The sequence below is a fragment of the Strongylocentrotus purpuratus genome, unplaced genomic scaffold (assembly GCF_000002235.5).
Source record: "Strongylocentrotus purpuratus isolate Spur 01 unplaced genomic scaffold, Spur_5.0 spur5_scaffold_5, whole genome shotgun sequence".
NCBI classification, from domain to species: domain Eukaryota; kingdom Metazoa; phylum Echinodermata; class Echinoidea; order Camarodonta; family Strongylocentrotidae; genus Strongylocentrotus; species Strongylocentrotus purpuratus.
Genome location: NW_022145611.1, coordinates 36,788,101 through 36,909,996, shown reverse-complemented (window position 1 = coordinate 36,909,996; position 121,896 = coordinate 36,788,101). Strand labels below are relative to the sequence as shown.

The window sequence follows — 121,896 nt, the reverse complement described above, 5'->3', positions numbered from 1 at the left end:
GAACAAATAACAAAAATTGATTTAAATCCAAGTCTACTGACCTAAAGTGACCCTAGACTTTGACTTTGTGATCTAGAATTGGTGTCATGTGATTTGTGATACTTGATAACCCTTGGGTACAAGTTTCATGGAAATTGAACAAACACTTTTGAATTATGCTAAAATTTCAAAATCTTGATGTTGATGCCACATCAAAGTCCAAGTTTGCAGACCTGAAATGACATTTGACCTTGACTTTGTCACCTAAAAGACTAATCACATGGTTGGTGACACTCAATAACCCTTATGTTCAAGTTTCATGGAATAGGAATGTATACTTTTAAAATTATGATAAAAATTCAAAATCTTAACCTGATGCCACAATAAAGCCTAAGTTTGTTGACCCGAATTGACCTTTGACCTTGACTTAGTGACCTGAAATTCTACTCACATGATTGGGGATACTTGATTACCCTATAGTCCAAGTTTCATTGTATAAGAACTTACACTTTAAAAATTATATTAAAAATTCAAAAACTTAACCTCAGGTTAAGTTTTTGATGATGATGCCGCAACATAGTCTGAGGTTAAGTTTTTGATGTTGACGCCGCCGCCGCCGCCGTCACCGGAAAAGCGGCGCCTATGTCTCACTTTTTGCTACGCAGGCGAGACAAAAACAAAGTGAGGAATTCTGTAGGATACTCTTTTCTAAACAATATCAACCATCAATATCAATGAATAGCAACATTGGTACCTACAATACACACAGGTAAAAATGACAATGCACTTTTGAATTTTCAGAGAAAAAAAGCATACAGCATGCCATTTATTTCACCTTTTCTGTAGAAGCAAAATCTAAGGTATTCAGAAGTAAAATATACATGTATACAGAGAATGCCGGGAATGAACAATGAGGATAAGCTCATAAGCAAGTTTTAGTGTATTCATATACTACTACGTCATTGGATTCATTATCTCCCATATAACAAAACACCAACATTACCAATATAGATGCTTATAACCAGTTTCATCTACCAAAGGAAAAGTTGTTTACTTGTCACCATTTCTAGGACCAGATTTAGGTGTACCATATGAAGGAATAAACTGAGTGAATGTAATGATTTTTTTAAACTTTGATATTATAGTAGAGAGTGTATGAGTATCTTGTATGGTTATGACACGCCTATGAAATGTGGACCATTTACATTCTCTTGGAAGTAAGATTCCAGTCATAAACTTGAAGCTGAACAATGTTCTAGGTATGACTACAGCAGGGAGGTGTCATGTATTGAAAAGTTCTTTATTTCATAAAGTACGACGCGGAATTTTACATGAAATTTTACTGCTTTAAATTGGTTTAAGTTTTTCAATATTTAATAAACATCAAATAGAGTGTGTCTGACAAGTGTCCTTATAGTTATACAAGCTATAACAATTTTATGATAGCATGTACTATAAATATTAGAAGAAAGGTAAAATTAAATTTGAAGGCCAATGAATATTTTTCATAGAGGAATGATAGCAAAATAATTATACATTAGTATTTCAAATTGTAGATTATCTGCTTAAGTCAAAGAGGTTTCTACCACAACATAAGTGCCACATTATATACATGAGATACATTCATCTTATTACAAGACAAATTTGAATAAGGCACAACTAATGGCTATATGGAACTCTCCTCTTGTGCACTGCTTTTCAATTGTAATAAATGACCTGCCTAAAGCAGCCTAATACATAAGTTTGACAAAGCCATACAAGCATTTTAACCTATTGAATCATTATCACTTAGTTCAAACATTGCTAAGGACATTCATTGTTATGCTAATAACAAAATTAGAGGAAGAGAGACTGGCTATAAACAAAATTATTGATAGCACATGTCTTAAAATAACACTAGCTTGTCAGTGATTTATATTCCGGATTCCCATCCATTGGTACGCTGTATGAAAATATTCTTTGAGACAGAAAATAAACATGTTTTGCACACATTGTACATTGAATTCTTGAAGAAGAAAAAAACATTCGTCTAAAATTCTAGATATGAAAGCTTTCTTTGTATATGAGTAAAATCTTACCGGTAAGCATTTTCCGCAATGTATAAATTCTCTAAATTCTTCTGTTACAATTTTTAATCACTTCACTTTACATCTGCAATAAAGAAACCTAAAATAATGCTTCCTGTGTTTGTTTTTTTAGAAAAAATATATATTTACAAGAAATTAAGAAAATAACATTATAACATATATTTACCTTTCCCATCCAATCACCATTCTCTTAACCATCACACACACTCTTCTTATCTTCAATAACCATGTTGCATATTCAAATGACTTCCATTCCTTTCATTCTGAAATCTTTTATCTGCCAATGAAGATTAATCATTCTTAAAAATCCAAATAATGAAATATACACTTCATTATGATTACCAAGTACTGACTAGTATATAAACTAACATTTAAGATATAATCCTTGAATGGATAATAAGAAGGTTAAAACTCTCTCTACCACATGCCCCTAATAATGTGCACATGCAAAGGAGATGACAGAAATGATAATCAAATATATGTACTGTTTTTACATGTACATATATCTTGGATTTTGTAACTATTTTCATTACATGAAAATGTAGTTTTACATAACTTTAGTGTTTATGTTTAGACAATATAAGGAAATGAACACATTTCAAAGAGACCATAAGTGCCATTCAATGACTGACCTTAATAAAATGTTATCTGGAAATAAAGCAAAATCTTTTAAGACTGTCCAATTGGTAAACTCCATTGAAGAAATATTATCATAGTCCAATATAGCTTTTTTTTTCCTAAAAAAGCCAACATTTTTATACAAAATTTTTGAATTTTCCAAAACTACATGATGAAGGAAGTACCAAAATTAATGAAGGGGAAAAGATTTAGAATCAATTGGAAGTGCAAATGAAAATCTTCATTAATTTTCATCTACCGGTAAACAAAATTTAAACTTGACTTCTAAAGTGGCTGCAATATTTTTGGGGGGTTATAGATACATGTGTTGACATACCCCATTCATAGTGGTGGCTTGACTTGCATCAAGCGTAAGTTCACACTGAGCCCCCGCAAGATAATTCCTGATAAGAATACTCTCACCTACGCAAATTTATCCCACATAAGATCAATTTTTACTCAATTTTACCCCAACTGTGAATGAGGTATCATAATCACTAATGCTTATAAATGGTTAAAATGTTTAAGATTAATAGATCATTTAAATGAATCATATTTGAATTCATGATATTGCGATTTATGGATTTTAAGCAGTTAGGACAAAGATATGTCAAGATTTGATGAGAATTGGTTTGGATAGTATCTGTTTTTTTAAAGAAATCTGTAAACAACACTCTCCTGACATCTTCTTTTCTCACGATCTAATAAAGAAGCAATATACAGTGTAATGTACAATATGTACACAACTTTGGGACTAGTCCCATCTTTCTACACTGTACAATACCATCTCGGCACTGAAATTCTGTCTCTTCCCAGATTTAAATCATCTACCTTCTACATCCATCACATGGTGCATATCTTGTTCATAGTAGTTATCTTTCATGTCATGAAAGCTTCTGTGTACACTACAAGAGTATCCAGATCTTCAATTACTACTTGTATCGCTAGTGTTGGGCTCCTCAAATCCATCCCTCTCTGTGATAAGTGCCCTCTCAAGAATTGTGCGACCTTCCTTGTACCTCTGGTTATCCTCTGTCGCAAATTCATACATCCAGCCTAACTTGGTGTCACAGTTCTTACAGAAGACATCACGGACCATGTGCCGGCCGGTGATCATCATGCGATCCTGTACATCACTGTATGACAGATTCACAACCTGAAGGGGAAAAAACAAACATTTTCATTCATTCTTATATTATGGACACACATTCATACCATAACAATAATAAGAGCGGGTTAACGTATATCACACTTGACACTCTTGGGGCTCTATTCCCCTGGCTTTAAATAGCATGGCTGCTACATGTATATCCGTGCTTGAGCATTTCACAGAAGTAATTCCTGCCAGATACCCATTTACTTCACCTGGGTCAAATATAGACAAATTCTTGCCAATGAACATTAGAGCCGGGACTTGAACCACATACTTTGTGATCCTTAGTTCTTAGACTTTAATCCACTTGACCACAACACCTCTACAAATTATATAGAATACAGATCCTTGACTAACAAAAATATTCAAATTGTAACTAAGAATTCTATCCTGTACAGTAATCCTTTAAAGAATTTTACTCTGTACAATCTTTAACTCTGAAGCAAAGGGCAACAACTGCAAACTTTGTTTCAAGGAAGACAGATAACAAGTAGTAATTTTGTTATAAATCTATGCCATAAATAATTACCTTGTTGAAAAGGAAAGCTCTCCCTGTTGAACCAGTAAACCTTGTTGATAGTAACTCAGCTCGGTTGGTAAGATTGGAATCACAGTTGGCGCATGAATAGAGCCTGGTGCCACCCATGTGATCAAGGAACACACGACCCATCTTGGCAGATGAAGAGCGGTATCTAATATCTGAAACATGGAGAGAAAACAATTTCATTTGATAAATCAACTGCAAACATGCTGTTTTATTCCTTATGAATTACTAGAATGGCTTCTTTTAAAGCCATGGCAGCTAACAGACTCAAAATTGGAGATCATCTGACAACTGTATAAGGCAATTTCATAAACCCCTTCTTTCTTCATTGCTTGATTTTTACTTGATGCATCATTTGTCAGATAGACTCAATTACCCATGTAGAGTGAATGAATCTGAAACCGCGTGTTTTAAAATAGGAAACCACTCATCCTTAAATACATGTAAATTTCTGTGCAAGAACTATGGAGGGAAAAGAAAGTGATTGGTGGTTTCTAAATCTTCGCATATAATATATATGCTACAGTTTTACTACTACAGCACCTGTATGTCCACAGTGTCTGTAACTCTGCAATTCCAATAAAATAAATGATGTAATTAACACATTTCTGTTTCAATTGCAGCTATAAGTAGACCAAAAAATTATGCAAAATAGAGGTAAAATGATTGAAAAAAGTCTCTGATCTACTTTAATAAATTTATTTTCGAGGCTTGAAATGCTATCTTTTACATTAAAAAAGAAATCCTATATTGATTAATAATGAATGAGTATGCAGACGTGGGAACCCTTTTTTCAAATTATGTCAAAAATTACATTTTTTCAGTCATTTGGAAATGACACAACACTCAGCAGCCTTTATACAAGTTCTTTTAAAACTTGCTTTTGAGGAAATTCTTGGCATATTTCTCTTTTTATAATGTAGATCTAGGAATCCTTTTACATTACAGGCAAATGTACGGGGCACAGATAAAGCCAGGGCTCCCAATCATATGACGTGGGCAGTGATGTTTACCCCCATTGAAGACTAATTAGCATTGACCACTATGAATGATATGGGCGCTTGTTCACAACTGTGACCCTTTGGACCCATAACTCTGGCCGGGAGATACCAAACTGTAACACACCAAAATTCATCAAAATCTTCCACAATTGTTTAAATAATGGTCATGATTTAAAAGTTGTTATCTTTCTTAGGTGTTTTGTGTCAAACTTTCTTATCTTTTTTTTGAGTGTTTTTCCTGAAAACGAAGACATTCGTAAATTTGGTAAACACTTTCTTGCAGGTTTCATAGCAAACCGACCAAAATGCTCATCATCAATTCATACTGTGAATTACTTCATAATTACTTGCATGAATTTAAGGAGGATCCGAGATTACAGTTGCAAACTTCTATACACGGACGCGCACGCACCCCGGCCTAATGTTGGTTACACTTGTATTGCATGTGCAGCAGTTTGCCGTGAAACCTGTGAGTTGCATTGTCTACTAATGTCTTCGTTTTTAGGAAAAATACTCCAGAAAAGACAAGAATATTGACAAAAGTTAAACGGTTAAAAAAATCTGTCGGAGCTCCCTGGAGTTAGCAGCAGGGGCTCTGGTCCGAGAATGAGGATCATCCTCATAAATGCAGACAAAATGCGTTCTCAAAAATAAGGATCGTCTGCATTTTCGCGGACGTTTTTTTTTTCATCGGCGCTCTGCGGGTTTCGGGTTACCGAACCACCCACTAGTTGACCATCTACTTTTATGGGTTGTCCGTCTTCCCAAGGATTTATTGCTCATAATGTGAAAGTCTCTGTACAAAGTCAATGTAAAATGCATCAAGAAAATCATCACAGAATCTTTTTTTTTTGCATTGCCAATGCGCTGATCAAAAATATGAAACGTACTGCGAAAATGCAGACGATCTTTATTTTTGAGGATGCATCGTCCTCGTTTACGAAGATGATCCTCGTTTATGAAGACGATCTTTTCCCCCCGACCTGCGCCCCTACTGCCTGGTTAGTGTGACAACTGACAAGTCCCCGTCTCATTATCTGATTTTGTCTGTCATAATAATCTAGTCTATCTCAACCTCATGTAGAAATAACATGGACGGGAAAAATGCCAACAACAATTACAATATTTTCTATAGACTCTAGACCTATTCCATTTTAAGTTAGCGATTAGACTGTGTAACACCAACAGTTAGTTTTACCGTTTGTCCCTCTCTCACTCAAGTGTTATCATGTTTGTGTACCTTCTCATGCTCACAGATAGCTCACACACAAGTTAGTGCTGGCCCACTCTGTGGGCACTACACTGCTATGCAAAATTCATTGGCCCATCTACATCATGATCATGTAGTTCGTTCGCGCTTGGAGTCAGAAACAGACTGTATTTCATACTCATAGAATATGTAATTGAATACCCTGACCGCACAAACCAGTCTCAAAAAACGTACTAACAGAAGTAAATCATAAACTTACCACATCAATGCCTTATTTCTTCAATAAATTGAAAATTGTATGTTGTTAAATTCTCGCTAACCTCGTGCTCGCGCGACATCAAAACGTAAACATTGCGGAGTTACAGCGACCGATAATCAATACATCCAAGCTATCGACCAACAGAGCCTACATGATACACATAATTTGCACTGCAAATGTTGCAGACCCATCTCATTAATTTATCCGAGAGGAAATGATATAGGAAGATATGGCAATATAGCTCATTTTTTAGCAGATCAAAGCCAATGAAATTCTATAGGGACAAAACTCCAGACAATATATACGTGCCTAATCCCTATACACATTCTCTAGATCTGAGAAATACACAAATAACAAGCAATGCAGGGGTTGTATTCTGGGGGCCATTTCTCAAAACTGTTAAATTCTGCATATCTAGGACTATGGGATGTCTACGAACCTAGACTAAGACAGTTTCGAGAACCTGGCCCCTGAATACTAAGTTTTATACTATCTTTTATCCTAGTAAAACATTTTGTGATATAATAAATCTGTTGTGACAGTTAAAAGCATTTACCTTTAAATGAAAGATAAAACAGTTTGCAGAACATGGCCCAGGTCAAATGAAAAAGTGATAAGCCTACGTGGGACACTAAAAAATGAGAATATTTCAAATATTTTGATATTTATAAATCTGGATATACAGAAAACTGGGGCCTCCTTGTGGTTCGTGGATTGCAAGTTTGAAAAATAATCGATAAGATGCGAGTATTGTGAGGGGGGGGGGGAGGAGGGAATAGGTCGTCACATACCACATCATGCTTATCATTGGAGGATAAGTTAAAAAATGTAACAGTTCAGAGTTCAACATTTTCCCCTGATCTATTCCACATTTAACCATCTCCTTTATTTCTCCCACTATCTTTGCCCAATCCCTCCCTCTCTTCTTCTCTCTTTCTTTTGGTCTCTCTGTCTATCTGTCTCTCTCTCTCTCTCTCTCTCACTCACTCTCTCTCTTCTCTTTCCCTCTACCAGTCTCTCTTCCATTCACCTAGCAGTGCTTCATTTCAGTCAATATATACCATTCAATCAGAATACAGATTGATGAGAATTATTTTACACATGACTATATGTTTAAGCAACAGTGGAACCCCATTTCAACAAAATCCATGGGACCAAAAGAAATTAACCTGTGAAGGGCCAGACACACATCACTGATAATAATGATAACTATGAAACTAATTGAGGAAGAAAAATATTGGACATCCATGATAATGTATAAGACATCAATACCTATTTTCCCATATCCAATATCTGTTTTTACAAAGTCCCATTTTACAATAAGTTGCCAGCGACATGTGACTGACCCTTCACAAAGAAATATTCTTGTACCGGGGGTGAAAAACAATAATGAATTGAATTCACAGAACTGGGACTGGCAACATAATATAAACTGATAATAAATTGGTAACAACAAAAATGAAATACATGTCGAAGCATTCATCATTTTATTGATTATCAAAAGAAACTGAAAGAATGTAATTATCTATAATACAAGAAATATTTATGTTTCCTTAACCATGTATCAACAGTCGTTTTCACTGTATCTTTCACATTTGAGCTAGACTTGAAATGCTGCGATGCATTTAAGGACAGATACATGTATTAGTCAAAGACATGTACAGCTTAATTAATTACTGAATTTGGATCACTTTTCTACAAGTATATTTTGTCAATGTCCAGCTTTCTTTCCAGTAGAAATTTGAGAGGTTGTTAATATATATCCACAAAATACCCCAACATTTTAAAATATCTGTACTGGTTGCATTTATCTCTCTCTCTTCGTAAGAATGGATCGACAAGGAGATTGAGTGAAAAATAAGGAGAGAACATTACATAACATATTCATGCAAAAGTTGCAACTCAGCTAAAAATTGGCTTGATCTGTACAATAATCATTTTAAGGTGCATACAGAGATTTAACACTCACAAAAAAACCCAAAACAAACATTTTAAAAGAGAAACTCTACTTTTGTTTGACTTGACCGCACTTGGGGAGATCCAGTGTTTTATGATCTACTGACTTAGATCATAGGCATGCCCTAAAAAGCAAAACTGAGTAACAGTAAGGGATTGAACTGACTTGTGTGTTTTATAAGAAATAGAAAACCAGATGCCTGCACTTAACAGCTAAATTATTCATACCCATTTGTAAATTGAATGTTTGTTTTTTTATTCTTAAGTCAAGAATGAAGGATGGACCGGTAGAATTAGTGCCTTTATTGAATACTTTTTGATGTTATCTTCAATATGTTACATCGTCTTGAAACATAAATCGGGACGAAAGAATTTTTCATGTACCTCAAAATTTACAAAACTTGATAGAGGTATGAATAATTTAGTTGTTAACTGTATGAAAGAAGAACACTCAAGTATGACCCTTCCCCCATTTTAGTCAACAAAGGATTTGTGATTTACTTTCGAACAATCGTAGAGCAAGATTCTTAGTATGTGGAATATAAACAAGAATAATCCTAAGGGTCACTATTTATGGTTATATTAATGGTTACAACATTTTCATTTTTCCAGCCATGCCTGGAATACTGTACAGATATCATTTAACAATAATTGATCAGCCTTGGCAAAATCATCTTAAATAATACACAAAGCATACAGAAAAAAATACTACAATTTTATCATTTTTCTAATACATGACAGAAAATGAGAGATTATTTTCTTTAGCTTTAGTGGCTGCAATGTGAAGTTCTTGCCCTTCAACAAAAAACAATAATTCCAAAATTCATTACAAAATCATAAAATTAAAGAGTTGCCACAGACATTGGAAATACTGAAACAAAAGAAATAACGGAAAAGGACAGTTTATCTGATGCATAATAGAAAGCAGCATCAGGTGCAAAATACCTGATACCAATCTGACAGGATTGATGTTTACAGTGAAAACAAAGAGCTTTTTCTCAGATAGTACAATACACACACATCAACATCCTTGCAGTCATGGCATCAACAGGCCATGACAGACCAAAGAAACAGTGTCAAGATGACGTCTAAGAATGATATCCTCAGCATTTTCTGTGTGGGGGCATTACACTGGAATTGAAGAGGGTCCATGACATCTCTCCTTGCAAGAATTGTCTCAACTGAAGTTTGTAACAAGAACAAATTTGTGATTGACTTCAGTGTGATCCACAAGATAAAATATACAAGAGTTTCTTTGGCTCCCTGGTGAATTCATTGTGATACAAATGTCTGCTCTATTCAAGATGTACAACAGAATATTATTTGACGAGTCCATGTTTCTTTGCCTCAACCTCGTATATAAGCAATCTCCACATTTTGACTACGAAAACTTCTGCTTCTTCATCCAAGACCTACAAAATAAACAAACAACAATATATGTAATATAATTTTTTTTAAATCCATTTTGTTATTGTAATGTTACAGGGAAATGGTTGATAAACAGATGCATGATTGCATGGATAAAAATACGGACATATTAACACCCCCACCAAGAAATCAACATTATTGAAAGATCATATGTAAGGGGAAAGAATAATTGTTAGGGAGTTGCTCACAGGATGGAAATGATTTCCTCCTGCAAAATAGAGTATTTCCCAACTATTTAATTTTCCAAAGCTTTGGCCCTGATATTACATAGGCAATGAAATGTCAGGAATTTGACGACTTTGGATTATATTATATAATAATGATTAAATTAAAGATGAAATTTAAATAAAACACATGATAAAGAAGTTTAGTAATTGCTGAGTAAAAAAAAAAAATTTGGTGAGCCATCATGGATGATTGGTTGACATTTTTGAGAATATATTTCTTGGTTTTCTATGCGTGCAAGTCACCAAACAGACTTGTTTGAATAATGAATAATATTCATTCAGCAAAATGGTGTACATGTCAACTCCTGGAATATAGAACTTGATTATTCCTGCAACCATTTTTATTTTGACGCACACAATGATATTCAATCATGTTACCTACCATGGTAATGTCATTAAGAATGCTCTCTGCATTGCTGTGTAATAGAAGCTTGGAACAGATGAACTCCGTGAGAGTAGGCTCCTCCTCACCGATGTATTCTACAATCTTCTTATTGATCCAGGGCTTGATACGACGATCCATCAAAGACTATAGAGAAAAACAAAAGAATCCCAGTATGAACTTTAACTTTCCACGTTCTACAATGAATAATCATACATGCATTCTCAATTCTACCACAAACTGTCACAAACTATACCCAAATATGGAATGTAAATAATAAAATAATAATTATAGGCACTTCTAAAGCGCCGTCTATCTAGAAATTCTATTCCAAGGCGCATTAATTATTACCCCGTCTTTAGCCTACATGTAGCTGCCATTACAGCGCTCTAGCATTTCAAGGAATTAATTCCTGCCTGGTACCCATTTACCTCACCATGTACTTAGCATACACAACTTTTTTTTAAACACCACTACCGTAGATTAAGTCTTGTTGGAGCAAGCCTATATTTCGCAAAGATATTATTGGAACATCCTAGTTTATTTGTCCAAATGCAGATAACAATAAATATAATATTATATCTTGCTGAGTTTACCTCATCCACTATTGCCCAGTCCACCTTGTATCCAAACAGCTCATCTTTGGCCGTAGGGATCTTCTCAATCAGATTCTTGATGGTCTTGCGTTTCTCTTCTGCTGCATTGGCAATCAACTGAGACTGTCCCACAGCCTTCATCTCTTCCTCCGAGTACTCGATAGGAACCAGCTTACGTTTCTTCTTTCCTGCTGAATCTGATGATTCTTCCTGATTGAATACGTCTCCTACCTTCAGCTTCTTGCGCTTGCTGCCTACCTGCGCTGAAACGAGAGGTCTCTGGTATCCCCCATCATTTGAGTTAGTGGGAGGAGAGTCTGGACCGCCTGCAGGGTGGACGATGAGAGAGAATGAGAAAGGGGTTATCAGCAGGGGATCATTTGGTTCTACATACCTGAAGTTATAAAGTACATGTTGTAACTATAACTCATTCAAGATTCCAACTCATTCTTTATTTTATTTTCCCACATGACAACTAGATTGTACAATAGAGGCTCCAAGCAACATATGCTCCGATGTCAATTTCTAACACAAACTAAATCCCAACTTAAATCCTGCTCTCTAGCCCTGAATTTAAATCTAACCTAAACTTTGGTGAAAATCAAACTTAAAGCAAATGTTGCATCACCTACAACTCATGCAAACAACAAAGGTGAGTTTGAGTAATTGCCATGCAAAATGCACTGCAAACTGTTAAAGAAACTGTCGAGAATCATTCTAAATGCTTGATTACTTTGTAAGTACTAAATCTTGTTGAAAATCACCAACAATGAAAAAGCAATGCACATGGGTATTTAAACTCACAGATAGGTGGTCCAAAGTTTGTAAACTATTTCTAGTCATATTTGACATGGGAGAGCAAGTCAAAAGCAAATTCTTCTTTTCAATTGACATTACTAGTCTAATTACTACTACATCTTTCCGAAGGAACTTTTAACAAAGATGATGCATGTACAATTTTATCGTTTTTGATTTAACACTCCTAAATTCATGAACAAAATAAATAATTGCATATTCATTGACTCTAATACCAATGTCAGCTAATCTATAACAGGCAACAATATCAGCAAAAGGCTAATTCAAGATGGAAACAAATAAAGAAAGAAATATAAACATTGTAATTTTCTATTTAAAAGAAAATCTCCGATACAGTCTAGGTGATTGATTAACATAACATTTTGAAATGGACAGCACAGAAATGCAAAATTAGAGTATATAATAGAAACATTAAAATTTCAACATGAAGTACAGGCAGATACACATATAAAAAACAATCTGATTGCAGTACACTAGAAGATGCAGCTAATCTTTAAAGGGACTTGGTAACATTGTTCAGATGAGAGAAAATGGTCTAAGGTAGAGACTTCAATGCTAGATGTACAATTAATGACAATGTAAAATTTTGAGGGAAAACAGAGAGTATTAGTAATTACATTTTAGGTGAATGTGAATTGTTCTAAAGCAATGAATGGGCTCTATATATCATTCCAGACATTTAAGTGTTGAAAGATCTTTTAAAGCCTGTTTTATGTCTTATTTCATGGAAAAACGTTTATGAATTATGATACCGGTAATTAAAAAATTGGTTGGTGAGACTTTACTGTTCCAGGGAGTTACATATCTACGCCTTACAAAAACACATATATCTTTGTAGTTTGAGAATTTTTTCAGGAATTTTTGCATGTTAGAGGGTTAGTACAATAGAAGAAATTAAATGAGTAACATTTCATACAAAAATTAGGCAGTTTTTTTCATCAACAATGTTACCGGTTTACTTTAAAGGGAGTGGATTTTGACCTTTGCCGTCAGACAAGGATACTGTAATTTGTATAGCAATATAATTTATGTTTTGCAAGAACAGACACAAGATTTATCACTTCCTCCAACTTTGAATGTATACTTAGTAAGCAAACACAAAACAATTGCATGCAGTGAAAAGTTATATTGAATGTGGTAATCCTGTCCTTCAAATTACATGTTAACTGCAAAGTTTGTAATAATCCGTAACATTCTTGAGGAATGAACAGATCACTTGATGGATTAAGACTGATGGACCTGCATACCTTTCAGGGCACTTCAATATGAATTTGTAAAGAATTTAGCAGGCTTCCCACACAGTCTAAATGATCTTCCATTACATGGTTTGCAGATTATGCATGGTTGCGAGTACATTTAATAGAGAAAATGCAAACACATAGGTTAGGTTCCAACAGTGAAGTGAACAAAGCTTTGCCGAGTTCACTTTCAGCACATCCTAACTGATAAAAGTGCACTGCAATTTACATAAGTAATACAAACATGCAAAGAATGTTTCATAAAACAGGTCAACAAGAAAGATAATGCATGGTCACGTATGGTCTGTTGACCAATCCCATCGCCTACATTATCAAACCCGTTTTATAAAACAAATATACTGCAATTTAAACACGACTCCCTTTCAGCAATTTCCATTTTATACAGACCTTTAGTGTGCTGGCATAGTATACATTTTTGGTTGTTTGGCTGGTCAGAGGGTTTGGGTTAAACTCCAGGACAATATACCCATTCTCTTTTACCCAACCCAACACAAAATATTGAAAGAATAACCAAAGAAAAGACTTGTAAGTAGTGATATGATATCTTTTCAGATAGACTACTTGGAAACCTCTTTTTTTTAATTAATTCATAATTTGTGTTGGATACTGCCATACACTGGTTCCAGTATAAAGGCCTGATTAAACACTGTTATAATCACCAGAGTTGCGCTCCATTGATTGGTTATCTCTAGCTAGTCTATGATGCTGAAATTCCTCATCGACAGGTGACAGGGTTTCAACTGTATAGAAAGAATGGTTACTCATCAACATCTCTCATCTTTAACCATCTTTTAGCCTGCTTTTATACCCAAAGATCAATTCGGTAATAGGCTACAATGGGATGTAAGGCGAAATGGTAATGCACTTTTGCATTTAGGAAACAAGATATGAACAGTTTTGAGGCACTTTCATGAATACTTGTCTGATATCTAAGAACTTACAACTTACATATGTTCTGGTCTGAAACAACAATATTGAAATAAACTGTCAATCAAAATAATACAGGAGATATCATAGGACTTAGACATATCTACTCCTGCCATTATAGAATCTTCATTAAAACCAAAATTCATCTCTGCTAAGAACTATTATTATGAAAATCATCCACAGTATTAAGGACAACAATGGCTGTCCCTTTTCCTACCTGGTTGAATTCGTCCAAATCCCATTTGTTGAGCTGTAGCTGCAGTTGAATCATCTTCCGATGACTGGCTGGAGTTATCAGGGAGTGGATCAAATCCTCCCCCACCATCATCATCATCACTACTCTCACTGGCTGGAGTGCGTGGTCCCTGATTGTTCTGTAAAAACAAGAGGGGGGGGGGGGGGAAGTCAGTCAAAAGTTCAACATTTTTACAAGTTAAGTACAAGTGATAACACACAATACAATGGTTTCTTTTTAATGAGAACTTGTTAGATCCTACATGAGCCTCTACATAAAAGGGAACTTTCCAGGCAAAACCAAATTGTTGGAAATATCGTGACCTCATTGACCAACACAAAATTATGTCTGCTGTAATCGCTCCTCTCCTTCAAGATAAAGACCAGTTATGGTTATGCGATTGCATTGAAAAAGAAACGTTGTGGAATCGATCAGAAAAGGTTGATCATCTAGCATATAAATATTGGTGTGTACTGCAAGGTTCTGGAATCATCAAAATGATAAGAAATTTAGCCCAGTCTTGGTAAAGTTACAAGCACTGTACACAGAAAGATGTAAATGGGACTGCCCGACACTTGCGCGACACATGCATTATATCTATCAGGTCCAAATAAATAATTTACCAAATATATCAATTAGTAGGCGGTTTCTGGGCAAAATTTGTATGCTCACGTATTAATCAAAACATATTCTTTCACATGATTGGTAATAATAATAATAATAATAATATCAAATATTTAGGAGCGCTAGAAACAATAAGTACCATAGGTCTTTATACATATACAAATATATGAAAAGAGCTTCCATTGCATTTTTTAAGAGGGGGCGTTTCCAAAACTGGTCTTTCTCTTAAGGTCCACTTCACAAACAAACTTGAACTCATGAATATAACTCTATCTGAATTTATCATGGTGTATTTATAACATAGATAAGTATGTGATACCCTTGTGTATAACAGGGTGAATAACTTCTTAAATCTTTAAAATCAATATTGGTGGGTGTATTAAAGAGAAAATGGACAAGATTACGGAAACAAAGAATTTGTTTCCTTTCTATTATGATAAATACAGTTTTTTAAATGATGGTAAATAGACCTACAATCTGCATTGTTTTGATAAGGACTTCTTACCTCTGGTGGCATGGGTGCATCGGCAGGTTCAAAGGTGGATTTCAAGGTAGGTTGTAGCTCCTGTTTGATTTGTAGCGCCCTTGGTGTTAGCAGCTTCTCAAGCTGCGGTTGCTTGTGCTTTTCTCTCTCAATTTCCAACTGTAACCAAATACAAAAGAATTATAGCACTCATGAATATATCAAGTCTCTCATTTATCAATATGTGATCACATGTATAGCAATGTTTGAGGAAGGAAACAAGAGGAGAAATGTTTGCTCTTAACTGCTTAAAAAAATAATATTCAAATTCAGAGAGTGTTCCAACTTCCAAAACCTTTCACACTGCGATCATCTCATTTATCATTAATATCAATATAACAACATATTTTCATGTACAACAACCTATTCTAATTGTAAATATCAATGACCTTACCTTTTCTATTTCAGCATCTAAGTCTTCGCCTCCTTCTTCCATGAGTCTGCGTTTGATATCTTCAATCTCCTCTCGTTCCCTTCTCCTATCCCGATTATCGCTGTCTTCTTCCTTTTCACGTTCTTTCCGCCTCCTCTCTAGTGCACTACCCCTGGTAATCACAGCAAAACAAAAAGTCAGAATTATATTACATGTAAAAATATGGAATATATTAAGCTCCTTGTTTCCTACATTGCTGCATACGATTATACAAGGGTAGTGATAGTAGTCAGTAGTATCAGTGGAGAGAGCAGTTATCTAGCATTGATCATGTGACCTCGTTTAGACCAATCAGATTGCAAGATTCTTAGTATGCGGGATATAATAGTCAGTAGTATCAGTGGAGCTGAAATGCATAGTAGTGAAACATAAATGCCCTCCAAGTCTGGGGGTTTCCCTATCTACACATCATCAATGGGTTAAACAAAAATATGATTCACTCATTTCAAAGCATTCAAGGTGCATTTTCTCAAATCATATATATCACTCTACCTTTTCTGACCTTATATATAAACCTCATCTCAAACTCTTGATACTAACACTGTATCTAGGAATGACACCTTAAATGCAAAAACGAATTCACTCTTACATGAAGAAGTTATTTGTGCACTTACTTGTAATATTTGGGGTCATCCCTCTCGTCTTCATAATCTTCCAGGAATTCTTTGAGACGTTTGCCTTCTTTATCCATCTCATTCCGTTCAGATTCTTCCTTTTCCATCATCTTCTCATGGTCTCTCTGTTTCTTTCGTTCTCTAGTTTCCCAGTTTCTGAGACGCTATAATACAAACAAAAGAACAAACATGAACAAATGTTTCATGTTTTAACAGTCACATTGCTTGGATTAATAAATTTAAACGGACATCTATATTTTAATTTACTATCCAAGTCCTATACTAGTCAAGTCACTTTTTTTTTATTGCAAACTAGATTCCCAACAAATAATTTGATGTTTCATCACTTTTCCTTCTATGTGAACAAATTAGATTACTGAAGATAAAGCAGTGTTCAAACATCACTTTACAAAGATCAAATTCAATTGCAAAGTAATCTGAAAGCACAGTCAGAGATAATCATCAAGAAAAATCTGATGCAAAATACAATCTTCAACACCTTTTATGTATTTGTGTTTCCCATAATCTATCAACCTCTAAAAGTGTGATTAACACTGAAACTTAAGAAATGTTAAAACTATTATAATATAAACTGGAAACTCCACTTACCTCTTGATATGCTTCCTCTTTCTCTCTGAGTTTACGTTCAAGTTTTCTCTTCTCATAATCTTCTTCTTCTTCCAGACGATCCCGATCTCCATCTCTCTCACCACGTTCACTACGCTCTGCTCTCCCTCCTCCTCGCTCACGATCATAGTCTCGATCATAATCTCTGCTTCGGTCACGTTCGTACCTGTATGTATATTTCAAAACATTGTTTGGGGTATTTGAATTGGTGGAGAACTTGTGGAAGCTTAAATCTTATGAAGCAAACACGTTTTAGAGCTAACTTTAAAGATTATCAGATTAAAATATATGGACAGTTACGTTCAATGTAAACAACAACAACAAAGAGGAACAACTGCCCGTTCCTCTTTCCATATAAATGGAGGATGGGGCATTTTATCAAATACATCAATTTGTTTATACACAAAAGTAATGACCAAATAATCAATTCTTAGCTGATGGAGCTGATTGTACGACGCATGCACGTAATCCTCTTCCGTACCATGTACATGTATAGTACGGTACTGGGCTGTATGTGATGCGATGGACTGCTTAAACATGTGTGCGTACTTATGTGAATAAGTCAGTGTGTGTATGTGTTGGCGTGAGAAAGTTTGTGAATACTTCATGCCAATTCATTAATTCTGCTGTGTGCTATTTGCGAAAGTAACAACTGGCAAAAATCTCTTAGCCTCTCATTCGCGAAAAATATCTGTACACGAAAATGTCAGCTTATACCAGGGAATAATTTTCCTCAAATTTTTTGATTAGCAATTTCAGCCGATGGATGAATATTTAAAATGAAATTCTGTACATTTCTATGGAAGAAAACTGCTACACAAAAGATATTTTGTATAGCAGTCATGCAAAAATGCATAGCAAATTGCGATGCGATACCAGGAAAATTATTCCCTGGCTTATACAGTACTCTATTTGATTTTGAACACAAGTTTGCTAGCCCCTACTTCCCACCCCAAACACCTATCCACATTATATAACCTGCAGAAAAAACAAGTGTTATATTACCTCTCTCTTTCATCCCTTTCCCGTTCTTCTCGAACCCTTTCCCTCTCAGTCTCCCTGTGCCTGTCTCGTTCCCTATCTCTGTCTCTCCTCTCGCGTTCTTTTATCTGGTCTCTCCGCTGCCGGTCCCTCTCTCGTTCTTTCTCTCGCTCTCTCCGGCTCTTCTCCTTCTCTTCCGGAGTCTCCTTCTGTTCTAGAGCTTCCCTCTGATCCTGTAGACAGCAAAAAAAGAAAGAGAACTCTGTGTAGTTATCTAGTATGAATAATGATGAAATAACATAGATCTAGTGAATTGCAAATATATATATATGAAAGTGAAATTTTCAGTTGTCAATCCATTTTAAGTCAGCTTGTGTATCTGTGAAGTGCAAACAATAAATATCCATCATATACAATGTTTATCTATAGGTATCAATGCTAAGTATGTACGTGCCAATACCAAGGAAATTTATCCGTATCAGATTCTTGTCTATGTTGATGACAGAAATATTATTTTCAATTTCTGCATTGGACACACCATGCATTTACAAAAACTAATTCTGAAGGGCGAGAGAGAAGATAAAAACACTAGATTTACAAGTACACAAAGTCTTATCAAAACTTATGGGCCCGAATTCACAAAGCAAGGTTTGAGCTCAAACCTCCTTTTGTTTCGCCAAACCTCCTTTTGTTATTTACAAACCTGGTTTGTAAATAACAAAAGGAGGTTTGGCGAAACAAAAGGAGGTTTGACCTCAAACCTTGGTCTGAGCTCAAACCTTGCTTTGTGAATTTGGGCCTTAATGATGCACTGTAGAGATTTATGGATAGTTATAGACAGTCATGTGTGTGTAGAACAATAGAACACTTGAATCTGTGGATAAATTTCCTTTTTTTTTCTTCAGATAGACAATGAAAGCATTCAAAATTGAAAGCATCTACACAGATCAGGAGAAATAGACAGCTCTAAAGCAGCTTCCTTTTTCAGCCCTTACCCCCTTTTTGTTTAAATGAAACATTTTCATTAGTACTCTGCATTGGCAAATCAGTCGCAAATATAACTTAGTACCATGAACCAAATAAAATCAAACATCCAAGCAAAATCAAGCTGTGATCTGTCTAGCATCTCCTGCCTGTAAAAGGCAAAATTTGGACCTCATCCAATTACAAAACCTATATCCATTGGCAACGCTCCTGCTCCTCCTGAAAATGGCTACCTCCACCGACATCCATTGCTTGACTGCTAACTTCGCTGTATCTCCCATCATGTTCCATCATTATAGAGTCATGTCCATCAGAATTGCTTATGCTGTATAACAGTTACAAATCAATTCCTTTGCATTTTTACTTAATCATTACAAGCTTTGCATAATGAGATGCAAGCTTGCATAAATAAAAATGGCTGATTGTAAAATGTCTCCCATTCTCAGCATTCAAGATCAGTACAGATAGTCTACAAGCAGAAGATTGAAATAGCAACAAGAATTGCCATCTCAGACACCATTCCATCTCACAGAACTTGATAGCAGGTAGGAAGACTGCTCCACGTTGCATTGTTGATGGCAGAGTGGTGAAGGCGCAGTGGTGATGAGTGTAGCTTGATGGGGGCCAATGGATAACTCATGGTGGACAAGGTCTCAAATCTTGCCTTTCTTTTACATTCAAACTAAATCAACTAACATGAATATATCATAGAAAGAACATGCAATATAGTCTACAACTATACATCAATTGATTTTCAATACAAGGGATGAAAAAGATAAAGAACCTGACAAGATTGCTACATCATTAGCAAAATCTCACACAAGACCATTTTGCTTCTAATGCAATATTGCCAGGTGCAAGATTTGTGTAAAATGCTCTGAATTGCCCAAAGCCAAATGGAATACAGATTGACAAGATTGCCATTTGGGAATAATGTGCTACAAAGCACAGTGAAGTAATAGAATAAATTAAAATCTACAATTCTGGTATTGAATATCTGCTGTCACTTTTCTTCCTAAAACAGAGACTCTACTAGAACTCTTCAGACGATAGTAGTTTTGGTAGGCGAGTTGGATATATTTTCCTAGGTATTTGGTTGCAAATCCTCCAACATCTTTTGGGCATAAGCACAGATACATGTATGTACATATTTAACATATCAATCTTGTAAAATTTGAACTGTAATGAATCGACACAGCATAAATAATGAAAGCTACATTGTATTGACTTGCGCATTACAGTGGCATCTTTTGAAGCTTGCTTGGACGGGATGACCTCTCAACTTCTCTTCTGGCGAGCTTCCCTGGCCTGACAAATCATCACATGACTTGTCATAATCTCATGTCACATGAGTTATCATGTAATGTCACATAACCTGTCATACTATCATGTCACATGACTTGTCACATGACTTGTCACATGACTTCTCATCATGTCATGTCACAAACTCAGCAAGCCTATTCATTGTCAACAAGCTCATTGAGATAACAGATTCTTCAAATAAGCTTGAAACATGAGGTGATAAAATAGGAAAAGGTCTAAACAATAAATGAAATGAATGACATGTAATTAAAATAAGCTTCGAATAAAAAAAATGATTTCGAATGATAAAGGGGAAATCATTTACAAAACATTGTGATAGCCTAAATAAACAATGTCTGGTAAATGTTCTGTTGATTTCTAAATAAGCAATTTTCCCTTGGGGCAGGGATATTTACAAAGGGCATAATTTGTGTAAGATAACCTCCTTTTCTATCTTTCTGACTCTCTCTAAAATATAATAATGCTTTGAAAAAATAAACAGAAGTAACAAAGGAAAGAAATGATTGAAAGCTCTGGCCCGATACTCAAACAAGTTTCCAAATTGGCAAGGTTATCATATACATCCTGTAATTTTCCCTTCTAATTTGAAATCTAGCGGCAAAAACAACCACCTCTTACCAAATTTAATACTGCAAAATTTGTCCTTGTCCAAGAAGTAAAAAAAAAGGAAAAGTACACACATACACTTGTACCTCTATTCCAATTAGATTCCAATAAGAAGGGCTTGAATAGATAGCTTGTCATCCTGTCAATGAAAATAGATACTAGTTAATTAAACAACCACAGCCAAAAACATTGCACATACCTCTTAATTCAGCATCCATCTTGGATCAGCTACACCAGCATTAAAACTCAAGCAAGACAATCATAATACATCTTCTACCCTAAATTATATTAGCCCCTCTCCCAATTAATCCATCTTTGATTACATTTGAAATAAAAATATTGAATAGAATAGTTATCCCTTTGTATTCATTCTGGAAACTAATTTGCACTGCACATACACAAAGTGGAAATTAATAAGTTGTAATCTAGGGCGCCACATAAATGCAATATGCAGTGTCTACCCCCCCCCCTCAAACAAACAAAATAATTAATAATTAATAAACAAAATTAAAAAATACCCATAATAATCATAATAAAAATAAAATGAAAATGACACATTGTCTCAAATAATTTTACATTGAAATTTATTTTATTAAATGGTTAAAGACAAAGGATCCACATACCTGAAATTTTATAGGTCCAAATTACCTTCCATATCCTGCAATAAAAGATCTAATTGATTTCCTAACCAAAATAGCAAGATATCAAGTACTCACCCATGATCAAACATTTTAAAATGAATCAGGCGCAGGCTGCAGCGACTATCACGCCCCCTGACGCAAACACTTGGGCCCAAGCCAAGGGGCCGTTGAAGGAGTACTATAATAGTCATGGCAGGGGTACAATTGTTGCAATGAGAAACTTATTTTCACATGAATTTAAGTTAGAGCATATATATGTCAACTATCCTGGATATGTTGATATAACTCTTTTATCAATTCTACTATACCCTCTAAAAGAAACCCAACTGAAAAAATCCATGCCAGCAAAAATGCTAATTGATAACTACACTCATTGAAAAACTTGAATAATTTGGTTTTGTATTCCACCTGTTTTCTTGTTATTCTTGAACACACCCAATTTTCTACATACAAACCAATCTATTGTTATTTGCCAAATATAGATTGGTACCATTTTGTAAATGAATTTTCTTTGCTTTATAAATAAGACTATTCACACTTGAAAAGTTTAGCACTAAATGAAAATCTGTTGTCATTTTCCCTACTTTTTATAGCCTTTATTCCTCCAATTACATGTAAAGAGAAAAGATATAATGGGGCAACTGCATCCTGCAACATGAAAGCAAAGGTAAACATGAATGGTAAGAAATTTTCAACAATGTTGTGCAATAAGTTAGGGAATTCAAACAGAAATCAATAAATGCAGAAACATTATGGAGACAATCTCTTGGAGTATGCTTACCTTGTATGATTGTCTGAAACGATCGATCTCACGATTAATGAGATCCTTCTTCTCTTCCTCTAAATTCATGTCATCAAGCTTATCCTGTGAAAGGAGGATGATAAAAGAGGAATTCATTCAGACGGTTTTTGTTATTACAAAGAGGATAAGTAACAGCAAAGGAGATAGCTTTCTATCCTGCACACTACAGGAAAACACATGAAATCCACAAATGGAGAGAAAAATATAAAAATACCTCTCAAAATAAACGATGGAACATGTATTTACAGCCAGGTGGCCTTTATACATATGTGCCATTCAAACACAGGTTTCAGTGAGAAATACGGTTCAAACAAAACAAAATAATGATGTTCATCTTTTCCCAAGTTCTTTTTTCTCCAGGTGGTTGTTAAAGCAGGTTTGACTGTAAGGAATAAATTCATGTAATAATACAGGAAACACATATTACATTGGTTGAACCAATAGGCTCTCACAAATCACTTTGATTTGAGACATTATCTTCTGTTAATTTGCAGGAAATCAAAAAGTAAGGAGTGCATATTTGGTCAAATAAATGGATTTGGTAAAAAAAAATCTTTGGACAGTCACAGTTGAGAAATTATAAAGGATAAATTAAAGGATTAAGGAATAATTAAAGGATTAAAGAATAGATTTGCCGATCAAGAGAGCTACATACCTTGGCCTTTTGCTTTTCATCTTTCTGTGAATTCTTCTGCTTCTGTCCATGGAAAGCTTTCTCTTCTGTACACGAATATAACATCCAAATGCAATTATTAGATACAACTCTAAACAGGAACATACATAGCAGTATTACATAATAAGCAACCCAATAATACAGCCTGGCAGCTCTTGCATAGAGCTCCAAATGCTTTATCTCTTCCAAAGTTATCAAATGTTGTGACTATGAAAAAGTAAATAACTTCTATGATGACAATAATTTTTAAAAGATTTATTTGGAGATCATTTAAGGGTAGTTCACAAGCCATTATTGCAAGCTATTATGACCAATTCCATCAGTATGTCAATACTTTTAGTGAGAAATAGGGAGCCTGAAATCAGTCTACTCCTTGTTGTCTTACTTAGAAATCCCAGGGTCTGTAATTTGCTTATTACTGTGCATCCCGGTCACACTATGACACTGTTGTATTTAGAAATCCAAGGTGCTGTATTGAGTTACATTCATATAGCCTCACCTGATGTTCTCTGTAGCTGCATAGAGTAATCTTGGACTAGTCTACGAACTTGATTCCTGACATCAGAGTCCTCCCTCACTGTGGAGTCATCAAGTTCTGATGTCTGGATAGAAAGAAAGAAAGAACATTCAACACACAGTTTATATTAACGTATTGCCCATGGGATCCAGGTAGCTCCTGTATTAAAGCCAAAGGGAATGAGAGATTTCAGTAAACTGGTAAAGGATACATTCTTAAAATAAGAGCAATACAGCCTGAAAAAGCCTCTTACTGACCAATTTATTTTAGGACTCTTAACTTTTTAATATACATGTAAATTCTTATGCTTGAACCCAAAAAAGATGAAGCTTTCAACTATAACAAGGATTCTTTTATACTCTAATAAATACTAGGGTCTCATACCTGATCTCCATCCCTCGTCTGTAAATACTCATCAAGAAGCGTTCTCGTTTTGCCATCAACTTTAACCTGTGAAATAGAGAAATGAAATAACGTTTTTTATGTAGAATAAAATCACAAGCCCATGTGGTATCAAAATTCCTGTAACGAAATGGGAATTTCAAATTGCACCTTTCTACTTTATATTACCAAGAATTTCTGACATTTGATCATTATATTTTAAAGATTTGCATAGAAAATGCATTTTCTTTTAAAATCATTTACACTTTGATGATGAACAGAACATAAAAAGACCTTTTCTCAATCTTTCCTGCTATTTCTTAATTTCATTTGTGACTGATATTGACTTAGTACATGTATTTTCAAAGATTGACATTTTAAAGACACATTTTAGACAGCATATTTCCTTACCACAAGTTTTCTGTCTCCAATTTCCAGCTCATGAAGTAGACGGATAGCTCTGAGACTTGCATCAGGGTCTCCATACTCACAGAAGCCAAACGCTTGCAGCTTTCCTGATGCTCCCTGTACTCTCTTCCAGCTCAGCACAGGACCACATCTCTGTACATTGGCAAAAGATACGGAACAAATGTTTAACCAGCTTGGCTTGAATGTGATTAATTGACGTTCTTGTTTTTTCTCATGTAGCACTTATTTGACAAACAATAATCCCAATACTGTTCCAGATACTGATTTGTATCATTTATACACAAAAGTTTAATTCCAACAAGGAATACTGTTTTGGTGAAAATATCTGTGGATGCAACCCTTTTACATGTGCAACTGATAACATGTAAATGCTGTGGTATAGTTGCACTGTGTTGAATATGCTAATCCTATTTATTTTTTTCAAATATTAATACAAAGATCAGAAAGAGGATTCTCCTCCCTCTTTCATCCTTTCCCCAAATCCATTAGAAGAAAATGATATAAACATACAATATTGATTGTAATGTGAGCATGTCATTTGATTTAATAAAGCTATCTAAACCCTGTAACAAACTCCAATACATCATATACGCAATACTCACCCCAAGAAGGCCTCTAACAAGAGTATCCGGTGCACGATCTGAAATGTTCCCGACAAAGACAGTAGTCTTGGGTTTATTGGAATCTTCAATTTTATCATCCTTCTGAAAAAAAGAAAGCAAATTTTTACCTCATAAAATAAACTAGATGGAACTTCGACTGCGCGCAGTCGAAAATGATGCCTCCGTCATAGAGCAATTTTACAAACCAAAACAGAAGAAATTTTTCAAATTCAAGTTCAATTGTAATCCATTAACAGGTTTTCAGAATATTGTGATTACAAGCTATTTTTGCATACATAATGAGCCCATGACCTTTGACCTTATGAACCAAGAATCTACTCAGTTCATTGGCTCTGCAAGAAACATACATGACCTAAGTTGGCAGGAATCCATCAATCGGTTCTTGAGATAACGCGATCACGAGCTGTTTTTGCATACATAATGTGCCCTGTGATCTTTGAACTTTGACCTTGTGACCCCTACATCTAATCAGTTCATCGGCTCTGCAAGTAACATACATGACCTAAGTTTGGCAGCAATCCATCAATCGGTTCTTCAGATAACGCGATCACAAGCTCGTTTTGCATACATAATGAGCCCTGTGGCCTTTGACCTTTGACCTCGTGACCTCAAAATCTAATCAGTTTTTTGGCTTTGCAAGTAACATACATGACCTAAGTTTGGCAGCAATCCATCAATCGGTTCTTCAGATAATGCGATCACGAGCTCGTTTTGCATACATAATGAGCCCTGTGACCTTTGACCTTTGACCTCGTGACCCCAAAATCTAATCAGTTCATCGGCTCTACAAGATACATACATGACCAAAGTTTGGCAGGAATCCATCAACCAGTTCTTCAGATAACGCGATCACGAGCTCGTTTTGCATACATAATGAGCCCTGTGACCTTTGACCTTTGACCTCGTAACCCCAAAATCTAATCAATTCATCGGCTCTACAAGATACATACATGACCAAAGTTTGGCAGGAATCCATCAACCAGTTCTTCAGATAACGCGATCACGAGAACGGGACGTACGTACGTACAGACGTACGTACGTACGTACGTACGTACGTACGTACGGACGTACGGACGGACGGACAACCCGAAAACATAATGCCTCCGGCTACTTCGTAACGGAGGCATAAAAATTGTACATTCTTTTTCAACATATTCATTACATTTCAGAGCAGATTAACTGATGCCAAAGTCTTTCATGCACACAATACGTAGTTTCTGCATAAGGTTTTTGATATTATCATAAATTCTTCAATTTTGCTAGTTTCCATTTGTACAACATAGAAGAGAGTATTCCATCTCATAATATATTATCTAACACTGCATCAACTCAATTCCCAGGCCCTATCTTAAAATCATTTGTAATTGATTCAAACTGATCTTAAATTAAAATCAATTGCAAACTCTGTCTCTCAGAGAGTTTGCAAATTTGTGATTGATTTGGAGGACTTGCTATAAATCCAGATCAATCAACAATTCTTTAATATGACTTATTGTACGAGGCTTTTGGAAGTTTAACACTTACAGGTACCAGAGGTTTGACAATTGACGATGATCTGTTTGAAGACTGGTTGTTGTTTGGTAAAGCTGTCTGTAGAGATGAACAAGTAAAAAATAAAATAATAATAAAATGAAAGTCCAAATGCAAGCTGTAAGAATAACTTCAAACCGAAGCTATGAGAATCCATCAAATTGTTTAGTACTCTGAAAAGGATGTCAATTGAGAAGCGTTTTGAATTTCAACATGATACTATGATTTAGAAGTGTACTCATAATTTAGGACCATCCTATTTGCAAGAAGGTTTAGTCAACGTAAGTGACTTTTATCAGTATCATACAAGACAGGCAGATTAAGGTTTAATTTCTGTGCCAAAGTATAAAACAGAATGTTTTAAACATGTGTCTATAGAAACAACTATGCCTCAAATAGCAGTCAATATATCTACGTTATCATATGATCTGAGGCAGGTTCTATGTACCTTTTGAATTCTCTCATCAAAGAAAAGAAAATATTGTCTGAAACTGTAACTATATGGAAATAATGCAAAAAATTAATGCTTCTTTAAAAACAAATAAAAGTATTCATGATCTTACCCCTGGTGGTGTTGGTAAAAGTCCAGGCATGCGAACATTTTGCCTCACTGCAAAATAAAGAGAAACAATGTTAGCAAAGAAATCAAGGTCATTGTCTGCTACAACAGAATATAGTTAAATTAGTTTACAAAGATACAGTACTCATGTTGCTGCTACACTATGGTGCTGTGCCTGATTAAGTCATTCAATAGAAATAAAAGTTATTGCTTCCTGTTGCAAATGATATCATTGGCTTTCTAATGGTCTATAACGCTGATTTCTAGACAGTACTCGTTTTCAAAGTATCTAGATAACATCGACAAGTGGTTTAGACACTAGACCAGAGATGTGAGGGCTGTGAATATGAGCCCTGACAAGCACTTTTATGTATAATGCTTCAAGGCATACCTATTATGCTTAACCCATCCAATAAATTAAATTTGTGACTGGATACAGTGTTTTTTTTTCAATTATAACTACCACAAAATAATAAATCATCAAAATTATAATCTGTCTGATGTTAAGCTATCACTGTGTACACTTTAATGAACAAGTCATTATAATAAAAATGTGGAAAGACACAGCTAAAAAATATATCTTTTACCTTGTGACATGTTTCCAAACTGTGAATATTGTTGTTGCTGCAGCCCTGGTGGGTATGCTCCAGACAGAAACGGTGGCCGTCCACCTTGGAATGCCATTGTGATGTCAGTGTAAACAGCCCTGTTTGGTGGAATGTATCATACAGCTGGAGAATAGGCTTACACAAGGTTCAGTACCTACAGCCAGTATTAAAGGAAGAATGATAGCACAAACAAAATACTGTTAATTATACACATAACCTACAGGATAAAATTAAAAGCTCCGACTAGGGGTGCATAGGGTCGCAGTGTCGTTTGACACCATGTCCTATGTGCGCTCATGGCTGGTGCTTTGCTATAAATATTTTATGCTCACATATATGTAGGTCTTTATAATTTTTTTTTTTGTATATATTTGTTTTCCCATTATTTTGTTTTTGTTGATTTCTCTAATTTCTCGATATAGAGTAAAGGAGCCGGTAATCGGCCAGCTCCAGTTTTCGGCCGATTGGTTGGATGCAAGGTAAAATCACTCTAAAATACATCGCATACCGTATTTGCCGGCGTAAAGGCCGCACCCCCGCATAGGCCGCACCCCCGATTTTGACATTTAAAAAACAAAAAAAAAACAAACAAACAAAACAAAAAAAAAAAAAAACAAAACAAAACAAAAAAAAAAAAAAAAAAAAAAAAAAAAAAAAAAAAAAAAAAAAAAAAAAAAAAAAATCGTTTTTTTTTTGTTTTGTTTTGTTGTTGTTTTGCTGCCGAAAACCCACGCGTGGAAGGACCTTCATTTAACATCGAGGTGCAGTCACAAATAATAGTAACAATGTCATTTTTAGAAGAATGTGTAAGATCATTAATGTGAATTAAAAACAATAAAGTACCTATTAGGGCTGTGCACAACAGTGTAATGAGGTACCCGAGTACACTCCCAGGCTCACAGGCGAATACCCGAATATTCGGACGCCATGTTTTTTTATAATTTTTTTGAATTTTTTTGAATTTTTTGGATTTTTTTTTGATTTTTTTGATTTTTTTTTAATTTTTGGATTTTTGGATTTTTTTCCCTTTTTTTCCTTTTTTGCCATTACCATACCACTCGGCAGTTTCTCAGGACCCTCGCTGAAAACGCATGCAACTTTACTTTGAGTTGCAGTTGCATACATGCCAACATTTGAAAATCAGAAATCTGTACACTATGTGCGCGAAGCGCACATCACGAGCGCGAAGTCCTTTTAGCCGGGGTCCAGGGCCCGCTTTAGGGCCCTGGAAGCTCTGGGTTTCCAGATGCTCTCTGGTGCAATCTGAGCCTATTTTAGGGACCATTTCCCCTAAAATTCAACCCAAGTTTAGGGGTAATTTTTGTGTCATACCAAACAAAAAAGTGATTGAAATGAATTCCACATTTTAATTTATCCTTGGCAGAGGCAGAGCAGATAGATCTAATGTAATAGACATAGATTTAATAAGCCACTCATGCAGAGTGATGCATTTAAGTCTAGTTACTTTTTAAATAATTATACATGACATAGATCTATGCATAAAATGAGACTGGCAATAATGGTATTCAACTTTCCAGACAACAGTCAACAATCCAAAATTATTGTAACTCATTGAGCTAGGCCTACATGTAAATGAGGTTGTCAAAATCAATGTCAGCAGAACAAGACATCTTGCCGACAATAAATGCAGTATGCATATTCCTCCCCTTTTGTGCTTGCTCTAATAAAGGGAAATCGTTCCTTGTATTCCTGTTTGTACTTCTGAATTCGTCTTGCTGCTGTTCCGCTCATTTTGACAGATTTTCTTCCGAGACAAATCACAAATCACAAAGTATACGGTACCTCGAAACACATACTTTGCATGGGGACCCTATGCATATACGGTGCGCTAGCCGCGATAGCGAATGCATGCATGCTGATATGCGCATGCAAACGTAAAGAAATTATACTTACGAGATTTGCCAGCGCAAGTATTTACGTACGGAAATGTTACGTACGGAAACACATATCAGAGTGCACGTGGCGCGCAGCAACACGCTGCCACTGTCACTGTACGTACATATCAGTGCACGCTGCACGCTGCACGCACCTTGCGCAATGCAATCCGTTCAGCACTCGATCGGATCAATGCTATGTATGGAAAGCCAAATTCCCCAAAATCGGAACGTTCCGTTTTTTAGGGCTATAAAAACTTAAAAAACGGAACAGTTCCGTTAAAATCGGAACGGTTGGCATGTATGCAGTTGAAGGCGCCGATTTAATAAGAATAATAACAGTAAACAATGCTGTTTTAAAAACTAATAATCCATTTTCCTCCAAGTCCAAACAGAAATCTGGACATTTGGTCCCAGTTTCTGAAAGGTGAGTTTGACAGTGCTTGAGTTGGGAAACATTTTTACCGACGGTACCATGCCAGCGGACGCCGCTCTCCCTGGCACGAGTAAGCGTGGGCCTGGACATTTTTTTTTTTTTTTGCGGCCGAATATTCGGGTACAAGAAATCGTACCCGAGTAGTTGTCAACCGTGCGGGTACTCGAGCATTCGACTACCCCGTCGCAGCCTTAGTACCTATGGTACCAGTGGTGTACCTTGTGGTACACCATTTGTTATAGAAAAAGATTTGAGGAACTATTATTATAAACTACATTGAGATCTATTAGAAAGATTACTTTCAAACCAAGATGACAGTCAAATTTTAGTGTTGTTGTAGTTTCCGAGTGGTGAGTCAACACACTGATTACTGAGCTGGGAGACATTGCCAGGCATAGCGCCATAAATCGAAACTAAAAAAAAAAAAAAAAAAAAAAAAAAAAAAAAACTTTTTTTTACTCTTTCGCCGCATAGGCCGCACCCCGACTTTTTGATATTTTCTCTTCCAAAAATACTGCGGCCTATACGCCGGCAAATACGGTAATAGCATAACACATATCCCACACATACCATACCATGCCAGTGTCACTGAAGAACCACATTTGCAATGAAAAATATATCCTAAAATATCACATTTTAGCGATGTAATCGGCGGTCCCGCTACCCGAATCTGAAAAATCGAGTATTTTACGCGTGTCTGCAAGAAATATGGGTACCATAAAATGAGCTTTATTTCAAGTATTTTTCAGATTTAGAGCCCGATTTTGTGCTAGTCGCAAGCTCAAAAGTATCTCATCGCATGTATTAAATCAATGCAGCCGCACACCGCAACGCACACACGATATCTCTGTCTAATTCAGATTCCAACTTCCGATCACCGCTGTGCCTGTCTTCGGCCAGACGAGCACTCGGGAGCTCCGGCGTGGGATACCTGCTCCACCCGCTTGTGCTGTACATCAGCGCGGAAACGCACGGCGCGCGCGAGCGCTTCCTATTGACTTTGTACATGCGGCCGTAAACTGAAACGCTCGGCCGATAACTGGCTCCAAAACAGTGAAAATTGAAATGAATATTGTCATGGCAATTCGTGATTTTTTTCTGGGATTCTTTTTTTGTTTAAATAATAAAAATATTTGCTTCATGATTTGAACAAAAAATGATAATAAATAGGAAGTAAAGGGTCCTAAAAAAAGGATGTTGTCTTAAGTGGCCGAAAACGGGCTCCTTTACTCTATATGTCATGGTTGGTTCTCCAACCAGAAGTTTGTATTCAAACTTCTTTAGGGGCTTCTAGGGGATATCCTCATAAAAAAGGACAAATTGTGTCCTAGACTCTACTCCTAAAAAATAAGGATCGGCGACATTTTTTTTCATCGGCGCTCTGCAGGCTTCTAAAAACGATGCTAAAAACTGATTCTGCGTAGGAAAATAACCCCACTTCACCGTCTTCTTACACTTTTATGGGTTGTCTGTCTTCCCAAGGATTTATCGCTCATAACGTGATTACGTGAAAGTCTCTGTACAAAGTCAATGTCATTTTTGCGGATGCATCTGTCCGCGAGCGTTTACAGAGACGATCATTCTCGGAGTCGGACCAGCACCTCTAACGTCTTACTCTTAGCTCTATTCCTGTTGTTGACTCAACTTCATGTTTAACCTCATCATGATTTCTATTTTCTTTCATTCATAAAACATCAAATTTGTATACATCTAATTCACTTATGACACACATTTTCACTCAAACTTTCGGCCAAAGACTGGTTGCGGCAAAATATTTGTTGGTTTAGCCTTAGGCCTAGCGCCGCGCCTATGCCATGGCTATGCAATTCAATGCGATTGAAACGGAAAACCAATGGCCATGCACATGATCACCGATTATGATGCAGCGATAGATAGATATTCACAGAATCTCAATTAGGAAATAAGCATGTAATACTCACCAAACTGCAATGAAAAGTCCTCGGGCTACGACTAAAGTATTAGTCAAAGACTTGGTATTTTCTCTAGAATCTTTGTGGTTCTTATACATTTCAAGAGCTCATTTTCTTCTCCTTTCTTGCCATTTCATTTCAAATTAATTGGAAGACATGCAATCGAATTCGCCATTAATTTTTTGTCTTAAACTACAGATGGCGCTATTTAACACAGAATCAAATTGCGCTTACCGACGTCCACAACAAATGCCGTAGATACAGGATTTAGAATTTTAAATCTATATTTAAAGTATATTCATTCATTCTAGTGAGATGACTTGACCTGCTGCAAGGGACAAAAGTTAAGAAGCGATATTCATGTAAGTACCTTAGGTCTTAATTTATTCTGGTATTTTTTTTCAGGCTGTTCATGTACAGCCATGTCTTTCTGCAGGAATTTGGTCGAGCCGCTAGCCTGTATCTACCCCGAGCGGCTGGGGTAGCAGCTGGTGGCCCGCCGTGAGAGAAGACCAACCCGCGCAGCACAGCGCGCATAGCTAGTGCACATTTTTTTTTTGCTTCTATTTAGTCTAATGACTGTTAAGAGCTATTTTATATCAGAGAAGTAGAACTATATAAAAATAAATAAGGAAATGTGGAATAGGGGTTTGGTACAGGGAGCTCCCTGGCCTGGATACGTAGAACTGTCTTTACTACTACTAGCTTGCATTTACTTAGCACATGCATGGATGGATGATGGAGTTACCTCAGACTCAGAATCTGGGCAACGCGTTAGGTTCAGGTTTTCAGGCAAATTATGCAATTATCATGTATGATGTAGCTTGAGCTTGCTCCATGCAACTTCAGGGATGTAATTTATTTGAAATAGGGATCCTTTAGTTTAACTTAGATAGACCCACACATAGGAGCATCACTATCCTGGATGTGTAGTAAAAGCTATCATACTGTAACGGACACGATTCGCCACCTTGGCTTGACACGGAATATTTGTCAGGATGCCCGTGTCTGGCCTGGCGCTCCCCGTCGTTCGTTTGGACAAAATATATGCCCGCAGCTTGATGGCTGGAGTTCTTTCTGCTCACACGTATCTTAACAATCTTTCGTCCATCGACTGCAATCGGTCACCTCAATCGTTGTGCACAGCAACAGTCAATTGAACATCCTTCGAGCATTCAATCAATCAATCACCAAATCAGTCACTGATTCTCGATCTCATTGTCTAACTATGGTTTCACTGCTCCAAGAAATCAAGCCAATCATAAGTTGTACGTTGAAATTCTTTAATGCGATCCAATCAACATGCATACAGGGTAAACTCAGCACAAGTACAAGTGTAGACTAGATGTAAGACTCGATTACAGGTAGGGCCAGGCCAACTATCAGGCTATCTATCAATGATCAGGCCAGCCTCGGTGAGGCTGGCCTGTATCGGATACAGTGCAGTGGAAAGCCCTGGATGCACAACCCTGGCCGTTCTATCAATTTCCCTATAGATAACCGTATAAAAGAACAATTATGTCCTCGTTAGTAAAACAACACTTCAACACAACATTTCTGCTAATCCCATAAAATCTTCACATATAATCTTCAGTATAACCCCTTATTCCTGATTAAATAACTACTATACAAATAATATCCCCAAAAGAAACATGATAATTGCACCAACATAATTGTTATATGTAATTTATGCTCATTTTCCTTCAGTTTGGTAATTGCTAAATCAACGATGCGCCATATTGCTATAGCGCATGCGTGTACAACAAAAATGCTTAACCTTCGTCCAATACTAAAACCCTGATTTGTTACAATACCTTGGATCATACCTTGGAAGTAGGCATAAAGTTATACAAAACTTATTTGCCCCTCGGTGTCTGCTAGTGGGTTACTCTTGAATTTGGCATTGTGCAGTTACGGATGAACATGGACAGTTAAATAGTTCATCAGGATTAAACTTGTCCTTCTTCAGTGACCAGTACTTGTCAAGATTTGATTTGAAAGAATTGAGTGATGGACTTTCTGCTACATATGATGGGAGACCATTCCATTCGTTTACTACTCTCTGTGAAAAAGAGCTCTGCCTCAATTTAGATTTTACATGTTTCTTTTGTAGTTTAAACTGGTGACCTCTTGTTACTGTGACAGTGGTACGATGAAAGAAATTAGTTGACTGGAGGTCGTCGATTCCATGCATTATCTTATAGACCTGTAGCATGTCACTTCTATGACGTCTGTATGATAATGAAGGCAATTTTAGTTGCTCTAGCCTTAACTTGTACTGAAGACTTCTGAGAGGTTGAAGGAGTTTAGTTGCACGACGTTGAACTTTTTCCACTTTGAGAATATGTTTCTTCTTATAAGGGTGCCACACGGGAGAGCAGTATTCTAGTGCTGGTCTCACAATTGACTTATATAACTGTGTGAGTCCCTTGTTGTCCATAGTTGAAAAAGTGCGCTTGATGATACCCAGTTTCCGGTTTGCAGCATTGCAAGCAGTGTCAATGTGATTAGAAAAGGACATTTTATCATCGAATATTACTCCCAGATCCTTTTCATGATGAACTGCAGGTAATGCTTTTGATTCTCAACATTTCAAACACCACTGTACAAAACTCAACTAATTTCACTAAAAATCGGTACTTTAGTGACAATTGATGACACCTAAATAGCAGTAAAATACATATTTTTCAACTTACTGAGGTTAAAAAGAATAATTTAAAAATTAAAATTGTAAGTCTAGTGTCAAACTTTGCTTACAGCTGCATCGACATGATTGTGTACAGTCTATGCAGTTTTGTGTGGTGTGTATATTTGTGTATAGACTTCTAGGTCCCAGCCTCACAGCATAGATGCAGTGCTAGAGGTAAATACGCTGTAGCATTGACTCTCTATGCTTTGCTGGAGTGCATAGACCCTATCTCTACTCTAGTTGTCTCTAGATCCATTAAGAGATTTCATGAAGTGTTACTGTAAGTCAAAGGAATTATTTTTTTTTTTTATTATTGTTATCGATCATTATCATCATCAATATCAAGTTAAATTTTATATCTCAAATTTGCTGATTACGTACAGTTGTATGCTTGCTAAATTGTTTATCTTTTCAAATGTTCTTGATTCACACCCAATTCTTTAGGAAGTTTGGTATCATTAGGTTCTACTTTTTAAAAGATATAAATCTAGATCTAAGTAATATGTTGTTTTTTTCACACCAGCCCTACTATTTAACATTTTTTGTTTTTACTATTTATAGGAGTCAAAATGGCGCAATTCATCACACCAATTTCAGAGACGAGAGAAAAGCTTTCAAGATTCAAAGGGGACTATCGTTTTGGAAATTTTGAGGTCATCCCAAGCCTTCCCACTTCAGGTCCTGCCCACAAGTCTGAGAAGCATGTCAGAACTTATTTCAATAACAAACAAATCTTTAGAACCATTAGTGAGTGGTTTGAGGTTTGGATGCCATGGCAGAGGCGCATCGTTCTCTGTGGTACTACAGATAGGTGCTCTACGTCTCAGCTTGAGTATCTTGCAACAGCCTTGGAACCAGTGTTTCACAGAGACTTTCAGAACTCACTCAGAGGGAGCTATCCATCACTGACCTCCAGGAAAGTGATCCACACTAATGAGCAGTCAGAGAGAACAGTGAAATTGTCTGATTCTGATATGGGTAGTGTCTACACCAAGCAAGAAGATCAATCCCTATCAAGCGAAGGATTGCATTCTCTAAACTCCTTTGCTTTAAAATTTGTCAATAACATCATTTCAGAAGCAGTTCAGATGGCTGCAGGGAGAAATGTAGAATTTGATCTGGGTGAGGAAAGTTATGATGAAAGTCAGAAATCGAAAGGCAAGAAAGGACCTAAGAGAAAGCCTTCACCTATCAAGGAAGTTCAAGAGAGCTCCTCTTTTGAACTTGAAAGCAAAGTATCTCACACATTGAGCCCAACGAGAAGTCAGTCACAACAAAGTACATATTCATCATCTTCCAGAGACTCTATGCTAAAAGTACCTATGAGTGACAAGACCAGTTTCTCTGGCACAAAACACAGCACCACTTCCAGTCAAAAAGATGGCCTTCTGCTCATAGAGCGGAAAAGTGTCGACACCTCATCTTTCCTCAACCAATTCAACTCTTCCACTCGCCCTCTAGAGTCTTCCTTTTCTGCCAAGCCATCAGAAAGGCGCAAGGCAAAGAATCGATCACAGGCTTACAATCATTATTTCTGTGGACAGGAGGACACTGTCTTGGCCGATGAGCATCACTTGGATGACCTACCACCTCTGGAAGCCAAGAAGGTGTCCACGTTCAACTGGTGTATGAGTCACAGGGTCACACCCTCTGCAGGGTCGACCGCAGTCGGATCGGCTGAGAGCCGTAGGAGTAAACCACACAAACACACCAAGAGCTATCCCCTCCCAGGAAGTGCAGCAACCACCGCAGACTACTTTGATCGATCAAAGATACAGAAACTAGGCAAGATATTGTTTTAATTAATTTATTGCATCCATTTTCCTGTGATTTATGCTATACAGGAACTCATTAGGGATAACAATGTTTTACTGGTAAAACTAAATGAAGAAAGTGAATGAATTGATATATATTTATCTGAATTAAAATATCTTAGATCAGGATAAATAATTCCAATAAACGTAAATGCTTACTTTGTATGTGCTTTATCCAATGTGCATGTTCAACTTCTTTATTCTAAAGAAGTGGTACATTTATATGATTTTTTTCTGGTTTGTTCATACATGTACATACAGCAATATGAAAACATTTTTGCAATTTATGAAATATTTCTAGGATTTTCATGATGGCTTCCATCCAGTAATATCCCCTTTGAGTCATATGCTTTAAATTCTCAGTAAGTTAATCTTGTAGTTAGTAAGCTACATAAGCTCAACAAGTTTAACTAAATGTTATTCACTAGCTAATGATGTTTTCCAATTTTCATATCAATACAGGTGCAATGAAAGGAGTTTTGCGTACAGGTCAAATCAACAAACCACCCCAAGTTCAAGATCTCTACATCCCCGTCCAGAAGACTTTCAAGCCAAGCAAATGGTGGACACCGCGACCTGTAGTGGTCCCTGCTAAGAAGCAACAACTGAGGGCAGCATTCAAGGATCAGTTGGAACAGATATGGAGTGTAAGATAATTTAGTTTTCTCTAATCGCAAATATGCAAATTGCAAATTCAGAGCTACTGTCTCTCTTAAGCAGGGTATAAAAGTCGTTGCTGCTCTGAAGAGTAGTTTAATCATAACTTATTCAGAATTTTTAAAGTGTAAATTCATACGTTGATACGTTTGTGTAATTCAGACTCATTGTTACATTTCTGAATATCGAAAAAGTCTAATAACCTACATTTTTTTCTTATTTGGCAGTGGATGAAGGAATGGGAAGATCATGAGAAAGGAGACCTTTTGGTTGAACTCATCAAGATGTGTGACCAGGAACTTATCAAATTCTTTGCTTCATGTCTCACCAAACGGTAGGGATTTAAAGAATGAGCTTTAACATAATTTATATACAGCATTGGATAACATGATTCGCATGAAATCAATTTGCATTTTGCATTAGAACATGCAAGATTGATAAGAAATCTTTTTTTAATAATTGGTTTATAACCCATCAAGTTTGCTCGCATATATATGCTATATATCTTTACTTTCTTGTAGTTTATTCAATAAAAGTTTAACCCATTGCCTGTGTGAACCAGAAGGCTCTTATATTAAAGCCTAAGGGAATACAATAATTTAGTAGTCTATGGGTTAAATACAATAACACAAGAATGTTGATACTCATCAATATGCAAGGTACTTAATATGAATTTTAACTTCATTGAATTAAGTAATTGAAGATAGGAGCACAACCTAAAATATTCTATTGATATTGCTCTAATGTCTTTATTATTTCTTTATACTAAATACTAATAATATTGTACCCAAATTGATATATACATTTTTGTTTAACAATTTTGATATCATATACCATGCTTATCAATTTAATAGTAACAAAGTGTAAAACAGTAATTCTAATATTTGTTATTGCATTATGAATTATTCATTAACAACTGCATGCATGTACATTTATTTCCTTTTTAAAATTGAAACCGATGTTCAGGTTGCATCAGTATGTGAATTGGTATGTGACATATTTATTTGCATGTGTGTTTGCACAAGATTCATTGTCTTTATCCACACTGATTTTGCATTAAGGTTATTGGTAACATGACTAATATTGATTCAGTTTTGAGCTAACAATATTTGTTATTTAGAAGAAAAAGGAATAAGTGTAGCAAGGATGCACAGGCGGATCAAGAAGGGCATGATTGCTGAACCTGGAGTGAGAGAGGGCGGGAGGGGAAAGAGGGAGAAATATACATATATATACATGTATATATATAAAGAGAGAGAGAGAGAGAGAGCAGGAGGAAGAAAGGGGGTAGCTTTAGGGTATTACCATTGCTATATTTCAGCTAAATCCCAGCACCTTTCCCTTTTGGGCTAAAAAAAAATCTGAAAAACTCAGAGAATGGGTAAATCAAAATCATTTTCCAGGTGTAAAAGGTTTGCTTTGCTCTTTAAAATTCTCATTACTTCACAATTTTGGTTTGCATGGCGAATTATCCACTGGTGACTAACGCATTCATTATTTGTTTTTATTTCATACATTTTTGCTGTGCAGTCTTACATTCAATTTGTGCTTTTACATGGAGATTGTTGGTACAGTAGCTGTGTGAAAAGCTATACCTTTAGGCAGCTGCTTGTGTCATTGTATGAATGATAAAGAGCAATGATTACATTATGCTTTTCAGAACATTGAAGGTACCTACACATTGATAGCAATATTAATCCAGTTAGAGAACTGAGAGAAATCCTTCAGCTGATCTTTGTATTTTTGTATTAAGCCTACAGATAATTTTTGGCTATGGCTCCCAAGACAGACAATCAATTATACCAACCTCATGAGATCTCATGGACTGTCAGTAAACAGGGATGTATCAAATATTGTTCTGATTATCCAGATCAGCTGGTAGAAATTAATATCAGGTTGACCTCATTTTCCACTCCCTGTTTTACTTTCTCTTTACTTATACATGTGTATTTTTGATGAAAAAAAAAAGATAATTGAGATATATCTGGTTAAGGGTTAAGGGTTAAGTTTGTTTCTCAGTACTTCTTAGATTGATAAACCCCAAAATTTTAGTTGTGAAATATGATAGTTGCTTGATATTTACTAAGAGTTGGAAATCCTGCCACTGGATTATCAAATTGTAGAGTCTCATGATACTTTCATGATTGTATTTATTACCTTTTGTTGTATTTATCAGTACAAACATTTGAATGTGCTATTGAAAGGAATGGGAAATACTGCTATAGGTGTAGATTTTCAAAAAAATTACAAATTTGTTATTTTTCAACTTTGAAATCAGTGTTTCTTTTTCCATATTGCCAGGTTGGAAGATCGTATGGATATCAACAGCCTTCCAGACAAAGTGCTTCTCCGTGTCTTCTACATGCTGTCTCCTACAGACCTGCTGCAGGTAGAGTTGGTTTGTAAGAGATGGCGATTCCTTGTCTCACATGAAGAGCTGTGGCGCTACAATTGCAGACTCTTAGGTGAGCAATTAAAAGTGATAATTAATCCCTTGCCCTTTCCTGCACTCTAACCTTCTTTCAAAGCTCTTTGCTCTTTACTTTGTTTAATTTTTACATTATTATTACTATTTTTTTAAATATTTATTTGGCACTTTCAAAAGAAACAAAAACAAGAAACAATATACAATGTACATAGGATATAGTGAATGAATACAATAATTTGGCACTTACACACCCGACCAGGTGGCCAAATCAAATGTACAAGTGATATTTACCTGAAAGGGATTATATGTGAGTTTTCAAGAGCTGAACACAAGCAGTTGTACTGCTATTTTATACCAATGTGTTAACAACCAAAAAGATAAACAAATAAAATGTTGGGGGTAAAAAGGGTGATATATTGTTAGGTACCCCAAAAGAAAACATTTGTTTTGTTTAAGAACAGGGATAGAGAATGAGCTGAATTCATCTGCTACAACATATGATTATAAACAAATTTACAAGTGATGAAACACACAAGATATTAGGGGGGAATGCAGAAATTGCAATTTATAATCTAGTATTAATAGTGTGCATATAATTCCTAATTCCAATAACATTGTTGGAATTTTATAACTCCAATGAATTCCATGCAATATGATTGACTTGTTGAAAGATTCAGATGATGAAATTACAAATATTATCAAATAATGGGGATGAGCAATATAAAAGCCCATCTGTCATTGAGTATCATCTTTAGTGTAGCAGTTACTAATGACATGAAAACTAATTAAATATAATACATTCATTCATAACGAGGATACCAAATACTTAGTTTAAATGTTTATACATGTTCTTACTTATTCTTTGTTGCTGTTATAAGTTTATGTTCATGATTTTGTTATTATTGATTTTTTTAAATAAATAACTGTTGTTCCTTATTATGTTTATCAGGGCCTCATGGAAGACCACCATTACACCTGTCTAAATATCAGAAAGAATTAAAGAAAGAAATAAATAAATTAAAAAAAACATTTGTTGTTTGCAGGTACCCGTTACAATTCAGCAGACCTTGTTCAGCTGATTGAGTTCTATATGAGTGAGGATGCTGTAGACTGGAGAGAAGCTTTCTGGCAGCTTACTGACATCATGGTGCATCATGATGAAGCAGTCCAGAAACCTGGTATGATATCTTCCTTCTGATGTTATCCTTTCACTTTTATGTTCTCAGACTTCTTCTGTCTTTACATGTTTATGTAGATCCTGAGTGATGATGTTCAAATGATGTGATTTCGAATTTAGTCAAAGAAATTCATCAGTTCTTCATCAAATTTTTGAAATATATTTCACAAAGAGAGTTGATGATGTCTGCATTTATTATCATACTCACGTTTTAAATGGTTTGCAAGAAATTCTCAATCTGAATTTGTCTTTTTTCCAATTTTTCTTCATAAATACACCAGTTTACGGTTGTATCAGTGCGCATGCGCAGACAGTTGACCTCGGGTCATTGGCCCTGAAACAGGGCCAATAACCTTTGACCAGTGGTATTTATGCGTAAATTAAGATTGCGCCCATGCAAATGATGATATGCGCGCACAACGCAGCGCGTAGGCAGTGATCATCATAATTTGCATGGGCGCAATCTTAATTTACGCATAAATACATGACCTCTAGGTCATTGGCTTTGTTTAAAATGGCGCACACAACCGTAAACTGGTGTATTGAAGTCACCCTTCAGTGACAGGGAAACCTATATTTGTATTGTAGGTTCAAGTATTTTTTAAATAATATTTTTTATTGCTATTTTTTGTAACAGATTCTAAGAGATTGTGGAAGATGGTGACAGACAGGATCTCTGAGCTGAGAAGAAGATATCTTCATGAGGAAACCGAATCAGAGTCATCAGGTAGATATGAGAATAATATATCTATCCAATTCTCATGTGCTGTCTAATCCAATATGTGTAGTAACAATCAGTTATTTCATCAGCAGTGCATGGTCATGCTTTTTAATCATATGCCTAGAAAGTGACTCCAATCGTACTTGCCTTATACTATACCCTCTTTGAACCCTAGAGCAATTTCATGTATATTCTAATAAATTATGATTAGCTTGTACAACTAATCATATGTGTGTGTCTATATAGAATACATCTCATATGATGGTCCCATCTTGAGTTGCATGCTCTCAGTGATGCTGTGCAGTTTTCTTTAACCAACATTATTCATATTCATATTCATATTCATATATTCATATCAGCTACTGCATTGTACTGCATTGTACATTGTATATGTTGATATTAATAAACGGAAATTGAATTGAATTGAATTGAATATTTATTTCATTTCCAACAGAAAGGTAAACAAAGATATTACATTTTTTTTTCATACATAATTCATTTTTTCTGGAAACTATACAAATACACTTTGCACATAATGAAATTATTACTAGAAATTCTTAATTTCTGAGGAAATGGGTGGATCCACTAAAAAGCAGTGCTTGTAGTTTGTGGATCCCCCAGAAAAAAAGATATAATTGTCCCAAATTTTGCCTACGAAGACTTGGACATTCATAATGTGTGCTCTGGTTCATGGCTTTGGATTTCAATGAGAGTAATATAACCATAATCTATCATATGATTAACCATCAGCTAGTTGGCCATGTTTTAGACATAATAGTGAGAGGGTGGAAAAATAAACTTATTGTGACATGGAAAGGAATTATCCATTATTTGACATTTATCTACTCCCCACCTTTATTCAGTTAACCAAACTTATACCTGTGACAATGTCTCGTAACCATTGTTTTTGTATGTGCTGTACAAATGTATAATAAACTTGACTGTAGACTGAGTATATGTTTACTACCCATAATCTCCTCTATATCACATTTCCCTCTTTTATCATGCACTTCCATATCCTGTTTGTTTTGCTTATTTCATGTATTATTCCTTCATTCTCCTTCTCTTTCTCTTTCTTCTTTTCCTCTTTTTCTTCCTCCTTCTCTTTCTCTTTCTATCTTTCTCTTTCGTTCTCTCTTGTCTCTTCCATTTACTCTGTGTTTTCAGCTATCACTTCAACTCTCTCTTTCTCTCTCTCTCTCTTTCTCTCTCTCTCTCTCTCTCTCTCTCTCTCTCTCTCTGTCAACTACACACTGTATATGTCCTGTTTTGTTTACCCTCTTATATCCTATACTCATCTCAGTATTTAACCTCCACCATCACCTCAAATTGCTGTTTTTGTATCTAATATCCTAGTCTCTACAGAAATATCTGAGTCTGATTCTGTTTGTTCAGAAGTAGGTGAGTCTATCTCAGTGTCTCCTCTATATTTCATGTTCTTAATGTTTCTCTCCCAGCCTAACTTCCATACAAAATGAGATTTGTTTCTCTCAATACTTGATAGAGCAGTCAGCATGTATACTAATCCCCAATGTCTATATGTATTAAAAGTGAATTTGTATTTATCAGCAATATGAATTACCCAAAAGCTGAAACCCCTATCTAACTGAAGGTAGCACTTTGTAAAGCATGGGATGTCAATTTCTTCACTTCAAAAAAGAGAAATGTCAAAATAGTAATATAGGATTTTAATCAGGTTTTCATTCTTTTAACATATCAATGCAGTAACATTTGTGTATCAGAAATTAATTCAGAATATGACAATACCAATATGCATCCCAGTTGCACGTACCCAAAGTCGTGTCTCATTAATGACAGTAGGTAAAGTTTAAATTGATATGAGTTATGATTTTTGTAATAGTTTTTGTTATCAATAAGTCTTAATTTCTTTTGAATATTGTGAATATGTATTTCTGTGCCTGTAGAATAACAAATACTTTTAATTGAATAAATTTACCTTTCTGAATCATCAAAAATTAAATCTTCCTCACTTACTCTTCCTATCACATTGTCATTATCATCATTATTCTAATTACTGAGTTATGATTTTATTTCATTATTCTTTCTTTCCATACATATATTGTCCATTTTCACTAATAGTAATAGCAGGGTAGGGTTGTAAAACAAGTATCATACAAATAGAGCATTGTCTTTGCTTTTGCAATGTTCTGTTAATTATGTGTACTTCTTCAGGCTATCAGGGGGAAATAGATCATTTCTTTTGCGCTATAATCTTTCCATATGAAAGAAGAGTTATGTTGTTGTCTAATCAGTTCTGATTGCTTGTCTTTTTGTGCCCTACAGTTGAGATAGCCATTGCTGTTGCCCGTCCAAGACCAACCAGTGCTCGCACAGAATCATCATCTGATAATGGAATGGATGAACCAGATAGGGGGTAAGGGTACTTTCCTAAATATCCATTAGCAAATCATTGCTGGTCATATGGGTGTGTATAATAATGATAGAACTAGCACTCTGCCCTGTCAGTGAGAGTGCAAAAAGTCATGTAAGAAAGTGAATTTGATCATTAAACAGAGATATGAATAAAAAAATAGGATAGTTTCTATTATATTCCACATACTAAGAATCTTGCTCTATGATTGGTCAAAAGTAAATCACGAAAGATAGTTCGCCCATCATTGGTGGGAGAAGCAAAAAGTTTGTTACACTGTGTAGATAGTACTATTATCTACACAGTGCAACACACTTTTACTGAAGATAGAAGTACTATCTACACTGTGCAACGCACTTTCACTGAAAATTATCCAAAAGCGCACTAAACGGGCGTAAATACGCGCACATTAATTAAAGAAAACACATGCGCGCACCGTACCCACAAGGTGTTGGGTTAAACTTTAACTTTTTTGGTGTGAATTTGGGCCTAAGTAGATGCACACACGTCCTTTTCTTTCTGTAGTTTAATTGTTTCAGATGTGGAATATAAAGCAAATAATCACCTTTTGGTTTCAGGCGATGGCTAACTATCACTTCCTCGTCGATCAGAATGTATACGCTATCTTTCCTCAGCTTCGCTTCGGAAAGATAGCTACATCCAAATCGCCTCGGAAGTGATAGTTTGTCCCATCACCTTCACCAACGGTAGTTATTTGCTTATTCTATGTCAAAATTACATATTGTGAGGGCTTGTGGAGGAATAAGCAAAATGATAATTTGAATAGAATGATGAGGAGATGGAGGAGTAGTATTTATAAATAATGGATTCATTCAATCTTAAACTGAATTGAACACATGACTGTTCTGAAATCAAGCGAAATAGTTTACTTTCAGGCCAACGATGAATGAATAAATACTTCACTATATTATGATGGGAGGATGTTGCTCAAATGATAAAAGATCCAAAGTACTAACATGGGATAAGGAAATTTGGTTGACTAAATCCAAGATATCTTGTGCATTTCTTGTAAAAGCTTGTTTTATGAAATCTCTGTGAAATGCTGAATATGGGGAAATATTTTTGAATTTTCTAAGGAATCCTAGCAATTGTTTACCAATTCACATTTTCTTTGTGGAGGCATTAGTAGGGGGAAGTAATTCTGAAAGAAAATATCATTTGTTTTTAATATTTAATGGTTTATATGATATCTGTACTCCAGTGATATATACTTCATGGTCATTAAAAAAAAAATGAATTCAGGATTGTAACTCAAGTCACTAGCTCTAAAACTACACCTCTTTTAAAACAATTGTAACCAGCTTCATATTAGTATTATATCTTTTACAATATATAACCTAAAGCATACATCATCATAGTAAATATCAGGGGGGTGTTTCACAAAGACTAAGATCAACCTAAAGTTAGACTTAACTATGGCAGGCCGTTCATGCCACTTGTTGCTCTCAATTATGATTTTTAGATAATATTTTTTCCTTCAATAATGAATTATCAAAAAATGTAAATTCTGTAGATTTGGGACAACGATTTGTATGTCCCTTGAGAGGCCAATGCCAGTAATTGGTGAGAGCAAACAGTAGCATGAACGGCCTGCCATAGTTAAGTACAACTTAAAGTCGATCTTAGTCTTTGTGAAACACTCCCCCCCCCCCCCCCCAGGTCCCATACAGAATGAACGCCTTTACTCAAGAGCATGTTCTCATCTCATCTACAGCTCATCTGGATCCCATACCCCTGTGGATGAGATGCTACATATGAGAAGGAGAGGTGCTTTAAGGCCGCAGAGAAAATCTATGAAGATGGAGGATATTGCCTTGGACATCAGGCCTGAGTTACATCGTGCTGAGGACCTGCTGGTAAGAATATTCTTTTAATAATAATAGCTCACATTTGTAATGTGCCTAATACTTTGTTTTTAGGCGCAGCACATACCCCGGTCATCGGATTCTGACTTACCCTCAACACAATGTATGCACATTTTCCATTCCTTGGAAAGAAAGAAAGAGCGATTGATGAATCCCACAAAGAAAATAAAGCTACAAAACATGTTCTCTTGTCTTGAAACCATGATTCCAGATGCTTATCTACAGTTTTTAATGTCAGCATGACCTCCTGTAAAACAAGATATTTTACGATTGGTCCGAACACATGAACTATTATGCCGTCAATTAACTCTATCACTAAACTTGATATTGCAAAAGATACATGAAGATGGCCATTGTTAACATTTTGTGAGAGTCTCCTAGTTTAACAGTAAATATATGATTTATTATCTCAACAAATGTATAAGTTACTGTTAGTTATTTGGTTTCTCAAATCAAATTTTCTCCTTTCCCTCCCCACTCATTAGAACCCATCGTCTGAACATGAAGAGCACATGCATTATGATGGAAAAATCAAGCAAGTCAAGAGAGTCCGCCGATTGCAGGTAAGAAAAATGTCTCTTTAATCATAGATCCTCTTCCTTTAAATGTCGACAAAGATTTGTGAAAGATTACAATGAAAGATTGCAGTGAAACAAAGTGTTTCAAAACGTTATGGAGAGCAAGCAAACTTAAAAAAAACTACATATATCAATGATTTTTGTTTTGTATGTCACAAACAAGACAGTTTTAATCATGATACATTCCATGCCCTCTACATCCTTATATGAGAGAGACATGTGTCAATTCTGAGATCCCAGAAATTAGTTTTAAAAAACTGTTTTTATGATCTGCCGTATGATTATACATCAACTTGAAATATAATGCTGATGATTCCCAGCTACTATAGACTGCTACATGTATATATACTGCATTAATCATGTAGAACATGATACTTCAATTTCATCATTTTATTCATGTATTTGTGAAACATTTATGCCGTGTTTCCCTGTTATTGATGGTTGACAGTTTGTGAATGTCTGAATTGAAGAGGAAAATGACAGACTAGCTTAGGGACGGTGCTAACCATCAAATTTCATCTCTCTGTCTCTCTTTGTTTCTGTCCCCCTCTTTCTTCAACACAAACTAATCATCAGTTAATCAGAAACTTTCAAATATCTTTTGCAATATATGGCAAGCTTCCTATAAGTAATGTTGATATAAGGCTGTGGAAATATGAGTCAATCTCCAATTTAATGGTTTATCGGGGGCTATATGTTAAATCAGCTTTCTGACATGGATCCGATTCATAATTTATTGTCAACTTGATGCTTGCAATAATACAAACCCCTTAGAATTAAATGTCAATGATGTTTATGTATGAAGTAGTACTTCATGTTTCTTAAATTATCCTCGGTATCACCCCAAAAAAATAATTATGTAGCATGTAAATATTTAACAATTATATGTGCTGTTGATGTTGTGTGTTGATTTATGTTACTAAGTACACATACACCTGTAGAACATTATTTCTGGCTGATCTTTTGTAGTTTTTCCCTGAGGTGCAGGGGTATGAACACACACATTGGATTGTGCTACTTTTCAGTTTATAGCAAGGTTCTTCAAAAGACAAATCATAAACACCTTCAGGAACATTAGCTCTCACATAGGGCTGCTGCAATGTGGTATTTCCTTTATGAAGTAAAAGTAATGATATTTGCTATCACTGACTCAGCTATATTTTGATATGATGAGATTTGAATGTGGCAGTCTCAAATGAACATACAAGAGAGCTGTGGTAGTATTATGAATCCATTAGTGAAACTCATGATTCTGGAAAAGAAATAATTTAGCCTTTTGTTTTTGCAATTTGAAAAGTTTGCAATTCAGGAATAATCATAATTTACCCCTCTGAACAGTGAATTGTGTGATTTTCCTGATTAGTGTAGGTACCGGTATGAGAATCCTTTTTTAAAGTCTATAGGTATGTTGGTATTTATAAGCGAGTCAAAGTCTCCCATTCATTCTGTGCATGGGTAGATTGATGGGTAGGTAGACAGTTTACTTATTTCCCATCTACTGACTCACTGCTTGCTGTACCATTCCTTACTTGTTTAGTTTCATTTACCTGTCGGTATAGTGCCACCCAATAGAGTAAAAGGCCAGCTTTCATATATATCATAAAGCAATTTCGCCATTTCCAAGTTATTTTTGGCATTGAGTGGGTTAAAGGTATCGTGAGACCCAGATAAGTTGGCTAATGCCTTCCATATGTGCAGGCAGCAAACAACCACAGGTACGTACGTGCACCAGGTGTGCATGTACACCAGGTGCTGACACAAATAGAGCTTTCTTTCCCTCCGTCCGCATGCCCGTCACTCAGAAATTCAATCGAGATGGCAAGACTTCAAGTATTTGGGTCAGTATTGTGTGGGTTGGCCCTAACAGAGACCCTAATTACAGCCAGATACAGACACATTTGTGTACCTGCTGAGGTGAATGACATATACCATAGCTTGGCTGTTTGGGAACAACATATCCTCGGAAGATGATGAAGTTTATATGTGGACCTTTTTTAGGGTTTACATCCATCACCATACTCTATGAAGAGTATTTTGTTGGATATTAGATAAGAAATCTGCAAGTGAATATGTAGGCATTTTTTAAGGACAAGTTCAGTGGTTAAGGAAATGTTACACAACATTTACTTGAATGGATTACATGATTTCATTTTTACTTTCCATGTTTGTATTACATGAGTACTATGCTGTAAATGATCTTGTCAAGATTTTTTTCTACCATGGATTCATAACATTATGACCAATCATTGCACAATTCAAGTTTGAACTTGTATTCAAGTTGGCATTATGATTGGACAAAAGAGACAACAAGAGGGCGATATCTTAGTTTTGACCTTCTTCGTACATTAATATACCTCTAGAATTGATGGTAGGCAATTCAAAATATGATACTCCAAATATACATTGTCATCTACGTGTACCAACAAGATTTCTTATTGTTTACATTGTAAAGTATGAACTCTGGTCCTTCTTAGTATAGAAAAAAGCGTTTAGTGGTGAAGTAATTTTCCAGTTGTTTTTCAGTCATTTTCTGTAATAGTTTTAGATAGCTTGGGAATTTATGGCTACAAATTGATTTTCCAATTGGCAACAGTCCAGAAAGCAAACTGGATACTTTTTTTTCATGGAAGATTAGAAATATTCATGCTGTGTTTTTTCTATGAAATCAGCCATTAACATTGTATGAAGACATTTTGAAAAGAAATTAATTATGGAGGGTAAACCAGTGCTTGAGTGGCAATCTGTCAAGTTTGTGTTGTGATCCCAAACTCAGAATAACTTCTTTATTACTGTCCTCTAAGAATTACATTGGGTTTCCCTCACATCTTAAATTGAATTCCAAAATGAGAATTGTATATCTGTGACAGGTTTGTCTGGCCGGGGAGATATATCCCAACCTATATTGTCCTCTTAACTTTTAAATGTAGCGGAAGAAAAGTGTTTGTTGATTTGGTCTTAGACCACCTACATGTAGTTCCACCAAAAGAATAAATGTTTGTCATAGTTTTGTGCAATTTTGTTGATCTTTTTTAATTGACAACAAACTTGTACACAATCTTGTACATTATGCTTTGACTGATGTGAAAAATGCTGCATTGGAAACATTCTATAGGGCACTCCTCATCCATTTCATTTAAGAAGCTATGCTATATTCATGAATTACGTTTGAATGAAATCCATATTTTGAAGATTATTGATGATATAGGCATATTTTCTAATAAAAATACACTATATACATGTACTGTACATAAGAATATTTACAAGAGGTGTATATCCGCATAGCTACACCACTCAGATGCAGGTTATTAAAGGGATGATATTTCCCAGGTGTGGGTGGAACATCCATCGGAATGCATCCAGGTGTTGCGATTGACAGTTGGCTTCCGTCTGTCAATCATTGGTACAGACAGGGGGGACCATCCCACCCCCCCTCTCTCTCTCTCGTTCTCTCTCTCTCTCTCTCTCTCTCTCTCTCTCTCTCTCTCTCTCTCTCTCTCTTGCTTTCCCTTTCGTACTCTGGTAACAGAATTACCTCTAATGGGGTCTCCATGTTGGAAGAATTATAGGTCACACCAGATACCTGACATTCCTATTCAAAATAAAGTAACTCACTATGAAAACCTCATCAAATCAGGTTTTAGTTGACCACAAAAAAGGTAATTTGTATATGTCTCCTGTTCGTAATTGATTGTAGGCATTTAAGATATGTAATACAATAAGTACATATCCAGTGAGAATGCTGCATGGTCCATCTACCCTTTTATACTACATTAAATATTATCTACAGATGTCTAAATGCAGAGCACATCATTTGAATTCATTGGATGAGAACAGGTTTAAATCATAGTACTTTAATTATAGTAGTGCCCCCAAAATGAAAACTGAACAGTATGAAAATATCTTTTAATGATGTCAAATTGGTAGTTAATAATTATTTATTTTTATTTCAAACAAACCAAGAGAACAATAATTGGTCACAAGGTAAGCCTATTCCATTGTTATTTTTATTGGGGTTTTCATCATTGAAGAGCCTGGAATAAAGTCAACCAAGAGCAAACAAGCAACGGTCAGAACAGACCAACAGGTCAAGATCCCCTGGCTCTGTTACACTGCCCTGGACAATTACAGGCTCCGTCAGAATGGCCTTCATAGCTTCCTATATATTTATATATATATATATGAGCCAACACTGACCACATTCATGAAATTATGAAAATGGCCATATTATTTACAATAATATTAACTATGAAACTTAGAAATCCAAGTCCAATGAACACTGCTTCATGAGAAAATAAACAAAAGTTAAATAAAACTCTGCTCCTGTCGTTGTAAAGTTTTTCATATAACTAGGGAGATGTGTAGCCTATAAGCAGTTGATGATTTAGAATAGAAAGAAAATCATGATTTTTTTTTTTTTAAAAGATGTTCTAATATTTATAATCTCACTATTGCGTGCTTTTAAAGACTAAAGTTAATTTGAGCAGTACTAAGAGAAGACTGGAAGTCTGATGAATGACACAATATCCCTTCTGTGTACCGGTATGTTTTATCAATGCACAAGTCTCCTACCAGGTCTTCCTTGAGGTCTTTTGTCTAGGATGCGTACACATTTGAGATACATGGGGGAATTACAGCAATATCACTATTCAGAGTATAGAGATGAAAACGTGTTTGTAATTTTTCGTCAAGCTCTCGTCAAAGTGATGCACCATGACAGGAAGTGGAAGGCCAAATAAACGAACGGTATTTTAACGATGATTTAATGATGGATAAATGACATGTACTGTCCATGGCTACCAAATGAAAGCCTGATTGTCATTGCAGTTTCATCTGCGTGTGCATCTTTGACAGTGAAAGACAGACAAGAAGGGTGAAGAAACATGGGGCTGGGTGACAAAACCCATCTTGTTGTTACGCCATCTAAGATCACAACCCCATTTCCTTATTCTAGTAACTGGTAATCTTTCCCTTCTGCACCCTGATGGCATTTCATGATGTGCTAATTTTCCTCCAATAGTACTATGACTATGCTTTGCACAAAAAGGCAAGATGGTGGGGTGGAAATTGGTAGTCGGTTGCCATGGTGATGGCCATTTGAACGAAAAAGCAGCCATGTCCCCCAAGCAGGCCTAAGCTAGAATTCATTGCACTTTTATAGGGGTTTAAGATGTAGGGAACGGAGAAGACATTCCAACAATGTTGCTTCCAATGTTGTTTGATTGGCTGTGATGGCTTGTTTGGACCCATCTGCGTGTTTACGGACTGCGTCTGTGGAAGATCTGGATGCATGTTTAGAGATCTGTCGAAAGGATACACCAGAGTGGATTCAATTGGAGTAGATTACTTCTCTTATTGAAATTGACAGGTTTAGATATTGTGCATACATGTGTCAAAAGGATGTTCCAGCGCTGCATGATACTGCTTGAATTTAGAGAGAAAAATAGATGGGGAAGAGCAAATGCAAGTGATATCTTGGAAAAGCTTTGTTTGTGAAAACACAACAAAGTTTCTTTGTGTCATGTTTAGCATGTAAGCCCGAACCTTTCTTTTGAAAAATTACAGGAGGGCAGACTGTTATAAATCATGCATAATAGCAATACGTCATGCCATTTCTTTAAAACAAATTTCTTGAGCTGCATCTTTTGAAAAATGTCATTGCACTTTAGTTTGCTTTTGTTCATTATCGGATGTTTGTAGATATTGTAATAGGACAGTATGTATTCGTTTTAGTTTGGACATTTGAATGGTTGTATCGTGATTGAATGAGTTTCAAGGAAAGGGCCTTCAGTTTGTTGTGTAATGAGAGATTTTATGATTCATCTCAAATGTCCATGCAAAAGATTAAATTGGTATACCTTAGATGTCTGCTTGGGAAATGTTCATGGACTCTGTCAGGTTTAATATATATTCTGTATACTGTAGTTACTCACTTACGTGTTTTGGATGGACAATGAGAAAGTGATGTAAAAGATATCCATGTTTAATACCTAATTGAGCTTGGTTGTTAGATTGCTTGAAATGTCCCCATATATAGGTAGAAGCAATGTTGATAAATGCAGTGATCATGCTAAAAAATATTACCTGTGAATTATTCACAGGTGTAGAGTTCATTGGATTGAAGGGAAACGGCTACAAAAAGGGAAGACTATATCTGGGCCCTGTTTCATAAAACTTAATCAATAACAAGTGCTGAACTTCTATGAAAAAATTTGCTCTCAGCCAATCGAATGCCAGGATTTCAGAAGCTTATAACAGTTGTTGTTACTTGTTATTGATAACAAGTTTTATGAAACAGGGTCCAGATTGGATGAATCAAATGTTTGAACATAAAACCATTACACTTATCATGACTAGGTAAGAACTGAAAAAAAGTTTAATAAGAATTGATAAACAGTATCACCAGGGCCCGTTGCATAAAACTTAACATTGATGGTAATTTTGCCATCAATGGCAACTACCATGGTAACAGGGCTCAACAGCCAATCAAAAGCAAGGTAATCCTTATTTTTGTGTGTTATTTGTTGGTCCCATGATTTAATAGGAAAGGGTCGCCTAATATCCAGGGCATTCAAATGTGGGTCTTTTTTTTTCTCTTTCTCTCTCTCTTTTTTTGTTTTTTTTGTTTTTGTTTTGGGGGGGTTTGGTTTTTTTTTGTTAGGAGTCGGTCCTGTACATGTATGAAAAGTGACAATTTTAAATTGTTGCTTATAATATCAATTTAGCATCCAAATATTTCATTGAATCCTGAGCCCTGTATTAAATATGTGGGTAGTTTTAAAAATGTAAGTTTTATTGTTCAGTGTGTAGTACAGGCATATAAGTTTAATAGCATTTTTGTACCCATTTTTAGTTGGTGGACACTTTATTCAATTTCTTATCTGCACATAGTTATTTTACAATTCCTTCCTTTAACAAAATATATGTGTGTGTTGTTTAAAAGAAAGTCTATTATAAGTTATCACAAAATGTTTCACAAGGTACATACATACATACCAAAATTCATATCACTCATGTGAATTCTAAAATATGACGGATTTGGAAACAGCACCAAAAAACTTAGTCCAGTATGTTTGAGGTTTTATTTCAAAGGCATATTACTTAGATATTAATCACATCATTAAGAATTTTTCTTTACATTTAATATTTGTTGATATATTCCTAGATTGATCGATCGAGATGGGGGGGGGAGTGCTGAAAAAGTAGGGCAGCATGGCTTCAGTTTTTAAATGAAATCTTTGAAATATGTGTAATAGTGAGCAACAATTCCCTAAGGGCTCGATCATGACCACCCAAATCTGTATCAGAATATCATCATCATGTGTTCTTGTGGCTAGACCGACCGACCCCGGCATGCATGTCGAAAGGAACGGGGAGAAGTAATGATGCTTTTACAAGGGATAGTTTGGGCAATATGACAGAACGGAATGTGGTTCAGGTGAGATTTATACTGCCCCCAGCGCTTGTGATAATATGATTAGTTTCGCATTATCCTGACAGATAACACCCATCACTTAGATGAGTGTAAATAATCCATGCTGTGATTTACGCCTCCCTTACAAGTCTTCACAACAAAATACCCAGATTTATGGCTTGCTGAAGATGATACATGTACTGATATGAGGTTAGAGGGACATGAGAACACTACCCGGCGATGTTTCAAAAGTTTGACGTTGTTGACAGCGACGAAACTGCTTTTTTGGTCATTGTCATCCATAAAGATATATTCGAAGAGGAAGAAGAGCGTTGACTCTATGTAGAACTATATGAGTTAATGCCCTTCTGGCATTTGACCAACGATACTCATTTGCCATATTTGAAAGCTAAGGAGTAAGAATTGGTTTTAGTTGAATATTTCAGAATAAAAATTGCCTTCTTGAGAATTTTCCATTTTGCATTTATCTTGTAACTTTTCATGCCTTATAGTTACGATTAGAATTATTTAAAGCTCTAAAATTAATTCTATTCTGTATAAAAAGTATGGACCATTTTTCTTCCATATATACTAGAATGTACGTAGCAACAAATGTATACTGTATATTAAAGAAAGCTTTGAAATGTAATCTACACATCCAAAATATTTTCATAATTGATTGGACCTCTGAACCATATCTCTTTTACTTAATTGTTTTTACTTTTTTCTTTTTTAGATTAGAACTTAAAATTAGGAATTGTATAAATTTCTTGCAAATACTTTGTAGCAAAATGTTGCTCTAGTGACCCAAACTTCCATTTACCCCTTTGGGAACAAACTAGGATGTTCAAAGATGGAATGCAAAACTCTCCCGCAAACAAGATAACAAATCTTCATGTCATTTCTCTAAATTTGGTGAAGGTTCAATCAAATGAAGATATTTACTAGCTTTACCTGAGTTCTCTTATAAATATGAGCAATTCTAATGGTATTTACCCCAACTCTGATCTTTTGGGAAAGAAGATGCCAAATGGAATTGTGCCATTACCTGCCTACAAAGTGAGATCACCCACAGTGATAGAGCATGTTCCTTGTTTGACTGGTTTTAGAAACATTGCTCCTGCCATTTATTGGCACAACTTTGAACCTTGGAAACACTTTCCACCCAGATTTATTACCATCCCTCAATCAACAAATGGTCTACGATATAGATGATGTATTGACAAGGGGACGATGGAATGAGGGATTCACATCTACCTCAAACTTCAACAAGATTTACTTCTTATTCCATCCATAACAGTTTTGATTATACAAATCGATTACAAATCATTCATCTTGAGTTTGATATTTGCAACATTTTGAATAACAACAGAGATTGTCATAATTTGAAGTAAACAAGGATCATAACTGTAAAAATATGATAGATATGGGGATGATAGGGATTGACATATTTATGTTTTATTGAGATGTACCGAGTATCATTCTCATCAAATGAAAAAACAATCAATGTAACCTTTAGTATGAAACATACTTGTTCCTCAACTTAATCCATCATATTTTATCTAGTTAGGCCTACTAAATACAAGGCCAGTATGAGCCTATGAGTTACTAGTGATATTGTTTAGTTTGTAGTAGTAGTAGTATCACTGTACATTGTACAACTTGGTTTAATCTGAACTTGAAACCACCCCTGTCTACCACACCCCCTCGCATCCAAGTCAAAATGTAGGTTTGGGAATTTGGCAATCCGCATTCAATTTCCTGCACCAGGCTGGGAACAATAAATCACTGGAATCTATTTGTGAACAGTTCTTTTCTTTTTTATTATTAGGAAATACCATGTAAAGAAAGTAATATTGCACCTTAATGAATGCAAATAAAACTAAGGAATAATATGGAATTATGTTGAGTCATGTAATCGACCCAAAGGTGAAGGGGAGTAGTTGTCATGGTTTCTAGACATCAATATTAAAATGAACATATGGCAAGGTTAACCATACAGTACTTCATGTCATATAGAGAAAAAAAAATCTTTTATTGGGTACAAATTATTTTAAAGAGAGATATGACAAACTATTTTCTCCTAAGTAATTCCTATGTTTGTTGATAATTGATGTTTACTGTTGTCATCATCTAATTTTGGGTGTTGTCTATTATGGTGGACAAAAGAAACATGCTACTGGACAACACTGAATACCTAAGAAATGACAGAAAGAGTATCGACGAAGAAAATGAAAGGATATAAAGAAAATGAAAAGATATACAGTAGACATTCACATTGCTTTATAGAAATAGAGGAAGTTACAAAGTTAGTATTTATATCATTATCAGTGGTTAAAAAAAAACTAAAAAATTGATATAAAGAGGAGAAGGGTCTGAAATTTGTCATACGATACCTTGTCATTTTGTATCATTCTAACTGTAATAAACTGATTTCAGAAGTCAATGTATTGTAAATTTTGTTCATTCTGCAGGGACACAGTGACACCATCTGCTGTGTGAGGTTTGACATAAGGAGATTGATCACTGGCTCCATGGATCGCACCATCAGAGTGTGGGATATCCGCAGTGGCAAAGGCATACGCAGGCTAACAGGACACAAGGTAAGATCATATTGCATGCATTTCAATACCAAGAAAGTTAAATCTTAATCATGGTCAGAATTTTGTTTTAAATCTAACTAACTATTAAAAATGAATTACAAATTGAATTAAAAACTTAACTAAGTTTTGATACATATGAATAAAGTCACATATATATATATATATATATTGCTGTTTATTGGACATGGAGCCGTGCGCATACACTGCGTTTGGAAGTTTAAACCATAGTTCAAGATTAACCTTTAAGAATTATGGACATTGCAAGCGGACAAGAACCGTGATTAGACATGATACTACCCATGATCATCGATCATTCCCTGAAAATAATCTGAATTTAAAGCAAACGGATTTATAGACATCAGGGCATGAAAAAAAGGTTCTTTCAGTAACCTTTATACAATTCAAAGAAAAAAAGTTTTGATACAATTGTGGATGTCCTAAAGTAATTGGTGGTCAATTCATTATTTTTTATTTTGTTTGGTTGATAAGGATGATATTTTTGATTTTTTTTCTTTTCTTCTTTCTTTTGAAGATCAATCAGATATACTCCTTACAATCAAATTCAATTAAATTACATTGCTGTAATTATATTCTGATTGTATTGAAACCATAGAATAAATCACTTTTAATACAAATGTATATTTACCAGGTTGTGTCTATCAGCGGCTCAGTGCAATGGTTGGCAATCATACCAATTTTGTTGTTGGAAAACAACTTGGAAATCTTCCAGAAAATGTCTCATTTGTTGATTTGTAACATTAACATAATATCCATCCAAGCAATTTGTGTAGACCAATAGAAACAATAGTCATCTTTGTTGAAATAAAAAAAGCCTTTTACGACTCTTTTAAAAGATGTACTTATTGTCATTTCCTACATGAAACTGTTTAGTTCCTCCAATAACCGATCTCCATCACCCTTCCAACAAAAATTGACCCTAATTTGTGGTCATGAGTAGTCCTAGAGACTTGATTCATAGGAAATTGAATCAGTTGTAAATTGATGTAATATAAAACCAAGCACCTGAGGTTATGTTATGTCATTTATCTAGACGTACCCGTACATATATATGCAAAATGATTTTATTCCCAATTTCCAAATGTGTGAAATTGAGCAAAACCACAAAACATGAATTTGTGATGACATACAGTATAGACTTGATGTCTACATTTTTGCTTGTGAAGCACTCCTTTTAGAGTATTGCTTTGAGGCCAATGATTTGATTTTTCACAAAACAATATGCAGAGAAATGTTCCGTCTTGAAAATGTCATTTATATTAGTACTGGTGTGCTGTGCTCAATTACGCAATTTGCTTTTGGTACAATACTTTTTCTTTAATTATCACTTAACATATATTTTTAAGGATAAGATATTTGCAAATTTATGTGTATGAATAATTTTGCAATACGGATAATCATGTCTTTTTTGTCAGGTTCAAAGTATTTAGTGTTGAATAAAACTACTTCTGCTCCAAAATGACACGCCAAATGGTTAAGTGGAACCTGAAAATAGATAATTGGTTTAGTTTGCTGATGGTCAGTCTTTTGATGGTTAAACTTGTATTTATAAATTAGGCTGTGGCATCTTCAAGTAGAAGCTTGATCCTCACTCTGACCATGGCCTCATTCAAGAAACAAAAACAAATGTGAAGAATCATGATGGGATGAAAGCTTTTAAAATGCAATCATTAGCCAGGGCATTATTTCATTATGACTCATACAATGACCTCATAGCCATGGCCCAAAGATGACCTCTGAACTTTAATAACTCATTTTGATGTCATTACAGTGATTACCTGGTAAAGCACATGATTTTATTGCTTAGCAAATGAAATATTACTTTAATCTACTTTGAAAGGGACTTTTTCTTCAAACAATGTAATCAGTTGATACTCTTGAAATGGTTGAGGGGACAATGAAGAATGAACTAATAAAACCTTCTCTTCAGTCATTTAATGATATGTAAAAGTGTTCTATTTGTAATCTTTAAGACAATATACATTCTTTAGGAAAGGGCAATAAAACACTTAAATTCCTAAAACCTTCATAATGTAGAAGTGAATTCTTTCAATAGTGTAAAGGGTGGGTAATATGATGGAGAGCTTGTAATTTAATGGACAGTTGAAGCACCAGCCCTTCTTTTTCTATTTGTTTGTTCTGCTTGATTTCAGGCAAGTTGCATGGTTGGATTTTTGTGTCCACTGTAATTTTGTAAAGCAAAGATTGAGCTGGGACTGTGTTATGTCAAGTTTCCCTGTAGTGAATAGATGGAATATATTTACCACATTTAACACAAATCACTAACAGATATTTGTAAGAGGATAAAACCAGTTAATATAGAAATACATAATAATTTTTGCCTCATCGATGCCTATTCTCAAGAAATTTGAAATGCAATTAAGTTTGTTTCATACAGTACCTAGCATTTTAAGCATTTTAATTTGACTCAAATTTTCCAAGAGAATTTTTATGTTCTGCAATAGAGAGGAAGAGGCAGTTACTTAAGGTCTGCACTAGGTCTTCATCAGTCAAGACTCTCTGATGTATGTAACTTCAGGAACACTTTCATTGAGTGTTGTAATCTCTAAAAAGCAATGTTGTTAATGCTAGCCGCCTGTGGTTATGTGTAGTAATATGGTCATTTCCTTCAGCCTGTCACAGAGCCGGCCAGAAGCTACGGACTAGATAGCCACCCTCGTGAGCTCAGTCGCCAGGATACTAGGCACGGTCAAGAAAGATAGCTGTATGCGAAGAGAATTAGGCCAATTAGGCCTGCTTGTAGCCCCTTTCCTATTCCCTTTCCCCTGTTTTGAGAACTCAATTAGGCAAGGAACAGTCCTTGCAAAAGAGAACTTACAGAAAGTTGACCCTCACATGGCTCTTGTAGATGTAGTGACGCATGACTTCAATTATGGCCTCTTAAAATTGGGATGTGCTAGAAATTGATATCCTCCTCCTCCTATATCTTCACATGAAAATGTTTTATTTTCTTTCACTCTACAGAGGGGGTCCAATGCAAATCATTTGAAAAATCTCATCCACTATGTTACAAGTTAACAATCATAGAATTCTCATAAGGAAAATGGGATGAGCCAGTTAACGTTCCTGGATTTCATATTTTGTTTTCAGAGTTACATTTAGGTCTATCATTTAAAATTTGCAATGAAATTCTTGTTTCAAAATAAGAGTTTCAAGTGCTTTTACCTTTTATATTTTCAAGTTTGAACATCATCACTAGGCCTCATAAATTATGATGTAATTAAAGGACAAAGTATTGTCCTATCCTTGTGGTATGTAAACTTTGTCCATTAATGATGAGAGACATACATGTGCATCAAACAAGTATAATACTCTGTAGATGTGAACACTAAATGCTTGGTAATTTATTTGTAGATTAATTCCAAACATGGCAGAAAAGAAAGTTTTGTCAATAACTGGAAGATGTAGAAGAGAATATAGTAGATTGTTGAAGAGTTTAAGATATCTCTTTCTCAATTATGTAAACTAAATTTGTAATAGCTTTAAGAAAAAATACAATCGTTAATGATGTATGAAAATTGGGACTAAATTCCAATTTAAGGTGATAATTTCCTATGATTAAGACTTTTCCTAGTTTTTATGAAGTGCATTGCCCAAGTAAAAAAGAGAACAACAAATTGCATACTTGTGATCCCCCCAAAATGTAGAAGAGTGCCCCCTTGTGTTGACTTGGAGTGCATTGTGATGCAATTTCAGCTGTTCCATCCAAGCACAGATAGAACCCCTCTATAGTCATTCAATACTTAACCCATCTGTTCTCATTCATTCATCCTATCTGCACTTTCTATGATACATTTCCTCCACCTGCAACAGACAGCGGCTCTTGCTTGCTACCTTTCCCCCCACCCAAAGTCTGAAAACGAAAGAAAGGGAAAAAAACCTGAATGACTAATGCAGTTGGCTGTACTGGGCATGGCATCGTAGAATTAGCAAGGAAATTGCTCTGGACACGCGGCAGCCACAGCACGCTGCTCTTCACCGCCATATGTATTATATTAATGGTTGTAGCTAGGACCGACCCCATCAGGCCCTTCTCCTTGTACTCTGTGACCCAGCTTCTGTAGCAACCATCAGACACGCAAACCCACAACCCTTTTTATTCCCCCTCGCTCTCCAACGTCTATTGCTCATCCAGTCTCAATGATCCAGACAATAGAGCAGTTGCCAACGTGAGTTTTACATGAGAGAAAACACAGGTACTTCACCTCAAGGAGTCTGCATGGTTGATGTAGGACAGCGCTTTAAGGCTAGGTTTGAAAAGAGCAAAAGCAACAATTTTGTTTTTAAACTGATATGTCAGAAATGCCTTGGACAAAAATCGATATGAGAAATGGGAAATGGTTTGGTTAAATTCCAATGATTATGATAAGCAAATGCAATTAGCAGCTATTTGAATTCAAGCAATTAATTCAAGCAATTAAAAAGCAGTTAATATGCCGGTAAATGTATGATTTATTCACCAAAGTAAAAATTCCAAGTCTACTTGCAAGTTTCCCATCGCTGTTTTTAAACACTATTTCAAAAGTCTTGAAGACTTTGGATTAATATAAAGAAATAAAATGTACCATGTTCCTTACATACAATTCTATTTAATTACTCTATATAAAATAAAAAGAGGCTTCCTTTTTATATTTGCACACATACATTTAGTGATTACTTTTACATTGTGTTTTTTTAGGATGTTATCACGATGATTGATTATTAGGATATCCCGTTTATGCAGCTTAATCAGCATTCCGTTTTTTTTTTTGGTTAACCAACGTTTCCTCAACCGATCAAAAGAAACTTGTTTAGATGCTTGCAATATGTTTTTCCCATCAAAAAAAATATTGTTTATGATGAAGGGAATTATAGAGATTATAAATGGCAGCCCTACAATGGACAAATTTGAGATTCTCCTGTGTGTAATAGAATGTGCGTGTATGCCACCACTCTGAGAAGTATCACCCCACTGAGGATTCATTCATATCAACTCAATTGACTTCTTCAAACATGGGGTCAAGTTCGTTTTAGGAGGTCCAATAAGAAGCGAAATTGTAGTATGTACAAGCCACTTTATACATTTTTAAAGGGCAGGTGTACTTTAGGATATTTAATTGTTAACTAAATTGTAATACTGTTACCGGTATGTAAAAGCCACCTAACAATGTTAAAGGGCAAACATATGGTAGCAGGACTAGAGAAAAGCAAGATGGTTACTTGACAGATCTTTATAGGCAAGCTTGTATAGTAGCACATATGGGAGGCCAACTTTAAGAACTTTTTGGTAAGTGGCTGGCTCATAGGAATTTGAAGAAGAAAAAGAATATTTGAAATGACAATTTTGTATCAGAGAAGCAATAGCAAATCCAATCCAAGCTTTTTGAAGGTAATTCCAACTCTTTGCTTAGTTTACTAATTCTGATTTGTTTTTCCTCTTCTTCGAAGGAATACATGTATATCATTCAGCTTATCAGGTTTATTCTCATTTCCGATTCATTTTTAGGTACATGTGTCTTTGATGAAAGTTTATTCATTCTGAAACAACATACAATTGATATGTACCTAGCTCATTACTATTTTAGGGCTCTCCAGTCGAAGTGACCTTGCTATTCTGCGGATGCCTTCTGAAGTCTTTTGGGTGGCCCGGAGCGCTTTGACTTTGAGAGAAGTAAACGTACTTGATAGGAATGCATCCCATGTAGAGAGGGCACAAGTCACTGTACTCATTGAGTATTCATTAATAACTTCCATCTTTATGATGCTCATTGTCTAGCTATGGTTCTAATGAGGAGAGCGAAATGGGAGATGAGGGACGAACGAAGGACGAAGCTTGTTGGGGCTTTGACCTTTGATGCTGTGGTGTAGGCATCCAGGGCCAAGTTTGTACTTATGGAGGATAGTTGAAGATGTGCACTGTAGGGTCAACCGTGTCTGAGATTCTGTTCCTTTGACAACATGTGGATATCATTGGTAATGCAGGTTAAGCTGTAGTTGTTTCATTCATCAAATGCCGTGTTCCAAAAATTATGAAAAAAGTGAACTTTACAGTCTTTTGACTTCCTGCAGGTTATCCTGTGAAGCCAACAGCTTAATGAAAACAAGAGACAATGAAATCTACCTAAATCATTTTTTCTTATTGTTTGATAAATGACAGGCCCTTCAAAAGGAAATAAAAGCATGAAGCCAAATTAGGTAAATGGATGACTTATTTGATTGACAAAATTCCTCCTCCCTAGGTACATCCCACTCACAAACATATGTTTAGTGATAAACACAACTAAGTCTTTGTCATGATTTCCTCCTGCCCTGCCAGTTAAGTTCATTGATCCCTATGATTATTAGTAACGAGTTGGTTTCCAATTATCAAAATGATGAAAACCTGAACTATCATCAGGAGGCATTCATTGTCTTTTCTGGCCAGTGCCCAGTGATATAGGTTAGGATGTACTTTCATTCATATGTACTTTGAAAGTATTTCTGTAATTCCAATGTTTTCCAAAAGTAGCAGCTCCGTAATTGATACCAGTTTGTTCCCTATTGGGATCAGGTTTTGCAGACTCATAAGTTGTGACGTATTGTAAAATTGAATTTGGGATTCAGTTTACTTTCCACAATGAAAAAGTGACCATGCAGTCACTATTCATTATAGACTTTACCTAATGACAGTAAAAGTTGAACGCCAGTCAGATTTATCAATCAGTTGATTGCAGATAACAGATAAAGATTGATGTTGATGATAGATGTAAACTGGAGAAATGAATATTGCATACTGCAAAAAGGTAAGGGTAAACTGCATTAATGAATGAACAGAAAGATTGGAAGATAGATGAACAGATTGATAAGTGTAAATAAATCTAGATATATAGATGGGAAGATTTTTTTTAAAGTAATACTAAATTTATAAGTAAATGCATTTTTGAAAATTTATTGAACTAAAAAGGGTATTTTGTTTTCCTGATGTGATGATTTAAATAAAAATCCCTAGACTTTCCAAGGCAAGGTTTACCCCCATTTATCAAGGAGGATATAAAAGAAACTGGCCTTTAATGATCAACATCATGATTTTGTTATTCTTTAACCCCCCCCCCCCCCCCAAAAAAAAGGACTGATTTGAAATGATTTCTCATTACATTTACTGATATTTGCCATTCTTAGGAATTTATTTGGCAATTATTTACCACTTTGCAATCTTGCATTTTTTTTCTGGGGCATGATGAGACTAAGAGAACAAGAAAATGATACGATTAAGTCAAAGTACTTCATCACGTACTTGTAAGCCCACGTATAATGACTTGGAAAAGGGGATATCATCTGAATGGTATGTAACTTATGTGGTAAATTCTGGATTAACATTTTGTGGCTAAACAAAATACTCAAAATACTACTTAAAAACTGATGGATGGCTTACCTCATAAGCATTATGGCTGGGGGCCTTAACAAATTTGCCCGGTTCATGTGGGAAAAAATGGCAGGGGCACAAAATCTTTAGCATGATCATGATTACTCAACACTTCTAAAGATTTGAAAATATATGCTTGCCATTGTTTTTGGTCTTTCAGTTTTCATGCATTTTAGTTGATACATTAAATGTCAAGATTCTCATGCAACTCCAAACAATTGTTTGAAAAGCTTTCCTGTGGTGACGAGTATATAAATTAGTTAGGATGAAAAACAAAAAATTATTTACATAATCACTCAAACAATTACATCACAAATTTCAGTCAAAATATACTATTGACCTAAAACTGACTATTTTTAACTGTATGAGAGGTAGAAAAAGTTATTCAAAATATTTTTGATTGATTTTGCATCATGCCCCCCCCCCCCATAGTTATACCTTGACAGACAGGTAGTTAACCATCTTTTTTACGTCATAGGGTACAAATTGAATTCACAGATGTCTCTTCTTAGAATTGTTTTGACCAGATTTGTTATATCCGGAGTGTAGAACAGATATCTGGTCTTAATTGAATTAGGAATAAAACATGAGGTACTGAATTCTATTCATGTTTTTAACCCAAATCTTGATCTCATCCCCTCACATCCACGTCATATATACCTGCAGGTGAGGACCTTGATTCAGGGCAATGAGTTGATTGACATTGTGAAATGTGTGTACAATACATGGATAAGGTCACTGTGTCTGGCTGGCCACCTGAAGTGAACTTGGTAGTTGTATTGTTAGGCATATGACAAATGAATTAGAATTTCAAAGTCCGTCAATGAATTCATTTTAAAAGTTTTTAAAGGTTAGATATATATTCTGTAAGACTATCTGTTAGTTTTTCTGATTTTGTTAGTGTGCATATTAATTATGTTTGAAGTAGGATTCATTGTTAGGTTTTAGCATATAGTTTGAGGAATGTTGGTAAAGAAGCAAGTATTTATGTTACCAAATTATAAAAAAATTATAACCTGACTATTTATGCATAAGTAATAATTGACTGTGATATGCCTTTAAATTGTTTAAAATCATACATTTTTATAAATGTATATTATTCCCTTTCGTAATTTGTATGTCTCCTCTCTTCAGTTCTGTCAGGTCTTTGCTGTTGCCAAGTTAAGTTCAAAATACTAGAAGACTAAGTTGTAGACATGACAATAATTAGCTCAAACAGTGATCAATGAATAAGAGAAGTAGAGAAATGTGTTAAAATATGAATTGGTACAAAGTTCATAAATATCGTGACCTAGAAGTGACTTCAGTTTTAAATTCTTTGTGTCTTCATCATATTTGTGATTTACCTGGAAGACAAAAACCTGTCTTGCAATTTAACCAACAGATCAATCTTGATGAAATTCTTCATTGAAAATCCAGTGACTAATCACTGAATAGAAATATCTTGAAGATATATGGTATACTGCTTGAGGGCATTGTGAAGAGGATATGCCATTCTCAATTAATATGAGCAAACATGTGACACTGGAGATTAAAAGAATTGAAGTGGTTACAAATTCTTTTATTTGTGTTCTCTCTTAGCTGTTTGTAAGCAGGTTGGGTCAGACTTCAAAAGCTTTAGGTCGAAGAAAAGTGTGGTTATTTCACATTCATCTATTCATATTTATATGAATGAAGATGAGAATATGATTAATGATGTTCCTTTGTTTCATGGGTTCAATGCTAGGACGTCTAAGAGCATATCTGAGATTGTGGCTTATATCTTTTCAGACAGTTAACTGGAATGTAGTAAAATGCTTCGATTGGGTGTGATTGATAAGATGACAGAAATTTGAAAAGCCATAGGAATGCAATTTTTCAATATTTGCTCACCTTTTAAATAATCCAGTAGTCATACTTATCAAGCTTCTTTGTAAAGAATTTCAAGAAAACTTGTCACTCGAGTCACGCTATTACTAAGAAGTTTAACCATGACCAAGTTTCATCAGAAGCAGCAGTGCATTTTATTTGTATTTTAAAATCTTTTTTCAAAATCTTAATATTTTATATTGGAACAAGTATATTTTGAAATACAATCCATAATTTTTACAAACAATCATAAAAAACAATTTTCAAAACATGAGAAAGCTGTTCACAAATTGTGATGTTTGAAGTTGTGTAAATATGACATATTGAGCTCTAAACACCCTTTTGCAGCTTTCCTGTTTATATTTGCTTCTTTTGATACAATTTCAACAAATCAAAAGTGAGTTACCACTTTCTCTCTCACATAATGATGGTATTCTTAACTTCTACCGAGAGACGATGTCAGCAGAGCATCACTCCTTTTCCCCCAAGTATAAAGGAAAATGTTGAATTAATGGAAGACCATAAACTCTTTTGTTCCTTTCCAGAAAATTAATAAAAATGCATTGCATAATTACTGCCAAATGCATATACATTCAGGTCGGTTTCTTTGAGGCTTGAAGTACAAATTATATTAGGGGAGGTGTTTCAAAAAACTTGTCATTGAAATGACAGATTTTGTTATAAGCTAGTGAAATCCTTGCTTCTTATTGGTTATCAGCAGCTTTGTCACTGATTTTTGTCATTTTTCATTGAAAAAAGGCTTTGTGAAACAGGTCCCTGGTATAGGTGTCTGGAAAACAAGCCATTCTTCTAATATATTACTTTGCTATCCACTCCTCCACCTTTAATTACAATAAATTGCTTGCCCTTGCAAGAGACCTTAATTTCTATCTTTGTTTGCTTGTTTGTTTCACCATCAGGGAGGAATCCGATGTCTGCAGCTTGACGAGACTCGGATAGTCTCTGGGTCCTGGGACATGTCAGTCATGGTGTGGGATGTGGTAAGGTTTGAACTGCTAGCGGAACTCACCGGCCACACAGGCGTTGTATCGTGTCTCCAGTTCAACGACCGTCTCCTGTAAGTTGTGCAACCTCGATCGTCCTGATCTGGATGTCATCTTAATTTGTTTGCTCACGTTGTGTTGTATGCAAAGTCACCTGATGAGAGCCAGAAAGGTGTTAGCTCTATATAATAACATGCAAGTTAGTGTCCTTATGGCCCTCAACAAACAAATTTCTATGTACAAGGAAAGGGAGTCTTACTGAATCTGTGCTATTTTACATATAATTGAAATACTAGACAGTTTGGTGTTTCGATATCTCTATGCTATTCAAATGGCAATTTCTTTGGCTTTGTCAAACAAAACAACCAGTGGTAACTATCTTCTACTACCCTTTTGCACAAGTTTAATCTCACTAAGTGGCAAATGCTTGCGAACGTCGCAAATTTGGGGTTTCGCCAGGGTTCGTAAAAGGTTTCAAAAGGTTGCAAGAAAGTTTGCAAACTTTTTTCATTGTCGCAAAGAAATTTTGAACATTCAAAAAGGCGAACCCTGATTTTCACTAATATTCGTCAGAAAAGTTGGCTAATCCAAAGTCGCAACCTTCGTAAGCATTCGCCGCTCAGTGAGATACCCCCTTACACAATTTTATGATTGGTGTTCTGCAAAGGCTTTTTCATTACTATTCAAAAAGACATCAAGTCATCTTTATTGAAAGAAAATATTAACTCAGTGTCATCGGAGGTTAAGCTAACAAAATTTATTTTCCTCTTTCTCCCTTGTATCCATAAACGTGTTCGTTTCTCACCTCTGAAATCGGTTTTTGAAAGGTTCTTTGAAGGCCTGGTAGCATTGTCACTCCCGTATTTGATGATCTTTTTAAAAAATCTATAGATTTGGGCAAAGTAAGTAATGGAATTGAAAGCTTTAATGTTTTTTTTCTTCTATTTATCTTTTCTTCATGTCATATCTGCTCATTGATCATATGTTCTATTGTGGTTGAAATGGCTGTTACTCATCTGCCAAATATCAATTGATGACACACTGCTATTCTATGAATGCGCTTAATGTGATTTGAATCTAGCCAATTACATGCGCTTTCAAACCAGCACATGTATAGCTTGACATTAAATTCCCTGGCCCAGTCAAACGTACGTGATGCCTTTGTAGGATGCTTTCGTGACAACTGAAATTTATAGATGTAATTCATCCTTCACATAAAGAGAAACATAAATCATACTCATCACGATGATTCAGGGACATTAAATCCAGAACTGAAATCCTGACTTTCTTTCTTTTTCTCCAGGCATATCTGACTATTTAAGTATATTCCGGCAGAGATTGAAAACAAATTTTAGGTAATGCCCAACACAATGTGAGGAAAGACAGTTGCAGTTAGTATCTGGAATGCTTCATTAGGAATAATTATTTTGTACGAAGTATAATTATCTAACTGACCCTTTTGAAATGGAACATGGAAGGTATTATTAAAAGAGTCTTCTGGCTGGCTCCAGCCCTAGTGACAATGGAATGGGTGTTGCAGAATGGTTCATTAGGAGTAATTAATGGTGACACCATTGATGCCTTCCAGTCTTTCCTTGACTCATGGACCAATTTTCTTAGGTTTCCTATTTGTCTTGCAGCCTCATAACCCAGACAATAACGGCATATGAAAACAAGTGATACACTGTCCAGATTTCATATCTACCATACTCACAGGCATATTTTAGATTAAAAATGCCACTTTCATAGAAGACATGGCAAGTCGATGTCTCTGGGAGGTCGAAGAAGACCAGGCTCTAGACGATGTGGTGAATGTGCCCCGTCTTTTGACTCCACGGCAGATTATGTTATTAAAGATTGAAGGTTAATTTCTCATATATGCCCCAGTCCCACACCTGCTATTCGGTGCGGAAGATACATAATGCTTGAGGACGTTTATATGCCATATTCACAACTTTTAAGAGAGTCCATTCTGACGTCTTGTCTAGCATTCGAGGGGCCTCGTGATTCTCCCCATCCCGCTTTCTTTTTCTTGCTTTTATTCCTTTTTCTACTTCAGCTCTCGATCTACTCTCTTAACTGTCCCATTTACTGGATTTTAGCCAGACCTTGTCGCCAGGGCCCATTCTCTTATTATCACTGAGGCGGGGCTACGTTATAACGTGTCATCTAAATTGTGATAGGCTGTTCTAGGGTTTACAAAGAGGACTGCTCCACTTATGTCGGCATTCATTTCCTAGAGTCAGATGAACGTGTTGCTTTCTTCCGTAGAGCTTGCTCGGTCCATATCACTCTAATTGTGAGCGGTTTCACTTGACTACCTTTATGCTTGTACTATCTGCTGATTCTGATAAGGATTTATATTTTAACCATCAAGAGGGATCTGCTTTGAGCTTTGAGTTCCATAGCATTTATAGTAATCTTTAACTAAACATTTTTTCCAACAGTCTCCTTCTCTATATGTAATATGTATTTCTCTCTCTCTCTCTCTCTCTCTCTCTCTCTCCTTTCCTAACATTCTATCTCTCTCAGTCTAGACTGAGCATTCAATTGTTCTACCACCAAACATTAGTAATTTCAAATGTGCTTATAGGATCCCCAATCGCAATCTCCTTGTTTCAAACTTGCTTTACAGTGACCCTTCCCCACTCTCACACAGTATACCTTTCAATGTCAGCTATTTTAAAACGTTTTACCCTGCCCTCCCACACATTAGTTTAAAACTCAACAATAAAAGTGGGTCACCCCCCCCCCCTCCTCCCTTCTTGTATTCCTACACACTACATTGCAGACCCAACATATACAATCAAACAACATTGAATAAAAGAAGACGCCAGGAGGGAAAGGGAGGGGCAATTGTCCAAGTCTGCCACTTCCCCCTTCTTCCTTGTTTCCATTCCTGTTCTTGATAGTCCTACCATGGTCATCTGATGATGATGTCATAACTCATGATTTATACTGATCCTTGGAAGTGTGACACACTTCACGGACTTATTATATGAGTATCAGGTGTAGATACAAAGAAACGCCCACTAATCTAAAATGCATGTTGCTTTTGTTGTTGTTACATTTGTTCTAAAAATTAGACATGATGAAAATAGTGAATAAACTGAAAATAATGTAGCCTTCTTTTGCACTGTAGATTTGTATTTTCTAAAAATATAAATTTTAAGTTGAAATAAATCACCTTAAACATGTCTCTAGAAAGTGAAATAAAAACCAAAATCATTACCATATTGAACAATTTTTGATGTGAAAATATAGTATCTCATCTGATAAAGGAATATTCATGGCTTTTTTAAGAGAATAACTTTAATAACTTTCTGTACCTACAATGGATCTTATAGAACAAAAGACTTATTAATTTATTATTATGCAAACCAGGTTTATTGATCGTTTTATTGATTCCTTGGGAGATGAAAATCTGAGAAAAATAACTTGACGTCACTATCCCAGCTCACCGGGCAAGTTCCTTCAAAGTGGTGAAATAAGGGAAACCATAATTGCAGTTCTTTTATTTGTCTGGGTTTTATTCCTATGACATTTACCCAGACACTCTATCGAAGTAGGTGCAAGACACACTTCCGCCATCTTACCTTAAAATATGTAACAGATGTGAACTTTTCTCTTGTGATATTTAGGTGCCTGTACAAGCTCACCTCAAGGGCCTTTTATAGTATTAGAGCACCAATTAGACATTAAACTTGTTATACTTGGTTATAAGATGTTTAAAATTATTATGAAAAAAATTATCAAAGATTAGAAAAAGTGCTAATATTTTTACCCTTTCCATGCCATGGGTGGCAAAGCAAGTTTGAGATTTTCAGTATTACATGTGTTTGGATAAGAAGGTCTCCTTGATTATTCCAGAAACATATGTGTATTTCTTTTTGAAACATAGAAAGTTATGCTATTGAACCATGCTTTGTTTTTATCTCTGATATGAGAAGACAGTTATAGCGCTGGTTGAAGTATAAATTACCCAATAAATCCATCAAATCATAAATGGCCTTCCCAATATTAAATTTAAATAATTCCTTTATCAGTATGCGTATAATTTTCAGTTGAAAAAAAAATGTCCTTTTTCCATTCTTGTTCATGTAATGAGAGAAATCTGAATCTCTGATTGTGAATTTCAGTGCCCATTTAAGTTGGCAAAGCATCCAAGCAACAGAAAGCCTTGCTGTGTAAGATATACCTTCAGAGACCCCAGCTGTGGATTAGTATATGTTTAAGAATTGCCAAGATGCAAACATTTGTGTATCCATATCAAGTCTGGGGCTCTCTATAGTCAGGTAATTCCTCTATGAATATGAAGGCAAGATCCTCAGTTTCTTTCAATTGATTAATGTGATGACTGGATTGGCATAGAGGCACAATATCACTCTTTGGATTTTCAATATTTATTGTCATTATCTGTGAACAATGCTACATCATCACACTGCGTTCAAAATATAAAGCTTGGGGGAAATAACCTTGATGCAGATTTTATCGCTTTTCAATGTTCTTTTTGTTTATTCTCGCATTTTACTCACTGTACCAGCGAGAAAGTAGAAATTTTGGCAGATTATACCAATGTTTGTATGCATGATTTACGACATATCATTTATGTTACATTTCTCCCCTTGCAAATAAGAAAACAGGAATACATAACATGTTCTTTTTATCAAATAAATGTACAGCTTTATGTACTTGATCATAATACATAATAAATCATTTTTAATGTAATTTCAATTAAGATACCTAACGAAATTGTATAATTTCTTTCTTTATATTGTACAGTGTGACCGGATCCCATGACCGTACTCTACGTGTTTGGAGCATGTTTAGTTACGAGTGTAAACACACCATCAAGCACCACACCGATGTTGTTACATGCCTGGTTCTAGAAGATGAGGCCGTCATCAGTGGCTCATTTGATAGGTAAGGATGATTTTTAATTTCATTTGTCCACTACTTTTTTCATTCAAATTATTTCATCATCTGCTCAGAGCAGGAGGGGTATTATTTACTACAGAGCTAACTCCCTTCTGGTTGCAGATGATGATTAGATTGGTGCTACAAAGTCAGATTTCTCCAGCCTACAAATGTAGATTTTGAGATGGCAATGCATTACTGAATCACCCTCCAATGTCATACATTCATGTACAAGCAATTTAACCCCCATGATTTGCTAATCCTGCATCTGCAGTTTCTACACATATAGTGTCTTTACAAATACCTGTAAATCACTTAACCATTGATTTCAGTGTATACATCTTCTCTAGTAGAAGTACAGTACCTTTTTAAATCATACTACATTATTAAGTCAGTGCCTGAGATACATTTTACCTGAAATTGTAAGAGGCACAATGTATCTTGCAGGCTACGTGACATTTGCTCCAAGCTTTATTTTATCAAATATTTTGGATTAGGATTTGATCCAAGTTAGGAATTTTGGTAAGGTTATGATTTGAAAGCAGAGCAATTGTCTTCAGAGGGTGTGTCATACACTTATCCCTCAAAGTCCTTCTACATCATATACATATAAGAAAGCACATTGATAACCTTTCAGGTAGTATGTGAAGCTGTGAAGTGATTCATTTATGCAAAACATATTGAAAAGTTACGTAAGCCCGTTGAAACATCCAGCATCCCACAGTGAGAGACCCAATTAGTCATGACGGTGATGAAAAAATACGCTGACATGGCATGGTTACAATTATGCCTCCATGAATCAGTGGTTGATGCAAGGACTTTTCATTTCGAGAAGAGAAAATCGAAAAAGACATCGTGTTTGTAGGTGAAACATCCTGCTTTGAGAGTGACCATTGGTGGCCGGGGTGAAGTGGAAAACATTGTCATCATTTATCATCTGGTTGTATCATTGCATGGATCATGCTAATTGTTGGCGGTTATATTGTGGTTTGCATTAGTAAGCATATATAGTATACTCTCCTCCAGCAAGCCAAGAAAACAGTGTTTGTTCAGTGATGATGATTATGATGATATTATGATGATGATAATGATAATGAATAACATCTGTATGGCACCTTAACAGGAAACTGGGGGAAGTTCATTCCATGCCAAATATCTTGTCCCTCAAAGTAGCAATTTTCATATTGGTATCATCCAACGGCAGTTCTTAAAAATTGAAATTTATTTTAAAGTTCCCTGTTTTTTATCCAGAGGCCTAAATTTTGCTAAAATCTAGAACATCTCACTCTGTAGGAGACACATTTGAGATGAGAAGTGTCATTTGGAATGAGCAGTGTCACGTTAATGTAAGATCACCCAATAGCATCAGATCCATCCAGATGAGTTCAAAGTATATCATATTTCACCAATGATTTCCTTAGATTTTAACAATATTTTTCCAGGGGAGAGTAATATAAAGTCCTCTTGTTATTCACTTGAAATATGACACAAGATCCTTTATTCCTTAGGGTACATTTTCCAAATTTGATAAATGCCTTGCCAAAACAAAATGTCCTTCCTATATTTGCAACTCACCTGACGATTCATTTTACTTGGTTGCTCATCACTCCCGAGTGGGTTTTCTTGAATTGTCTTATTGAAAACCAGAGACATATCCCAGTAAATCTTTTTAAGCATCACAATACATACCAGATGGTACCTGAAGGATGGTACAGTGCAAAATTATACATGATTGTAATTAGTGAGTTAGTGACATGGAGCAATGTTTTTCTTCCAAGCACTTTCCATCTTCAGTTGAAGGAACTCTTTTCATCTCCTCCCATGAATCATTATGTTTCATGCCAACGTCCGTCCCACTCTCACAACCTCCAACAGACCATCTCAATTATCCCTCCTCTTTGTGAGTAATTCAATCAAGGGACCGACCAATCATCAAAGTTTCTGGAACTCCTACAAGATAACAGAAGGATGTCTTAAGCAAAAATTGGTAGAAATTGCTTGCAATAACCACTGAAGGCTATTGCATCAAGAAATATGATTCATATGTGTTTGTAGTTGATGATTCTTTGGTTGAGAGGTCTAACTGTTTGTTGGTTCAGTGAATGCTTTTCTCTTCAGGGTGGTCCAGGAGACAGCTAGCTAATGATGGCTTGTCTCGAAGAACAATGTAACGGCTCCTTCCCATATGTTACATAGGAAGTGTCTGTATGAGAAGGAAGTATTCATTACCTCCAGAGTGCATACATACTTCAATCAGCATATGGGATTATTTAAAGTAAACAATGAACAAAATGATTCCCTCAGATATTATGTTTCTACCTTTGTTGTTTGTAGCTCTTCAAAGAGCTGAATGTGTAAGTAAAGAAGACCCTTTTTTCTATATTTTGCTTCTTCTTTATCTTTCAACTCAGCAGTAGACAAGCCACATTTATCTGCAGCATGGCAGGCACTTTGCATTTTTATTATTTTGCAGGCTTTCCAAATTTATTTTGCATGAGATGCATTATATGAATGCTTTATTCCCTGCATCTATTCAAAGTAGTATAGTAAATATATTTTTTGTGCATTTTTAATGATTGTGCTCTTTTAATGTTAATGTTTACTTAATTGATAAATTTATTGATATCAAGGCACATTAGCACAGAAATTTATGAAGTCAGCAAACTTGTAGACGAAGGTACATTGTATACATGGACAGTTGTATTCCAGTCATCTTCTATCCGATCCTGTCACGGTGTACCAAGACTTCTTTTTTTTTTCATTGTCATGCTTGCATGCGTAAAGGTCTTTGACTCCTACAATAATCATTTTAATGAAAAAGAATAATTCCTATCATGAGTAAAAGGTTGTGATTGATGCTTTATTATATAGTGTTTAGAAAGATTCCTTGGTTGACAGCCAAGTAATGAAGGAAAGCACATTGATTGGTGAAAGCCAACAGACGGTGTTGATAGAGTCTTGGTTATAGGGGCTGATGGGAAGTGGATCGACGGAGTAGCCCAGCTAGCTTTCCTGCCTGCATGCATGGTTCAGCAGCGTCTGGTTGAGCTAGGAGCAAACCCCATGAGCTCAGTGGCGGTACAATGACCGGGATGCGGACGTGTGTCAGGAATACATGCATCAGCTATCTCTCTAGCTCTGTTCTTATTGTGCAATAGTTGCATTTTTGTTATGGACCTGCAGTAGAAGCAGTACTCAGAGTGAGATGGAGAGGGGGAGAGAAAAAGAGAGAGTGAGAGGGAGAGAAAGAGAGATACTGGCGGGTTTGAGTTATAGAGGAGGAAATATAGGAAATAGGAAAATCAAAGATGAGCAGAGATAATTTGAAACAAGAGTAAGATTCAGAAAGACCAAGGCAGATAATATAGAGAAATTGCATACGGTAGGCCTTTTAGGGAGGAGAATAGCAATTGTAAAAAGGCAAACGTTCGAAAAATTGAGAAGGGTGGAAATTATTACAGAAATTAGTAAATGGCAACTATATGGTAAGAAGTAGAAAGAGGTGATATTTGGCCAAAGAGAAAAGAATGAAAGCTTTGTAATTTTAAGCCAGATAACTGATACTTTATTGAGGGCCAATTAGTATAGGTGTACAAGGTGTACCGTAGGGGGTTCAAGTAGTGCTGTAGTCAAACGTTTAACCGTCCGGTATCCGACCGCCCATGGCGGATTCCGTTTTCAATTGGACGGTTTCGTTTTCCCTTTTTTTTTTTTCTTTTTTTTAAATAATTTTTTAATTTTTTTTAATTTTTTTTTAAATTTTTTTTTATTTATTTTTTATTTTTTTAAAGTTTCGATTTATGCCCCTCCACCTGGCACTATGCCTGGCAATGTCTCCCAGCTCAGTAATCGGTGTGATGACTTACCACTTGGAAACTCGAACAACACTCCAATTTGTCTGTCATCTTGGTTTGAAAGTAATCTTTGTAATAGATCTCAATATATATTCATCCAAGTTTAACACATGGTGTACCACAAGGTTCTATCCTAGGTCCTCTACTGTTTTTAATTTACTTTAATGATCTTACACATTATTCTAAAACGACATTGTTACTATTATTTGTGACTAGTTCACAAGCACAAATCGGCGCCTTCAGTTAAATCACCTTCCTGCTTTTTCACACGGCCAAAAAAAAAAAAAATGATTTTTTTTTTTTTTTTTTTTTTTTTTTTTTTTTTTTTTTTTTTTTTTTTTTTTTTTTTTAAATAAATCGTTTAACCGAAAACCGTCCGGTTTTGACAGGCGGTTAAACGGAATTGGAGATATCCGTGATGTTACAGCACTAGGTTCAAGCATTGAATTCAGTGAAGCATACTTAAAGAGGCGGAAATGCATGCTTTTCAAGAAGCCATCCTTATCATAGGTGTATCAATACCACGATATTAGAAAGTGCAGTTTTACCTGGGCACAAAGCAGGAAAAATGCCTGTTCATTCTCCCTAATTCCACCCCAAAATAACATTCATGGAAAAATTGGCTGTATAATACTATTTCCCATATGAGGGCGGGAGCAACATGTGCAGTCATGATCAAGGATTTGGAAGAACAGTAGCAAGTGTCGGGAGACATCAGACCATGGAGGATGTGGCCTAAAGTTAACCAAGAACAAAAGCATATCTCGTCTATCGGCTTCCTATATGTGTGATTGGCAGGATAGAATTTTAATCTGAAGGTCGAAGTGCACATCATAAATGCATTGGGCTGAAGATTCATCAATTTATTAGTTCCTGTCTGCAACAAACGCCCACTGTATTGCCGTGTTAAAGGTGTGATTCAAGAATGTAAAGTGACATAAAGCTTAATCAACCCCAGATTGCCATGGGATGCGTGATGACTAAAGAAAACAAACACGCATGTGGACATTTTCTCGTCAAAATGAAATTTGTAGTTTATACATGTTTTTCTACATTTTCTTGCATGAGAAGGAAGTTTTCTTTAACACAATAAATAATTATTTTTTCGCTTTAAACTGTGTAATATGTTTGATGACATTTTTGTTTGCAACATAATAATATTATATGGTTCAATATTATAGATTTAGAATGTTCAAAGAATAGATTTGCATTAGAGTACAATAATAGCAGTTTGTTGTTTGTCTGTTTTCAAAGAAATTTAGCAGGATCAAAGATTCATTGAATGTAAATGTGTATCAGGATCAAACATACCCCCAAAATATATGGGTATCTTTGTGGTAACAGGGCTCAACAGCCAATCAAAATCAAGGTTTCCATGGTAGTTACCAACAATGGTAAGTTTTGTGCAATAAGGCCCAGGTATATCAGACCATGTGTGTGAATACAATCCATCTAGCAACTGTATGATATCTCTGTTCTATCACCATGGTGGAACTTGACAAGATCACATCTACTGTAGATCCATGATGCAAGAATAGATTCTCATCAACATCCATTGTTTCTTTTCTTTAAAAGACCTTACACCGAAGATGTAGTAAAGGTAATTTATTGTCTATATATTAATAATATCTTCTTTTGTTGTTGAAATAATGGCCAAAGAAATAATTTAGCCTGGAGATCTGACAAGTTTTATTTGTTTTGGTCCTGGTATATGATTTACTTCCTATCCTATCGTACAATATATCTGAAATTCTTTGTCAGCATGATTTTTTTGTTCTCCATCAATTATATATTTTCATTTGAACTTAGTATTATCCAGTGCAACTGTAAATTAATCATCGGTACTTAAACTACATATATTCAACCGAACAAGTGGAAATAAAATAAAATAATTGATACGTGACCTCTTGTTGAGGGAGGAAATTAGATCAAAAAATGTTCTTAGTGGAATGTCTGTTTCAATTCCATTTATCATAGTCTTAAAGTAAATTAGGGCATATAAGGGTCTTCAGACAATTCCCACAGTGTATTAAAATGATTAGAAAAACATGTATACCTTCAAGGTTCCATGATTTTGAGACACAGTTTTCTTACCACAATGGTTATTGCCCCTTGGAGAATGTCTCCTCAAAGTGCAACATGACATTGACTGTTTCCCTGGGAGTTGGCTTGGAAGAGAGAGAGAGAGAGAGAGAGAGAGGGTAAAACAATTAAATCAAACTTTAAAAACACTTGCAATACCAGCTTTAAAAGAAACTCACACCCACCATCAAGCCTCAGTCATCTTGTGGTGGAGGAGCCATTTTAGAGGAAATTTATTCCCGTTTGTCAAGGAGAAAGCGATAAACCATGATCTTAATTTGTCCCAAGAGCCACAACCCCTTAAATTTGACTCCAGAGGATATGGTTTGTCTCTAGGCGGTTGTTGTGTAGTCCCATATACTGAAGTTCAAGGCAGGAAGGAGGTGCTTACAGCCTCAGATCATATGCAGGGGAAACCGTTGCATTCTTTGTTGCTGCTCCTTCGGGCAGCAGTGGATGAATAGAGGATAAATAAATTATGAAGCCTCAAGTTAGTGAATTGAAATGTCAAGTATATGAGATAAACCAGGGGCAGACTTAAGTATTGTGGTCAAGACCGGTGGTGACATGTACCTAATTTATGCTTTCCTTGTACCTAATAGTTTAATCATTTAATTTGTTTGTAGGCATGCAAGCAGAAGCAGAGAAGTACAATGAAAATATTTTTGTCCAGGAATGAATTTACTTGCCTACCTTTTTTATTATCCAAAAGAATTTTTGACCCTAAAATGAAATTAGAACTTGTTCAAAATGGTGACTCCTTCATAAATTCACAAATTAAACAAAAAGTCATAAAAAGTAAAATTTAGTGTTGTTTTTTCTGTGCTCTTTTCTTTTCTTTACTTTTGCAAATTCTTTTTTTGTTCATTATCTTTTTAAAGGTATGTTCCTTTATGTGTAACAATGTTCTATGGGTAGTTTCTTGTGTGTCTTTTTTCGCAGTGTCATTTCCTTTTTTCATGTCTGAATCATGAATTACCACTTTTATTAGATTTATGTTGATCAACTGCATGATGGCCTGGATAGATTTGACTGATATTCCATATTTGATCCAGGGATACAGTCTTACCTGTAGATCTCAAGTCTCGTCATCAATGAATAATTATTGATATAGTTCTGAATCTGATTAGAGAGCTCTTCCTCACTCTAGCCAACAGAGTGGACGTTATCAAGCCATCTCTCATATTAATGACCCATATTTGCTACTTCCTAGGGAAACAGAATCAAAAGCTCTAAACCCCACCTCGAAACTATGCAATCATATCCAATCATCCCCTTGAAATTAGAATACCTCCCTCAATCCAATATTTGTTGATGATTAAAATCTCATTCCCCTTTCATGACTTTCCTTTCTACCTTCAAAATGGCAACAAATTAAGTCTGTAGCCCATTTGTGATTGGTTGTAATAAGCCAGCTAATTGCTCCTTCTGGACTGGAAAGCGGCCTGGTAGATACGCCTTGCCCATGCCTTCGAGCTACTATAGGGGCGTACAGCAGGTTCATGACCTTATTCTAACTATCATCTCTAAACCAACTTGGACCTTATTCACACCAAAGAATTAATCCCAAACAAATTTAAATACTTTGCCAATTAACATCATGATCTCTATGAAAGGAAATAATACTAGGAGGAAATTCATATTTAATTTAAAATCTCAAACAATCAAACAAAATTGTTGAAGAAAACCATGATGCAATCAAATGAAAGCTGGCTCGATAATGTCCACTATATAGGCTCAAGTACAACTAGTGAAACAAATAATGACTATCCAATGCATGGTGATTACTCTTTAGACTTTTTTAAAATAATTATTTAGTATCTGTTTTATAATTCATGGTAAAATTTTTAGTCAATGAGTTATTGTGTCACGATTGTCAGAATGATGTAAATTAAGCAAATAGGGCCTACCTATTTAAAGCTACCTATTTAATCGCAAATATATCTGTACCTGAGGCCTATTGCAACCATTTCACAGGTGAAAAGTATAGTAGAATTGGCAAATGAATTTCTTCATTCTTCTTTGGTATGGCATATTAGCATTAACTCATTAGCTACATTTAAAAGTATGGACACCTCTTTACAAACAAAATAAATAGGAAGACAGACAATAATAGAGGCAGAGACAGACAAACATACAGACAGACAGATAGACATAGAGGCACAGATAGACAGAGGTAGAGAAAGGAAAAGATAGATAAACATGTAGTTGGAAGTGGCACATTATACAAATTACCGACATAATGTGCCTGTTTGTTTAGATCTTCCTTGACCATCAGGAATCAAATGTTTTCATTCAAATGTGAACAGAGCTGTTGTCTAATACAGCAGGATATGGCATACTTACCCAGGGGATCATAAATATATCAAATACCTGGGGCATATCACAAGAAACAAGTCAATTCTCATTAGGTGCATTTTCCTGTCCTTTCCTGTTCACCAAATAAGTTCTGTCTGACTTCTAGTGTTTGATTGATTTATTACTATCCAAGCAACATCATACTTGAAGGATTGAAGGGTTCATTTGCAGAATGACTTTAATATCTTCCATGTTTGTAGGCTGTTTTGGTGTAAGACAGGTTATATATACAAACCTGAATGTGAGAAAGACAGACAGGCATATACTAACATCTTCACTGTGTGTACTATTTATTTATTTCAAAGGGACGAGCAGAATGATGTTTATAAAGAAATGTTTCTGAGTAGTTAATCATGTTATGAAAAAATGTATAAAAATCAGAAATTTCTCCATATCCATATAGTATTATCTTTTTCATAGCTCTATTAAAAATTGGGAATAGATTTTAAAAATTCCCCCAACATTAAAATGAACTTGAATGGAAAACAAAAACAGACAAGTAATTAAGTCTGTAGTCACTAAATATGTTTACCTCATCATCACTTAATGACCCAGATATTCCATTTTTGTCAATCTAATCTGTTTTATCATCATTTTCTTCTGAAACTTTCTGTACTTTCAATTTACGTTGTCAGTTATCGGACTGATGTGAAAGTAATTATCAGTTATTTTCTTGGGAAATGGAGAAAAAAAAACGTTGTTTCATTTGTGTGGCAACCCATTTAAATGTCTTAATTGTGATTGACCTATTTATGCATCAGATAAAGAATAAAATGCATTCCAGAGCAAACTTTGAGGGGTTGTATTCTATTATTATCATTTAAATGTATCTATGATAAGAAATTATGCATTTATTTTTGCTTGCTTTTGGTTGAATTCCTTTCTATATGATTCAAAATTGTCTTTGTTACCTTCAGAAAAAGTTAGAAATCACTTTAATCAGCTGTATGTTGTTCTCTTACTTTAGGTCCTGCTGATAACCTGTTATCTTGATAACTTGCATGTGATATGTGTATTGATTTCAGCCGTGTTGTCATCAAGGCTCAAATTATGCACCAATTTTTGATTATTTCTGACACGTAATTCCTCCCCAATGACGATTTTTTTTTTTTGGTCGCACCAGCTCCTATATGTGGAACTCGTATGCATTTCATTACAGCTTTGCCATCGATATCTTTGATAATCCAACTATTTCCTTGCATATCTATCACCTCTTCTTTGGGAAAAAAACAAATTTGAGAAATAAGTAATATTTCAGTATTTCATGTCTCAATGCTATCTGCTTTTACACTCTTCTGGAATAAGAACAAATATAGTGGTAATGATTTTAGGGGAGGTAGGTATTTTTGTAAAAACTATCAAGCAATCATATCTGGCAGAGGGCTTGTTCTGAGGAAACTGCCGCCTGGCAAGTCCCCAGAGTCTCAGTACAGCTGGGTTTTCAGTAGCTGAAAAGTTATTGGGAGCCTCCCCCAACAATTATTTTGGGTGGTTTGGTTAAGGTGACGATTGTGATCAGTATGACGAGGAAGGTGGAAGACATTGTAATGATGGGATTGTTGCCAAGTTGACTGCTACCTGGAGATTACTAGTGATCTTAAAAACATGAAAATGGATTTAACAGAAAGTTAACCCTTGATACAACCTTTTTGTGAAGTTTCAATAGAAAGTTTATAAAGCTTTCTCTAATATTATTGAATATGGCTGAGGAACATAATCCTTACAGAACAAAAAATAAACCTTGCAGGGCATTGCTTTTGTATCTAGGAGTGTTGTGGCCTAGTGGATAAGTCTCTGGACTGTGAACCACAAGGTATGGGGTTTGAATCTTGCTGCGGCACTAATGTCCTTTGATAAAACATTAATCTGCATTTGCCACACTCGACCCAAATGTAGTAAGCGGGTACTTGGTAGGATTCATTCCTTGAATTCACTGAGTGCTACCGTTGCTGGAGCTAAGGCCTAGGTAATAATATCCAAAGTCCTTTGGAGGTGCATATAGAGACGTTTATCATGATGTGATAAGTGCTATATAAGAACGGCATATTATTAGAGGTTCTCCTAGTATGTGTCAAACTAGCCCCCAATAGGTTAGATGATAGTGATGATTATACATATTTCTACTACTCCTAATGTTTCATTTCCTCTTTGCTTCTGGGAGATAAAATTTGGGTTGACATTTTTAAATGAGCCCTTACAGAGGAAGTGTATTTTATAGCTTGTTAATTGTCCAAGAATCAAAGTTGATCTATAAAAACTCTTTTAATGTATTTTGTTTTTATATTCTTTAAAAAAAAAACATTATCAACATTTATTACAATCTTCTTATTTATCAGCTATAGCCATTGCATTGATGCTCCATTTTTCTTTTTGCCCTGTCCTTTTTTTCTTCTTCTTCCTCTTCTCCATCACTCTCATTGTTTCAAGTCTTCCTTTCTTTCGAAAACTTTCCAGTTTTTCATTGTTATTGCTTTTCTCCTTTCAGCACACATTTTATCTTGCTTTCATTTTTATTCTGAGGTCTAGGCCATGGGGATTCGTTATTTTATGGGCTTGGATCAGTCATTAGCTCTTTGGGTATTGCCATTGAGGAAGTTTAGAACAGGTGCACCCATGGTCTAGGTCATAGGTCAGAGTTCATATTGCAGGGGTAGCTACTTAGCAAATTGAATTCCATTGAAATAAACACATGATATATAATTTATGTTTACTTTCCATGTTAAGAGCTGAGGGGATTCTTTTGAATCGACACAAGACTTCATGAATATGCTTTCCTTATTTTGTAAAACATCCGTTAGATAACAAAGAAAGAAAAAATTCAGGGAATAGAATTATCAAGTCATCCCTGTCATATTCTTTTATAATCATTATGTATATGTACTAGCAGAGTAAAATGCATTTTGAATTTCATTTTTGAATAATCATAAATGCTTATGAAGGCCTATTCACATTCAAAGGGTATATAAATGTATCATGAATTTTAACATTAACATAAACCTGTAAATCATTTTCATTTTTTCATTTTTTTAAAAATTTGATCTTGAAAAAACCTTAAGCCAGATTGTAAAGTTGGTTTAAATTAAAACTCATGGAATAATTTTGTTCCAGTTTTTATAGGACTCATTGATTCATAAAAAAGCAGTTCTATAAGAATTGGTTCAGGTTGAACAATTATTTAACTAACCTTTCTTTCCCAACTCTTCCTCTTAGCAAAAATCAACAATTTGGAGACACAAGTGGTCATCACTCGATTTCAAAAGATTCTGATTTGATCAGAAATTGCCCTATACTGTAGATAAATGTGAAGCCCCATACCATGTCCGCATCAAACACCTTCTTTCTTTTCTTTAGAACAATCCTTCATCAGAAATGCTGTGTTTTAGCCTCCAAACTATCATTATTATTCTTTTCTTTCTAGATCTTTAAAGGTGACTGATGTCGACTCCGGGGAGTGTCTTCAGAACATGACGCATGAGAAACAAGACCGCATCACAACCATTCAGGTAAGTTCATGACACGCTAGATTCATACCAGGGATGGGGGTCACTTTGGCCCACTGTCAAAGTGACCCCCTATCTAATCTAAACAAAAATGACTGATTTCTTCCCAGATACCACATATCTAGGTACACATATTTCTGGACTTTTTCATGAGCCTTTGAAAAACTTTTTTGAACAGTTTATAGAAAAATTTATACATTGCAAATTAATTTTTTCTTTTGTTATTCTGTTGTTGTTGTTTTGTTTTTTGTTGCTTGTTAGTTTTTTTTATTTCAATACATCTAAGTGAACTGCATTGTGCATAGTAATGCTACCTTATTTCTCTATTCCTTGATCAGTGTCTGGATGATCAGATACTGGTAGGCACCCTGACTGGACGTCTCTTGATCTGGAACCGAACCAAAGGCACCCTGGCTAGAGCGTACCAAGCCCTTGAATCACCCATGTATAAACTAGTTGTCTTCTCAGTCGACTACAGGGAGACCAAGATATTCATAGCATCAGCGTAAGTTAATCTTGCTATTATATTTTTATTTCATCCAGGACTTGATCTCTTTTTATATCTTGTAACCATTATTTATACCTTCTAATTGCCATTATCAATCTATTTGGATTTTGTTGTGATTTGGATATAAAACATTTAAAATTTTAAATATCAGTTTAATTGTGTCTATTTCTCAGACAATTCAAATTTGCTTTATGTTATATTTTCTTCTGCACCTATATTCTGTTTAGTACTAACGACTAATTGTTCTTTTAAACAATATACAGTCAAACCTGACCATAGTAACCGAACAAGGGAACACAAAAAATGGTCTTTGTAGACCGATGGTCTTGGCACTAGACAGGTTCATTTAGTACATGTTTCAATGAGAAACCATTTTCAAGGGAAACTTAAATGTGGTCTTTGTAGACAGGTGGTCACTAAAGCAGGTTCGACTGTATCTGAATGATCAGTTCATTGTTACTGTAGATGAAGTTAACATTTAATATTTCTTTAATCTTAAGTATGTTGAATATTAATTTAAATTATTTGTATGCGCCTTGAGCATCTCTAGAGATGGATATGTTGCGCTTTATAAATATTGTTATTATTATTATTATTATGAATAATTATATACTGGTAAAAAAAATGAAGCCAACATTTGATTATAAGTGTGTGTCTCATGTTGGTGTATCGTAGATCACTAGGCTAGCTGCCTCATACTTTAATAATGCAAGTCTCACTAATATGAAATTTTGATCCTCCCCTTTATCACCTCTTCCTGTTAACCTTTCAGTGAAATTAGAAGGCAGACTAATTGGATCAACTCTAAATCTCAATTAAATCTAGTTGTCATCAGAGAAAACTCTAACATCCTCTTATTACTCTGTTGTTTCCTCCCTTTTTTGTAATAGGGTATGATATTGGATAAATGACAAAGTTTCACCTATATTTTACTATTTTGTTGTTGTGATAATGAAAGAAAATTGCTTTGCTGTATTAAACCCGAGCTCAAAACTAACAGACACTCAGTGTATACACACGGGCCTCCTAATTTCAACTTCAGAGCACCCCCCCCCCCTCCTCCCACTTTGAAATATGAGAGGCCCCCATGCATGCACACACACTTTTAAGATATCAGGCTGGACCCCCACTGAAAAATAAGTATCCATGAAGCCCTGGTTCAATAGTCACAGGAACTGATATACTGGTTTATTTCTGAAATGTACATGTATGTCATGTAAAAGGGGTGTGTCTTTTATACTTTGGCCCATGTGCAAAGTCAATTACCTATTGTTTAGAACTTTTTTTCTGCTTTGATACCAGTTTGTGCATGATTGAATTGAGTTGGTGTGTTTAGTGAGTAGTAGAAGGTCACAAGTGTTGCGGTGGTTAGACCTTGAAGGTCACCTGGGTGTACCACAGACCAACCAATATTGTGCCAACAAATGATTTCATGTGGAGCAACATGTGGCTTGAGGAATATCCACACTTTTTGTATTAATCATCATGGGATTACGTTACCACGCTTTTGATATCAATACCATGTTTTATTTATGTTCCACGCTATGCTCTTTTGCACATCATAGAATTAGTTTCATTCTTTAGGCCAAGTATATAGCCCTTAATTCTTTCCCATCAGAATGTTAACAAATGAGGAGTAAGGTTTGCCATTGTGATATATTTCCTTTACATAAAATTACTAATAGGTCAATTTCAATACAAAATTCGGTAATTACATTTCATTTGTGTATGCACTTCAGAAGACAAACACAATGTGAATTTGTATAATTGTTATCATGTCTTTTTTATGCTCTTTTCAACATAACTTCTTAAATCTTTACTTCATAACTCATTCAGGCATTCTTTGAATATATCTTTTATCCCAACACCCTCTTTCTTCTTCTTTTTTTTCTATGATTGGTTTTTTTTCTTCTATCATTCTTTTTTCATATATTTTGTATTATGCTTTCTCTTCCATCTGAAAACTCATTCCCTTTCAGCTCATTCATTCATAGATGTTACTATTAACTAGTTGTCTATTGGATCTGTATGGCTTCTGTATCAAACCTAGCTAAATGAGAATATTCAGTAGTCATCAGGTTAATATCATGTTTTAGCTAGATACATATTCCTATTTCCTATTCATCTTCATATTTCTCCATTTCTTTGCCTGTTTGTCTATCCGTATGTCTTTCTTCTTTTTTCATATCTTCTTAGTGAATGCAATGTATCTTTAGTTCTTCATTTCTCCTACCATCTACCTCAACTCATTCTTCTACTATTCCCCCTAGCCAATGTTACCAAGTGAAGTAACATGGTAGCTTCAACTGCATGGCTGGCTTACCAGCTTGCCAGCCAGCCAGTCAGTCAGTCAGTCAGTCATATTGCTGAAAGCTTTGCCAGCCCGGGCCAGGCCAGCAAGCGGAAGCAATGCATCTCCCCTTGGCATGAGGTGGATAAGGACCGCCTTTATGGTGGCTACATTAAGCCATGAATATGCTGGAATGTTATGCGCTACGACAGATACACTAGCTTCTATAGATTCGACAGTCGCCCATCAGCCCATCTGACGTTTGCCTCAATTGAAAGAGACATCTCAGACGGTTTTTTTTTTCTTCCTTTCCTCTCGGTTATTTTGTTGGAAAGACGAAGGTGTGTCGTTGACAGGGTAATACCTGGTCTGGCTCGTACATGAAGGTGCGTTCATAGTCGCACACCTGGAAATGTCATGCACAAGCCCTTCACTCATCCATTTAAGACTGACGTCTCCCTGAATTAAAAGTGATGTCTCAGACTATTTCTTCCTCAAGCGGTATTACGTAGAACAAGGTGCAGAGAAACCTTACATCACTGGTATGGAACATGATGTGAAAACATTCCACTTAATGTTTATTTCAATTCATTTTTCTTTTTGATGTATTGTCATTACAATAACCCAAAGTGGGCTGTTCAATGTAATATTACTCCTCATTTGAGTTGACAATTTTGATCTGAACCATTCTCAACTTATCAGTGGACACTTTGCCAAGAGAAGGTATTAAAATGAATAGAGTGCCAATTTTACCTTTTTACCCTGTCTTTATCTTGTGTAAACAAGTAAAATTGAAGAAACAATAACAAAATGTGACATGAATTTCTCTGTTCATTGATGGTTGTTTATGATCTTCCATACTTGCTGAAGATATTACACTGTTTTGAAAAACAGAAAGAAATAAAATTCACCATTCAAGTCGATCAGATAGGAAGGGGGATGGGGCCTGAATCCAATGGTTAATAGTATATTTTGTAAAGCGCTTAGAGACATTTGTACTAAGCGCTATATAAAAATTAAATATTATTATTATTGTTATTCATTGTTTGTTTGAAATGGCAGCTCAGCATTAGGAAATTCACAGACATAAATTGGAGGGTTATTTATTTCTCAAATCTTACTCACCAGTCTTGTAGATAAAAGAAGGGATTATCATTAGGTTAGGGTTACTAACTAAGGGAAAAGGTTTTTTTTTTTTAAAGTACACATATGCATCATACATTGTAGGAATTAATCATGCTATCTAACAGGTTAAAATTTAGGAATGAATTTTGCCTTCAAGTTATAAAGATGTCTATATTGAGTCACAAAAGATAGTTGTAGAAAAATTGCAAATAAGAGAGAGCGGGACAATAAATTTCCGTAACCATATCAAGCAAAAAAATGAAAATAAAGAATAAAATTTTGAAAGTATTATAAAAGGAGATAGAGGGCATGTTCTTTGTATATCATTTGTCAGCCCTTAACCAATTTTGACATCTGCATCTGTCTTTCAAATCATATCCCCCGCCTTTTTTTACTCTTTGGTTTTCGCTTTGTCAGTTTTCCAGCAAGGCAATTACTCATTCTTCTTTGATGTGAGAACTTTAAGACATGGATGAAATAGATTTTGACCAAATTCTCCTTGTTGGGCCCTGATTTTGGAGAAAATCGTGCAAGATTTCACATCATGCAAATTTGTTGTTGTAATCACAGCTCTAAAGGAAGTGCTGTGGTGTAATAAATCATCTGTAGAACTGTTAAAATGATCAGCTTTTGAAATCTGTGGTATAATCTTGAGGGAAGAAGAGAAGGTATATGACATGAAGAAGGGCAGATTAGTCGAGAGGGAGGGGTAGTCAGATACCAACTATCAAGGGCCAATATCTAGGACAACTGTCACTTTTAGGACAACCATCATCGTCAGCAGGTGCTGGACATATTGTTGTTCCTTCCTCTTTCTGCCCAGAACAAGGCAGCCATTCATTTTGCTAATTCGTCTCTAAGCCCCTCTGAAGTTTCAGGGGGGCCCTCTTTGTCAAGAAAAATCCCACATTTTCACTAGTGTTTCTTAATGATCTCCTGGGGAGGGTAGGCAAGCCCAACGCAAATCGATGTCAACGTCTTCATGTCAGAGACAAACGAGGGCCAAGTGGTGGCTGGTAAACCTCAGGACGATGCCTCCTTCCTCTTCGGCTATGGTTTCTTGAGCGCTGCGCCGGGGCGGATCAAGAAACGGGGCTGTCGGATATGGATTGCGTGATCGTTTGTAATGTGCCATGTTTGTACACATCTGAATTGCTCTGATTCCATGTATGTACAAATGATTACCAATTGAGTTTTTGGCTTCTTGTCAGCATGTATTGGCTGGGATGAGCTGCTGTGAGCTGAATTATAGTTTGATGTGAGAAGTGACAGGAAACAACTGCCATGCCGGGATCACATCTTTTTCTCTCTTTCTCTTTTCAGTGAACTTTTTTATTAGTATGACTTCAGTTTGACTGCAATACTTTGTTTTTTGGGGGGAACCCACCTTTTTAGGGTACATTAAGTTTCAACTATATCCTACTTTTTTTAATTATTAGTTGGTAGTCACTGTACTGCATTGTTGTACTACAAACGAATCTTGTAACTCAATAAAAGATGATTATTTTAACTGGATCATCACTGTTTTTTATAAAAACAGATATTTTAGCAATGATACACTTAGACCCACTATCAACAATATTTGTGTGTGTTTGTGTGTGTGTGTTTGAATTTGTAGCTTCTTCTTGATATACCATTTGTTTCAGCCTTGAATCGATTGTGAATAAAAAAAAATACAAAAATTGTGTCTGATATCTCTGTGTATTCCAAAATCAAAACTGATTAAGGACTGTCTTATGAAATGTGCTCAAGGAATGGGTGTTTGTCAAAATACACTGTCAATCAAAACAATTCTATTCAGAATTTGTGATTTTTAAAGCAGAGGAATCTAACCGAATTATGTTTATAGTAGGCTGAAAGTAGCATTTATATCATAATTATCTCTTTACATTAATCCTTCTTTATTAGCTTATTTAAAGAAATTGAAGAAAATTGTTTGCCAACACCCACCTGCTAATATGTACCTCTGTTGAATATCAGCATGAGTCTCTTGTTTTTTGTATTATCACTCTGGGTAAATAAGGATATCATAATTATCTTTCTCATGGTTAGAGTTTTGCATTTTTTCTAGGAAACAGATCATTGGAAATTTCTTATAAGAAAAAGAAGAAAAAACCTTAAAAATGACATGCTAAATTTTCCAGATTTTCCGATCATTTTTGTAAAGTCATTCTTGGCCCAGCAGCCAATTTCCTTGATAGTGTCCTCTGCTGTCTGAGTTTTGATTAGCCTACTCCTGCTTTGTGTCTTGGTTTTCTTATAAGAGACACCCTCTCCCCTCCATCCCTCCTCCTGTGCTACAGAGGAAAGTAGCCTGTAGACTTGTTTCCTCTCCTCCTGTACACCCAACACAACAGAGAGGGAAGCAGTCACAACATTCAGACCACAACTTGGTAGAATTCAATTTCTTTGTGAGAGACTTTGCTTCTCAGACTCGATCTTTTATTTGTTAATGTATGAATAAGCATACTACATTTTTCCATCTGGGTTTTCCAATATCTGACTGTACTTTGCTGAATCAATGTTTAGATAATTTATGCTTGAAATTTATAGCTAAAGATAAATTGACTGTACTCTATAAAATAATCACGTGTATAATCACATACATGTATACACTTAAACTATTTTTATTTTGTGCATTTCATTCCACTGTAAAACAATATTTTCATTTGGGTAACTGCTGTGAAGTCATTTGCATGAAAGATTACTTTTTTTTTAACCTTCATTGTCTCTCAGCTTGTATGTAACTTTGATCAAAACATTTGTGATTTTCTTGGTAAATATGTGGAAGAAATATACATGTTTTTGTATTGAATGGTCGAACTGAGCATCTTCACCTCAATTCTTGTATTGTTTCCATGCCCTTTATAAACATACTCTTAACCTTTCATTTTGTGTGTCATATAGTGATGGCTCTATCGGTGAGTGGGTCCTGGATTCAATGACCTGTGTAAGAATCCTCCAAGGTCACCGTGGCCCTGTTAGAGATGTTCAGGTGAGATATAACTTCATTTATCTGAATGGTTTAACCCAATCACATTATTTTTCAATGAACACCTCAGAACAGTTAATCATTTTGCAGAGTGAACGCTACCTGACCATATGATCTTAATCAGTAGGAACTATAGAGTGTTTCAAGGATAAGGAAGGATTCAAATAGAGCTTTATGGAACAAATTATTAATCATGTTGGAGAAGAATTTCCATCCTAGTTTTATATATTTTAATAATAGTGGAATATGATGATTCATTTTGTATTGAATCGTTGTTATTGGTAAATCAAGTAATGGATGAATGTGTCGATGTATAAGTTGATTGATCATTCAATCTTTTATTTTTTATTGAAGGTTTCTCATGGAAGAGTAGTGAGCTGTAGTGAAGACAAAACGGCCAGGATCTGGGACTTGAGCCCTCCGCCTCTTAAACCAGGAGACGAAAGTGGAATCAACCCACAGTTAGTCAATGAAAGAGATAGCGACTAAGATATAGTCATAGAGAGAAACAATGACTAAGCTCAAAGAAGTTGTATAGATAGTCCATGACAGGGATGATGGCTAAACTTAATGTATAGATAGTCAATGATAGAGACAACGACTAAGCTTAAAGATGTCCACAGAGATAGTACAAAAAGAGACTTTGACTGAGAGATAGTCAATAATGGAGATAGTGACTAAGATAAAGTAAATGAAAGAGATAGTGACTGAGAATTAGTCATTGAAAGAGAAAGTGACTAAGATATAGTTCACCAAAGAGAAAGTGACTTAGAGATAGCTAGTGAAAATGATGGTAAAGGAGAGATATTTAGTGAAAGAGTCGATTACTATATTCAACACACCAGACAATCACTAAGTTTATAAGTTTAAAATATTTACAAAGTTGCTAAAGTGTGCAAAAAATATAAAATTGAACAGAGATAATGTTAGAGGCTATGGCTAGGCTTCAAGCTATCTACAAATATAGTCAACAAGTGAGCCTGAATAAATACATAAACAATGAAAGAGACAGTGACTAAGTTAAATTACAGATATGGTCAATTACAGAAATGTGCAGAGATATCCTCACAAAGTAACAATTATTAGATTTAAGATTTGTAGAGAGATGGTCAGTTTAAAGAAGAAATTGTAATTAGTTCAAAATTAGGTCAAGTGACAATATGAACATGAACTTAGTGTTAGCTTAGCTATCACAAGGGTAATCAATGAAAAGGAAAACTTTGACTTAGCATTGTGGATATGTCTGATACCATTTTTTCTGCACATAGTATTGTCTTGAAATGTCCTTCTTTCCGTTTAACGGGAGAAGCTTCACTTGAAAAATTGGATTGGTATCATTCTTAAATCTCTAGGAATGCAAGACTTAAACTATCTTGCATTCCACTGAGATCATTACCCTTGCCGTGTAATCTCTCTCTCTGAGTGACAGGTAAACCATCCAATATATTATCTTGATTGAAGAAGCGTATATTGTTTCTGTCGGGGTACCTGATGAATGTTTGCCTGTCTGCCAATAGTTTTAGGCATCCAACAACGACTGACAAGAGAAGAATATAAATAAACCCTAAATGAATCTAAATTCCATAAATTCTGTCATCTATTTGGTTCAAAGTTCTTCCTCTACGTGCGTGTTCGCAGTACATGTATTTGAGAAGCATATAATACTAGAGTGACTTTTTTTTGTGGTTTTATTTTATGTTTTAGGTATTATTATTCTTGCTCAAAGTATTATTACACAATATTGCATTCCGTCCTATTGATGATAAGTTAACCAAAGATTTAAAAACTAAATGATCTGAAATATGAAGCATAACTTTGACGGGACATTGTTAAACTCTGTTTTTTTGTAGAACTAATGTAGAAGTATATAAGCTATTAAATACTTTTTAAGAAGTGAACTTAAATGCAACTTTTTTTTAGCAGAAGAGATATGAGTAAGATGGCATTATAATGTGTATATTGTAATATAATTATTGTTTTTTAAGAAGTGTATATATAACTTAAAAATTTCAAAGTTTTTAATGTCTATTACCACTTGGGTGTATTTTTTTTTTTGTATAAAAAAGAAATTAAGACTCTTTGTAAAGAAAATGTTTGAACATTCCATATAAGTTAGTGTGTGAAATATTCATTGTACTCGGTTTTCTTCCACAATTCTTACAGTATTATATAAATTATATATGTATTATTCTTTTGTTTTATAACACATTCTTTTGTACAGATATATATACATAATATAAACATATAAATATGTATAAAGACATATAAATATGTATAAAGACATATAAATATGTATAAAGACATATAAATATGTATATAAACATATAAATATGTAACCGAAGGGATATAATGGATGATTGAAATTGCTTACATAAAAAAGTATGTTACATAGTGTTTGTAGTATTTGTATAACATGTTGACATCGTATCAAGTTAAGATCTCCAATCTACCTGTATCATATTCACCTATCAACATACCTGGTTAGGAGAACACCTCCATGTACATATGATACTGTGGATGCGACAATTGGGAGTATTTGTGCTGTAATTTGTTGATACTGATAGACGCATGAATGAAAGAAGTGTACAGCCTTATCAGTTGGTGTCATCGGGTGGTGGAGAGGGGTGGGTTGTGTTACCTGAGTCCTACGTAGCTGTTGTAACTCTTTATAACCAAACTATGGTTGGCACTTCTTGCCAGAATGCAGGCAGTTTATGCTTGTTCGGCCTACAGGTAAAATGTAAGTACAGTTACTGATCTGATCCCTTGAACCTTTATGATCTGACAGAAAAATGGTCAGAACTGATGATAATCTTCCGGAAAATGTTATTTGGTCTTTGTATGTGCTTTCTCATGAGGCTTTTTTTCCATCCTTAATGTGTGTGTGAAACAATATCAATTGATGCCTGCAGAACAAAACCTGTCAATATGTGCCTTTACCTATTTAGGAAACTGTTCAGTCGCTACATGACCTAATGTAAACTTACCTGTGTGCTTGTAACCTTAAAGATATATAGTTTGGTTTTTATATTTGTATTATCGTGAAGCTTCCCTGTTTGTATCATTTGATCCTTGAAGAAACAATTGCAACCAATTAGTGTATATTTATTTGCATTCATTTTTTTGGTTATTTTTTTAGGTTTTTTTTTTCTTTTTCTGCAGCATCAAAACTATAAGTTAATATACAAAATGTAATATTTTGGCATGGTTTACCAGCCATAATAATTGATCCTTATTTGTAGACATTTTGTCTATGGTGTATTTCCTTTGTGTAGAGGGTATAGAGATCTCCTCTCCCATCAAATAGAGGTGGAAGTATGTCAGATGACATTGATCTTGAAATACCAGGCCATTACCCTCTGTAGAACAAACACACAGATACCATCACTACAGGGCGTCGCATAAAAATAGGGAAGATGTTTTCATACTGGGAATATGGTGTGTACATTGTCTGCTTATGCTTTACAAAATATGGGATTCTGCACTACTTACAATACTGCCATATATCGGCATTTACATCAGTATTTCATGCTCTGAAATGTTTGTGCTGGCCGGTACTTCAAATGTGGTCATTGGGGATCACGATTATATATCTTTCATACAATTTTTTTTTAATTGCATGTTCATGTAAACTATGAAATAAACACTTCCAATTTACTTAAATACTTCTCCAATGAATCTATACCATAATTAAAGCTGAAGAGATATTAGTATGCTTTTGTATAGCAGGTCTGTTGAAGAACATCTTCATTCTGCTCATTAATGGAACACCCTGTAGTGATATATTTTTATGAAAAGTTGATGAGAGCTGCACCTGTGAATAATCTGACATTTTAAATGTCAAAAGCTGTTTTTACGATGTTCCTCTCTCCCTCTCCTGATCTCACTTATTTTGTTAAACCAGGAGACAAGAAAAAAGAAGAGTAAAACGGCTTTGACCGGTCGCGAAATTGGATGGGTGGAAGTGGGGCGGAACGGGACGGGTTCGCTGTTTGGACGTGTTTATTTAATAATGTCTTCATTGTGTATACGTATTGACAGTATATATTTCAGTCCCAGCCAGATGTAATTCGCGTAGGGTTGAGATGCTTACGCCAAACTAGAAAATACACTGAGAAAGAGACAGGGATGGGTGAATGTCAAAGCGCCAGTTATGGCGTGCAAGTTGATTCCCTGGGTTGATTCATTCCGAAATATGCCGGTAATTCACCCCTCCCCCTTCTCTTGACTCGATTGCCTTACTGCTTCATTTTGACAGAACTGATGACAATTATTAACATTGAATATGACTTGTGATGTTAAAGTAGAGATTTAAATCTCAATCAGATACGACAACAGAAATATCTTATTTATTTCTGTTAAGACACTATGGTGATGGTAGCCTTATTCTATCAAAGCCGTGATACATGAAATGATATCAATCTTTAATGTTCTATTGTTTATAATTTCGATATATTTTGTATTCTAAACATATTTATACAGTATTTGAAGTTATGTTGAATTGAATAAACATGCATTGTGTTCTCAACAAATTGGTGCTCATATTTTGTGTTTTTAATTAGGAGAACCTTACTACGAAGGAGACAGTGATGAGCGTGAATGATAAAGATAATATCAGCTTTTTTTCTAAGAGAAAAAAGGATGATGGTGTGTTAGTAGATTCTGTTTCCCAGCATGCATTGTCTGAAGTAATTTTTATTTCAATGTTATAATATTCAAAAATTTGACCAAACTTTAAAAAGAAAATATCGTCTGAAAATGATGGAGAGGATATTTTAAACTTTGATATCTATTCGTTTTTCTCGAACCGCAATGTCGCGGGAATACATATTATGACTCTTGAACAAAAAGAATACGCACCCCCCCCCCCCCTTCCTACATGCCCCGCCCCCGCCCGTTCACACCTCATAAAAAGAACAGATCCTCTTTGATTATAAGGACTATAATGATTGCAATATGCATCCTAATAGTTGATAATAGTTTCTGACCTATATCCGTCCACTGACCTGTCTTGGAATGAAGTAAGTCAAGGTCAAATGGTCATTCTGTCCATTCCATTGTTGTTGGTGTAGCTTGAGGTCATCTAAAGAAGTGACCAACCTTTTGACCAAAAATAGAGCTTGGAAAGTTGGAGTTGAAACTCCGTTCCACCTGAGGTTGTGGTTGTGGCTAAGTTAGACGATTGGTTAGGTGATAACATCCCCCTAGCAACCACATCATTTTAACAAGAATCAAAACAGATTGCTCAAAATTGGGATATGACATAAATTTAATTTGATTCAGTTCATTTGAGATGTGAACCACTATTACAATTTCTATAATATCGCTCCACAATGATAATGATCTAATCATATTGTAATCACATAATTAACAATTTTCGGGCATATCACGACCGACCCATACAATTTATCTATCTGACCCCCTCATCTGAAAGAAATTGATAGCTTAATTGTTACACCCCTTGTGTGTGCTGTGATTCCTTTTTTAATGTGACCTTGTAAGAATATACATTGCTTTTATTGCATGTATTTTCTCTTGATATTTGTGGGAACTAAATACAGTATGCTTTATTTTTATACAATTTGTCGCTCGATCTTCTTTTGTTAGATTTCACGCAAGGGAAAACATTCATCTGTACTTCCTTCCTTTTCTAATTGGAAAGCTTGTTTAATTTATCCCTTATACTATGAAATTAATGCCTAAACAAAATTATTTCGACATCATGGACATGGGAAGATATCGTTGATAAAGAAAACCCTTTCACGCCATATTGTATAGGTGGATATGATATCAATCTATCTATATAAGGCTTCTAAGTGGTACAATAAATCAGGGATTTAATTATTTTTATCGCAGTACCCGGATGACAGATCAATATTGTTTTCCTATTGCTCTGTCATCCGGGAACTTCAATAATTGTCGATAAAACGTTGCTTGATTACTGAAAATTAGAAGTCAAATGTTGCTAATTCGCTAGTCAGCCTGATATAGATAATAAAAATAATATTGTATGGATTTCGTGTGATACAAGAATATATTGCTCTCGCTATGACAATGAATATATTCTTGTACCTCGCTCAAAGCCATCCAATATTATTATTTTCATTCATAGCTTTCGTTCTGAAGAATCGATATCAATGAAATAATATGCGTCACCAACAACAGCAGATTTCAACTTCGATTCTCCCCTATTTTATAATATAAGGACAAGTAATTCATCCTCGCGATATCTTTTAACCCCTCTGTTTTATATATCTTTTACAGCTAATGTCTTTTTCAATATTGACCAAATCATAACAAAATGCTATACGGTAATCAAAATGCTTAGGTATTCAATTCGAGTTGTGAAATGTGTAGAAATTTACGTAACTCTTCCTGAACTTTCGACTTTTGATTTTCTACATAGTCTGTACCCTTGTGTTGTCGTTGATGGTTAGCTTGAAGATATCAAGATCGGATTTGACCTTCATTGCTAAGCTGAAATGACGCGAGAGAAAGAGGTATATGAACTCTCACACTGTCAACAAAACAGAAACAGATCAAAAGAAATTGAAGAGGAAAAAACAAAGATATCATGTCTGGCAATCAATTGATCTTCAATGGCTGTCTGTTAGGACACTCAACCTGATTGTGACGTCATAAAGAACAGCCAGGGTGGTCCTTGCTTAGAAGATGCCTTCATCGAGATGAATATGAGGGAGGAGGAGTCGAGGAGGAGGATGAAGGAGGGAAATGATGATAATAACGATGAGATGGATGCAGGGCAAGGTATTATGTCGATGTAAGAAAATTTGGCTCCGTAGTCCCTTTTTGCTGTTGTTCTTCTGTTAATTATATTATCATTATCTTAACCATACAAATCTCAAACAACAACAACAATAAAAACAACAATAAGTAGTCTCGTATTTCAACCTCACCGTTCATGATGTAACTTACACATGGTTTTAAAGACTGTCATTTCAAATAAACTGAAATACAATCCTTTTCATGTTTAGGTAACCTAAGAATATTCACATTTTAAAGATTTGTGTAAAGATTATACAGTTTTTTTAAATAAAAAATTAAGTTGGTTTTGGCCAGTTTTCAAGACAGTGATCTTCATTACCACATGAGACTTTTTTTGTAGAAAAAAATATCGCAGTGGTTAGATTTTTGGATACTACGTTTACTATAGCGATACATGTATGGGTTTTGCATTGTGTGATTGTATAACTGCGCCCTTTCCTAAGTCTGTGGTAGTACCTCAATAAAGCAGTTCTTTCACTCGATATCTACCTATTTTCATTGAAAGTTGTCTCTCTCCACCCAGGAGCATCGCTTAAGTACATATAGAAGAGGGATTCCTGAAGTGCTCAGAACGCCCAAATTGGAGCTTTAGCTAGCCGGGGTATAATGTATACATGAGTACCAAGAGCACCACTGAGCAGAAGTTATCGGCTCCAGCATTATACTCTTACATATACATTTCTTGAGATTTGTAATGAGATCTTTTGGGGTTGTTGGCCCTATTTTTCAGTTATTCACTTTCCTATATTTATTTTACAGGGTAGATTCTTTTCTGTTCTGCAATCGCTTTTTGAAGGAGCCCTGTAATTTGTATTTCGTATTTATTAATTTAACCATGAAATAACATCAAATGAAATCAATAACAGATTATCAATTAAAAACAGTAAATACAATTATGGTTAGGAACACCGAAAAGCAATGTGCTTGTGACGCCATTAAAAGTCTATCTTGTTTTAAAGTTTGCCCTTGTGCTTATCTGTTTTGGGGTTTTTTTTAAAACTTTTTTCCACATTGGATTGATTACAACAAAATAGTTTTATTTAATACTTTTAAAATGTATTTAAGCCCTTCCTAACACAAATGTACGTCCCTAAATATGACAAGCACGCGGAGAGAAAATTAGGAAGTTAGATTTCCCGTTATTATGTTAAAATGTGTCATATGGTTTTCTTTGTGCCAATCGGTGGACAGATTTTCGATCAAAAGACTGGAAAAGTAAAAATTCTATTTATTTGCTTAAAACGATGGAAATTGTATACCAAGCACGATACAGAAATCTTATACAGTCACTATTATAGACGAATTCAAAATATGCAAACTATATATATATATATATATATTTTCGTGTTTGCATTTGTTTTCGGTCATCACAATTCTCAAAAACTTGCCCGGCTAAGTTCAGCTCATAACGCTTATACAGTGCAGGATATACAGGATTGTAATCTTCTCGAATAGCATGCATCATAACAGTGAAATAGATAAAGTCTCCACGTTAATTTTGAAATAATCATTATTGTTTCAGAAGTAAGCTGCATGCAGCTTACAAGATGCCGGCTAAGAGCGAATCAATTATCAAAATACCTTGCCAAGTTTGAGATGGCATAGCTCCTCCTGCATGCTTGGGTCCCGTTCATCTCATGCATCAGATGCGATGGAGAGATGAGAGGCGATTCGAAGATGTTCACCCGCCGCTGGCTAAGGGGAGGAGACGAGATGAAAGATGGATGTTAATAGAGGGTGAGCCGAGGCGGCTTGCTTCGTTTATTGCTCCATCAAAATGCATATCATATCACTGAGATAGATACAGATCGAGGTTAAAATGAAGATGGTTTTCATCGATGAAATACCTAGGAGACATTGGCAAATTAAGGATATAATGTTTATTATATTTGTATCGAATACCCCATTATAATTTGTTTTCGAAATTGTTAATGATAAAGACAAAGGTATTTAGTCAGCCTGGTTACTTAGCCTTGTAACATTACATCACCCTATATAATACAAACAACGTGTTGTTTTTTTAATGAAGAAGAGATTCATAACTTTACTTTAATCACAAGGTGGTTTCAGAAAAAAATCATTAGGATCTTTAGATTCATGAAAATATTGTGGTGGATTAAATAAAATAGTCTAATTTGATAATCTATACGTATTCACGAGTAGTTCACCTAAAGTATAATATTATCAAAACTATACTGATTAGTTTTCAATTACTTTGTCGATGTTGCAAAATTAATCCAAATTCCAAATCCATGTTTCAATAACGGCTGCTAATCTATGAGTAATTGTTCAATCAATTTTTCCTATCCTACACTAAAGAAAAGTTTAAATACCACTTCATCTAAACGAATGAAATTCTCAGTTTGCTCTTATTATAAGTAGAATAAGTTTTTTTAATCTATTAAATCGTTATTTTCTACTTCAAGTCGAAAGGAATCTTCCACCAACACTTCTATTTCATCGTTTGCCTAAGATATTTTGACGAAAAGATGTAAGAATAATTATAAAATAATTGGAAATGATCAATGTTCTTACCTCAAGCTGTAGAAAACATTCTTCATGATGATCCTGTGTTACATCACAAGGATGGTTCGGTTCATTATCCACGCTTCAAGAATGTAATACAGGCTGGGCAGAAAAGAAGCGATCGGGTTTACCAAAAAATGTATTCAATGTATTCCAGCATTACAGTCACTTTGATTATATACTGAGTTTACTCGTTGGAATTCTTCAGAAACAGTCCTATGTGGGTCCCGTTCTTAATTTCTTCACTGTAGGTCTCTTCTTAAAGTAGATAACTTGACAAGATACCTGTTCATGACATAATGGGGGTACAGGGTAGGGTGTGTCGATTCACTCCGCCTGTGTCTCGGCGCCCAAAGGCTCTGCGGTTTCGTTCTTCGACGCCAGAAGTCTTATTTTCTTCCCAGACACATTTTGTAAGTAATCTGGACCTTAATGCTTTAAGAAGACACTAAATTCCTATATCTTATAGAGTTAGAGAATGAATAAACCTAAATACCAGTCTATTCCGACAAATCCTAACGCTTAGCTCTATTGTGACAAAAAATTGAACCATTATATTCGCCTATATACAGTATATGTTTTTGTTTGTTTGTTTGTTTGTTTGTTTACTTGTTCATAGTTCAACTGCATGTTCTTTCCTGATAATGTGGAGTTACACTTACACACGAGCCTATGATTTGACTTAGCAGAAGATCTCAAAAGAATGATGCAATAAAAACATTAAAAAGATATAACTGTATTGATTAATATATTAGCAACATAATACAAAGGCAAAAAGAAGGGGAAATTGTGAAAATGGTGCAACTACATAAAGATGGTTTAAGGCTGATTATGCCAAAATCTTGGAAACTAATCTCTTAATTCCCGCAGAAGCAATTATTAGCCGAGGGCTATATTTTTTTTGATGGATGGAAATGAAAAAACAAACCGATGATTTAGTACTAGAGAAAATAGTTACACAGTGAGTGATTAGCACATGAGTGATTATGTGTTTTATAGTGACAGGCCGTTATGTTTATCCTATTTCTACATGGTTTTGAAACATAAAGTTAATAAATATTACAATGTCTTACCATCGAGGTGGTGACAAAATTAATAATTAAAAGGTTTCCTTCTACGTCTATAAGCTGACTATAGAAAGTGGCATTAAATTTTGAACATGAACACCCAACTTACAACCTAAAACGCCATTGGTATACGCTGAATCATGAGATATTTATTAGATACTTAAAACCATCACTTTCTTGGCACGTCAACTGTTGGAAATCACCAATTTCCAGTCCAAAAAGTGACTTTTATTCAGCAAAAATTAACGATAACTGGATGTCCTATCGTGGGCGTGTTTATGATGTATAATGTACAATCTCATGGGAAGACTCATGAAGAAGTTTCTACTCGGTAAACCGTTGAAGAAAGTAATAAAAATACTATCTGGATCATAATTCTTGACCTGTGAAGCAGAATCGGTATCTTATAATGGTTATAGATAGAGTATACCATTGTCAACAAACTTGAATCAGTACTACACAAAACTTTTACATTCTTTTAGATATAGAGTGGTGTTTTGTTTATATACACGTATAATACTGCAGTAGTACTACTTTTACTATCAAACTCTAATTCACTCTCGTCCTCCTGCCTTAAAACACGTCAAAAATCAAGAAGTGTGGGTTGATGGAGAAGAAAGAAAAAAAAAATCGAAAATCCGATGGCTGATAGGAAATTAAAGATAATGTTCAGCAGAATGTTGTACCGATTAAGAGTGATCAACATTTAGTTAAATGCCAAATCATATAACATAATTGTGTCACGTTTAACGGGGAAAAAGAAGCCTACCAGTCGGGCAGCTGTCAAAGTCATTGTTTCAGGCCTCTTGGCGATCAAATTGAGCATTTAACACTTTTATCCAATCACTCTGCGACATGAAAAAGACATTTATCCTTCCAAATCTTTTCCAAACATAATACCCAAGCCCCAGTGATCCCTTTTCCTCACCCTCTTCTCCCAGAATCCCCATCTACTACAAAACAATACGTCACAAACACGCCAAGAGGCGAGATTGGTAGAGGATCAATGATTCTTGAAAGATGTTTTTACCCCACCTCCTTCCCCATTTCAAAGAACTCACTCTTTCACATTCGTCTATAATAGCTCATTCAAACCCTTTATAAAACAATTTTAAATTTGTAAATGTTTACACCACATTCTTGAATATTTATCTTGTTCTGTTCAGTTGTTCATTTTCTCTTTCTCTTATGAGAACATTTATTTTTTACATTACTGTAGTGTTAGTCCCACTCGTTATGAATCGACAACAATTTTAGGTTTTGTTCCACGTACACCCAACCCACACTCACACAGTCACATGCGCACGCGCGCACATACATCATTATAATACTTGAAAAAGAAGTTTAGAATGCGATAATTTGTGCACAGTTCGCAGTCAATCACCTCTGTCTATCAAAATAAATTAACCCACGAATTAAAAATGATGATGTCATTTACAAAGTTGTTTAAAAATCTTTACTGTTCAGAGCAATTAAAAATCTTGGTTTTCCCATGAGAACGTCTTACTGAATACCTCCCGTTGTTTAATTGGTAGACGTCATACTATTCTCCTCAATACTCCCACCCTCTATATTTAGCCCCAAAGACAAGTGCATGTTGTTCTCCTTTCTCAAATAGAATGATGACCATTATGATTGACCGTCAATCCTAAAGTGGACATGTGCGATAATATTTCATTTTTTTAAACAATGTACTTGCTCATATTAATATTATCTATCAGCCATGCGTAATTATCCACTTCCATTGTTTAATAATTTACATATTATATATGTCATATTCTCATTTAATTCGTATAATGTTTCTTATGCTATATTTATAGGATTTGCTTAATATATATATATATATATATATATATATATATATATCTTTCTCTCTCTCTATTTTTCATGAAAAACTTACCATTTTCATTTTTCCTTGAGATATACTCAGTCTTCTTGTAAGTCAATACGACCACCGTGCCTTCCTTGTTTTATTCTAAATTGCTATCTTTATTAAATATCTAAAATCTATTCTAATGTATTTTGAAGGTTCGACCTTTTTTGTGTGTGTGTGTGTGTGTGTGACGTTGACGTGAATCGAATTTTCACCCATTCAGGGACACTATACGCGTCAATAATGACACGTTTTCAATGTTAGCGGATATCAAATAAAAATTCCACCCACACTTGTGACACTTCTGTCTACAAACGTCATAGATGCGGTACAGAAATGAATTGATTACATTTGTTTCTCTCTGTTTTGATTTGTGCGGTATTAGTGGTAGCTATTTTACGGTTTATGATTTTAAACTTGGTATTGAAACTTGATATTTAGGTCTATCTGTTTCTATACAATCAGTCACCAACAACATAACCGCTTTTTGTAGTTACTTTATAGACTCCGACTCTTCATCCAAACAAATATAACCCAACCATTTAGGCTCGCCTATAAAATTAGATTTAAATGACTAATAGGCGGCAATGGTAATACAAATCAAATAAAAGGCTTAGGCTATAAAGGACTATAGGTGGACTAGAATAATTGTTATTGTGATGAACTAAAAAAAAAGTTTTGAATAATATTCATAATAAGGGGTACGCTGGGAGAGCAAGAAATGGAATGGATTGCCAGATAATATATACATTTACACTACTTTCTAATATCTATTGTCATGACGGAACTTCATCAGAACCCAGGATTCTTCACACAATAGATTCGACTGTTATAGACTATGGGTGGGAACAAGAAAGCAACAGTTCACATCTGTGGAACATGTGGAGAGAGAAAAGAAAGAGAAAAAGACTGGCGAACACATGTGATTTTGTGAATTGTGTATTATGACTGTCCGTCAAAATTAATATGCAGATAGTTATGTAGAATGAGAAAGGGAAAGCGAGAGAGGGAGAGAGAGAGAGAGAAAGAGAGAACTAGTGTATGTGTGTATGTGTGCAGTGTGGGGGTGGTAAGTTGAAATCGGACTTAAATCCTTATTTGAGTTTATGATGATCGTAATATTGTGATAAGAACTATTCATGCATACCATTTTAATGAATTGGCTACTTTTACAGATGAAGAAAACTGTTCTGCACTGTGATGTTTTGAAGGAAGCATTCAAATTGACATTTATCTTTTAAATGTATATGGATGACTGATGCAAAGACTCTTGAGGTCTATTTTTATACGTTGTCAAATGTATTGAAGTGATTTCTTTTAGTTTAGTTTATGACTTACATTTGTCCCTGGCAAGATTGAAGAAAAAAAATTATCAGACGTTTAAAGAAGACCGTGTTTGGAAGAAAGGGGCAGAGGAGAGATTGAGAGATTAGTGTTCGACAAGACATAGAACGACGCCATCTCTTGTCAATCGTTGCATGGGATTTCGAGATGGTTGAAATATGCAGGGGCCTATTGAATCTTATGTTTTCTTTTTACTTTTCTGTTCATATATATTTTGTTTTCTTCTCTCAGATATAAATCTCACTAATTTTATGTCCCCTTGTTCTCAGCTATAACTATGTTTTCACTTCTGCAAAATAAGTCTTTGACAAATTTCCATTCGTCTGTGTCCCACACCACAATTCCCTCCCCTTACTCCCTTTCGCCCCCTTTCTATCCCTCCCTCTGTAAAAGTCATATAATATTATTCTTGACAATATTCCTGTCCAAATTTTGCTATGTTACATCACATTAATGGCACAATCTCTGAATTTCTAGCCTGCTTACAGATTGGGTGGATTGTTTTTTTCCATGCTCGCGATGAAATTTTGTTGATTTTACTTTTCTAAATAAAACTGTTCTACTGAGTTGGACTGGATAGACCGATCAACCGTTTATTCTTGTTACCCCCTCAATGAAAATCCACTACATATTATGAAAGCATATGAATATTTAAGCGCACGCCATATTCGTTTTGTAACGTCGTGGGCGAGTGGTATCATCTAAACGAAAAACAGTGAAATGAATCCCACTTTTGAGAAGACAGTATAAGACGACTGTTTCACGTAGGCGGGCTTTAGGCTCACACTCGTATCAAACTGTGTTCACATCCTACAATCTGGTTTATACGATCACTTTACCCCGTATGGGGGCTCTACCACAGCATCCTCTGGCCCCTGCACCCCTACCCTGCACCCCTACCATGCACCCCTCCCCCTCGACCCCTTTAACCACTGGTCAATTGGATCATATGGAGTTCCCAAACCACTTTCTCCTCTGCGTCACTAAATTTAGAATTGAGTGAGAAAATGTAGGTTACAATGTACAGTGCAATCTTTGTATCCATATAAATAGGTGCGTTGTACATATAAATTAGTGCGTGGTAGACGATGAGAAAAAATGTTAAGCAGGAAGTTCTTTTTCCCCAATTTTCTATAAATACATCAAATGGGTAAATATAGCTAATTTCAATCGGTGGTGTTTTGTCTGTTGGTATCTGTTGGATTCATGCAGGCATATAGGTTACTCCAGTTCATCAGACAGTTATTGTGAAATTGGTAAAGGATAGAGCACTCCAACAATCTCAGTATGATATAATAGTTGTTATTTGTGTTGATGGTATCGGTGTTGGCATTGGTGATGGTGTTGGTGCATAGTGATGCTGAAGACGATACATATACCTTAATCATCATCTACCTTGGTTCTAACTATTAATTGACTTTCTTAATCATTGTGTATTATTGTGATTATTATGTTTGCGCGTACATAATTATAGGTATTAGTCTATATTCATGTATATATATACTATATTCAGAATGTACAAAATATATCACAACTCATGATACCGATATGAATTATTAGGAATTTTCATGATAGTTAGTTCGTCCTGATTCACAAAAGCATTTTTTCTCGTACTGTATATCAGGCTTTTATAAGGCGACGAATGAGATGATTGAGAATACAACAGATCTTTATCTGAATTGGATTGTAGCTCATTTCATGCAACGTAAATATATCGCCTTCTACAAAAGCATTCCCATAACATATCCTTCTTAAAGCATGTTCCCCAAGGCGATGAATATTAATCATCGAAATGAGACAACTTCCTTAAATTCAAAGGTAGATAACTATAACTACGATGTACTGCGACGCTTCCATTAAAAAAAAGATAGAATCTTAGTTGCAATCTAAATCCACTTGGGAGAACACCTGCAAATCTAGTTACAAAATTACGAAGGGCTTTGTAAAAAAAGATTTCAGCTTTTAGTGTGTTTAACCACCTTGTCAAAAGGCATAACAATACTCTATCAACTTTGGGGGTTAAAAGACAAGATGTCAAGCGGATTATTTCGTTCTTTTCTTTCTTTCCACTCCGCATAAATCAGATTTCATGAGATAAAAACAAAATTACATCCAAATCAAAATTATGATAGTGATACAGCGGAGGGACAGGGATGATCGAATAATCGGCACAAAAGAGCGTAATTGACTTACATTTAGAGACATAAGTAATACCAATCACACACCAAGAGTTATCAGTACAATCAACATTTCAATTTAATAGTGACATAAATCACATGATTGCTCATTTAATTTAAATCTTCTGATAGAGATTATCCAGGTGGCATTTCAGTTCTTGAATTCTTGCCTCCTTCCGATGTGAAAGCTTCTACCAATCTCTCATCCAATCGTTACAATTCCAACAAAATAATCATATACAAGACAAAAAAGCTGAAATGTCGATACAATTTCTTATCAAACATATCCATGCTTTAAATTGAATAGCACGGGACTGATATTCACGGTTAGTTTAAAATGCTTTAAAGAAAAATGCTGAGCCGATTCCTTAGACCGATCCGTCATTTTCTCGCTTTCAAAAGACCGCCATAAAACAGCGCAAGGTTTCAGGCTTTGAAATACCTTTGCCTCTTATGTTATACGTTCCTTTGATATGGTAGGCTTAAAGGAAGGACATGTCATACCCTGGGGACCTCTCAAAGAAATTAATTTAGAGGTGTAAGCAATCAAATCCGCATCAACGTTTATTACGCCTTAATTAGATGGCGCAGTTATCGGCACTGCCGTCATTGTTACAGACGACAATAAAAAAAAAAGGCGCGCTGAATAAAATCATCCTTAGAGATCGTTATCCTCCAAAATTGTTTGGAAACTAAAATAGGCAAGCGCGGTCTTTCTAATGTCGTGATCAGACACAATTGAGGCGCTGGGGAAACTTTTTTCTTTCCGTCTTACCATGGTGTGTGTTACTATTCTACTCGGTTCATCAATCATTTTAGGTATCAGAAGGCTTTAATCTGCCAAATTGAATCGGGTGAAAATTGTCATTTTGTCGTGATTATTTCCAAAATGGTTTGACAATTTATCACCGCGATATAGATCTCTGTGATATCCCATTGAATGTTTGTAACAGACCGTATTTTATGGACGCATCACGTTCAATCTTTTTCTCACCTAAACGTGTAACTTGAGGGTTTTCTCAGTTTATAGAGAGACCCTTGAAGCCATACTGCACTTAGAATTCTCTTCATAAAGGTCAACCAATTCTACCGATACTCCGTTCGATATTTTCCAGATTTATATATTGAATATAATTACTTGGAAGTTTTCTTTATCTTTAAGAGTATTGATTAGGGCCTGTGAAATTCATACTGCAGTATTTAATTCCACTTCAAATGTGATGTTAATGATAGGTTATAATTGCTTTAGTCTATAGTTTGTATTACATACTAACTTCAGGCTGGGGATAATTCTATTTACGAACAAGAGAGACTTGGGACGTTTGAAACCGTAGATGTTGAGCTGCAGGAACACAGTCTTGTCATACACGTTGAGAGGACAACCAGGTGTGGACGAGATGGCATAAGCTACCACCAAGATTTTCTGGAATCTTCTTGTCAAAAGTAATCACTGATTTTTAAAGAGGTTGTAACAATGGTAAAAGGTCAAAAATAAGGTTAAAAGAGCGGTGTGCTTTGAAATGAAGATGTTTCAAATCTACGCTCTGAATTCTAACCGACATGTCACCACTATCGTACAAACACCATTCACAGACACACGAGTCTTCAGACATGGATGAACACAGTAATCTTACCGGTAAAGAGGCAGTGGGGTAGCTATGGGAAAGGGGCTACGTGCCCCGTACCCCCCCCCCCCCCCCCATCATCAAAATGATTTTAAGAAAAAAAGAGGAAACAAGAAGAGAGGAAAGGAAACGAAAACGTAACAAGAGGGTGCCACGACACTTCCAACATTCCCTTAAATAATGTAAATGTCGGATTAACTTGCATTTAACGGATTAACTTGCATTTAATCCACCAAGTAAGAACCAATAATGGCGCAATGTCTGGACCTGCTATGCCCCTGTGCAGTGGTTTATCGAAAAATATATCCATCCTTCATTAAAATATATACTTATTCAAATATTGTCATGTCCTCGACTGTAAAAGCAATATCAGAACGTCATATGATATGAAAAGAAGAAAAAAAGGTCTTGCAGAATTCTGATCCTGAGCAACATTTACAAGTGGGAGCACAGTCTTTGACAGCTTTGGGAAATGTTTGGGCTTGAAAATGATAAAGACGCTTTTTCAAAGTTACGAAGGTTCACCATTAGGCTATAGTAAGCCATTTTCTGCAACCTTGATTCCATGTGCCTCTTAGCTGTCAAACTTCATAGAGAAATAAACGTCGAAAGAACTTATTTCAGGTTTGTTTTCGACGAAACTGAAGGTGCATTACCGACGTGGTGCACTGTGTTTCTCAGAATTCTTTTGGTGATTTCTGACGAATTCTCATCATTTCCTGAATAGAGTGAAGCACTAAAAGATATATTTAGAATGTTTCTCAATAACAAATGATCTGTTTTCGTATAAAATCGACTTTACTTATGTATACCGTGACAAAAATAATGCGTTTGAAAATAAATTTCACGGTGGATTATGAGATTCATCACGCTCAAAAGCGACAATGGCTCAGTGGTTGAGCTGTAACTGGGAGGATGTAGGGTTCGAAACCAAGGATGCGCGAGTGCATATTGGTCAGGCATTGATCCTCATTACCTTGTCCCTCGGATATGATTAAAGCCGTAGTCCATATGGTTGTTTACATACAAGCATACAACTGCTTTCTTAGCAGTCTGGTAAAATAAAACGTCAAAAACAATATCTGTGATTTGAGCCGGTTACATAAATGATTATATTTAGACTAAGGCAAAATAGAACACTTTCAATAGGTCATCTAATACTGTTTTCCTGTAGATTATATTCGTGCGAACATTCGATGCACTCTTCCCAAATCGGAAATTGACATGATTGAGGTGCAGTTGTTTTAAAACAGGATAATCTAAAGATGAACGTGAGCGCTATGTACAAAGAAGCTTTCAAATAATGTATGTTGAACGGAGATCTTTTCGTTGGAAACCATGAGTCATTAATGTGGGGATTTTGATGCGGTTTATCTCCTGGTTTCTGAGGTGGTTGAGGGAAAACTCACCTGATGCTATTTTAGGGAATAAAAATGAGGTTTCAAGATGTGTTTCGTGGTTTTTTAGGTGGGTCAGGAAATAACGGGTAGAAGTGAACATTGTGGGTTGGGGCAGATCCAGGATTCTCACAGAACCACGATAAAATGGGATTTCAGTATATAGATTTCGTGTTATTTTACAACATTATTTTTAACATTACACTAACAATATATTTTCATGACATTTTTTTTTTATCATGTGCTTATGATAAATGCTGAACATTTGTTTTTAGAAAATTAATGCCCTTTATTAAAAGAATATTGCTTTCAGTCAAAATAATTAATTTGTAATATTCCTTATTCAAAGGTTAGATTTAGTGAGGAAGAGAAATAGAGAGAGAGAGAAATAGAGAGAGAGAGAGGGGGGGAGAGGGTGAGAGTAAAGGGGAGTGCGGGGACCGAGGAAGAGTTAAATAAATGCACAGCATGAATGTTACAGAAACTCACACAATTATAATCACATGGATTCAAAGAACTAGTGACAAATTCATTGCATTCATTTTTTCCTTCATAACATAGAAATATAGGCCTACTGTAATATTATTTGACAACTAATATTTGATTACACACATGTTCTATTGCCAGTTCCTCGTATCATGTAATTACGTTTATTTACTTTGGCATATTGATCATATTGATATTAAATTAATGTTTGAATCTGGAAGTTTGAGGCCTTGATAATCATCACGTATATATATATAATATCCTTTCATCTTTTGTATATTAACAATAATAAACGTTACACATGTTACATGCATCTATTTTCCTTTCCATATTTTGCCTTCTCCGCTTTTAATATAAAGATGCAAAACTTGAGAATTTTTTTCATATGTCTTTTGTTTTGTTTTATAATAATCATGTAGATGATTTCTGAAATCATGCTCATCAAATGATCACACATTCTTAAAGAGCTAAGGAGACTTAACACACACATTGCTGATAAATTTGAAGAAAATAAATACTTTATTTGATATTTTGATTTGCTGAAAATGAATTGGCAACTTCTGTTTATAATATTATGTGCTTCCATATGTTTCGGATAATATGACATCACTTTTACATTTAACTCGCTGTGTCCAATGTAAACAAGTACATGTATGTAAAAAAAAAATTGATAAGAGAGCACAGAGGTTTAAATTTCATGAAATTCGAAAAGAAATTACGAACGATTTCGATTATTATTCGTATATTATATAAATATATATAAATATGTGTGTGTGTATATTTAAACTTCTTCGGGTTAGTCTGACAGGTATCATACATCATATCAAGCAGCCTAACATTTCACGATCAAAGGAGACAGCTATTAACATGGTAAATGGTGAAATTAGAATGATTCACCTTATTTCAAGAAAAAAATACATCTACATGTATAGTCGACCCTTTTGAATACGAGAGTTGATGCACCCAAAACAAAGTAACTACACTTTGTAGAATCTACGCACGCAGGCTTGCTATTCCCAGTTCATATTTGGTTAAATGTCAATCATACAATTTTCTTCAAATTCCCCCAAACTGCACTGTTTTTCGGACAGCAGGCGCAAATTATAGAACAGCGGGGTACTAGAGTTGGCAACATTTGGTACAAGTACTTCGTATCGTCTGCCAAAGAGTCAACCAAGTTTTTTCCCTCTTTCCGCAACCTGCGGTCGTCTGTTGACACTGCGTTCAAATATACGATCAAATACTATATATACGATCATTAAACCCGTTCAAATTGTTCTCAATATAGCATCTACAGGGATAATTACAACATCATGCTAAAACAAAACAAAAATCATTTGTGAGAAAAAAAACAGACCCTAATCGTTCAATTGCCCACTCAATAGATGAATTGACTACGCCACTGTGTATTTAAATTATAGAATTATGTTAAATCATTCTACATGGTATCATAATAAAAACCAATGGCCGTCACCTCTGTAATAACAATTAATTAGGCTTTATTAACCATTGATTACTTTCTCGCTATCGCAAAGTTCCAGGTCTGTCGTTTTCCCCTCAATCTGAATGATAGGACAAATAAAATGTTGATAGCGACGAGTGTGTTATACTTTTAGACATTAGGGAAAGATGCAGAAAAATTCTCCACAATTCTGAAAGCTGCTGGAAACCTTCTTCAAAATCTTTTCATTTTTAATTATTGTGTTTGTTCGGGTGCGTGTGCGTGTGGTGGTTGGCTGTGCGTTTTTTTTCTTCTAAAACTGGGTCTGTTATTAAGTATACAAAATAATATCTTTGAAAATATATATGTATTTTTTCAAAAATGCATTATCAACGTTGCCTAGGATGGGTCTACATCTTCTCAATAACTCAACATGAGCTTTAGGAATGTATGATACGCTTGCAACCTAAATATTGATTCAACATAGGTAGTTTTGCAGTCAAATTATGTCTACCACCATACAGCCAAACTCCACGGGGTCTCGCTCAATTATGAGGAACACCCGCGAGGTAGACCGTGGGCCAGCCTTCCTCTTGATTTCACCTCTATCCTTACTCTTCATCGGGGCAATGGTGTCGTCTTATTGTTTGTCATGCTCCCAAAAGATGTGTCCCCCTTCAAGTTCATATAGCTTCCGTATAACATTTACACCACCGGTCAATAGTCATTTTATTAACCGAAGATATACGCACGCGCGGTATTTTATTCATAATTTATTTTATAGTTTTACTTAAAGTTATATTCCATATTCAATACACAGTCAAACTGATAATCAGACCTGAGAGTCGAATCTCGATTATCACCAACGGAGTCGTGACAAAATTTGATAAATCCGTCTGATTGAGTTCTAAATGCATTTGTGTATATTTGAGACACTAATATATAAAGGGAACAAAGAAGAGAGAAAGAAAAGATTTTAGACCGGGTAAATTCGTTAAATCCTAAATGGACTGCTTTTTCACAACTATTCGTTGTCATTATTCATTTCATTGTGCGTTAAAAAAAATCAGCGTAGTTAGAAGCAATTCTCATGTGATGTAGCGTACCCGGACTAAATTTAGTCCTACCAACCAGGTAGCAGGATGCGTGCCCCCCTCCCCCTCCCCCTCCCTCCCTCGATAGCATTGTTCCCTTCCGTCATTACAACCCCGCTACTGTTGCCGATTAACCAACAAAAGGCCATCGGGGAAAAAAAGTTGAAACCATGAGATGGAGAAATGAAATAAATCTGAGATATGATCTCCATGACCTGAGCTTGTACTTCCCTTTGACAAGGGCTCATAAATTGCACAAATATAGATTCATAAATTTTTCTTTTGATCATCTGATAGTCCGTTCATATTTCTGTTTCAATTTTTTATTAGCAGACGGGGTATTTTGGGCTAGAAGAATACGGGTTGCTTTGTTCGATGTGCTATTCTGAATGATTGAACAGACTTCCTTGATTCAAGGATAAAGAGAAAATCAGGTGATGTGTATCTATTATGTTTGGTAAACGAGAAGGGATATTTAATAAGAGGCGCGGCATTTACCGTCTCTCGTCGTATTAGAGGAACTTTTTTATTGGCAAATGTACAGACCTGCACATGTTCTTCCCTCCATTAATTACTGCTATAATCTACTTACTGATAGATGCCTTCATTTCCTATCATGATGATGTTATTATGCTAACAAACTTGCTGATTGTCATACTAATTTCGTCATACGTAACCGTTTTGACTCAATGACTATTATCTTAAACTAGAAGAAGCGTTTTAAACCTGATTGATTTTCAATATGATGCAACATATTTCCGATTATGATATGGGTGATTGTAACAACAAAAACAACAACAAAATCCATTGTTTCTATTGTTTGATGACCAAGAAATATAGAAATACTTTGCCAAAATTTGAAAAACAATGAACAGACATATTTAAAGATACACTTGAGTTTGGGTAAAAAAAAGAAAACTAATTCTTACAGAATCAAACGAAACTTACACTGAATGTTCAAAAATACCAATAAATGTCATTTGCCAAACAATTTTGGTAAAAAATGTATATTTGCTGAGTAATGAGCATAGAAAGATAAGGAAATCAAGGTAAGCTAGCCCTGACACCATTTGTGTAGTCCAACGTACATCTTTCTGTGTACAGTGATTGTTACTTTACCAAGACTGGGCTAAATTTATTATGATTTTGATGACTTCTGAACCTTGCAGTACACACCAATACTTACATGCTACATGATCAACTTTTTCTGATCCATTCCACACATTTTCTTTCACAATGCAATCGCATGACCAGAACTCAGCTTTATCTTTAAGATAAACCAATTTGCTATACAAGAAGATGTCAGCACACCTGCAAAGGTGTCTATCCTGGTTCTCTGATATTCTATCAAATCCCATAAAAGAAGAAAATGTGTGCTACTTCACGTACAAAATAAACATCATAAATTTTGCAAAGTACAAAACGACTTGTTATACAACACAGGAGGTCTATCAAATAAGCAAAGTATAGCGAGTAAAAGTCGAATAACCAATTGCAAAGGTGCTCTCAACGATTATGATTCTCAAAATGTCAGGCCACCTCAAATCGAGTTGTCTTTTAGCTATAGGTAAAAGATTAGATTCAGATCAAAGAATAAATCATTTTTCAGAACTAGGGGGTAAAAATATACTTCATCTAACATCCCTTGGGAAGATATCCGTGTGCAAAAACAAGGGGAAGCTTTAGTTTTTTACATAAATGCACCGTAACCTCCAATTCTTAAATATCACGTCCTCTGTCATCACCTCCAATGTAGTAAATGTCTATTCATTTATTAATTGTTTTTAGTTCTTTATCAATATGATGTGCTTCCAGCTACCGCCATGAAACAAAGAGATTACCAAAAACGGCGATAAGGATGAGAAAACACGCAAACGAATTGACATTTAATTCACACATATTATCATAAGTGGTGATGTAGTATTTTTAATACTATGAGGTGTAGCGGTCTAGTGGATACATCGCTGCATGGACTATAATTTAGATGGTTCGCGGTTCGAGTCCCTCTGCGGCACTAATGTCCTTTGGTAATATAATAATCTACATTTGCCTCTCTCCACCCAGGTGGTATGGGTATCCGGTAGGAAGACATTTTCGATTACTTAAGCGCCTCATCACGCTAGCTAGGCCAACGCCCTTAAGGAAAATGGTATTAATACTGCTGAGGCTATTCTAGGTAAACCAGACATATTATTATTATTACCAACAATCAAATGAGAACCGAATTTAAACTGCTCCAATAACGGAAAATCTAAGACGGAAACAAATCAAAATTTTGACAGCCATATTAATTCTAACATACTGACATGTCTCCATCCTAACACCCTATAGAAACTATCTTACAATAAATACACTCTTAAATGTTCCCAATATAGTAATCCCCGTCAGTCGCACTGACCAATCTAATATCGCAATGATTAGTAATATATTGATTTTTATCTGGATTTAAGAAGCAAGTATTGTGACGTAGGTATTTAGGGAGCTGTGAAATGAAAGTCATCGTGAACCTCGGAGATATACAGACGACAATTGCCGGAATTTGTGGTACGAAACTCAACCCTTGGGGAGCCAAGGGTTAAGTGCTGATCGAATATATTCTCTTACACCCTTAATCTTTGATTATCTTCAGCAAAGGTATGGAATAATCACATAATGATGTAATGGTACAGAAGAATAATAAATTAAACACGAAACTGTTGCCTTTTACTTTGTAATTCTGAAAGAAGTTCGTTAACATTAAAGAAGGCATCTCACAATGTCAACGATACATATCTCCATCAATTTGCGTATAGTATCCTTTAGTTGTTAGAAGTATAAGGGTTAAAGAGTCATTCCTCCCCGCTGGGTGTAACCTTTGTGGTTAAACTGACTTCGTCACGGTCAAGTTCAGGCGGGTCAACACGAGTTTTGTCATTAATAATAATTGAGTTATTCGTCCCGGAAATATATGACGCGTTCTTTTTTAGAATTCTTCGACGATTTGGGAATTCGAGGATAAGATGATGGGGAGAAAGGGAAAGTGAAATAAAATGGAACGGAAGACATCTATTTCTTCAGGTAATTAAGAAAAAAATGCAAGAAATCATGAAAATATGAATGTATTGGTATGTATCTTGCTCCCGGATCTTTATTTTGCTATATTCTTATGTAGCTGGAGACAGGGGCGTACGCAGGATTTTTTCAAGGGGGGGTTTAAAATCTGGCCCAAAATATTTTGCTCCCGAAAATTTGAAAATCGCGCCGGCCGAAAAGTCGCTCAGTGGGGGGGGGGGGGGGGGGGGGGGGGGGGGGGTAAGAGGACCCTTTTTTGGGGGGGGGGGGTATCGAAATTTGAAAATTTGACATTTTGCTCCGTTGGGGGGGGGGTAAGGTCATCTTTTTGAGGTCGGCCATGGGAATTTTTTTTTTTTTTTTTTTAAATTAAAAACAAAAAAAAAAAAAAAAAATCCAAAAGGGGGGGGGGGTTTAGGGAAATTTAGGGCGGGTTTACATACAAAAATTTACCAAAGGGGGGGGTTTAACCCCCCAAACCCCCCCCCCCCCCCCCCCCCTGTGTACGCGCCTGTCTGGAGATGTTGTGAGTTAAAATTGTGTCACGTTGTTTTTTATATTCAAATCAACAGAAAATTTGACTTATGATTGTGAAATATTGTTTTACACACAGGCAAAAGCTTATTATACTTCAACTATACTTGTTTCGTATTCTCAACACCGGTTCGAATTCAAACTATTTTTTTTTGTAGGAAGAGGAAATGTGTATCGAATAATAAATACGTTACAAAAATACAGCACAAGTAATACAGATAACATTTGTAAGTATTTAGTATGATTTTTCATTCAAGACAAAAATTAAAAAAGAATTTAGTTTATTCAAGATATGAACCAAAAGGAAGACTTAGTATTTCTAAAAAATGTATACCATGAAAATCAGTACACTATTTCCTATTAGGTCGATATAGGCTGTGACAAAATTTCTTGTTTATAATCCTTTGCACAAAAGGGAAAATCCTGATGACGGTCCATTATGATGTCGATAATTAGGGAAAGGAGGCGTGAAGTCAATGACTTTCTCTATTCCATCTCCTTCCTTTCCAAGAGTTCTTTGGGCGTTAATTCTTGTGGTCAATCCCGGACAACACACCCCTGTTGACTCCAGGCTTCCTAAAAAGAAATAGAGAAAAGATTTTCACTCGGTTTTTTCCGGACAGGATTTTAAGAAGTCAGTGACCCGTGAAATTTTGTTCCGACTTTTGAAGAAAGGGAATAATAACCTCATTTATCCCTCCATTACAATTTAGATGTGGTCGTATTTCTGGTTTTGAAACACAGCGCTATATATTGATTGTCTTCGTAAGTGAGACCACAGGTTATGGTATATTATTTAGTAATTTTCTAAAAATAGAAGAAATTTACAACTTTGAAAGGCATAGAAAACGTTTAGTAAAGATCATGCAGAAATCAATTTCTTATTAAAGGTCGGGCGTAAATTTGTTCGGCAAAACAATAAAGAAGACCCACAAATGTTTATGTTTTTGTCTGTTTTGTGTTTCGTTTAATGTATATATGGTTTTAAGAAACTTTAAAGAATCATATGGCTTGAAAAATTTTACATAAATGGATGAAAGCTCGTCCACTACATTATAAGGTTGGTATAGAAGCCTAAATTACATGTTAAGGTATATTACTATAGTTCGCAGTTACCTGTGCTGATATTTGGAGTGACATTATATATTCCTTTTTTGTCATTCTTTAGATTGGGAGATGGAGAGCAGAGCATTAAATATCATAGCACCAAATTGTCGATTATTCATAATAAATCATATGACTAATAAGTAATTTAAGAATTTAAGGAATGATTCAAAAGGGAAGTTTGGTTAACATCAGTTGGACGTTAATAGTGACAAAAATGAGTCAACAGAGAGAACCAGAAACTAATCATTTATTATAGAACAGAAAGAGAGAGAGAGAGAGAAAAAAAACTGTACCGTGTCTCAACTAAATAAATAAGTACACTTTTACAAGTATGGAACAAAGCTTTAATGCTTAAGTACCTTCACTGACTGAAAAATAGAAATCGAGCATCATTCTTTCTAAATAAGAAAATTTGCCAAGAAAGGACAACCCCCCCCCCCCCCCAAAAAAAAAAAGTTACCAATCCGAGTACAAACACTGCCAAGTTGGTCCGATGAAATAACTACACACGCGTTTAGATAGCTTTTCAAATAGAAAACGAGTTAGGTGGGGGACGGCTCTAAAAACGGGAAATTTGGCAAAGAGGGGCTGTTGAGTGTAGATGATGAAAGGGGAGGGGATGGGTGGGTGGCAATATCAAAAATTAGGGGGAAGTCAAATGCCGGGGAGTATACCCTTATCTCCTTATGTACCCACATCGAAGTAGAATCGAAACGCATGCACAGTTTGTTAAACTTCCTGTACGGAAAGGGTGACTGGGAGGCTCTACCTTCCTCTTGCTATCCCTCCCATGTCGATACTAAACGTCAAAAATTGCTTAGAACTTCGGGGATTTCAGAGATCACGTGACAGTTCCGCCATCATCAAAGTCACATGTCACTTTCGACTCTGATGATTGTTCTATGGGGAGAAGAATTTTCTGAATAATCGAGAAATTTGGTTTTATGTTCATTTTCTCACCGCTGACTATCATATCCCTCCCTCTTTTCTCCTCCCCCCACATACTTATTTCTAAGTTATCTTCATGTTTTGTATCTCGTATCTAAGCGATATGATGAGCATTCAGCTAAGTTAATTTCTATAACACACTTTGACACTTAGGATCTGGACAATCGGGAAGCAAAAGGCATGGAAGAGATGATTAAGCAGTAAACAGCTAGAAGGAGAAGGATGACAAAATAAGGGAGCTTGTATGATAATAATATGGGCCGAAGAAGCTAGCTGCGTGGATTGACGGATTGCGAGAAACCTGGAGTTTATTTTGTGCATTATAGTTCACATGGATACGTGAAGAGTTTGCTTAAACTTCATTGGTTACAATGTCGGATTGTGATGCAAACTTCTTCACTCCCAAGTTGTATGCATTTGTCCTCAGGTGACTTCAAAATCACACCTCTTAAGCACCTATTCTAAGGTGTCGTATGTAAACACTGCTTAGAAATGTTATGTCCAAAACTTCACGACGTTCAAGACAAAATTACGCCTAAAATAAATCATAGTTGAAGAAAGTAACTAAACCCTTTTTATTTTCGGCTTAGGGTGTTACCAAGAAACTACTCCTTCTCCGTAACACTACTTAGATTTCTCCTCACGTTGCATACAGAAAATAATTAGTTTACGCGGGAAAGTACACATTTTGGTATATTCTTTCACAATGTGTATGTAAATACGTTCAAAACGATAAACAGTCTGTCATGAAAAGCTCACGAATCAATATCCTCTTCCAAACTCCCTCTTTAAAACGTGACTTTTTTTTGCGTTGAATTATCAAAATATGTATAATAATCTGAATGAAAATCTACAATCAATCGATGTTCTTTAAATCATGAGATACAACAGGTAAACACTTTTTGAAATACGATTGTTAATATCTAACTTTGTAATCTGTCATCTGGTAATGGAGAAAACAGCTGACAAATATGATAAATTAAACTGTATAATGAATAACTGTTTCACACGTGACATAGCAATCAGAAAAAGTAATCTCCGCGTTGAACCAAAATCTCAGTTTTCAAAGCGACACCACTACTTTCTTAAATTACAACTGTCATTCAGGTCCTCTTTATCTAGAGGGTTCGATCGCCGGCAGGCTAACGATTAGATGGTATTTAGTCGTTCCACTAATACCAAAATGTATTCCAATGAACCGACAGGTATACAGTTGATTGGCAGTTAAGTGGTAGGGTGATTGAGAGAACAATAGATTGACGAACTATAGGATATTACCGAGACCACTTGAAAGGAACTTAACTTGTTATCCTTCATCGTCTGCGTTCGTTGCTCTTTCCCTTTTTTCCAGTTAGGTAAGTAGATAGAGTGAACTCCTTTTCCCTCTACTTCTCTTACCCCACCCATCTTTTTTCCATTGTACTCCCGCGCTTAATAATTATGTTAAAATCAAAGGTTTATTTTCAATTTAGAATGGTAAAGATTATGATGAATTACAGGTCTTATTTCCATATCCTGAATGTATGTGTGAAGCATTATCTCAAACAATATAGTTACATAAACCGATGTATAGGTTTCTTTAAATAGTTTGCAGTATTAAGGGATACCAGATTGAATCCACCTTTTGCACTCCTACCGCCCCCCCCCCCCCCAACTCACACTCCCCTTCTTTCTCTTTCTCTCACTTTCTGTATTCTCTCACTATATATTACTCTGAACATTTCTACTTACTGACTTCACTGAAATACCTTTTACCGACACCAAATATAATTCTGATATTTTAGAATTGTTAAAATAATTATATATTATCACATTAGTCATTTACGCATCATTTTTTTTTTCTTCATTACTTTTTAGTCGTTTAGCTGCATTTTATAATATCAGTCTTTCTTTGAAACCAACTCACAATTAGGGTTTTAGATTAGAAAGTGCACTACATCCGTTTTATGTCTGCGTCTATTTTTTCACTTCAATTGTATAATATCATATTTTACCCAACTCGCCAAATACCTATTAGTTAAACATCTATTATTTAATTAATATGTTCTTCTATCATTATTTGTGTATCTACACTGTATATGTTATGATTGTCATAATGGTAAATATTTGTATTCGCAATTCGACCTTAATTTTGGCCGCGTTGAACATTTTTATAAATATGCCATTTAAATGACAGCAACAATAAAACAATTTTTTAACTTTCTCTCCTCTCTCTTGCTCTCTCTCTCTCTCTCTCTCTTTCTCTTTCTCTCTCTCTCTCTCTCTTACTCTTTCTCTCTCTCTCTCCCTCTCTCTCTCTCTCTCTTACTCTTTCTCTCTCTCTCTCCCTCTCTCTCTCTCTTTCTCTCTCTCTCTCTCTCCATCCCTCCCTCTCTTGCTATCTCTCTGTATGGTTTTACCACTCAAAACATTTCGCAGAATAAGCTGTAACAACTGACTGGTACTTAACATTATATATTTACATAAATTCCATAGGGCTTCAGTTAACACGGTGAATTCACATGTATACTGGACGAGAGAAGATGGTTCGGGGAAGAATAAAAGAGAGATGAGAAAAGAGGGGAAGAAAATGAGTGGGTGCAAGCTATGAAACAGGCATGGATTGAATACCCTCATACATCTATTCGTTTTTGAGTAGGCAATTGTCCCGTAATCTCAGAGAATTCGTTACTTTGAGGTGTTTGTTTTGGAAGGCTTCTTGGCAATTGTTGTGAAGTTAACCTTCAAAAAAAGAAGGAAAGGGCTTTTTTCCTTTCTCCCATCTCCTTTCTTCCTTTCTCTTGATCCTGTTTACAGTTAGATAGCTTTTCGACACAAGCTGCTCAGCCCTCAATCCTCGCCCAAGGCATGACCAATTTTCCTCCGATGTCCAGGTATTGCTTAAGGTGTGACTTGATAGAAATGCACATGCCCTATAAATGGGTCATGGCCCTATCCTAAATTTTGTTCTATATTACATAATAATAATCAGTAATTGCATGTGTAGCTAGATGTTGAAGATGGCATTCAAATCTTCAAAATGAATCCTTGTTTATCAATACAAATCTTTTTTTGTAATTCCGATAGGGTTGTAGAAAATAAGAATTTTCAATATTCATAAACATATAGATACTGGGGTTCTATTGCTGAGATGCTGAAAGAAAAGAAAAATGGCTGCACTTTATTCCTCATGCCTGCAATGTTTCATCCCGCCGAAGTATAACGTATGAAGGAGAAGGCTTGTAAATGTTTCTCTCTCGGGCCTACATTTTGTGCATAATTACACAAATATAATCATTGAAGAACTTTGTAGACACTGGCTCTATAAACGGTGGAATTTACGACGTCATTTTTTAGAGCGACAGGCTGAGGAAATAAAGCGAGAGGAAATGGCGTCGACGTTGCATGACATAGTCAATCTTTCTAGTTCACTTGTTTCATTCTTTACACGCAGTTTTTGTTTTCTTCTCTTGTTTATTCTTGAACACGGCGTTTGTCCGACTTCGGACGGATATTCTGTTTCCTGATTTAAGCATACTACTGTGACCACTGGTCAGAGGAGACTGGACACAACCAAACAAGAGGACCAAAATAAATATCAAGTTGTAAGTTTTCGTTTGGGAAGACGCTGTTTGATACAATACCAGTTCTTGGTGTCAGGAAGCCATGTGAAGAACGCCAATCGGAACTTGTTGATTCTAACAAGCGAATCACAATCACGCAAATGTTTTTATACCCTTTCTTCTTTGATTGAAAGTGACAAGAACTGTAAACAGCTTTTGTTAGAAGG

General features: G+C 35.4%; 3 protein-coding genes and 1 long non-coding RNA gene across 8 annotated transcripts; 2 read left to right on the top strand and 2 right to left on the bottom strand.

Moving 5' to 3' along the window:
• Window positions 1-773: 773 nt before the first annotated feature.
• On the bottom strand, window positions 774-6,975 carry LOC581208 (protein yippee-like 5). Its single transcript, XM_003726198.3, has 3 exons — window positions 6,852-6,975; window positions 4,367-4,536; window positions 774-3,840 (listed from the first exon to the last, which is right to left on the bottom strand). The coding sequence occupies exons 2-3, from the start codon at window positions 4,505-4,507 to the stop codon at window positions 3,610-3,612; spliced, it is 372 nt and encodes a 123-aa protein (XP_003726246.1). The 5' UTR covers window positions 4,508-4,536; window positions 6,852-6,975; the 3' UTR covers window positions 774-3,609.
• Window positions 6,976-8,315: 1,340 nt separating this feature from the next.
• On the bottom strand, window positions 8,316-32,581 carry LOC581150 (RNA-binding protein 25). 3 transcript variants are annotated; one of them, XM_030998687.1, is made up of 20 exons: window positions 32,427-32,581; window positions 28,135-28,309; window positions 27,552-27,598; window positions 26,983-27,048; window positions 25,438-25,539; window positions 24,818-24,967; window positions 24,410-24,475; window positions 24,008-24,110; window positions 23,491-23,555; window positions 22,815-22,898; window positions 18,504-18,712; window positions 17,481-17,664; window positions 16,872-17,035; window positions 16,219-16,369; window positions 15,807-15,944; window positions 14,660-14,816; window positions 14,175-14,255; window positions 11,441-11,766; window positions 10,845-10,991; window positions 8,316-10,219 (listed from the first exon to the last, which is right to left on the bottom strand). In XM_030998687.1, the coding sequence occupies exons 2-20, from the start codon at window positions 28,229-28,231 to the stop codon at window positions 10,127-10,129; spliced, it is 2,430 nt and encodes an 809-aa protein (XP_030854547.1). In that variant the 5' UTR covers window positions 28,232-28,309; window positions 32,427-32,581; the 3' UTR covers window positions 8,316-10,126. The 3 variants fall into 3 exon arrangements, with proteins under 3 accessions (XP_030854547.1, XP_030854548.1, XP_030854549.1); XM_030998688.1 differs by having other exon boundaries at window positions 25,438-25,536; XM_030998689.1 differs by lacking the exon at window positions 14,175-14,255 and having other exon boundaries at window positions 32,427-32,580.
• A 68-nt stretch (window positions 32,582-32,649) lies between these two features.
• On the top strand, window positions 32,650-91,476 carry LOC756678. Of its 3 annotated transcripts, XM_011676899.2 has the most exons (19): window positions 32,650-32,779; window positions 35,668-36,891; window positions 37,383-37,567; window positions 37,805-37,911; window positions 38,544-38,564; window positions 39,879-40,042; window positions 41,049-41,183; window positions 41,820-41,909; window positions 43,260-43,304; window positions 44,208-44,298; window positions 46,031-46,172; window positions 46,667-46,744; window positions 56,645-56,773; window positions 66,962-67,119; window positions 71,828-71,968; window positions 83,675-83,759; window positions 84,095-84,261; window positions 90,587-90,674; window positions 91,026-91,476. In XM_011676899.2, exons 2-19 carry the CDS (start codon window positions 35,676-35,678, stop codon window positions 91,158-91,160), a joined length of 3,177 nt encoding a protein of 1,058 aa, XP_011675201.2. In that variant the 5' UTR covers window positions 32,650-32,779; window positions 35,668-35,675; the 3' UTR covers window positions 91,161-91,476. The 3 variants fall into 3 exon arrangements, with proteins under 3 accessions (XP_011675201.2, XP_011675203.2, XP_011675204.2); XM_011676901.2 differs by lacking the exon at window positions 38,544-38,564; XM_011676902.2 differs by lacking the exon at window positions 43,260-43,304 and having other exon boundaries at window positions 32,651-32,779.
• On the top strand, window positions 71,975-76,561 carry LOC115929534. The gene is made up of 2 exons (XR_004066521.1): window positions 71,975-75,573; window positions 76,250-76,561. It is a non-coding gene; the product is annotated as an uncharacterized LOC115929534 (long non-coding RNA).
• Window positions 91,477-121,896: the final 30,420 nt, after the last annotated feature.

Excerpts from the sequence above, each read along its gene's own strand:
- LOC581150 (XM_030998687.1), bottom strand. The coding sequence starts at position 28,231 with ATGGCATTCCAAGGTGGACGGCCACCGTTTCTGTCTGGAGCATACCCA. Across the intron at positions 23,556-24,007 it reads GCAGCTACAGAGAACATCAG|AAGAGAAAGCTTTCCATGGA; the intron begins GTGAGGCTATAT and ends ATTCGTGTACAG. Across the intron at positions 18,713-22,814 it reads GTTTCAGACAATCATACAAG|GATCAGAGGGAAGCTCTAGA; the intron begins GTAAGCATACTC and ends TGCTGTCTACAG.
- LOC756678 (XM_011676899.2), top strand. The coding sequence starts at position 35,676 with ATGGCGCAATTCATCACACCAATTTCAGAGACGAGAGAAAAGCTTTCA. Across the intron at positions 41,910-43,259 it reads AACCGAATCAGAGTCATCAG|TCTCTACAGAAATATCTGAG; the intron begins GTAGATATGAGA and ends CTAATATCCTAG. Across the intron at positions 46,745-56,644 it reads AGAGAGTCCGCCGATTGCAG|GGACACAGTGACACCATCTG; the intron begins GTAAGAAAAATG and ends TTCATTCTGCAG.
- LOC581208 (XM_003726198.3), bottom strand. The coding sequence starts at position 4,507 with ATGGGTCGTGTGTTCCTTGATCACATGGGTGGCACCAGGCTCTATTCA. Across the intron at positions 3,841-4,366 it reads GAGCTTTCCTTTTCAACAAG|GTTGTGAATCTGTCATACAG; the intron begins GTAATTATTTAT and ends TTTCCCCTTCAG.